This window comes from Lampetra planeri, chromosome 7, assembly GCF_965212315.1.
Source record: "Lampetra planeri chromosome 7, kcLamPlan1.2.h2, whole genome shotgun sequence".
In the NCBI taxonomy this organism is placed as follows: Eukaryota; Metazoa; Chordata; class Hyperoartia; order Petromyzontiformes; family Petromyzontidae; genus Lampetra; species Lampetra planeri.
In genome coordinates, this window is record NC_136113.1 from 5,227,364 (window position 1) to 5,334,835 (window position 107,472).

At 44.0% G+C, this 107,472-nt stretch overlaps 3 protein-coding genes and 1 long non-coding RNA gene across 10 annotated transcripts; 2 read left to right on the plus strand and 2 right to left on the minus strand.

The window, feature by feature from the left end:
• The first annotated feature begins 7,711 nt into the window (after positions 1 to 7,711).
• LOC144719831 (atypical kinase COQ8A, mitochondrial-like) lies at positions 7,712 to 28,794 on the plus strand. 3 transcript variants are annotated; one of them, XM_078596062.1, is made up of 16 exons: positions 7,712 to 7,860; positions 8,426 to 8,531; positions 11,573 to 11,751; positions 12,746 to 12,902; positions 14,412 to 14,478; positions 15,984 to 16,061; positions 18,770 to 18,892; positions 19,754 to 19,839; positions 20,921 to 21,061; positions 21,980 to 22,061; positions 22,516 to 22,609; positions 23,037 to 23,178; positions 23,977 to 24,084; positions 24,723 to 24,788; positions 24,920 to 25,006; positions 25,892 to 28,794. In XM_078596062.1, exons 3-16 carry the CDS (start codon positions 11,645 to 11,647, stop codon positions 26,207 to 26,209), a joined length of 1,656 nt encoding a protein of 551 aa, XP_078452188.1. In that variant the 5' UTR covers positions 7,712 to 7,860; positions 8,426 to 8,531; positions 11,573 to 11,644; the 3' UTR covers positions 26,210 to 28,794. The 3 variants fall into 3 exon arrangements, with proteins under 3 accessions (XP_078452188.1, XP_078452189.1, XP_078452190.1); XM_078596063.1 differs by lacking the exon at positions 7,712 to 7,860 and adding an exon at positions 7,918 to 8,034; XM_078596064.1 differs by lacking the exon at positions 7,712 to 7,860 and having other exon boundaries at positions 8,183 to 8,531.
• Positions 28,795 to 30,812: 2,018 nt separating this feature from the next.
• RAD51B (RAD51 paralog B) lies at positions 30,813 to 101,726 on the plus strand. 5 transcript variants are annotated; one of them, XM_078596066.1, is made up of 11 exons: positions 30,813 to 30,948; positions 32,159 to 32,271; positions 33,983 to 34,096; positions 34,748 to 34,852; positions 34,941 to 35,077; positions 35,647 to 35,766; positions 36,604 to 36,787; positions 82,614 to 82,680; positions 84,502 to 84,617; positions 90,694 to 90,772; positions 101,057 to 101,726. In XM_078596066.1, the coding sequence occupies exons 2-11, from the start codon at positions 32,188 to 32,190 to the stop codon at positions 101,152 to 101,154; spliced, it is 1,104 nt and encodes a 367-aa protein (XP_078452192.1). In that variant the 5' UTR covers positions 30,813 to 30,948; positions 32,159 to 32,187; the 3' UTR covers positions 101,155 to 101,726. The 5 variants fall into 5 exon arrangements, with proteins under 5 accessions (XP_078452192.1, XP_078452194.1, XP_078452193.1 ...); XM_078596068.1 differs by lacking the exon at positions 101,057 to 101,726 and adding an exon at positions 92,294 to 100,853 and having other exon boundaries at positions 30,824 to 31,146; XM_078596067.1 differs by having other exon boundaries at positions 30,825 to 31,146; positions 33,983 to 34,042.
• LOC144719832 (uncharacterized) lies at positions 80,271 to 80,967 on the minus strand. Its single transcript, XR_013585670.1, has 2 exons — positions 80,835 to 80,967; positions 80,271 to 80,391 (listed from the first exon to the last, which is right to left on the minus strand). It is a non-coding gene; the product is annotated as an uncharacterized LOC144719832 (long non-coding RNA).
• Positions 101,727 to 102,547: 821 nt separating the features above from the next.
• On the minus strand, positions 102,548 to 106,331 carry LOC144719834 (mRNA decay activator protein ZFP36L2-A-like). Its single transcript, XM_078596071.1, has 2 exons — positions 106,037 to 106,331; positions 102,548 to 105,744 (listed from the first exon to the last, which is right to left on the minus strand). The coding sequence occupies exons 1-2, from the start codon at positions 106,091 to 106,093 to the stop codon at positions 104,536 to 104,538; spliced, it is 1,266 nt and encodes a 421-aa protein (XP_078452197.1). The 5' UTR covers positions 106,094 to 106,331; the 3' UTR covers positions 102,548 to 104,535.
• Positions 106,332 to 107,472: the final 1,141 nt, after the last annotated feature.

Genomic DNA, 107,472 nt, shown 5'->3' on the forward strand with positions numbered 1-107,472 from the left:
TACTTGTGACTTGCACAACAATGACTTTGTCCCACCTCAGAGGTGTGGACTCGAGTCATGCGACTTGGACTCGAGTCAGACTCGAGTCATGATTTTGATGACTTCAGACTCGACTTGGACTTGCCTCATCTTTGACTCGACTTGACTCGGGACTCGAGAGCAAAGACTTGAGACTTACTTGTGACTTGCACAACAATGACTTTGTCCCACCTCAGAGGTGTGGACTCGAGTCATGCGACTTGGACTCGAGTCAGACTCGAGTCATGATTTTGATGACTTCAGACTCGACTTGGACTTGCCTCATCTTTGACTCGACTTGACTCGGGACTCGAGAGCAAAGACTTGAGACTTACTTGTGACTTGCATAACAATGACTTTGTCCCACCTCTGCTAATTATTCAAATTTGTAATGCGCGTTCCATCCTAGGATCCCAGTGTGTAGTGCATGGAAAGCAAGAAACAGAAACAGAACCAGGGCAACCGACAAAACAAAAGAGGGAAGGCCACTTTAAAGAGATGGCGTTTTCAAAACAGACTTAAATATATCTACCGACCCTGAATTCCTGATTTCAAGTGACGAGGCGTTCCATGGCTTGGGTATCAGCAGATCCTAATGACCTAATGTCCTGTTGAACATAGACGTGCTATCAAGATCATTAACTCGCAACGCCGCCTATTAAATACGTCGCCCTCCAAGGCAGTGGTGTTATTGCTGAATGCGTATCGACTGCACTGTGTGTGTTGTGTGCGCTTTCTTGCATCACGTAACTCGTTACGGAAGCGGCTGGCGGTGATGTTCATCACGATTGTACTGTGACATGGTGTGTGTGTGTGTGAACGCGGGTGGCTCTGTGTTTAGAGATGGGAACATGAATTCGATCTTGACTTAAAGCTTTCGTGACTGCAGGAATTCATATTATTTGGGTCCTTCGGTAAAGTCACGAAGATAGGTTCAAAGAAAATAACAAAAAACTACGACGTTTCGATCGCAACACAGGCATTCGTCATCAGGACGACCGCTTGTGTCGCGATCGAAACGTCGTTGTTTTTTGTTATTTTATTTGAACCTATCTCCGTGACTTTAACGAGAGACCCAAAGAATATGAACATTAATTCGCTCACTGCAACCTCGGGTTTGTGCGTGCACGTGTGTGGCGTCTGGGGAGCAGTGGCGCAGTGGTTAGCGCTACGCTGCGCTACCAACCCCGGCCGTCCGTTTTCATTTCTCGCTCACGGTCAACACCGGTGACGGTTATTTGAACCGGTCTTGGGCCTCCCCTAGGTCGACTCAGCCTCAAACGAGTACCTGGTGCGGTGTGTAATCATCGCCACTCGGTAGACAAAGGCGGTCGGGCGTGGTGCTGGCCACCCACCCCCTCGTGTGCCGTACCGGCAGGTCCTCGCTAACAGCACTTGCCCCAACAGTCTGTTACAGGCTATACGGGGGTGGGACCTTTGTCTTTGTGTTTTGCTTGGGTGGGTTTGTGATTCCCGTCCGCAGCTAACGTCAGCGGCGAATGATATCTGAACCGGTCTCGGGCTTTCACTCGTCAGGGCTGGGCAAAACCACACGGCTCCGAAGCTGCATGCGGCTCTTTAAGGGCCGCGTTGTTGATTATAAGGACCGCACGCATCGCGTCTCGTATTCATTGCGGATCTCTTGAAATAATGAGCGGCTTTTTTTTTGTTTGGTACCGAATTATTTTGGCTGCCAACCCCTGCCCTAGGTCAACTCGGCATTAAATGGGTGAGGCACGTCCTTAGTCAGCATCAGTGGGGCATGGTGCTGACCAGTGCCGGATTAAGCTAGTGCGGGGCCTGTAGCATTTGCTATAAAGGGGTCCTACATTTTAAAAAAAGATATTAAAACACATAGAGTGCATTTGTAACTTGCATAGTAAGGTAATTGTATTTTTTATTCGCTATACAGCCAGATAATACGACAAATCGCTCACCTTAAACACCCAGTCATTCATAAAAGTTGAAGAGTTCTCATCCCGACAAACAAAACAAGAGGGGATGCGATGTTTGTGGGAAATGTGTTGGGTGTAGGGGCCATTCATTTAGTACGGACGCATGGAGGGGGGAGGGGGGGTTAACCCAAATGTGTACGCTTGCGTATGGGGGGGGGGGGTCTACTGACAATATACGCATAGGAAACGGGGGGGGGGGGTGAAGCCTCGATAATAATGTGTCTACATTGGCCTTCAAATGAGTTAGATAGTCCGGCGGTGGACTATCTGTTTACTTAAACACGTTAATATTATATTCTTGGTTCTTTCGGTAAAGTCACGTAGAAGGGAAATAATAAAATAATAAAATTTCTAAAATAATAAATAACTGTTTTATTTCCCTTCTACGTGACTTTACCGAAAGAACCAAGAATATGAATCCCTGCAGTCACGAAAGCTTTAAATCACGTTAATATTATTAATCCTTGATCGTTTCTGCGTGGATTAAGTGTTGACAGATTTTCGCGTTACGCCCTCAATGGATGGCCCCTTTCTTTGTTGCCCGGGGAAGGAAAGCAGAGGGGTGGTGGAGAAGAAGATGCCGCCACACTGCGCTCTGTATACAGCCGCGCGGTTACAATGCGCGTGTCATTCTGCTAAGGGGCCGTCCATAAATGACGTCACGCACCTAGGGGGGGAGGGGGTCAGACATTTGTGACGATATCTGACGAGGGGGGGGGGGGAGTTTGAGAAATGTGACGTCACATGAAAATGCGCAACTTTAAATAAATATAGACAACACGTTCTACTTAGTTAAATAGACTTTTCAATAAATGTTTTCTCCTACAACATCAGAGTGCAGCGCCACATTAAATACGCACTACAATGACAATAGTTTAAAGCGATTTGAAGCATGTTTTATTTTGGGGGCGGGGGGGCAGAGCTTTGTGACGTCATATTTGAGGGGGGGGTCTGACTTTTTGTGACGCCGTGTGACGAAGCTGGGGGGGGTCAAAAAATCGTCCAAAATCGCGTGACGTCATTTATGAACGGCCCCTAAGCGACATTACGCATCCTATGTTGCTGTACTGCCCTCTGCAGGTAACACTCGAAAGACGCAAAGAACATGAACGCTCGTGCGGGCGTTCGGAATCCACGTCGAGAGGTTTCTGCTGCTGCACGTCCGCGCTGCTGTTGAACCAGGCAGAACCGGCCCTAGACCTTTGGGGGCCCTAAGCAAAATTTGGTTGGAGGCCCCTTTGATGTATGATTTTTTTCACCCACTCGCGAGCAGTGACTCTAGGGGGCCCTCTGCTGGCCACGGGCCCTTTGCAATTGCAAGGGTCGCTTAGTGGCTGGGCCGGCTCTGGAACCAGGTGACGATTCGAGTGGCCGGGATGAGTCTCGTTCGCAACCAACGCCTCCCCCCCCCCCCCCCCCGAGAATATCTGGAGCATCATCCCTCCACGCTCAGATGTAAAGCTCGGCCACGTCGGCGAGTTCGCGAACCTGCTTTCTGTACCGCCGTCTTCGCGACCGTCGCCACGGCTTGCAGGCAAGCCGTGGCGACGCGCGCCACCACCACCAAGTCTCTGCAGTGCAGCGGCATCGGGCAGTAGAGGTGGGACACACAGAGGGGTCACGCAGGGGTCAAGGACAGATGGAAAGTGGGGAGCGGCGGGGGGGAGTTCAAGATAGAACGGTGTTCTTCACCGCAAGGCCCGCGGGACACTGGTGCACCCACGTGGCCTTTAGTGCGGCCCCTGACGTCCCCCATCGTGCTGTCACAGCCAATGGCTTCACATGTGCGGCGGCCCTCTGAAAGTCAGTGAAGAACACTGGGTTCAGAGGGTGTTGCAGCTGCCCTCGGCATCAGGGTACACCGGGGACGGGGAGGGTGTGGCCGTCTGGAACGCTCTTCCATCCGATATTAAGAAGCCACTGGAGTTAAGCGCTTTGAAATCTAGATAGAAAACGAATTTCTATCGAACTGCTCTTTTGCGTCCAGTTTGTTGTCCTTCGCCCGCCCCTCCTCCCGACTATCACGGTTGGCTACGTACGGTGCGAAAGAAGTCCAACATACTGTCCAATGCGTGCGCACGTCAGTGAGGGTTGAGGTTTCCATTCCCGTGCGCGCCACGCGGAGGCAGGGGCGCGTTGGAAGTGGCCATCGAGCACAAATGAATCCTCCGTCCCACGTTGTCGGTGTCGTTGTTGTTGTTGTTACAGGATTACTGGCAACTCACTGCCCGCGTTATAGCGCTGGCGCCGTTGATTGACACACCACCAGCCGGCGTGACCAGGTGGGAAGTGTGAACTCACGATTATTGGCATCAAGGGCCGAGGCAGGATTTTCAGGTAGAGGAGTGGGGGGGGCAACCCCTCCAGTAATGGAAAATGATAGAGGAGTTAGTAAGTGAGGACTTGTCCCTTGTTTTCTATTCGACGCGTGTGCGTCGATGGCGCAGCCATCGATCGAGGGTCGAATTCGAACCGCGTTGTGTGATTGGCATCGCGCTCGCTGAAGGTGTTTGCCTGCAGGGAAGTCGTGTGTGCTGTATACGCAGCTGCGCACAATTCTGTGAGTCACTTACAACTGCTTTGCCGTTACTTATTGCCAATTATGGACTCAGACTATTGTCCTATCATCTCATAGAGTCCCTGGCACGTAATAATATGCTACACAGTGGCAGTGAGGGTCGTAAAATGCCGATTTATTACTAATAACCCCAATGATCCGATCGAAATTAGGGATTGCGATTGGATCATTGGGGGGGCACGTGCCACCCCCACCGGCTCCGCCAGTGATTGGCATGATAACCATCGCGATCTAACCCAGGTGTTCCTCCTGACCAGTGCAGGATAATTATCGTCGTAGCAAAAGTAGCGCTAAATGCTTTCAAGCTATCAATTCCACTTCGATTTAAAGCTTTCGTGACTGCAGGGAATCATCTTCTTGGTTCTTTCGGTAAAGTCATGTAGAAGGGAAATAATAAAATAAAATAATAGAATAATAGAATATTTATATTATTTCCCTTCTACGTGACTTAACCGAAAGAACCAAGAAGATCTATCAATTCCGGTTCAGTGATTCTGCACTTGCTTTATTACTATAGTACTATACCGCCTTCAACCTTTATAAACGACTGGGTGTTTAAGGTTAGCGATTTGCCGTATTATCTGGCTGTATAGCAAATGAAAAATACAATAACTTTACTATGCAAGTTCAAAATTAGTTTTTTAATATGTATCAGTTTTTTTTTATTTAGGGCCCCTTTATAACATATGCTACAGGCCCCGCACTCGCTTAATCCGGCACTGCTCTTGACGCTTCCCTGCAACGTTCATCTTCGTTCGAGTTTCCTTCCCGTTCCATGCCCATCGTGCTGGTGATGCATTCGTCACAGCAGGTTACGCACCGCAATCTAAACGCTTAGTTCTTGTCGCTTGTCGTTACGTTGCTTTTCATGATTAAAACACTCGGGCACACTCCTGCAGCAACAACAACACTGCCTTAAAATAAAATAATATATACACTATATAACGACGGCGACGGGGCTATTGAAGAAGGGCCATTGCCCGAAACGTCACCGATTAGTTTTCATTTAAGTTTTTGTGATTGACGAACGGGTTGATGTTTTTGCTGTTGTTGATAAGTGCTTGTGCATCACTGCAAACGCATCAGCAGCAGCACCAAATAGTCATTCGTTTTTCAGCTTTCCACAAACACCACCACCACAATCTGCTCGCTCGTCGGCCCCCATTGTCATCATTCTTATCCCAGTCAATAACCTCGTGAGAATTCCATTAACAAAGCCATCTGTGACTGGAACTTGATTTGAGCGCGCTATTTTTGGAAAGACCGTTCAAACATAACGGGAAACGCTCATCGTAAATATTGCGCTTTTAAAATGCCATATCGTGGGTTCCTCTAAGCAGCGTAACGCATAATGCTACTTTGGATTGCTTGCTAGATTTCCATTGTACGCAGTTCCGGTTGTTCATCATCATTGTTATTTGTCACATTTATGCAATGTCCCTCCTGCTCATGTTCTATTCCCTTCCCACGTTACGTGCCCAGCCGCTTTGGCCGGCACGTCGCTACCGAGAGAAAACTCTCTTGGCTCAATGGACCCGACCCGAAATAATCTTGAGCCCCGCCTAAGATGCAGCCGTCATTAGTACGATATTCATTGTGGTGAGTACCGTGAGTTTGGTGTTCAGAGAGATGGGCTTCATTGCTCCAACGTTCACGCTGCTCTCCACCGTCAACCTACAATGGACCAGCGTGGTGATGTATGGTCATTTAACCCACCCCACGAACGCATGGCGGCGTGGTGGGAAGGCCATCAATCAGAAGTGGCTGGAGAAAACACATGCACAAGTACATTGTTTCTTATGCGCCATGGTCAACCCACTGCTGGATGGAGGCCTCCCCAATCCGCTGCTACCCACCGTTCACGAACATACGAACCAACAATAGATGATGTGCATAGGGGAGCGCAGTCATTCGTCTAAATGCATACGGAGCGGTGTCTAAACAATATGTAATTGAAATGCACAGAAATGTCCTTAATTATTGGTATCTAAATTACACACTTAAAAGTAATTGGTTAATTGGTCAATTGTACCTAATTACATTTCCTCCAGTAATTTGTACTCCAATTTAAAAGTATTTCGCCCATCTTCCGGAAATTAACAACGCCTTTAATCAGCGCTGTGTTTGTGTCAACCCACCCACGTGCGCAGAGCACGTGGGCGGGCTGGGGTGAGGGGCGGGGCTGGGGGGGGGAAGTGGAAGGAGGGGGAGGGGCTGGTTTCGGGGGCGGAGCCAGGCTGGGAGGCGTGAGCAAATTGGGGGCGTGGCCGTGTTCGGGGAGGGGCAAGGACCAGGTTCCGGGAAGGGCGGGGGGCCCGTCTTGGGGGCGGGGCTAGGTTGGGAGAGGGGCGGGGCTAAGTTGGGTGAGGGGCGGGGCTAGGTTGGGTGAGGGGCGGGGCTATGTTGTGCTGTGTGTGTGGCCTTATAAGGCAAAAGTAACAGTCAAGGTTTCTTGAGAGTGCAAATACCAGGTCGCTCTAGCAAATCAGAACGTATCCTCATTTCTCGAGCGGACAAGTTCAAATGCGAATTGTTCGGTGAATGCTGCGCCGTGTGGGTGCAGAACAACAACAGGATGTTGAACTTTTTCGCACCGTACGTAGCCAACGGTGCGCGAATCAGAGGTTCGCGTTAGCAGTGGTGCACAATAAAACACGCAACACGTTCGTCAATAACACGGTGACCTTCAAAGAAAAACAATAGTGGACGACGTTTCGGGCAATGGTCCTTCGTCAGACATCAATATGTGGCGGCCAGAGGGGAGTGTACACGAGCCGGAACATTGCCCGTTACACCATAGGATCTGAAAAGAACCATTGCTTTTTCTTCTTTTAAATCTGCATATAAAGTAGGGTAAGTTGCGATTAAAGCAATACTAATAAACGACCGTAAACACGAGGAGAGCCGAGAAGCGTGACGTGGGTGGAGCTTAACGAGAAAATGGGCGGGATTTGAGCACCAAGGGGCGGGGGCTAACCGACGAGCTGGGCAGGGCTTACGCCTGGATGGGCAGGGCTTACGCCTGGATGGGCGGGGCTTACGCCTGGATGGGCGGGGCTTACGCCTGGATGGGCGGGGCCGCGCGCGCGGGCCCGGAAACAGGCTAAAAATAGCCCCGAGCGCACGCGCGCCGCTCCGATTGGACGGCGGCGCCCCAACTCTCCGCTGATTGGACGGCGGCGCCAACTCGCGCGGCGTTAAGTTCGGGACGACGCCGCAGGGCGCCGTCGCTCATTGGTCGGCAGCCGCGGATGACGTCACCCGAGAGGCGGTTTCCGTAGCCCCGTGGCTGCGAGCGCGGGAAACGTGGTGGGTGGTGGTAGTGGTGTTGGGGCGGTGGTGGTAGTGGTGGTGTTGGGGCGGTGGTAGTGGGGCGGTGGTGTTGTGGATGGTGGTGGTGGGGCTCGTGGTGGGGCTTTAGAGGGTCGCGTCAACACGGCCGTGGCCTCCCTCGCCCCCGCTGGCTACACACGCCCCGTGCGGGTAAGGGAGTGGGAGGGGGGCTCAGGTTGACCTGGCTGGGTGGTGGTGGAGGGGGGGGGGTTCTTGCTTCTAGGGCCAGGCTGAGGCTGGATTGGTCGAGATAAAGAGAGCTGGGGGGCTGGGTTGGACCGGGGTCCTACTGAGTGGAAGCTGTGGGTGGGGGGCTGCTGCTGCTGCGTCGGGTTTGAGCTCAAAGCTGTATCGCACTGGGCCGCACTGACCGCTAATATCATTACCGCACCCCTAAGCTTGGGCTAGATCGGGCTAAGTCTCTGGTTGAATAGCCCGGGCTGGGCTGCATCCATTCGGGGAGGGGTGAAGCGGTCGTGCTTGTGCAGAGGAAGGTTTGGGCCCTGTCGAATCTGGTTGTTTTTGTCGGGGTTGGCCCTAGGACCGGGATTGAACCGGGCTGGGCTGGGTGGCATCCTCATCAACAACAACTCCGCCTCCTCCTCCTCGGGCCCAGGCTGGGTCTGACCAGGGCGACTCGTGGCGAGGTGTGGACCCTCTGTCAAGTGTCCTTGACTGTGTCTTTGTGTCTTGTTTGTGTAATGTTTGCGTGTCTGTGTGTGTTGTTTGTGTTTACGTGTGCGTGGTGTGTGTCTCTGTACTTGCGCGTGTTCGTATCTTTGCGTGCGTATGCGATGTTACATGCGTGTGTTGTGTGTGTGTGCATATTTGTGTATTTGTAAATGTTTTAAATGTGTTTTTGTGTGTGTACAGTATCTGTGGTGGAATTGTTATCTGGGATAGGCCCGGCCTTGTCTGCTTAATGGCTCGTTGCACGTGCGCAGTCGGATTGTTGTGGTTGTTGGTCCGCGTGTTTGTGTTGTGTTGAGGTTTGTGGTGATTCTTAAATAACGCGGTGTTGTTTGGAATTGTTAAGCGGTGGTTGCGAATGGTTTTTACTTAATTGTGGTGACGATTTAATTGATCGTACGGTTGTTGTGGTGGTGGTGGTGGTGGTGTTTACGGTCTGCAGTGGTTGGTTTATTGTTGTGGTTGCTGTGGATGTTGTGATGTATGGTTTGCTGTTATTGTGGTTGTTGGTTTCATTGATTGTGTGATTGTTGTTGTGGTGATTATAACTCCAGAGACTTATTGCTGCAGTGTTATTTTCAACGTCGTCGTGAATGTTGTCATTGTATTGTTTGGTGTAAGTGGGTGTGATTTATTGATTGCACGATTGTTGTGGTAATTGATTAGTATTGTTGTTGTTTATGTTGTGATTGTTATTATTTCGGCGTTATTTTCGATGTAGTTGCCGTGAATGTTACAATCGTGTGCGCGTGACAAGGGCCATTACTGTGATGGTCGTGTGCTTTGTTAATTAACACGATTTTCTGCTATTTTTGTTGTTGTTGTTACTAGTAAAATGCGCTTATTGCACTCCCGACAAAGTTTACGATTGGTCGTCTAACTTATCGCGAGTAGAAGCGGGCCTCCCAAGTGGCCTTCGCGCCATGACGCAACAATTCACGAATCGAAAAACAACCTCCGTATCGCTCGCTCTCTCTCTAATCGATTAATCGATTCCCATCGTTGCGCAGAGTTGGCCCAACACGCTGTTTACAACCCTTTGGTGTTGTTGGTGGTCACGATGATTGCTGACAGTGTCTTTGTTATGTTAACAGCATACCTGTAAACCCACAAGGTTTGTCCCGTATTCTTGGTCGGGGAAATTGAGTTTTCAGGTCCATACGGCGGACAGCCGTTTTAATGGTGGCTCAATTTTTTTTCTATTTCTTTGTGTTTCTCCCTTGTGATGGGACTTTGGAACTTTGTAGGACGAACGTTGAGATTTATAAGGGCACGGGTTGGTCTGTAATAAGGTAGGGCACTGATAAGGGGTTGACGGTGGCCAGGTGTCTCGGTGCTAGAGCGAGCGTCTTGCAAGCGAAATGTTTCTAGTTCAAGTCATTGATTGGTTGGGGGTTTACTCAGCCCCATCACTCTTAGTCGATATAATACGTACAGTACTACTTTGTGGGAATGTCACTCGTGGATAGACTCCGCCCTCTCATAGGAAATGGATTTTCCACCACTAGCTCGGGTTCTGTAACCTGGGAAATGACCACCGCCTCAATGCTGCGATTGAGCAAGACATCCCTGACCTGTCATGAGCTGTACCAAGTGGTTGCGGTGCTGATGGTGGTTGACCGTGTTGATGAGAGCCGTTGATGGCTGTGATAAGGTGGTAGTCGTGGTGGTGACAGAGCAGCTTGTATCGGTGGTAAGGGCCTTGGGCACGGCACATTGCGAAGATGGACGAGACTGCTGGCGGAGTGGCAGCCGAATGAGGGAACTCGACCCAGGAAGGTGACCACCGTGGAGATGAGATCCGCGGTTCGTATGCAGATGTAAGGTCCCCCACCACTGGATCGTGAGGAATGGCGAGGGGTCTGGGTGGAGGCTCTCATCCAGCAGTGAATTAACAGTGGCTTACGATAATATAAGGTTGATGGTGGCGAACACCGTCACACGTGGGTCATCGCTTGAGGTGGTGTGCCTGTTGGCCTGTTGGAGACGCTGTTACCTGCACCTATGAGAACCCGGTTTTTAAGGCAGTGGCCCGTGAGTACATTGGATTCTCAAGTGCAGTCACGAGTTCATGGTCCCAGCCTCCAAGGTCACCAAAAATACACCACCACATTTTAAATTTGGGTCTGAAACTCATTTCATGGAAATTATCAACTCCTTGAGAATAAACAAGAAATTTAATGTATATATCGGCGTGCAGTCATGTGGTGACAATTGTGTTATCTCCCGCGCCTGGGATGCAGGAGGTCCAGGGTTCGATCCTGACCGCGACGCCTGTATATTTGGAGTTTGCCCATTCGTCACCATGGTCGTGTGAATTTTTCTCCCGGGTCCTCCGGTTTTTTCCTCCATTTAGAAACATGCGTTTACGGTTTTTGGCTACTATAAATTTCCACATAAGCCACTTAGTTGAGCTGTAATGTGAGTCCAGGTCGCTTAAGAAAAAATACCTAAACTCAGTGGGCCTTGCCTAGTAAAAAAGAATTGTTTAGCTGAACAAATGATAAAAAAGGCCACTTTTTAAGGATTGCGTCCTGTAGTTGTTCTCCGGCACACGGAGCGTACGGCTGGGATTAATGAATAGATTCTTCATCTCGCTGCTGTCACCGTACATCAATATTATGACCATGCTTGTGGCGGTGATTTTAATGATACGGTAATGGTGGCAATGGTTATGATGTAACCTGTTATACTTCTCGTCTGTAATATCACTTCTCTCCCCACAACCGTCGCTTAAAATAACGATACTTGCTTGTTGAATAATATGCTGATGCTGGTGCCATTTTAATGTTGACAGTGTTTGCTATTTTTATTGTACATCGTTATGAAGACAGAGGTGACCTTGTCGACCCCACAGCTGTCGGTCTGGGAACTGTGGGCGCCTCCCGTCCCCCGGCTCTTAAATCAGCCACCATTCCGGAGCGACGGTGACACCGGTTATGCTGCCTCGTGGTAACCGCGCCGCATTGTCCACGCCGCTTGTGTTCCCACCCGACAGGAGAGGGTGGCTCCTGGCAGATTGTGAGAATACGGAATTCTGCAAGCTTGCAACCGCGCCGCCGCCGCCGCCATGTCGGCAGAGGTGCTGCTGAGGAGGAGCCTGCTGGGCGGGCGCATGTTTGCCGGGGGTCTGAACTCCCGTGGAGCTGGGGGACAAGGGGACACCGGTCTGCACCGGTAATTACACCGATAAAACTTGCGCTTGGTTCATAGGGCCCGAGTTATGATGACAATGGAGAGCTATGCTGTAAACGGCGTGTGTCAAAGAGCGCACGCACAGATGCCACCGTCACGAACGTAAACATCGCCGTCACACGTGTCCACACAGGCACCGACAGTAACTCACGTCCCACGCAAATGGACGCCAGCATCACGCGCAATAACAACAATGACCGCCATTTGCCACGAAGTTGTGGTGAAAGCCATGCTGGCGGCAGGAGGTCACGGGACAGGCCCAGGTGAACGTTTGCCAATGCAAATGAGCAATTTGGTGGCACTCATTTACTTTGTTGGACCTGAGCCAGGAGTGGAACTTCCACATTTCCATTACGAGGCAGGCCTATCCACAGGGAAACCATTGTGGAGTTCCCGCAATGGTTTTCCTCAAACCTGGAAGGATTTTGTTGGCCAAGCTGGCCCCCGTCTTGGATTTGAATTCCACATTTTGAGATTCAAGTCGGGACCACTCACCACTGAAATCCCACCACCCCAAAGACAAAGATCCACAATGTAGCCTTGATAGACTGTTGGGGCAAGTGCTGTGAGCGAGAACTATTGAAAGCTGGCACTAAATGAGGGGGTGGGTGGCCAGCACCGTGCCCGGCTGACTTTCTCCCAAGTGGCGATAATTATACACCGCACCACTTACTCATTTGAGGCCGAGTCGACCTAGGGGAGCCCCAGGACCATTTCAAATATTCACCACTATTATTGGTCATCTGCGGGAATGGCACCCGGGTTGCCGGGTTCGTAGCGGAGTGAACTAACCACGATACACTTGGACAGCCATCTCATACATGTGGCATTGTCCTCTGTGCATGGGACATTGAGGTCTGGGTCCCTTCCACGGAGCCTCTGTGTCTTATTCCTCTGTGTCTTCCCTGGTGGTGTCTCCGAGCTTGTCCCCTTTATCACAGTGTCCCCTTTCCCCCGTGTGTTGTGTTGTCCCCAGGACCCCTGCGTGGGCCGGCTGGCAGCGCCCCCTCCACCGTGACGTGGACCCCACTCGGACTCCTGCAGGGGTCGACGAGGAAACCACCACCACCACTACTACGGGCCCGAGGGCGAGTGGCTCCAAATCGCGTCCCTCTAAGACCACACCCAACCAGGTCACCCCCACACAGGGACACTCCCGCAACGCCAGACTGGAGGTCGAAATTGGTGTCATTTATCTGTGATCCCATGATGGTGGTGAAGAGGGACGCTGTGAATGTTGTGGGTTTATTTGCTGCCTGTTTGCGATGTCTGCTTTGGCTTCATAAGATGTGATGGGACGCCGTCGTGTTATATGACGGTTCGCAAGCCAGATTCTGCAATCCATAGGTCTCCAGTTCGATTCAATCTCTCTGCGATGCAGTTGCAATAAATAGGGCAAGTTTTTTTAAATACATCCCGCCCCCCCACCCACCTATATTTACCCAGAAGTATCAATGGGTTCACCAGAGTTGATCGTTCTGTTGAGAAGAGCTGTCTAGAAGGCCCTCTAGTGGAGGCCCGTCTGCCAGTAGCGGCATTGTCAAGTTATTGCAGGGCTGCACCTTTACATTATAATCTGGCGCGCACCTTTCCGTGAATGTGGCTGTGAGACAATTGGAGCGGTCGTACAAGTTGGCGTTTTGTTTACCCAGGTGACAACTCAAGGGACCAGGACGAGTCTTATTTGCAAGAGCGACCCAGTTTGCCAAAACGGCAAGAGCAATACAAAGAAAAGAAAGTACAACAAAGCAAAAACGACCAATTATAATGGTCAGGTCACAACTTGTGGCTGCCAGGGCTCCCTTGCACAGGTGGACGCGTTGTCTTGGCGAGCCCTCTCCACTCGACCTAAAGGCTCCTGCCGCTATACTACATGGCATGCACGCGCCATGACGTTTTCTCACTCTGTAGCATTGGCTCAAGAGGCCGCGCCCTGCTGATGATGCCAGGTGAAGTCGAAACCTGTCGAAGGTTTGCCTTGTGTAAACAAACACGCGCAAGGGTGTTCATCTGAACAGGCCATTGTTTTGAAGGAATACGTTTTGCTGGATTTTTGAGGATCAGTTGTCGCTCGTTGTTTTGGGCTTTGTTTTTTTTACTTTCAGCTTTGCCGGCAGGTCCCATTGTACACCTGTTTCTTGGTTTGTGTTTGCTGTCCGGTGGTGTGAAGTATGTATGGTAATGTGTTGGCTGTCTGGTGATGTCGGAAGTCTGGTGACGTGAAGGCTGCCTGCTGACGTGTTAGCGTGTGGATGTGTTGTGTGCGCAAGCTTGCACATTTGCATACTCAATTCCTCGCTCGCTCACAGGCGCACGTACTCGAACACTTGCTCGCTCACTCGTACGTACACTTTGTCGCTCACTAATTCACCTCGCTCGCTTGCTGATTCGCATACTCGCCCATGCACACTCGATCATTTAATTTCCTCTTATACTTTGCTCGCATACAGACTCGCACACTCGCTCACCTGTATACTCATCGCTGTCATACTTGCATGCTAAATTACGCGTCCGTTCACTCCAATAACTTCGCGTGTACACACTCGCTCCTTGGCTCGCACACTCCCTTCAAGTACTCGAGCGCACACTCGCTCAAACTCGCTTATTCACCCTCTCGCCTTCTCGCTCGTCTCACATGACAGCTGCACAATGAGGCGAGGGAGAGGACCGTCCCGTCCACGCGCATCGCACGCCTCGCCAACTTCGGCGGTGAGTGCTGCCCCTCCGCCCCCCAGAGTGTTTCGCCAGAGTTGCCAGGAGGGCAGAGTTTTTGGAGTAATGGGAGATGGGACACGAGTGTTCAGCTATAACGAGTTGCCCCCCCTCTCTGGGGAGGCGGCGGTGGGGGGGGGGGGAGTGGAGTGTAGCTGCTGGCGCACGGTGTTGGTGTCGTCGCGTTTGATTCCGTATTTATCTTTATGGACGTTTGCTCGTACGTGGACAGCTTGTGGTGGGTGGTGCGTCGTTTGTGGCGGTCACAGCGTTGTCTGTGGCGGTCACAGCGTTGTCTGTGGGGGTCGCGACGATGACGTCGGTGCCCAACTGGTTCTCGGAACGTGCCGCGCGCTGGACCACTCGTTTGAGACTTCTGCAAATTATTTGCTGCGTCGTGTGCGAGTGTCGCCATTGGGCCACCAGAACACAAACGAGGCGGTACACGCGTGGTGAAAAACGATCGATTTTTTAAAATATATTTTTTTGGACTGTGAACCCCATCGTAGGGGTTACTTATTGGATATCGGGGGTGGCGAATTGTTCCGTGCTTCAACTCAGCATGAACAATAAATTGCACCTATTTTTCGAATAAACAAATCTGTCAGCTGTGCTCCATATGCTGGGGGAAGTTGGGATTTTGAATGCCATGATGATTTCGGTGACTGCTGTTTGGCCTACAAATAGGACTCTTCGTTTAGTCTGCTCTGATGACGTCATCGTCATTGTGGCGGTGTTGCCACTTCGCCTTCAACTGGCCCCCTTTTCTCCACCCAGCTGCCTTCTCCCTCTCGCTGACTCCAGGCACATGTTGTTGCACCTGTCCCGATGTTTATGAATCGTGGGTGTTTGGCGTTCCAGTGTGATAGGACATCATGCTCCTATCGGAGGCGCCTTGACTCGTGATGTAATTGGTGCACGTGTCATAACTCCGACATGCAATCCAAATAAAGTAAAGGCGTTTGTGTATGTGTTCGTATGTATGGGTGTTCTCTAACCGCACTTTCCCCAAAAGTCTGAACGCTATATGGGGATCCTTGTCGTCTTTGTACGTGTGTTTTTACAGACTTGTATGTACACGTGTGTGTGTGTGTAATTGTGTGTACATATTCTTGAGTGTTTGTAAGTGTGCATCTGTCAATCAGCCCCGTACTCTTACCCCAAAACAATTAGGTCTGTTTAACATGCAGGCTTTCGCGACCAATATCCATAATACAGGTTTATTTGGGTTAGATCGCATAAATATAAATTCGTCATTAGTAAGTTTTGTCGCATAAACAAAATATTTTTGCGATCTAAACCAAAAAAAACCTGTTGAATTAGGTCTGTCCTCCATTTAGCCTGAATGACTGTGCACCTCGGCTGGCACAATTGCCATTGTGGTATTGCGATTAAGCTGTGCAACACGGTTTTTGGCAACACCACAGCACTTGCGTCTCGGCTGCGCGTCTCTCGTTGGCGTTGATGGCGCTGTTGGTGTCTTGCGATGTCCGTCTTCGCAGGCCTGGCTGTGGGTCTGGGGATCGGAGCTCTCACCGACTACGCCAAGAAGCATCTGGGATCTAGCACAAAGTCACAAGGCAAGGCCCTTGCACCACCGCCACTACCATTATTGTCACCGTTACCACCGCCTGTCGCCTTCGGCACCAACACGTCCATCGTGTTGTTATTGATGCTGCGCTCACAGACGCCGGGAATTCTGATGGAATGTGTCGGTGCACGGGTGCGAGGTGCGATGCCACCTGCTAAACCCGAGGTCCATGCCCGATCTGTGTCTGGGCCCAGACCCCTGTATTATTACTCCTTTTGATACCACCCAAGATGGCAATACTTGTTTTACCAACATCGTTAAATTGCCGATGAAATGGAATTATGCAAGCACCTATATATACCAGCACAATTCATCGTCGTGAAGCGTGTGCAGAAACTGGCGTCGCTCGGCGTTCTGCTCTTGGTACGGCGCTACGTCACGCTAATGATTATCCAACCCTCGGCACATTTAGTGCCAACCGACTGGGAAAAGTCCCATAAATCAGCCTCCCTCAAGGTGGCCATGATTATAAACACGCCTTATGTAACGATTCACATTCTCACACGCCTTATGTAACGATTCACTTTCTCCACCCCCAGCGAATCGATAATTTATCACTAATTAGAGACAATTAGAATTTTACTGGTTGTTGTGTCCCCATGCAGTGTCTTGCTTCACCACATTGGTGTAAATGGTCTATCGGCTCACGTTTGTGCCAAAGTGTGCACAAACCGTGATTAATTCACCCGGGCATGATTCCATGCTCTTTCCGTGAGCGATTTTTCTGTCTGTGGATCGATGCTGCCCCTCGAGCGTTGAATAAACCCCAGCGGACGCCACAGGAAACTGGGGGGGATGAGCACGGGAAGGACAACTTCTTGGGGTTGTTGAGGCAGTTATAATTAATTATATCAATTTCCGCAGCATCCTCAGCTGGAATTGCGACTGAAATTAATGTAAGCGATAAAACTAAAGCATGTTTATATATGTATAGCTCTTTATGGCTTTTTTTCAGAAGCGACCTGGCCACTAATGGTAGCTCAATTAGAGTGGCTTTTCACGTGGAAATTGATAGCAGCCTCGCACTCTAAACGCGTGTTTCTAAATGTGGAGGGGGAAAACCGGAGGACCCGGGAGAAAAATCCACGCGAACACGGAGAACACGCAAACTCCCAAATATACAGCAGGTGTCAGGGTCGTGATGCAACCCACAGCCTCAAGTGTATACTAGGCGATGGAGATGACATCTTGCCACCGTGGCTTGGGTATGCGGGGTTATGTAACTATACTTCACCACGGTGGTCGGTGTGCGGGTTTTAGGTTTTATTTTGGCACAGGTAAAACTCACTGGGCAATAAATACTGACTTATGATGGTGGACCTATTTACCTCCATAGAGACCTGATTACAGCAAAAAAACGCATAAACAAAATAATCTAAAAACAACTGCACATTTCCAAGTCCCGAATGGCACGGTCGAGTATCAACATGGTACAGCCAGCACAAAGATAACGAGGTTAATAGGAAGCATGAAGGTTGTGAGCATAAACATGGGAGCGTGACGGAGGACTTTTGCTTCGCATTCTTACCGCATTCTCTGCTGCCCGCTCAACGTAGGCCAGCCTCAAAGTCATGAATGGCAGTGTGTGTGTGGTGGTTGCCCATCCAAGCATCGTCCAGGCTTAACTCTGGCTTCCAAGATCCGATGATGATTTGGTCAAAGGCGACGAACTTATTTCCGAATTCCTGTTCCGCATGGTCGAGTTTGTAATTTAATTACCCTGGTCACCACGACGACGGCGCCGTCATCGTAGCCCAGTTGGCAGCCGCCTGCGTCGTAGCGCGCAATATTTACTACCGCTCTCGCCGAGGCGGTAAAGCGCCGGGTCTGGCGGTGGCGGCAGCCGGCCTGTGGCTGCGTTGACGGTTTCTCTGCGCGGCTCGTGAGGGGAGCGCAAGTGGGGGGAGGCGTGCTGGGGTTTAAACAGGTGCGGGGGGGGGCATCTGTGAGATAACCGGGCCCAAACATCGGGCTCCTGGACACGCCGTGAGAACGTGATCGCGCTTTTTTTCAAATCACGGGGCATTGACACTTGGCACGACACCAGCATGGGACGCAAACACCTGTCGCTGGAAATCTCCGCTTGGTACGCGGCCCCAACGCGCATTGGCAATGGCGCAAAAGCCTCGCGCTCGGAGGTGTTGGCCGCCGATTGGCTTGGAATTGGGTCATGGCCATGACAGAAACACAGCCTGCACCGTGATCAAAATGGATTCTCAATTTAGTTGTTTTCATTTTTTATTTTATTTTATTATTTTCACCTACGTGACTTTACCGAAAGAACCAAAGAGTATGGATCAATGCAGTCGCAAAAACTTGAAATCTAGAATGGGTTCTCAAGTGTAAGGAATCGATTTTCTTGACCCGTAAATAGGCGCACTGTTTTTGTAAAATATCTTGAGGTGCGGTCGCATTTTGACGCTACCCAAATCCTCGTTTCTATTTGAACTCAGTGACATTTCGGGCAATAACTGACCATTGTGCATAGCTACGAAAGAAAGCCTGTGCTTGAAACATCACTGTTGTTATTGACAAATGTGAGGTTTTTGTTTTATGCTTGTGCACCGTTTGGTGACACATTTTCGCAATTATATTAGTCTGCTTCCAATTTACTCATCCGAGTCACCTAACGGGAGTGGAGGCTCGCTTCATGGACTGGGCCCGTAAGCTTGTGTTGTTGTTTCCGCCGGCGTGCAGAGAAGAAGGGCCAGTGGGACTCGAGTCCGCTGCTGTCGGAGGCGAACGCCGAGCGTATCGTCAAGACGCTGTGCAAGGTGCGCGGCGCCGCCCTCAAGCTTGGCCAGATCCTCAGCATCCAAGGTGCGCCTCTTGTCGTCGTCTGCAGCAGCCATTATCTATCCACTGCTAGACGAAGGCCTCTATCCCTCAAGGTCTTGCAACTGTTCTAGAGGGAATTACTCGGCCTCCGTATGCGCGATCAACATCCTCTTGGCTGCGCTCGTAAACGGAGGACATCGGCGAATGACTTGCGTGGCTCTCGTGAGTGGTGCCACCACCGGTGCTCGCACTTGGCGGAAGTGGAACTGGCTGGAAGGGGTTCGGGGCCGGCGGTGTTCAGGGCCAGGAGGTGGGGCTCGTGTGACCGGTCGAGCATTTCTCCATGGTGTTAATTCCCAACTGTGTGCACGGTCGTGCCATTTGTGGACGAGCTGTATCCGGAGGGGGGGTGGTGGGGGGGGTGCAAGATCCCATACACTCTCGTTGAACGTTTTGAGCGCACGCACGGCTTCAAATCCCCCGGCTCGGATCATTTTAGTTTGATGGTAAAACAATTTGTCGCTTAGTTCGCTTGTAGAGTCGTGGGTTATTTTTTTCTGCTGTGAAAAGCAGCGAGAGAGAGTTAGGAGGACCTGCATCTTCAAGGTGTCATTCCCGAGTGTACCTACCCCCTCGCCTACAGCGTCTTTCCTTCTTGAGCAACGTTGTTTAATCAGCGTGTGTTCTACATCGCATTACGTTTGAACGCGGTACTTTTTGCCTACCTCCTGGTTCCACCAAGTCTGCCAAATGTGGCTGGGTGTGCCGCATCCCCGCCATACCCAACCCCCTCGCGTTCCGGTGCTTGCTAACAGCGCTTGGTCCAGCAGTGTGTGTGTGTAATTGTGGCTTTGCGTTCGTGTCCACCCCTCCGTCCACCGCCTCGCCCTGCCTCCCGTGCAGACGATGGCTTCATCAACCCGCAGCTCAAGAAGATCTTTGACCGCGTGCGGCAGAACGCCGACTTCATGCCCACGTGGCAGATGAAGGCAAGCGGCTGCCGTCACTGTCGCACGCGGTGGGGGTGGAGGGGGGGGGGGGCGCTTCTTAGGTCATCCGTACTCGGGTTTAAATTACAATTACAGTTGTGCCATTAGGCACCGTATTGGCGATATGTTAACTCCCTCGCCTGGTATGCAGGAGTTTTGTGGGTTCGATCCCGACCCTGTCGCCTGTAAAAGAGCAATATAGCTCTGGACCTTTACCTGGAAGCATATAAATTGTTTAATAGTTTAGTTTAATTCGGAAGTAATTGCATTCGCAATGCAAATTGTCATTCCAGGTGACGACGCTGCCGAAATTGTTAGTATTGATTCTAATTGGCTCCAGCCATCATGTGACGTCATCTTCCAGGGCTGCTCTGGCGGACGTCATGCGACTTTGCAACAGCCGTGTCGCGATTCATTGACGTTATTTTCGGTGTTCCTGTGTACAATTTCGCAGCCAATTCTGCGCATTTTTTGCATTGTGGGATTACGCAGCGAACGAGACGTTATCGTAAAAACGTCACGTTTGGCTATTGGTATCGCTACCTGGCCCCAGTCTCCTGTAGGTTGTGGTAGCCTGAACTCGGTAAAACATCGGTTATGGTGTTGACTTTGACAGGCGCTCACCAGCACACGTCTCCTGAACTGCGTTGCCTGCTGTTGTATTACGCACATGTTATTGCCTCCTTTTTAACGGGCCTGGGTTGGAAAGTATTTTGAAATAAAATTGTTCTGTGAGCTGATTAAAACACGAGTAGGAATTAGACTAAAACACCCGAGGAATAATTTGATTAAAACCAACAGTGGAAAAAATGTATGAAATATATATTTTCATGAAAAAAAAGGGGACGAGACAAACATTTAGTGAGAGACCTTTCCGAGTCGTGTCGGACCGCCCAGAGCACACTGTGTGCCAAGTCTCTGTTTAAACCGTCGTGCGATGCCGCTGCTTGTGAAGCTGGGTCTGCCCGTGCGATGCGACGCTCGCCGATGCTTGATCCACATCGGGGCTTTCGGAGCTGATGGCGCGCGTGCTGCGTGTGCGTGCTGTGGCCGTGCGTGCGGTGCGTTCGTACTTACGCAGAAAGTGCTGGAGAGCGAGTTTGGGCCTGGCTGGAAGAACCACGTGACCTCGTTTGAGGAGCGTCCGTTTGCAGCCGCCTCCATTGGGCAGGTCCACCAGGCCACGCTCACAAACGGCACCCGGGTGGCCATTAAGATCCAGGTGAGGCCCACCAATGGCACCCGCCAAATCCTAAGACCGCCCCATGCTGTGTTCGGTTAGTACGTAATCTGCCCGAGCTGGTTTGCGGGGCATTTTTTAATGCAATTTTTTATTTTGAAGTCCTCTTGTGAGTACATTTATTTTGTCCTGAATTGTATCTGTTTTGCTGGTTGTCATTTTGGTGACCTGGGTGACAACCAAATCTAATTCGTATTTATAGGACCCCTTCACTCAAGGCACTTGAGACTCTATCCTAGTCTCTTGACTTCTCACCTGGTTATACAAATTCAGCTTTATGACTTAACCTGAATGGCACGCGATGGGTGTCTATACCCCGCCGCTCCACCCTCCCTGCCCCAACAAATCCCGTCGTTGGACGCCACTGCTCGCCACCATGCTCTCCGCTGCACACTGTCGTTCCCCACTGTTGTGCCTGTTGACATCCACTTCCATCCGTGAGATGAAATTGCCCTTTCGGACATCTGGCAGATAGCAATGGTACGTGTCGTGCGTTGCCGAGTTGGGGTTCAGGGTAGGTTTGGTGGGGATGAAGCAGTGATTCAGGAAGGGACCCCCATTTCTCTGGAAGTCCATGTCCTTCCCTATGAACGTCATACAAGAGATGCTCTGGGGAGGCCAGTTGCTGTGGGGTGTTGTAGCTTTTCATCTTGTTACAATTTTTTTTTAATGTTTTTGTTTGTACAATTTTATTTGCCTCCATTTAGCACAACTATAATTCGCATCTTGTGTTCATATAATTAGCTTGCACGGTGCATGATCACTTCTCGTACACACGACCCGATGTGTGTCTTGAACGTAAGAATCTATTGTAATTGCCGAATGTAAATGGTTACACGCCCGACGATGGTGACGATTGTGTTTCGTGGTTAACGAGGTGTCGTGCCGAATGTGTTCCAGTACCCGGGCGTCGCCAAGAGCATCAAGAGTGACATCAACAACCTCATGACGATGCTGAGGGTGAGCAACGTGCTGCCCGAAGGTGGGTCCCTCCTTGGTCGGGCGTCGGCAGGGAGGGCAGGGGTCGCACCCAGGCAGAGCGAGAGTTTACATTGGGTGAAGATCAGAAAGAGAGACTTGGCCAAAAATATAAACGAATGCCTCCTCGGATAATAATTCTGTTTTTGTATGCGACGTATTAGTCTTGCATTTGTTTTGCCGATGTAACTTTACCACCCAAATGGTGACCTGAACCCTATAACATGATACAAAATGGAATAAAATAAAAAAATATTCTCCCACGCGAGAGTTGCATCGCGAGTTTAAATGTTGACGTTTGTGGAAGCGATTCATCGTTACGAGCCTAGACGGTGGTAGTGTGTTAATGAGCGTCCTGGTGGGCGGCGTGCGAAGTGTGCCTGCCACGCGATCGTGTGACGCGATGGGAGCCTGTCGAGCGATCATCAGACGCTAACCGTGCCATGTGGTGCCGCCAGGGCTCTTTGCGGAAAACGTAGTGGAGGTGCTGGGCAAGGAGCTCGCTTGGGAGTGCGACTACGAGCGCGAGGCGCGGTGCTGCAAGCGCTTCCGGTACCCAAGCCGTGCACACTGCACACCGATATACACCTGCTTGCGCGGACACAGCAGAAATTCATGCACACGCCACCGAATTCGCACGCACGACACCCGGCAACATGTATGTACACGCACAGAAATGCCTTTAACAGACTGTTGGAGCAGCTGCTGTTAGCGAGCACCTGTTGCTGCAAGCGCTGAGTTTGCGTCACTTCACCGGTGCAATAAACTTAAATACCCGACGAACACCCACACGTACTTGGCGACAGCACTCGGCAATGCACGACACGGACAAGTCGACAGCAACCTACTTGCTGTACTACCATCAATCTCGTGGCGTAAGCGGTGCTAGCGAGTCTCACTATACACAGTGATCTCTCCGTGATCCAACCCAAATAAACCCCGCCCCCCCCCTCCCCCACCGCCCCACTCCGGCTGGCAGGGAGCTGCTGAAGGACGACCCCTACTTCACCGTTCCGCGTGTGGTGGAGCAGCTCAGCAGCGCGCGTGTCCTCACCACGGAGATGGTGCCCGGGGTTCCCCTCGATAGCACGGAGGACCTGCCCCAGCACGAGAAAAACAAGGTCTGTGGGTGGGGGGGGTGGGTGGGCGGGCGGGGGGGGGGGGGCAGGTGGGGGGGCATAGCGACGCTGTTTTTTAAGACTTTGTACTCACCGCAGAGGACTCTAGCGACACTACTGCCCTCTGATGGCTGGCGCAAAACTATGCCACACCCTCCCGCATGGTCTTTTGCTTTCAATTCTCAGCGCAGGCGTTCGGCCATTCCAATTCTCAGTCTGTTGATGCTTGTCGTGAGCGTACGTGTGAAATAGATGCCTTCAAAATTGTCCGCGGTATTGCATGCGCTCGCTTCCTGTAAACCGAGCAGTCGCTCGCATCACTAATGGCCAAGTGGCTTTCTTTGAAGCGACCCTGAATTATGAATTTCCAGGGGTTGAATTGCGAAATGCCTGTGTATACTATACCTTAGTACTATCAACAAGTTGACAAGCCAGTCTATCAAGAGATTCTTCACTCTGTTTGGGGATTCGACTTGTGGTCGTTTAGAGATCCCATGACATCACTTGGGCCAGCGTCATTGTCCGCCGTTTGATAAACAGTGGAAAATTAACTTAATTGGAAAAGCCACACAGCTGCATCGCTCCGTATTTGCAGCCGAACGGACACGTGCACACCCACATCGGTGCTGCGCTTACCTTGTGCCTCGGCGATAACTTCCATTGGGCGGGTTTCCCTGCCACGGCGCTCCACGGTGCGATTGCTTGAGAGGCGACGGCATGATGGACTAACGAGGCCCCCCCCCCCTACTACCCCCCCCCCTACCACCCGCCCCCCCCCCCCCCCCAATGTGCCTTGTGCAGATCTCTGAAAACATCCTGCGGCTGTGTCTGCGGGAGCTGTTTGAGTTCCGCTTCATGCAGACCGACCCCAACTGGTCCAACTTCATGTACGACCCGGAGACGTGCAAGGCAAGGCCACTGCCCCCATGCCCCACATCGCTCCGCTGTGCCTCCTCCTCGCCGTGTGTGTGAGCACGCGTGCGTGCGGTCATCCGTATGCTCATGGAGTGTGTTTGTTTGTATTTGCCTTGTAGTCTTGAATTGGGTCATTTGTGTGATTTCTCAGCATCGCTTTGTCCTCTCCAATCCAGGGGAGAGCGACCACGGTTTTGATTCTCCACCTCTTCCTGCCCCTCATTGTATCATGCCGCACTTCCTCTACCCTTGGAAACGAAACCACTTTGATGTCATCCAGATACCCATTTCCTTGTCTCCCTTTCATTTTATCGACCTCCCTCACCACTCTTACTGGTAACGCACAAGTTTGCCCTCTCTTGTCCTGAAGACATGCGCGTTGCGTTCATGTGTGCGCGTGTGTGTGTCTGTGTTGATCATCGGTGACTAATATCTGAGTCGGCCCTGGGTCTCCCCGAGGTCAACTGGACGTGGTGCATAAACATTTGCGCTGGGGAGTGGCACCCCACCGTGTGCTGGCCTTTGTAGTTTTTCACTAACAGCACTTACCCCAAACAGCCTGTTTTAAAGGCTGCACTGGCAATCCGTTGCCTTTATCTTTGCGTGTCGATCTTTGTCTTCGGTGACCCCAGGTGGCGCTGCTCGACTTCGGGGCGAGCCGTGAATACGAAGTGCAGTTCACGGACGACTACATCGAGGTGAGCGCGAGGTCACGTGACAACGGATGGATTCCCCACTCAGTCGCTCGCCATGGGTGGCGTGCTCACTTTGTCCATCGCCGATGGGGTCCGTTTGACACCTCCTGTGGATATTTTTTTTCGCGTGGCAGGTGGTGCGGGCAGCCGCCCTGGATGACCGCGATCGGGTCCTAAAGAAGCTGCAGGATCTCAAGTACCTGACGGGATATGAGACCCAGGTGTGGTTCCCCACATTTCTCCCCGTCGTTCCCTCGCTCTCCTAAATTCTCGTTCACGTGGCCATCTCTTTGCTCTGTGCATTCAATGTTTCATGTCTCTCTCCCCTCGTCCTCCCTTCTCATGACATGTCCCTGTGCCTCTCCCTGTGTCTGCCATTTCCTCCACGTCCCCTTCTCACGTGCCATCCTGTCTTGCCATCTCGCCGTTGTTGCCACACGTTTCACTTTTAGTCTTCACGTTTTTCCCCGTGCCACAGAGCAGTGGTTCCCATTCCGTGTCCCGCGGGCCATGGCATCCCACGTACAGCAAACGCTCTTGTTATCTGGCATCCATGGTGAAAGTGTCGGTTCATCAAATATGCCAATTAACTGAGACTTCTACTTATGGTTCACCAAATTTTCCACGTACACAACTTTTCAAGAAAGAAACTAAGCCTACATTTTAACTATGATATAAGAAATGATATACTGTTTTACAGAGGCACTCGCCAGTCAGTTGTAAGGCATTCTCTGTTGATTGCAGAGGAAGCAGTGATGCCGTTTAGAGTTCAGTATGCAGTAGCATAGTACTGTATGTAGAGGCTGCCGTGAGCAATACCACTCGGCAGTGTCCTGAAGCTTCCGTAAACAACGGATCTATGAGAAGTGCACGGCAAGATGCCAGGGGGTTGTCAGAATTTTTCCACATACGTTAAGGAAGATTTGTATTGCCATCTATGACAAATGCCGGTTAATAGAGCATCCCGAATGATACAGCGCCAGGATTACTGAGCTTTTGCTGTACTCGACGTCGCTCCGTCTCGCCTCGCGTCCGCCAACATCTCCCCTTCTCACACTTTTATTGTGTTGCTGTATCTCCCCGCCGCCACCCCCGGACATGCACAGCCGGTGGCGCGCATGCACGTGGAGGCAGTGATGATCCTGGGCGAGGCGTTTGCGAAGGACGAGCCCTTCGAGTTCGGCGCGCAGAACACGACGATGCGCGTCTACAACCTCATGCCATCCATGCTGCAGCACCGCCTCTCCCCGCCGCCCGAGGAGAGCTACTCTCTGCACCGCAAGATGTCGGGCGCCTTCCTCATCTGTGTCAAGCTCGGCTCCACCTTCCCCTGCAAGCACCTCTTTGACGAGGTGTACAGCAACTATTGGCAGCTGCGGAGGAAAGAGGGCTGGGTGCCGGGGCCCGACCACCCCCTTGCGTAGATGACCCGGTGGTTGTGACCCCGTGACCCCTTCCTGAAGCTGGCTCGGTGGTGTGGGGTCGTGGCAGATGAGGGGCGACGATGGCAGGGGCCGGGGGGGGCGGCTGTCTTCAAAGCAGAATCTCCTTGTAGCACTTAGACATGAGCGTCTAGCTGTTAGTGCGGTTACACGAGCGTAAACTTAATTTGTATCCAAAGCGTCGGCGACTTTGCACGGGTTCCGCGTTCAGTGTTGACGTTTCGTTGCTTCGTTTTGCTGTGCACAGCTAGTGCGGAGTCTCGACGCTGCGATTGGCCACCGAACCATCGGGGGCATGCGTGTGCACGGGTGTGCGAGCATGTGGGTTTGTGCAGGAAGTGCTCTCTGTGGTGTGTCAGCCACGAGCAGGGCCCTCCTTATGGGTAGGCGAGTCGTTTACCACACCGCCAGCCTTTAACAGCTGTATGCAGATCGGCGTTTGCCTCGTTGCTTTCCTGCTGCCGTTGGCGAGTCTGCGCCGAGTCGTCAGTGTCGCTTGCCCGTTTGCTGTGTGTGACGATAGTCGTTTTGAAAATTTTTTCGGTCAAGCTTTCTCGTTACTCCAAGAATTTATATTCTGCGATCGATTTGCGGGAATGCCTTAAGACCCCCGGAGGCTGACGCTAACCCCCCCCCCCCGATTGGGTTTTGTCACGAGGAGGTAAGAGGAGCCATCGTCAGGGTTGGGCATGAATGTAGAGCGAAGACGCACAATTGTCTAGGGCAGCAGCGGTGTGTCGCTGCCACGTGCCTTGTGCTGCGTGAGAGCGTGTGGCCCCACCACCTTGTTCAGTGTTACTGTGCCGTGTCTGTGTGTGGTGGCGGTGGTGATGTCGTGGTGAATGCTCTGTGCCACAATCCCAGTGGATCTCCTTCCAATTCTTGAGCCTGCACAGCATTGCCATTTAGGTGTTCGAATCGGGCCTGTGACTTCTCTAGGTCGAGTCTGCCTAAAATACATGTAAGGCTTTTGCAGCGGTGTCACGACTATAGCATCGGGGACTGTGAGATGGGCATCGTGATCAACGCACTGTCGTCTTATGTGCCGTGCTGACCATATTAGAGGGGCTCGCTAATAGCACTTGCCCAAACGGTGTGTTTGTGGCTTTACTAAAAAAAAATGCCTTCACTGTGTTTGCCGGGTAATGCTGAGCAGTCTTGGATTGGATGCCTTGGCAATAGGAACCCTTTGGCCTGCCAGATGCTAGTGCGATGTTCTCTTGTACGCGTCCCCGTGTACCCGGTGTCGTCTTTTTTCCATGTAAGATTACCAGAAAGTTGATACCTGCTGCCGCGATCTAAATGTTCCAACTACCAGCCAGTTCTTTTCAAGGGAGGAATGCATTGAAGGGGCAGCAGGGTGACGAGTGAGTTGGCATTGGGTGCTGCTCTGACCGGGCTGACCTCTCACTGCGGTCGTCAGTAGAAACTGGGGCGGCCAAAACGAACGCAAAGTGTAACCACTCCACTCACTGGCAGTAGCGCAATGTACATTTTTGGCACACTGTAAAAAAAAATACTTGCGCATTGTGGCTGCAAGTGCCCTCGGCTACAATGAAGGGTTGGCTTTACTGAGTCCTCTTTGCCAGTGACCAATTGTAACCAGGTGGTTTGGAACATGCGCCTATTCAGAGCGAGTGGTGATCTGGACCATTGGCCTATTATGAGAGAGTTGTGACCACGTAGCCTGCACATTGGGCAATCGTGAGCGGGTAAACTCCACCAACAACCAATGGCTACGTTTATAAATACCCCTACTAACTAAAGGTGTGCCAAGATTTTTCAGTGCCAATTTTTTTCTGTTGTCACCCCCATAACGGGGCACTTAATAATAAAAAGTAAAACAAGTAATAACAATGGCAAAGTTCGTGCTCTGCTGGTGCTGCACATTGCTGGAGTTTTGTCGCAGGGCTAAAGTTGGAGGATGCAGCATTGCCAACGATCGTTTCTTATTGAATTGGCTTCGTTAAGCTGATCGTATTATTGGTTTAAGAATATTAACGCTCTATTTTTGTAATCTCTGAACGTGTATAAATTGTAAGTGGCAGGTGGCGCGATGGTGAACGCAAGCGGTGAGAGCCAATTACAATTCATGCCTTTTACAAAGGAGATAATGTACACTTGTGACGGTGAATCCAATGGAGAACTGCCTGGTAGGAATCTGGCAAGACCTCGTGGAATTGGATATACTCAGCAGAGGGTCCTGTCTGTGTCTGTTTGACTCGTTATTGGGAGAAATCCTCTTGAGAGCCCGAATAATACTTTTTGCAATACGAACGGATAAGATAGCACTTAACAATCCCAACAACCGGTGTCGATTGCCTGTCTAAACACTTCCTTACTGTACTGGTTCTCATCCAGGCAGATAATTTGTATTATCTGGGTGAAAGCTTCTCGAGGTGTGGAACACTTTGTGGTAAGGCAGACCCGGTGGGTGGGTTAGAAGCTCTCGGTCACCAGGTGAGAAGCCCTTTTTGAGGCGCGCGTGCGTCCTATTCCTCACATACTAAGTGTACGCATCACGTGTGCTGTTCATCAGTTTAATAAAGACTGACACTGGTCGTGAACTTGTCTCTGCTGTTCAAGTTTTATTTAGTTTCGGAATCCGAATCTTTATTTAGACTGGAGGAATCCGATGAGCGATGAAGCTCTTTCACAGATGTCCAGTGTGGGTGGTTTGGCATGTTACAACAGCAAACAATACAAATAACAGGAGTGCAATATCGAGATCAAGGTAAGGTCACTAGATATAAATTAATTATGTAAGTCTTAATAATAGGGTTTGTCCCCTTTTTTCTTGCAACAAAACTGAAACCTTTTTTTACAAGGAATCGTGTCTGCATTAACCACAATACTTGTGGTCAAAATGCAAACAAAACACTGATAATATATGCATTGTCCTTAAAACTGATTGGTCCGCACCAAGGGACGGCTTTCTTTTGAGCCTCGACCCAATTGGTGCTTGACCAGAGGTCGCCAAAAGGCTAACAGCTCAAAGACAATGCACTATCAAAGTAATGAGAGCTCGGGGTAAGCATCTACATCATTAGACCTTTGCCAGTATCAAAATATAATAATAGGGGTTTTCCCCTTTTTTCTGGCAACAAAACTGAAACAGGTTTTTTGTAAGTCTTATTTTATCAGGCTTGGACAAGGCAGCAAAAACAAAAACACAGTCCCAGACCACACCAAGTTTACACGCAGTCCCTCAATAAAATGGCACATGAACCATGTGAGAACTCTACCAGCATTGCAATGGTGACCTGAATCGCCAAAGCGTGTGGAAAATGGGGCTGAGTACACGTGTGTGTGTGGTGTGTTTTGAATCTCTGGATGTGTGGTAAGTATAAAAATCGTGGCATTCCTTTAGAAATGTGTGTGGATTATTATGGAGGGGAGCGGTGGTGCAGTGGTTCGCACACTTCGCTCCAAATCGGAAAATGTAACTCGTGCCAGTTTGATTTCCATCCATGAATGGAACGATTCCACAATGCGATTGTCATTTGGATTCAAAGTCAATCGATTCCACTTTTTTTGTTACATTGTGATTTGTTGTGCCCATTGGTGGTTGCAGGGATGACGATAATCCACCATTAGCATGAATTGTAACGTGTGTTGTATGACTCGCATACATCCCAATCGTACACACTCTCGGCATCCCATCGAGACGTCGCAGGCTTCTTCAGGTGCGATCTCGACCTGAGTCAACTATTATTTGATTCAGAATCCATTCCGTGGTGTCAACGAATCGCGTAATCTCCTTTTATGTGGAGATACTGGTGACATGATGGAGGCACTGCTTTTCACATTTGTAACATTCTACACAATAGTGCTAAGGGGCCGGCCATAAATGACGTCACGCACCGGGGGGGGGGGGTCAGACATTTGTGACGAAGGGGGGGTGGTGAGAAATATGACGTCACTTCAAAATGCGCAACTTTAATTAAATAAAGACAAGTTCTACTGAATTAAATAGACTTTTTAATAAAAGTTTTCTCCCACAACATCAGAGTGCAGCGCCACATTAAATACGCACTACAATGACAATAGTTTAAAGCGATTTGAAGCATGTTTTATTTGGGGGGGGGGGGCGGCAGAGCTTTGTGACGTCATATTTGAGGGGTGGGGGGTCTGACTTTTTGTGACGCAGCGTGACTGGGGGGGGGGGTCAAAAATCGTCCTAAATCGCGTGACGTCATTTATGAACGGACCCTAAATGGAACACGCTGGCTGACTTCATTACGTCACTGACGTGCGGGGACGTCAACATGAAGGCCTGACGTCACGCCGAGGAACGAACAAAACCAGCGATGTGTCGTAACGGCTAGACATGACGTCACTGCGCAATAAACTTGTAACCGTTCCCCCTTGTATTCTTGGTTCTTTCGGTAAAGTCACGTAGAAGGGAAATAATAAAATAATAAAAATATAAAACAATACAAATTCTCACGACGTTTCGACTGCAACACAAGCAGTTAGGTATGACGTAATTCGTAGGGAACCGGACGCTGTCTGTCACGGCTTACCCTTATAGGCGTGACGCTAATTTGTTGTTCAACATTCTCGCCTCCTCTGCGAGCATCGTGACGTCATCCGCAGCGAAGCCGATGCTGTGACGTCATGTCAGCGGGGTGCGCTTGTCGGTGACGTCACGCGCCGGTCTCGTTTACCGCCCGAATTCCCACCTCCTCCTCCTGCCCACCTCGCCTCAAAACTCTGCGGTAATCGCCTCCACGATTTATCTGCCGCAGTTATCTCGCACACCGTGAGCGCGCGAATTAAACGCATCCACAAGCGTCCAGGTCGAAGCGGCTGTGTGTTGGTGTTGTGGTGTTGGCGTTGCGATTGACCGCTCACGTGCGTCGGAGGTTCCCTTGTGAAGAGAGAAACGCCAATGGGCCCGTGACGGGAAGTTTGAGGTAAAAACAACGAAACGTTTAACAACGACGAAGCTCATTACCGTGACAACATTACACACAAGCCTCGTCGCGATTAATCGACGAAAGTTGTCGCCGTTCGCGCGAGGAAGCCGCCGCCTTTTCGTCGTGTGGTTTTGGGGGCTTCGTGAGGCGAGCGACGATGTTCGGCTCCTTCACGATCGACGAAACTAATGTCACCAAGGCGACATTAGTTCAAGTTCATTTATTTGGTATAGCGCTGTGAGCCATTCGGCTCTTGAATCGGGTGCAACCGCAACAAACAAAAAGCTAAAACATGAACAAGAAAACATCTTAAAGTGAATATGTGACTGAGTGCAAACAGAAAATCCAAGAAAAGACAGCTAAACAATGCAGGAAAAGCACCGGTACACCAACTGTGTGCACAAATCCCAGTGGGATGCAAGTCAAACAACAACCACAAGACAACTTAGATTAAGGCCTTCAGTCTAACTTTGTACTACAACAAGCAAACATGGACAAACGTGACGGACACGGGTGGCTTTACATTCAGTGTTTCATTACTAAAGTGTCACTGGATTTATTTCGGTAAAGTCACGTAGAAGGGAAATAATAAAATAAGACATATAAAAAATAAAAATAACTTTTTATTATTATTATTATTGTATATTTGTATTATTTTATTATAAAAATGTATTTCTTTATATTTGTATTATTTTATTATAAAAATTTTAAATTGTTTTATATTTGTTTATTTTATTATTTAAAAAAATCAATTGCTTTATCTTTGTATTACTTTATAATTTCCCTTCTACGTGACTTTACCGAAAGAACCAAGAATATGAATCCTTGCAGTCACGAAAGCTTTAAATCAAAATTTGGATTTATTTCGTTTTAATGTTCGTCGGCCGAATGTTCATTGGCGTTAAATTATCCGTGGGGATGTGTGTGGGGGGTCTTTCGCCTGTGTGCCCACGGCCCCGTGGTGAATGATATTGTTTGTTTTGTTTGCCATTGGCTTTTTTTTAATCAGGAACTAGTCAATTTGATGACCCAGCGACCATGTCATGGAAGAAGCTGCGGAGAACCGGCGTGCCCGCGGATGTGTGCGAGCGATTATCCAAGCACAACATCCACACCTGCCAGGTAACTCGCCTGATACGAACATCAATCCCCTCCCTCCCCACCCCTTGCCAGCTCACCTCACCTGGTGAGCAACAACCCTCACACCTGTGAGGCCACCTCACCTCATGGACATCAACAGACCTGCCAGGTAACACTCGCCGGATGTGAACACTCACCAACAAGATCACCTCACCTGGTGAGCAACAACCCTCACACCTGTAAGTTCACCTCACCTGATTGACATCAACAGACCTGCCAGGTAACACTCGCCAGATATGAACACTCACCAACAAGATCACCTCACCTGGTGAGCAACAAACCCTCACACCTGTAAGTTCACCTCACTTGATTGACATCAACAGACCTGCCAGGTAACACTCGCCGGATATGAACACTCACCAACAAGATCACCTCACCTGGTGAGTGACAAACCCTCACACCTGTGAGGCCACCTCACCTCATGGCCATGAACACACTCGACTCTCAGGTCGCCTCACCTGAGATGAATACCCAGGTGTCAAGTTGCCTCACCGTGTGAGCAACAACTTTAAAACCCACACGCATCGTCTGGTGTACATGAACACAACTGCCAGGTCACCGCAACTGGTCATAGAAAAAAACTCTGGTGAGGTCACCTCATCTGCTGGACAATATCAACCACATAGGGGGCACTTAACTGATCCTATTCACCTTTAAATGCTCGGTCATATTTTAAGGAACAGGCCCCTTCACCACTGAACACCAGAAGATCCAGATTCTACTTGTTTTTAATACAGGACTGTGTATTCCACATGAATATTTAAAGTGCAAAGTCGTTTTATCATGCTGTTTATCAGCTTTCACTTCACTCGATCGCTAAAGCTTAAGATGTCCACACCTTTACTAAAACAGTTTGTCAATAAATAAAGGACGTTGATTAAATATCACAATAAACTTTCAGGATCCTAAAAAGAATAAACATACAAAACGCATCCTGCGGAATTGCTGTGCAGCAAAGTATAACAGTGCTGAAGTCGTAAGTAATTGTCACGTTTTTGTTTACGTGACAAACCTTACAAATTGGCTATCGGGTGGTGGTGGGTTAACGACACGTTTCTATTTAATGGCTAAGTGCGGTGCGAAAGAAGTTCAACATACATACTAACCGAAAAAAACACCTCTATTATGAATGCATACCTGTCAACCAATACGATTTATCCGTATTCTTGTACAGGGAAATTGAGTTTTCAGGTGCATACGGTGTAAATCCGTTTCAATACGGGTGAAAAAAATAATAGGGCCATTTAAAAAAATTCGTGGGACAGCTTTCATTTTTTACTCTGGAGGGTAGCGATCCCCATTGCAGCTGACAAATTTGATCCGGAATTAAGACGCGCTCGGTACAGATCATGCGCACAAGCTACATTTCCAAATCCGATTTTCCAAACAAACCACACCACGGCACAGCGGCAATGGCAGCGTTACCTCCTGCGGCGAAGAAGGCGAAATTAGCGACGCCGACAGGCAGATATTTGATGGAGTGGGGGAGCCCGATCAATGTTCAAGGACATAGGTCGGGACTTATTAGGATGAATGTTGAGATTTCTAAGGGCACGGGGTGACCAATCGGGCCCGAATTGGTCTGTAATAAGGTAGGGCACTGATAAGGGGTTGACAGGTATGTAACAGTGGCCAGATGTCTCGGAAGCCTCTGCATTAAACTGACACCACTCTCGTTTGGATTCCCTTTCAGGACTTCTTGTCACTGTCCTCGGTGGAGCTGTTGCGCGTCACGGGCAAGAGCTATGCCACGGTGCGGCAGCTCGCGAGGGTCGTGAGCCAGGCCTGCGCACCCCGCGTGATCACCGTGCGTCTTTGACTCCCCGGACCCCAGTCCGACCGGACACTGCACTTGTAGGACACCCGTGATCAGAATCAGAATAGTTGTTTATACTGGAGGAATCCGATGAGCTATAAAGCTCTTTTTCAGAGTTGTCCAGTAGGGGCAGGTAAGAACGTTACAACAAGAAACAACTTCTTCTTGGTTCTTTCGGTAAAGTTACGTACCAAGAAGATGAATCCCTGCAGTCACGAAAGCTTTAAATCGAAATATAACAAGAAACAATTCAAAAGCATGGAGTAGGCACATAACGATTCACAATTTGAAATTGATTCTTATCCTCACAATACATGCATGAAATAATGCATATTGTATTTAATTAATGTTTATGTATGTACATTGTATGCAAAACATTTATGTAGATTACAATGATTAAGACAACAAATAAGACGTGTACAAATGTGAAAGTAACTATACAATACAGACATCGAAATATTACAGACAAAACTGTATAAACAAGACAACAACACTTGATTCTTGAATTTTAATCATTGTGTGACCCTAGTCCTATAATAATGTGGGGAAAAGTGCATTGCTATATGTCTAACCTATAACAGCAGTTGGCCACATTGGTTTTTTTTAACAAATGTTTCGTGCTTACACATTTTCTCAAAACAGGCATTGGAGATGAGGGATAGACCCATGGCTGCATTCTTTGCCACATCCCTTTCTGCACTTGACAGGGATTTACAAGGAGGCATTCCCTGTGGCTCAATCACTGAGGTAGGTAAGCCCCCTATCCCAATGCCATATGCTTGACTAGAGGACCTGTTCTTGGTTGTTTATCTCATTTGTGTTGCTCTTCCCTTAGGTCGCTGGCCCATCCGGCTGTGGAAAAACGCAGTTCTGTATGATGCTGAGTGCTCTGGCCACATTGCCAGCATCCCTGGGTGGACTGGACGGGGGAGTCATCTACATCGACACGGAGTCGGCCTTCTCCGCAGAGAGGTGTTGATTGGACATTTACATGATGAGGCCAGAGAGTTTAAGGAAAATGCAACCCTCAAATAAATATGTATCTACAAGCTTGTAGATTACATACCTAGGCTGTGTGTTCTATGCTGACCAACATGAAAATATAACTTTGCTAATGAGAAAAAAAGACTTAAAATCAGGTGACTCTGTATTGTGTTATTGTGGCATAACGGCTTTGATCTATTTCCATGTTTGCCAGTAATGTCACAGGAGTGCTAAAATGCAGTTTATTTTATTGAGGGATCTGCAAATTTGTGTTGAACAGTCTAGCACTCCACAGTCTAAATACATATCTACAATATATTTTTCAGATCGTGTATTTAAATTATCCATTGGAAATACAGCTTGGAAAATTTAGTTTTTGATGTGAAATCTGGTACATTTAAATGCAACAATGAGAATTACTGTTTACAAGAATTCTCATTTTATTATTTTTGTTATTTTTAAAGCGTTTCTATAAGCAAGATTATTGCGTTTACTTGGTTGAGTTTTACAAATGTGGCTTATTTAATGGTGTCCGTGTGCTGTATGTATTTATAAAGGTTAGTGGAGATTGCTCGAAGTCGTCACCCAGAGCATTTCTGCACAGATGAGCACGTTATTGCCATGACCAACCGTGTGCACGTGTACAGAGAGCTCACTACGCAGAGCGTCCTGAGCAGGTACTTCACACTTCAATTAATTTGCAACATGAATACATCGGTCTCCTGTAAATATATGCAACACACTCGATGCCAGGGCTGTGCAACCTTTTTTGAGCTCTGATGATGTTGCAAATCTATATCCCGCCCACCCACGAGCCGTCACGGTATAGTCTCTGTGCGGTGAACAGTCCACTAAGTTGCTCACCGAACCTTCCGCCGGTCAAAACCGTGCCGCATGCCGTTTCTGCCCCACAACCCAAAGGTTGCACACTCCTGCTCTGCACAATTCCAGCAATCATGAATTGCTAGGCAAGCCTTTAAAAAGTGTACCTGCCTCTGTTTTTAGCTGTGGCTGTTGAGTTTAGTATTTGGATCCTGCCGTAAAAAGGCACTATTAACAGAAATATCCACGTGAAGAGAGCGAGAGAGATGTTATGCATTTTTAAATCCCAACAGCAGATGTTGCCACTGTCACTCTTAATGTATGAAAATATTTTGACATGTAAAAAGTACTGTATGCTGACAACAAAAATCACATTTATAAAAGTGTGGTTGTTACACAATACACAATCTCAATATGTAAGACCAGGTAAGAGGCCATTGAGACCAGAAGTATATTTTGCAAAGGAGACCTGTGTCATATAAATACACTGTAACAGTAAGCCGATTCTTGTGTAACGGATGGAGATGCAGAATTTTTTGTTATTCAAGAGTTAAATAAAATCATAACACGAGTAATACAGGTTCCAAAGTGTGAATACCAATTCAAATGAAAGGTTAAATTGCAATACAGAATCCTGCAAAACAATCGGTCTATCACAAAGCTGTGCGATGGATTGTGGCCATGTGGAGCAGGCTGGAGAGTCTTGAAGAGGAGCTCATAGCCAAGCGTGTACGTCTGTTGGTGCTGGACTCTGTTGCCTCGGTCCTGCGCAAGGAGATCGACTTGCGGTTTCTTGCGGGGGTCGCTGAGCGATCTGAACTCCTCTCCCATCAGGCTGCCTTGCTCAAGTATCTTGCACAGGAGTTTTCTCTGCCGGTAAGCGATCACGGAAATTTCCGCTCTCCCATCTGCTGATACATTTAGTGCTTCAAGTGCTCGGATACCTAGAGAAATAATGATTTAAATTTCCATCTTTCCAAGTTCATTTACTTACTCAACAAAAGACAACGTGCGTAATTATGTCTGCAGACAGAAAGTCCACCTAACACGCCAGTATGCCGTAAATTAGAATTTAGTTTGATATTGTTTTGATTACTTTTTTAAGATAAAACTAAGTGCAACCGAACGTTTATTATTGAGAGACATTATAGAATTCAGCCCAATCAAACTGTCAGCAACCCCTTTATCTAGAGTAAATTGCATAAACTACAGTCCTCGACTTATGAGCATAATTCATTCACGAGACCTGTTCATAAGTCGGAACACAATGTACTCTAAATCCCAATACGGTCAGTGTTATGAAATGTGTTATGGTTCAACAAGAAATGGAAACATTGTGAAACTCATAAATAAGAATTATAGTACATTTGCATCTAATGCTGTCTTACATTCTTGATTTGAAGCTTTCGTAACTGCAGGAATCCATACTCTTTGGTTCTTTCGGTAAAGTAACGTAGGTATAAAATAAAATAAATCACGACGTTTCGGGCGCAACACAAGCGTCCGTCATCAGGTGGGAAAGCATGTTCCGCTGCTGAGGCAGACTGTTTAAAAAGGTTTGAAATGGGTGTAGCCCAAGGGTCATAAAGAAGTGGGCAGGGCTAGTGATGTTAATGTGAGAAATCAGCATGTAACTGTAAGATAGGAGCGTGGCCTCCTCGATGAGGGCACAGAAGTGGCTATGTTAATGTGAGAGATTAGCATGTTAATTTAAAGTCGAAGAGTGGTGCAATCCAAAGGGTGCAATCCAAAGGGCATGTGAGCATGAGAGTGCAATCCAAAGGACATGTGAGTGCAATATAAAGGACATGTGACCATGAGAGATCTAAGAGAGAGGCATAGAGAGAGAGACACACAGAGAGTCGGAAATAACAGCTGACATAGGCAGGTAGGTTGGAAACATCACAGTCAGTTAAGACTTTACCTGGTTAATAACGTCCTTCCAATGATTGATCAGTTTGTACCCATCCTCTCGGTTGAAATTGTGTCTGTGTTTATACATCTGGATGGCTTCAGAGATTTTTTCATGAAGCCATCCAAATATATAAAGCCTCATCAGACTGTTGGGGCAAGTGCTGTGATCGAGCAGCACCTATGAAGGCTGGCACTGCACACGAGGCGAGTGGGCAGCACCATGACCGGCCACATTTGACTGAAGTGATGATGACGATTGCTTGTGTTGCAATCGAAACGTCGTATTCTATTATTTCATTTATTTTCTTTCTACGTGACTTTACCGAAAGAACCAAGAAGACGAATCCCTGCAGTCACGAAAGCTTTAAATCGAAATTTAACCAAAAAGTAATTATTGCAGTCACGAAAGCTCTAAATCAAGTTTGAAGTGATGATGTTTATGCACTGCACCAGGTGATCATTTGAAGCCTAGTCGACCTAGGGGAGGCTCAGGACCCATTCAGATAATCGTCACTGGTTTTTGTCGGTGGGTTGGTAGCACAACTGCTACACTACCGCTCCCCGCACGAAAAACAAACTCACTTTCACACACAATCACCAATACCCGCCATTCGCCACGAAGTGACGGTAACGTCACCACGGCACCTGTGCCAGGCCAGGTGCACTTTGAGGCCACGTGAAGGCCACACAATCACTTTCACATATACATTGACTTTCACGCGCACAAACACTCCTCACTCGAGGCCTACTAATTACATCTTGCAGAGGATCACAAAATAGTTCAGTTTGCAAGTGTGAGTTTGCATTTTAAGTCAATGTTAAAAAAGTTGAGTCATGGAAGCTGGTTCATAAGTTGTGGGTGTTTGTAAGTTGAGGACTGTATGTACTTCATTTCTCTCGGACATTAAGCTCACAACCTGAATCCCTCATTGTCTGTTTCTGCCACAGTTAAAGCATGTTTTAAATATATGGAGTAATTTTAGAAAGTAAACTTTATAAACAGTGCTTTAATTTGGAATTAGTATGACAACATTGTTTTATAGTCCATTGTAACATCACTTAAAATAAATTGTAGTGTTCTGAATGCAACATAGAATCCTGCATGTTAGACGTGATTCCATTTAAGCTCATGGGGTAGACGATGCAGACATCAATGAGATCGTAAAAAACGAGACAAATAGATTAGCCAAGATTGAATAATATTGCCACCTTGCGATATTATGAAATGGCCATGGGAGGGTCATAATTCGTTACATGCCTGAAAAGATCGAGTGTGTGTATAATAATTGTAAATATCTATCATACAGTGTAGGATTCTATACAGCGCCTGTCAATCTTTTTTGTTATTATCAACGTACCACTTGGTGGCGCTAGATCCCCGCTTGTTGGTGTTGCCTACCATACTGGGAACGTTTGTAGCACGATCTTGCAGTTGAGCACAGTACACTTGTTTATGCCAGTTCAAAAGTTAATGTTTTTATTTTACCTGTATTCAGCAGAAAGCACTGACGTGAAATAACATTAAAGATAGCGGTAACTTAATCGCACAGTCCAAGGCCATCGTCTGTGTATTGGCACATGCAGTGTTAACACACAAATGCATTTAGAATTAGTGACTCGAAGTTTATTTAATTGGTTCGTAAATGGGTCATACAACTAAGCCACTTTAATAGACACAAGGTCATAGTGCACCAATGATGTTGTTCATTAATTGTTATGCCTCATCAAGCCAGTTCGTATCGCTTGGTATGTATAGTTTGTCTCTACCATCTCCAGTTGGTAATTTAATCCTTGCGTCAGGATGTGATGCTATCTGCATTGCCCTCCTAATGTGCTAAAAATGCTTTAAATAGCTCGGCTTATTATGCGGTACTCTTAAGTAGCACACAGCAAAACATAAAAAGACAACAATGACAACTTGTTTGCGTTTTCTCGCTTGAGTTTAAACAAAAGAAAAGTGATTAATGGATATAAATTGGCAACGCGGTGTTTATTCCATTTAGTATATATACAAAATTTGCATTTCAAAAGAGTTTGCAGTGTTTGTAATATGCATGCTCAAATGGTTACAGGAAGGGTCTGCAAAGTTTATATGCAAGAGGAAACTGAGCTGATCTGTTGATCATTATCTCTCAGTCTTATGTCTATTGAGCATTGATATGCACAAGACCGTCAGATATGATTTCTTCTAACTAGGGTTTCATTGGCAAAGTACCGGTAGATCATTTATATCGTCTATGACAAAAAAATAGATAATTGACTGTACAATGGTAAAGATGAAGGAGGGCACAGGGATCTATCCTTTAAACTAATTGTGCCTTGATGCAACTGCCAGCCAGAACCACGTCTGTTCAGAATCAGAATATTTGTTTATTTTGGAGAAATCCGACGAGCTATGAAGCTTTTGTTCACATATGTCCAGTAGGGGCGGGTCAGAAAGTTACAACAAAAAAGTTCAAATTGCATAATACATCAATTCCAAAGCTTGGGCAAGGCAGCTAAACAACAATTCAGTCTCAGACCACACCAAGACGACACACAGTCTCTCAATAACATTGCAAATAGGGGGCAAGGGGGCAAGGGGGCATTGAAAATACAAGCTGTGCTGATTGGCCCATTTGTATATTTTCTTTGCACAGCAATAATATTCCTTTGATAAGGAGGTTTAGCACCGTGGAGTGAATTTGTGAGACCAGGTGTGCACGCATAAAAAGAGGTTATCCACCATGTGCATGCAATTGATTAGCCGTATACAATCTTCTGGTGGTGAAACTGCTCATAAACAAACTGAATAGTCGAATGTACAATGGAGTAAATCTTTTAGGGCCTCCTACCCAGCTCTTAGTCCAGGGCAGTTACATGGCCTAACGGTAGCATGTTCGCTGCTTGTTGCAGATGTCCACAGTTCGAATCCAGCGGCCGCCCTGATTAATACTGCGGGTGTATCAACCGTAATAATGTGCGCTGTCTGCTTTACAGTGGACGTTAATGATCCCCTGACGTCATTCTCAGTGGTAGGCTATTGTTTGTTGTCGTGAAAGTCCAAGCATGCAAAATTCGAAAATGTCCAAATTTGCCAAATTCAAAAATTAGCCGCAAATTACTCAAATGGGATTATGTATAGAAATAATCACACCTACTGAGTCACTGATGCCCAAGATAACTCTTGAAAATTGGACTATCCTAGTTTTTGTTTAGTTCTCACCTGGTTAAATAAAATAAACTTGCGACTTGATATACAACCTATCCAGGTGTGTGCTAAATATTTTGCTTTGGCACGTGTTATAAATGCTGAACATGTCAGTTCTAATTATTGTACATGTACAACCCTTTTCTAATTTTGCTGTTGGATGAGGGTCTTCCCATGCCCCGCAGGGCATGGGAATTACTTGACCATATTTCTTCAAGCCGTTTTGTGCGGGTTGGTGAAGGTGGCCAGCATAGACCTGGGAGCATAGTATCAGAGTACTGTACAGCAGTTGATGTTGCTGCACTACCCTAGCTCACCAATGTGTTTTCTGGTTGTACGACAATTGTGCCCTCTACTGCTCACAACGTGGCCCCACAAGTTAATAAAGAAACAGGGATAATTAAATTTGTAAAGATTTGATTGTTACAGTCTCAATTCATATATTTTATATACATTTCTGTTAAATCAATACCACTGTGCCCACTATATATTTTAACAATGTTACATTTATAAATATACATCAAGTATATGAACTTTGTAGAATTCTATGAATGGTCATACAATTATAACGACGTTTTCAGGCTTCATATTAATTGTAGTATAGTTGTAGTGTAGGCTGCTTAGCAGGGAGCACTCTCTCTTTTCGTCTCGAACTCAAACACTGCTTCAGCAAGCACGCAAGCACCACAGGACAATACAGATCTTGTGCCAACCTTCGATAGAGAGCAGCAATGTTGGATGTTACGGTTCTGACCAAAATATAAAAAAATAATCTAAATCAGCTTTTTGTCCATCCACTCCTGCATAAAGGCCTCCTCCCCACACTGTAAATCATGGGAGTTTGCAATGGTTAGATTGTAGTGTAGTGTTGGTCTCGAACTCAAACATTGCTTGAATACAAAAATGTCATCTCAAAGGTAGTTGTAAAAAAGTGTGTTTCCATGTACAGTAAACGTGAACAAACATTTAAATATTTATTTTCACCATACATACAGTTCATAATTATTTTAAGTGAATTGCACTACAATCACAACAGAAACCGCTATAGAATCAAATGTTTTGTTTACAAGCAAGTGCAAACCGTGTTATTCAATAACAGAGAAAAGTATGCGGACATGCCTGTGGTTTTGTAATCCAGCAAAATTGCATTAATATAAATACAGTAGGTATTTTTCTTTAAAAGCTGTACTGAACATCAGATGTCTGAGATAGAAAGAATGTGAATTGCTAAATTTCTACCAATAATAGTCGGTGCAGAGTTTTTTGTTCCAAAGAACATTGTAGAGTCACTCTGGCTGGAGCATGAAGGCCCGTTAGAATGGAACGCACCGTGTGCCAAGATGTGAATTGTGTTGGTGCTGTCTCGCATTACTTCACTAATACAGAAAATTACATGAAATCCCACTACGTTTAAGGGGGGGATTAGGGTTAACAAAGGTTGCGCTGGAATTCGCCGATAAAAATCTTCCCTCTTCCTGCCTTGGATAATGAAGACTGACGTCTCGTTTTTGGTTACCAATAGAGGAAAAGGGCGAAGAGCTTACAATAAGGATGGACGTGCACAGTCGTACATAGTCTTCACACAAGGAGTGTTTGTGGAGTGGCATTGCAGGATCCTTAGTTCCCACACAAAGTCCTGCACAAGTGGTTGCTTATAGCCTCGGCTTAAGCTTACTTGCGCAGAATATTTTTGCCGACTCTGCCACCCCCTTTACAGCACGCATTTATAACATTGTAGTTGATGATTCATTTTTACAGCTTAAACTATTCCAAATGAAATTGAGAAATATAATGCTGCTGCAGCAGGGGAAGGGGGAAGGTCGGGGTTTGGAGAATGAACCTTTGGGAGTATAAGGTACACGGCACTTTTTTTTATGTCAGAAGGAGAATATACGAAACACATGGTAATGTTTTGAAAACCATACAGTGTATTTAGAAAATGTATATTTTGAATGTCATGCGACCAGAACAAAATGGAAAAGCACAAACAACAGCGGGAACAAGGCGCTGGCAGGGCTTGGGGCGCGGGGCAGCTGTCTTTACTGGCATTAAACATTCAGCATTGGTCATGGAACAGGGAACGATTAATCTGGTGGTTTTGTTGGACTGGGTTGAGTTGAAGCTTTGCAGTTGTGTGGACCCTCACCGGAAATAATGTTAACAGTTGATAATTAATTGGTGTTAGTGCTGCTCGGCAAAACATTCCCAAGCTGAGAGCAAAACATATATTTGTACTGAAATTCATATTTTCATCTAAATCTATGTTGAACATTTTCAGATTATACACATTATGTAAGTAAATCCTCTATTTCCTCATTTCATGTTGTTTTGCACCATCCACCTTCCTGTATGTGATAACAAGGCACGAGTTTTTAAAGTATTGACTACTTTTATGTGTCAGTAGAGTTAAGTTCCGTTTATCTGTTTTCCTTGGATAAATTTGGATTACATTTAAATGTTTCTGAAATATATTTTTACTACAACATTTTTGACCAACATGTTCCCGAATGTGGTTTGTGACAGTTTCTAGACAGTTCACAACAACAAGTTGTGCAGTGCCGGCCAATGAGGGCATGCAGGCAGTCTCATTGTTATATGACAGTATGGATGTGGTGCTGAGGAAGTGGAAACGGCGGGGCAGTGCACTTGACTCCAAGTTGACTGGTAGTCATACATGTAATGGCTGTGCATGTTGCTTAACTTTTAAAGTGATCCTCATAAGTCACTTAAAAGGTTAAATGTATATATATATTGCATTTAGAAACAAAAGATGGCTGAAAGAGCAGCACCCACGTGTGACATGACATTACTAAACGAAGATAATTGTCACATGACAGTAGCAGTGGTAAAATGCTGTGCTTGTTATTATCGTACTTTAATTCGTAAAATGTTCGTTGATTAATCTTTCGGCCTTGCTTGGGACTGATGTAGCATCGGCATAAAAAAGAACACGTTCCTTCGGAGTGGGCAGGTAGGAACTCGGTTGTACAGCGCATTTGTGCATGACAGACAGACAAATAATCGCTGGTGGGCAGTGTGGAACCTGTTGTTCCTACCTGTATCAGCCTACTTTCTATTTCACAAGACTTGACATCCCATTATACTTTATCTTCTGTGTCTTGGAATTTATTTGTGGTCATTTTGAGCAAGTGTGTAAACAGCCAATTAAAATCTATAGCAGCAGTTAAATCAACGAGATGCAGAAATACTGCACGGTGTGCAGGTATAGTTATGGACAATTAACCAAAGGACTACCACGCACTGCTGCGTTGTAGCCATTGGTGTGTGGAACACACTGAACAACATACTCTTTGGTTTTTTCGGCGTCTTTTGCTGGAGCAGTCAACACCTGATGACGGTTGCTTGTGTTGCTTCCGAACCGTCGTGATTTAATTTAATTTATTTTAATTTTTTACCAACGTGACTTTACCGAAAAAAACAAACAGTATGAATCCTTGCAGTCACGAAAACTTCAAATCTAGAACACTGGACAACACCCGTCATATGCAATGTAAAGTTTGTATGTTATAATTTACGAGTACCAGCTGTGAAGGCTTGACTACCAACATGTGGGCCCCCGGCAATGGTTGTGGGAGTGGTATACCCTCAGTCTTCTCATTTCATGGGTACTAAGTCACCGTGGCTAGTTTTGTAGCCTGTCCGTGTGTATAGAATGGCGGCTCTATTGAGGAGAGTGTCTTCAGTGTTTATTCCCTAGTTTACTCAAGACATTTTGTACTTTTGCTTACAAAGTTAAGAAAGAAAAACAACATCATTTGTGGATTTTAGTTTCCATGGAGTCTTCTCCCAGCATTAGTGTGACAAATATAAATTATTTAAGTTAATAAGTTGCGTACATATTATAGTTGTAATATTAACTTCTAATACCTTGTATTAAAATTACATTATATCATTATGCAGAAATCTTATACATAAATGTTTGCAGCTGTACGTACCACCCGCATTGTATTGTAAGAAGACATTTGAGACATCGCCCATTTCATTTAACTTAATAAGTAATTCTTCAACTAGAAGTTGCATTTCACAGCGCTATTGCCCAAACAGAATGTGACGGGGGTACTGCTGCTGTTCCATACGTCGTCTCTTTATGCATCCAAAATCAACAAATCACTGTTAGTATAAATATTGTGCACAGTGCACAAGTACTGTATTGGAGGTTTGTGTGAACACCTACATGCTTACATTCCGTGATGTTGCACAATGCCTGGTTGTCGGGCTTTGTTTTGACTACAGTTGATGACAAAAACTTTTGGACAAAGTGTTTCAGAAACCAATGTGGGTATGAGTCACAGCAGGAACTTTACTTATAAAGTTCTTCCTCCATTTACCCTTTAATACTTCCTTTTCCCCATCTGCTTATGTGTATGCTTTCTTCCTTTTCCAGCGTATATCGTGCTCCTATATTTAATGTGCCATACTTACACAGAGTGTAATTTAATTGCCATATGTTTTGCAAATGACTTCAAAAATAATAGTTACTGTCACATTTGTAAGAAATGAATAGCATAGGGTTGTTTTTGGTCGTTCAGCAAAAGCTCCACAGAATATTCGATAGCATGCTCGTCGTGCATGAGTGTAGAGAGATGTCCACTTTTTCAAGCTTGTGACAACGTGAAGGGACAGTCGACAAGAAAGATAAAATATGATGTTGTTTTCAAAGGCCGTTCCCAAAAAAAACCCCCACCAGATGTGAAAGCCATTAGACCTCTCATCTCATCTTGGCTTATTATCGTGGAATCTCTTTGCCTGCTGTTGCTGCTGCCACTTATGCTGCTGCAATAGCACTCGAAACCATTTCCTTACGCTCCACTTGGGATATTACTACGTGATCAGCGTTTTCTGGTATAATATTACAGTGAAGCTGGCAGCTAAATGTAATACTGTACAATACAAACATTGACAAGATTTTTTTTTCTTTAGAACGTGAGCTTATTTTTCTTAACACCAAACTCTACGACAACAACCACATGAAGTTGAAAAACGTCTAAGTTAAGTTGCGGATAACTTCTTAGCTGAAATGGTACCTACATAAAGGTTGAGGCTTAAGAAAATGAAAAGGTCATGTTTATACCTACGTGGTATAGCAGTTGGTGAATTTGCTAAAAGGTAAACGATAAACACCAGTGCACAGTCCATCAGATGCATTTAAACCTAACCTGGCATTCACATTCAATAAAGAAAGTGCACAGTTTATGATATACTATGAAGTAACAAACATATACCACTAGTATTAGATCTGGAAGCTATCAGTTTTTCCCTTCTCTTTAAACTGCCACTAATAAGCAAAACATATGGACATGCTCGTAGCAGAAAACAAGTCTTGTCATAATTTAGTGATGTTTTATTTTGCCGACATGCCTATGCTGTAAAATAAAACTGCCCATGTGGCAATGCCTCATAAGCAGTTTCTATCCCATGACCACCTTCCTGTACACATCTCTAGCTGCTTAGGCTCCCTGTGTGCCAGTACTAATGCAAAAAACTTCCATATGTGTTTCTAATGTGAAGCAAGTTTCATATAATACTGTACTATATTTAACAATTACTCCTATACAGGAAACCTTTGAATATCGCGGGTTTGTCTTTCGTGGTTTCGACCTATCGCGAGCAACCTCTTTGTATACCAATTTAACTATCGTGAGGGTTAGTTTTGGCCTTTCGTGGGTATAGTGTACCCAGAAGTACTGTATTATTGGCTGATATCATGGTGCGGGGCGGGCAAAGGACGCGAGGCAGTCAGTGGCACCTCAACTTGCCGTGCAAGCATCTCACGGACAAAGACAAAGATCCCCCGTGAAGCCTTAACAGACTTTTGGAGCAAGTGCTGTTAGCTAGCACCTATGAAGGACGGCACATAAGGGGGTGGGTGGGTTGCCACCACCACGCTGCCTTTCTCTCCCCACATGTTTACACATTGCACCAGGTACTCATTTGAGGCCGAGTCGACCTAAGGGAGGCCCAGGACCGATTCAGATTAGCGTCACTGTAAGCGGGAATCGAACTCGGGCAGTCGGGTTCGTAGTGCAGTGCGCTAACCATAGAACTATCGCACTCCACTCGCGCATAAATGATCATCGGGAAGTACAGTATTCAATATTGGTACTCCTATTTATTGTCGAGGAATGTATTTTAAATTCTGACATGTTTATTTAAATTTTTGTTGTTTTTTGTTTATTTGGCATACAGTACAGTGCTTACTTCGATTGTGATGCGTCTTTTTCTGATTGCCATGTGCCCAACTCCATTGTTTAGGCAAGGCTTAAGTGTTGCATATCGCGGTTTTGGTTTACGCGGCACTTCCCAATAATATAACCCCCGCGATATTCAAGGGTCTCTGGTAATTTTTATTAAATCCTTTATATTAAGTTCACTTGCTTGCTTGCTTGCGCGCTTACGACCGTGCTAATCTTTCGGTCGTTTTTTAACCCACTTCCCGTGATCCAATCGAGCTGACATTTTGCACACAGACTCGTTGTGCGTGACAATTTATTTTCGTGAAATTTTTTTCCAAAATTTTACACTTTTTAGGAAAAAATTAATTATCTTTAATTACCAATTGCTTAATGGTGGCAGGCAATCATCTGAACCATAGGTGGCAGCCATCTCAAGCCAGAGGACGAGAGAACTCTAGCCGCCACGCATATAAAGGATTTATAGTGAAAAACTTTGTTTTTACGGGTTAATTTTTATGGTTCTTGGAAGCTTCATCATTATTTTCCCGCACCTCCGATAAGCACGGTTAGCTACATAAGGTGTGAAAAAAGTTCAGTATACATACTTGATATTAAATTGATTTAGTGTATATCGCTATTATGTCCATAATCGGTTTATTTAGAAGGAACGTTCCAAAAGGTTTGAAAGAGTTTGCATCAATAGTTTGCAACTTTTTATAGATACATTAAATTCATCCTGCAGTGGAACCTTGGGTGAAAATTCCAAGATCATCTCGCTTTCATGCGCAAGCTATTAAACTCCCAGAACCATTGCTGAAAGCACACATGTTCGTAGTTGAGCCTTCAGCTGAGACTCTGTAAATGAGAAATGTCAGCCGGTCTCAACATATTGGTCTGCATCTAAATTTGGCCTAGAGATCATGGTAACATCACCACAAACATATCAGTTTATTTTGCATTTGGTCAGGTTCTTAATGATTAAGGTTGGGTATTTCGTCTTCATTCTGCTGTCAGAGTTAAATAATACAGGTAGGAACAACAGTTCCACACTGCCCACCAGGGATTATTTGTCTGTCCTGCATAGCCCCTCCCAAACATGTACGCTCCCGGATTGGTTGAAGTGCGTCACGTAACAGCGAGCTTTCTGTCGTGCACGAATGCGCTGTCCAACCAAGTTCCTACCTGCCCACTCCGAAGGAACGTGTTTTTTATGTTGACAAGAGCTTGGCTGTTGAAGACATTTTAATTTGCTCTGTCCTTGTCATCTGACCCTCAAGCTTACTCATGACAATGAGTTTTGGGGAACACTAGCCTTTTATTTAGCAAGCAAAATGTTTCGGCAACAGCAAGGAGATCATAGTCATCATCACTCTTGCATGTCCCCACATTTGTGATTGACTATAATATGCAAATTTGTACAGACTAATGTTTGGAATGCTCGAGTCCTTGGGTCAGATTGTAAATGTATCTCAATCCGTACATAACTGTCCACGCTGGACCCCCTCCCCCCCACTCTCTTCAGTGGGTTCTGTGCCTGTTTACGCCTATCACGATGTTGGGGAAATGTCAAATTGATGATGAAATTATCTCATTTCTTAAATAAAAGGCTGTTGTGCTCAAATTACTGTCCCGATTATTCATTTTATCAGACACACTACATGTATTTATCATCACCTTAGTGTAGTGTTTAGGCTGCCTGAAGATGACGGGTGGTTTGTTATTTTGTAAAAGAGTGTATGTAAAGTTAATTTTAAAAATTAGTATCTATGTGTTGAAGTTATTTCCATCCCTTTGGCATTCTCAAGACTTGATCATCGCAGAAAAGTATTTTTTGTGAATATATTTCCCAATTGCCAGGTCGCTTTGTTTGTGTTGTTTTTATTAGTCAAAGGTTTTGCCATGGAGATTGTTCATTCTACAAATACGAGACCATGTAATGACTTGGGCTCTAGTTTTTATGGCTACGTGTATCTGCTTAATAACAAATTCCTGAATTCATATTCAGTAAAAAACAATCTTAATTTATTCCACATGTTGACATTTGTGTTCCTCTATAAATAGGTAACTTTTAATATCACTGATCCATTCCCACTGCTTTAGGTGCCTCTCAAATGTGTTTTCATTATATCAGCCCCGTTGCTTATACAACTGAATTTTATAACATTTTCGAGGACTTTTACATTGATACCTTATTGAATAAGCAGGCCCTGCCCATCGTTCATGGCCTGCTTTATGTTCTCATGGTTTTTGATTTACTGGAAGCATGCATATTCTGTTGCTTTATCAGCGTCTAAAGAAGGCTCCTCTCAAACGGTTGTATAGCATCTACAAACTCAACAGTGCTCTATTCCAGTGTAAACCCACTGCTAAGTGCACTGCTGCATTCATGATGCAGTCAGTGGACGTTTGTAAGGAAAGGACCCAGCCCTACTGTGGGTCCAGTTCAAACCCTATTCATTGAGGTTGCTTATTGAACATGGTGAGTGAGTGGATGTTGAAGTGCATTCCTCTCACTATTCAACCTTTCTTGTATATGAACCGATGCTTAGAATTCAACAAGCGTTTATCCTCTGCCATCAAATGCTTGTTTTAAGTAAATAAAAATCAGTGCTTCTGGGTTTTGAACATCGTGAATGTTGTTTCACAGTTTGAGAAAATATCAGGACATTCTTTCACCTCTGAACCCACACTGCTTACTTTGATTAACTCCATATTCTTCGTGACGAACATAACACTTAGCACCTTCGTTGGAGGTGAAGAAACAGATATTTTCCCAAAACATTCTTACATCCACAGTAGTCAGACTTCTCCATTACTGGCAGGCAGCATGAAGAAATTGGCAAAGTCATTATGTAGTTATGTAGACAGGCAAGGTTAATAAAGCAAAATGTTGGTATAAGCCTACATATTATTTGTGTACGTTGTAAGTTGCCAGCTTTGAGTTTCTATTTCTCAATATCAACCACGCTATTTGCTGGTACGCTTTAATGTCACAAACAGTAGTATACTCGAGTACATGTATAATAAAGACAAAGATCCCCGTATACCCTTAACAGACTGTTGACACAAGTGCTGTTAGCGAGCACCTATTAAGCCCAGCACGGCACACGAGGAGGTGGGTGGCCAGCACCATGCCCGGCAGCCTTTGTCTCCCCAGTGGCGATGTTTACACACCACACCAGGTACTCAATTGAGGCTGATTCGACCTCGGAGAGGCCTCGGACCGGTTCAGATAATTGTCACTGGTGTTTGCCGTGAGCGGGAATCGGACCTGGGTCTCTGGGTTCATAGCGCAGCGCACTAACCGCTATATGCACACTTATACATACAAGCCATATTTATTAGAAGCTCGTAAAATAAATGGAGCTTGACCCTCTCTATATTTGTTAAGGGGACCTAAATTCTTGCCAAGCAACTCCAGTTCAACAGACCATCAAAAAACGATCCGATAGCACAATCTACCACAAGGCTGTCCTCAACAACATAGGTGTAACATTTCAACAGAAACGGTTCTACCTATTTGTTCCCGTTTAACGGAAATTATGCTATTTCAATGTTCTTTAAGTGTAGGGTCTTAAACCCATTTTGAAAGATTGCACGTTTTTATTGTTAAGTACTAAGATTGTTTTATGGAATATATGGAATACACTGCTGCAAATATACTCTAATTTTAAGCATCTTTTTCATTATATATTTTTTTACATTTAAATTGACCTACAGTAGAACAATGCAATAAATTGTGTTTAAGAATCACAATGCACTGTAGATAGAATAAAGACTTAGGCGTTCACATAACATTTTTAAAATCACATTCTGTTTGCACATAGAAAGCTGTGGCTAAAATCATAAAGCGTAATAGTCACTGAGCCAGAAGGGGCTTTCGTAACAATTACAGTGGCAGTGGAAACAATATTTACTTTGCCAAGGCAAGAATCACGATTGTAGATGTCTCTTTTAAAAATAATACTCTTTTGTCTTAACAAATGTTTTATCACAAAATGTTAAAGCTTAAATGGGATTCTAGAATTTGTGATTGTCACCTGTATGAGTCAACCGTTATGTTCTATTAAATATTTACATATTCAACATGTGAAAAAACGTTATTTTTTAAAGCAAAGGGAGCCAGTTGTTTTTGTGTGACAGTCCGCTCGCATGTGAAGATTTCACACTCCGTCTCCCGTTTTTCCCCACGGTTGAGTTTGTTTTACACAGTCATTCTTCCGTGACGTGTAAAAAAATAGTGAAAAAGAATCCACGGCTCTGCAAAACCAGCCCACTGCAAGGGTTTTGTGTTTTTACGATTTCGAAGTCAAAAGCCCTTTTTTTCACGCTCGCTGAGTACAGTGTTTTTTTCTCATGAAGCGCGACTTTTACACCTTTTGTCAGAGCTCAGAGCTGGAACAGCCAAGCAAAGTGTTTTTTTGGCAATAAATCTGTTTTCTTTATTTTCACATTTTGTGTATTGGCGTTTAAAGTCAACAGAGGATCAATTTAATCATTTTGTTTAGGGGCAGTATCTGGTTACTACTTAGTAACAGCACATTATAAACAATTATATGAATGGGAATGCATTTTTTTAAAATTATAGGTTCTTATATGCCCGTTAAATGATTGTAGATAAGCCATGGCAAAACCAATGCTTCAGATAACATCGTGTTTGGCCAGAATGGTAAATTCCAGGGTAGGAGATGTGCTAAGATACATATCGCAGGTTACAATCAAAGTTATGGGTAGATGATTGATTTTTTTCTTTTTCTTAAAAGAGAGAACGTAAAAAAGACTTAAAATGTTGCCTTAAGCAAGTTGTGCAAACTTTGCCACTCCCTTCTAAAAATCCCCCCATCAGCCAAAACAGCACTTTGAATAGAGGGTGAAATCTGTTCGGCTGCCTGGGAGAACTATTGCCAAATATATGTATTGGGTTTTCCCAGATTGTCAGGAACAATATATTATATGTTTATGATTGTGTACGGAGAAGCGGAATGTGTGCTTACAGTTTTAAAAGACATATCCAAATACTGTATATTTCAAGTGGTTGTTTAGTGCTGACATCAGATTGTCAATGCCACCAATTAAATTTGTGTAACCTTAATTTAAACTTTTCAAAAACTGCACACAAGCGCAATAGATTATGACACGTAAAACAAAAACAATTTGTTTAGCTTGTAAAAAAAAAGGTTCTATACAATTTATATTAAATTTATTTTTCAATCAGAACATCTATCACCAACAGTTCATGGTCATGGTTCTTTACTTGAGAATGCTTTTCAAATCAAAAGACTATAGATAAAGGTCATGGGCTTTCCAAAAACTTTAGCATGCCGGGCTGTGTGCCGACATGAAGGAATTGCATGAGAATGTGTTCAACAGCAGTATCCTAGAGTGCATTGAGACGCGAAACAGCACGTAAAAGCTGTGCACCTCACTAAATTCAATGGTTTTTATTTATTTCTAATACAGCAATAACATTTTAGCTAAATGTATAAATGTACCTGCAATATACTTGCTGGTGCAATTCTTAAACATGGGGTGAGTATTATGTTGTGCCCTCCTCATATTGCAGTTGTTGTGGACCTCCATCGACTACTTTATATGTATGTGCCCCAACTTCAAAGTCCTTCCGATGTCCTTGTAAAATTAACAATATATTCCAGTGGTATTCATTCCACGAAAATGTGATGTGATTTGTGGACAATAAATTTAATCTACATTATGGCTATTTTGTTTTAGATAATGTGTGCAGACCAGATAATTATTAGAAATAATCATGCATTAATTTATTCATTTATATAATTTTGCTCACAATGCAAACACGTTCTCTTTGTAGGAATATTTTTTTAAAATATGTATTTGTTGCATATAATTAGGTTACATGTCCTCTGCATCCACGAGCAATTCTACATAGACTATAGTGGCAGAGAATAATCTTGTGCCCTATAATATGCAACAGTATTACATACTGTATATATTCATGCCTATGTGTAGAGACTTGAGGAATTGTCGGTGAGGGTCTCCGAATAAATACACACAGCCTGGTCTTGTGTGAAACTGCTATGCCCGAGGATTTGAAGGCACTGCCCAAGATTAAGTGCTGAACCACAGGGCTCAGCCTGGTGTCAGTCAAGTCTTAGTCTCGTGTTCTTTATCTCGAACAAGGCACACCATCTGCATGGCTGAAGCTCAGTGTGTGTATGTGACCTCTCATCACCTCACCTTCCAAGATCTGTTTTGCCAACTGATTCTGTATATTACAGTGTGCGTGTTTTACTGGAGTACATAACCTCAAGGCTTCTATCCCTTTACATTTCTCACGTGACCAAAGTTTATCATGCATCATTATTTAATATCTAGCATCATTATTTCATATCTAGCATCAGTGTACGGTACGCGTAAACGTAACATGCACGTAAAAAAAATGACATTTTCAATGTTTGTGTTTAATTATTGCCGTGGTATTCGTCACTGTCATAAGTGGGCAGCAAAGGGCTTGTCTGTCAGACCTGCATGGGCAACGGCTGTTTTGGAAAGTGAGGTTGAAGGTTGGGAGTTGCTGGCGTTTGTGGTTTGTGGTTAAAGGTCTGTAAGTAAAGCAAAGCAAGTTGAGGCAGTACGTGGTTTTGGGCCTGCAGTGCGCTATGTGCATTTGGCATCTTTGCAGTGGGGCACATCTATCAATGCCTGCAGTGTATATGTATTTCATATCTTTTTAGCATTTAAAACATAAATTAGTCAGTTAATCTGCAGTCATTTTGTGTGTTTCTGTGAATGCACTTTTCAAATGCAGTCCTGTACAATACATGCTAGGGAAAAAATCCTCATGTGCATCTTGCAGTGTGTCATATATGTATGTTGAACTTCTTTCGCACTGTGTGTAGCCAGCTGTGCATATCGGCTGTGATTGCCTCGAAGCAAGATACTATAACTTTCTAGAACACAGGTTGTTTTAATAACTTTGCCACAGTGATTTACAGACTATCCTCAGGGCAGAGATTGCCGTCTCAAATATATCATGTGGACACTTGATCATTTGATCCCGTGACAAGGTAAATACATATCTCATTATCAACATGGCATAATGTAGACATATGCAAAACATAAGGTTGGCAGCTATAGCCAGATTTCCCAAACAGTATTTGCCCTTGCTTCTTTACTTGCCATTCGGGATTTTCTAAATGTTCACTTTTCTTGTCACTGGGTGACAGTGTCAGCCTTTTCACCTGCTTCCTTGGACATCACAAAAGAAACGAGTGTCATGGTAGAATTACTGTGAGATTAGACGTGATGTGTGGAGTGTAGTTCATCACGACTTGCAGTGTGTTATATGATCGCACACTGTCATTTGTAAATTTTTTGTCATGTAAACTTTGTGTTAAATTGTAGCATGTGTCGCAAAGAGAAATCCATTAAGACAGTGAGTACAAAAGTCGCTGTGGAAGATTGTTGTCAGCACTTTACAAACACTGATAGGTAAAAAAAAATTAATGTAAAAAAATTCAACGTTATTTGTCTCGTGTACCCTTCAAACTCAGCATTATTGAATAACCTTTGTTCGTTAAGGTGGAATGAAGTCAGTGTTTTTCTATTATTTTTGGTTGTAAATTATATTTTGTACATTTCTCAAGGTAATTCTTGTTTAAACCTACCAAGTCTGATCACAAAGAAATTACAATTTACAGCCCTTTGTCAATCCACGAGGGTCTCCCCACGCTATGTGAGTTTGACAATACTGCACCACATTGCTCAGTGCAGTAGATGAAGGGATTCATCTTCTTGGTTCTTTCGGTAAAGTCACGTAGAATGGAAATAATAAAATAATAAAAATAAAACATCATAAAATAATTCTCACGACGTTTTGGCCACAACGCAAGCAGCCGTTAAATTGTAAGGGCAAATACTGTTCTCCACCTGAGGACGGCTGCTTGCGTTGTGGCCGAAACGTCGTGAGAATTATTTTATGATGTTTTATTTTTATTATTTTATTATTTCCATTCTACGTGACTTTACCGAAAGAACCAAGAAGATGAATCCCTGCAGTCACGAAAGCTTTAAATCGAAATAGATGAAGGGAGTTCAGATATGACTCTGCACTAATGTTAAACGTGACTGGGAATTTAACTCGTACACCCACGTTCATAGTGCACTGTATTAACCACTGCACCACTGCTCCATCCCACATTTGATCACATTTGCAATGCTAAATTGTTTACGTGATAAAAAAACGAGTTGAAATATTTAATTTTCAGGAGGGTCCTTTATTGGAATGTTTGGTCAATTCATTTTTGAGTGTTGTTTTGCATGGGGGAGCAAACTGAAGTTCTGGAGAAAATCCACATCATAAGAGGGTTTAGCACTCATATGTCCACACAGATCCATTGGTAAACCCTTTGGCTGCTATCCATTGGACGCCCTTGCAGGTTTTGGAGTTTAACAAATTTGCGTGGTTCACCAACCCATTGCCTCATGCATCAGATCACGGGCGTGTGCCGCAACGCTTGGATTAATCAAAAGCACATTATTTGTTTGCTTTAACTGTTGCAAAGTAAACAACTAGATATACGGTGCATGTATTTAACAGTGTTATTTGATATACGGTATTCAACAAATGACTTAAATGTAATGTTGTGCACTATTTTTTTATCTCGAATCGGATAAATGTTTGCTCGGCATAAAATTCTAGCATGTCCAGGAACAAACATGCACAATGGCAAACCACACGTGAAAATAAACAGGGGAAATATCTTGCGCAAACTAAGACAGAAAATTGGTTCGCAGAAATAGCATGATGGTTTGTTTGTCTTCGCGTCGATTTTAACAGTTTAATGATGGTCAGTCTCAATCTTCTATGCTCATTAGCCAGCGGGTTCTGCATGTTCTCATGATATAAACAGAATGGATGCTTCATCGGGATTCTGAGTGCTTTGCGAGTAAAACATAGCTTTGTGCCATGCCCATTGTGTCGTTACAGTGTACTACTGTGATAGGCCGCTGAGCATGGAAACATGATATCTGCTGGGCATTGCGGACAAAGGGAAAAAGCAACAAGCAATTGGGTCGAAATGTGTAGCTAATGGCATACAACGGCAGTGTCCTAGACCAGAGTGAGCAATTTTGTCTTGTTTAACTGTGTCCTTTTAAACCCCCCCCACCACACCAGTCTTTATGATTGTAACAAGTTTAAACTATAGTAATTAATTTCCCATCCCTGATTGTGATAAGTTTCGTTGGAACGTTGCGGCAAGATGAACTTGTGCTGAATTTGACAGGCGGTATTTATCTTGGTTTGTAGTTAGTGGAAGTTTTGTAATGGAATTGTTCCGACCGATTTAAAGGACATTCATTTTGTGTGTTACAACAGAACCAGCAGCACAAAAGAATACATCTCCTTTTATCTCCGTTACAGTGAGTCACTTTGAAATAGTTGAGCAGCCGTGTACAAGGACTGATTTGTTTGCAAGAATAAGTTGCATGATTCATTGTGATGATCGTATGTTTTGGCTACGAGGATGAAGTTGAGCCATAAATGTATGCGAATCTTTATTTAAGTTGAAATTTTCATGCGGTGGTTTTTTAAAATTAGAATAAAAGCATGATTTAAATTACTCACTCGTTATAACTCTGATGGTACAGTCCTATTCTGGTAACATGCCACTAATCAAGAACAACAGTTGTACAATAATTTGCAGACACGTCAGACAGTTGAGCTTTGCCAATATCTTAACAACTGTTTGTACTCCCCAAGCACACAGACTATGCGGCAGTACCAAGTATAGCCAATGAAATGTTACCGGAGTAAGTTGCTTGCCTGATAGTGTTCCTTGCGCACCAGCACGGGAAATTGAAAGCACATTCTTGCACTCCCCCCCCCATCCCTATTACTCGCCTTGGCTCTTGGGCCACCCTCCCCTCTTTTCAATGCCCAAACCCCCAACCCCTGAAATCTCCAGCAAGCCTGATCGAACTCGGCGCCAGACAGGAAGTCACCGTACGTAGCCCCCACTGCTGTGACGCACGTGCTGCCTCAGACAATGCAGAAGTGTTTATCTGCTGATTTCAAGTGTAATTAATACAGTTCTAAGAACGTTCTCACATCATGTATGATGTTTAATCGTTAAAGTACAGGCTAATGGAATGTACGGTGTATTTTATGCACGAGGGCAGGTTTCGTTTTAGTAGCCGAAATTGGGATTAAAATGGTGTTAATTGTTTTTTTTTGCTATGCGTAGTTTTAAATTTTCATATTTTTTTCAGCTGTAAACCATATTAAATGTGGCCTGTTTTTTTCACGAACCCCTAATGGATTCACTTCTAGTACCACTCATTCGTTTTGGTCATCAGTCGTTATTTGGTGTAGTGTGTTGTTGCCAATACCAGTTGTATTTTAGGCATGCAGTTTGTTGCTGTGAGTGTATCATTTTACTCATTCTAAGCCCTGGCCTTCATTTTTGTCTGAGTAATGCCATGCGTGCATGTTTATATGCTGATTAATTTGGATTCATATACTGTTTGTTAATCATCGACCATATTTCTGATCAAGATTTCATGCTATAAATGTACAAATTGCCCTCAAACACAAATTCTATATTTTGACAACTCATGATATACTAGGTTTTAAATGGACTTACATTACAGGCTAACTTGTTATGAAGTGTCTCTGGTTCCATAAATGTTAATTCTAATTGAATATACTACGTATTACAGTTAGAAATCCTTTCCCCAATGTTCATTGTATAGATATGTAACAGTGTCGAATGTACTATGTATATGAATTAAGATTTCTCAGGATTTAGAAACATACATGATCACATGTATAATTTGCCATTCCCAATCACAGATTTTCAAACAGACACGACCATCGCAGTTGTGTCGTATATGGACTCATTAAATTATGCTTGGGTTCACACATAGCTTAGAGAAAATGTGCCTCTCCGCGCAGACTGCACCAGATGTTTCCTGTGTGGGCGCATACAGGAAATGTGCTCAATAGACACACAGTATTCCAGCATCTGGAGAAGGTGTACCATAAGGCACTTCCAGGATTTACGTAAATTCCCAGATACGGATGGCACATCCTTTTGTGAGCAGCGAACGTGTCCACTTGAGCATAGTTTAGTGTTCCCAGGACAACAGAGGATTTGGGTCTTACAGAGGCGCTAGACATGGACACTGTCATTGTGGGAGAAGGGGTGGCAACTGTGCTGTTTCAGGCTGATGACAGCAAAGGGGTGGCAATGTGCGAAGCTGTAAAAAGAAAAGTAAGTGAAGGTAGCACAGGGTAAGGAACGATCCTTTTTTTTATATAATTTCGTCACCCATCAATTTGTGCTGGCACACTTTTACAACACTGATTTAAAACAGCCCTTTTATTGCTTTTAAATTACAGGGCAATTTTTTTCACAACTTTCCCAGAGGCAATCACATATTTTCACGGGACCCAGCATTTTAACGTTTTTGCAGTAAAAATTTAGACGTTAAAAATCTCAATAACAAAAAGTTCAACAACAATACTCTATTTGGTAAAAGCAAAACTATGCTTACACATGCTATTATAGTATAGTTAAATATTGATTGCTCCTTAAGTAGTATTGTAAAAGCTGTTAAACGTCAAATATGAAAAACAACAAATGTTGTTATCCCCAAGAAAGAAATGTGTATGCTTATTAATAATCCTGCCAAAGTTTAAACTTATTTTTACTCCCAACATTTAAAGACGTTCACAAATAAAGTATATAAAAGCCGATTGATTTTTGTAAAACTGTCATTTCTTTGGTAGAGAACACACTGTACTGCAGGAAAATGCAGATGTTTCCGTTTTGAAGACGCTAGGGATATATTTTACGGTAGTAACGTCAGGCCAGAGAAGTCTTTTGGCCGGCATGTGCCAAGTGTGGTTTACAACTGGGGTGTTTTGTCTTGCAAAAGAGAAAAAAAAATCTCATGTGTAGACTGTTATTGGGAAAAAGTTGGGCAGAAAAAAGACAGCTGTATAATAATGTACGACGTTAAGTTTAAAACTCTTAGTCAAGTTCGTGCTATCATAAATTTCATATTACGGAATAGCTTGTTGAGTAAAAGCAAAACTTAATTTTTAATTTGATGAAATTTGGTGCACTTATATCATACAAACTGTGTACTGCTTAGTTTTGTGGTGATGTTTATAGGCTCAGTAATTATAGTTGTACCGTGTTGTTTTTCTTGTATAGTTTTCTATTTAATATCTTAAGACCGTCCTCTTGCACCATCTGCTTGCAGAACATTTTTCATCCTATCAGATTTCGGCTCGAGATTTCCTGTTTTTTTCCTCGTGAGGAAGAAGGCTCCCTTGTGACTTGCAGAACTGCTTACTCTCGTGTTTTAAGCCCTTGTTTACTATATAAAACATCTCCTCCCCCTTTTCTTAGCCTGCTTTTGTTCTAAAACTGCAATTTATTGATGACTAGAGGCAAGGTTTGCCTTTTCCCCGAATGGCGTTACTTGTCAACGTACAATCCCCGTGTCTATGTAACTGAGACTGGTCTCGTGTTTGTGTTTGGTTAGTCGACGCCTGTAGGTTACTGAGAACCTTATCCATTAAAATGTGTCTGCAGACAAACTAGAGGAAGGACAATGCATTTTTTTTAAAGCAAAGTGGACTTTAGGACCGATGCCTTTGTGTTGCTTTGCTTTAAAGCACACTGATGTGAAGACGTGCATTGCACAAGAGCGGAAGCCTATTCGTCATAAAACGGATTGTGTAATTTTGTTTATATATTTGTCATTGAACATTATTGTGTATAAAGTGGTGTATCCACACCTATAAAAAAAACCACCTTGATTCTGTTCGATAATAATATATTAGTGAATGGTAATACATTGATGTAATAAATATACTCTGTATCGCATTGCAATCTGCATAAAAACATATCCTTGTCATGATTTCACTTCGAATATGATTATGAATTCCATTAGTTGTGTTTCAATGAAGATGTAAGGGTTATCTGGAACATATTTCACGTTTAAATAAATGTAGGGATGAACACACACAGAACATAAACTAGCATGAGGCCATTGAAATCATAATAAAGTTATATTTTTGTTTCATTAATTTACTGTACATTCTGAATATGGTACATTATTCTTAATTCTGTCACTTATGGATTGATCAATAACAGGAAGGGTAAGTTAGACCAGGGCCAGTCTGAACTTGTCTACAGACAAGTTGCTAAGGGGGAGAAGTTATAGTGTGAAAAAGTTGGAAAATTACCTTGGCTTGTTTTGGCAAACATAGGTATTGAGGATGTGATTGTACGTCCAGGGGGGGCAGATCTGGCCACTGCTGCAAAATGTTCTAATTTCTTCTTCCAAACACAATAAAGTAATTTTGCTCGACATGGGTTTTGTCTGACAAATGCTACACACTTATGCACATTACACTTTACTCATTTAAAATGTGCAGCCAATATATTTGATATTATGATGCGATCGTTTTTTCAGTATACATCCACAGAGCAAGATGCAATAATTTCAGCATTAAACGTGGGTCAAAGTCAATCTTGCAGGTGAGTTAAAACGGCATAGCCACGCAGCTCCTTAGCAGATAGGATGGCCAAGTTAGAATGGTGAGCATGTCTTCTTTTCTTTTGTAATTACACAGGCATGCGTGTCTGCCAACACGGTGCAAGACGGCTGAAAGTGGAGACCTTTGTTTGGCTTCAGACAGAGGTAACCGCAGTCCCTGATGAGAGACAGGCCTGTGGCTGGCTGTGAGGCAGGGCCCCATGTCTAGATTTGAGACGCGTGTGTAATTTTGATGAGTATGTCTCGCTTTGCATACCACTTTGTTGGCTTGAAGCTTGTCGGTTTTAAAGTTCTGTTATGGACATTTTGACACCGCTTCATGCCATTTTTTTGTGGTACCGCATTCACTTTTTACAACAAAAAACACCTTGTATCTGTGCAGTCGAAATAAGAAAAGGAAACAGTGTTTAAAGTCACCTAACGAGCTCATTAAGTTCCCCTTGGTAATTTGTGGCCTTCTGCATACGTGTAAAATGTGAAGATTTAACGTCTTGAGTAAGTAAAGCAGCATTCTTCACAGTCCGTGTGTGAAGGACACTGCATTGCTTCATGTGCAACATGCATGCAAGGCCGTGGTCTGCAAATATGGTATTCAAGCTAGACGATAACTGGCCACATTTCAAACATTTTGAAACTTTGAAAATACTGCGAGTTACAGTATCTGACCGTGCGCAATGAGAATGTAAGACCGTGATGTTACGAGCTGTGATTGCCGGAGCATTGTGGTTGAAGAGAGTACTTGTGGGGGATGTTTTTTACTGTATTCTAAACGTTTGTTTACATTCTACTTTGATGTGGTACACACAAGCAAAGTGCACCCTTTATATTGTTTTTTTTTAAGTTGACTATAACAGCAATAATATTTGTCTACATACATTTATTTCTATCCATATTACACAAATAATCACAACGTGAAAGAGTTCGTTCGTGAAGATTAGTTTCATTTAAATGTACTTATTTTGTTCAAAGAAATTATAAAATGTTCAATAGGGGGTCTTCGCAAAATAGACTGCGATCAAAATAACATTATTTGTAAGTGCTGCAGATGTGCCGAAGGTGTGTTGGGACCTGGTTTGGCAGGTTTTTTTTGTTTTGGGGGTTTGGAGTAGAAGAGGAGGGAGGGAGGGGAACCGCAAATGCACGCCGCTGTTGCAATGGAGGCTAGAGGGAACCAGCCCCGAGCGTAAACAAGAACTTTATTTTTTGCCCTGCCAAGACTTGTCTGTCTGGCTAAATCCGAAAAGGGTTCATTCATCAGAGGATTACTTAGAGGTTAACCTGTGCTTCAGTTCGACTTTTGTGTCCTTAGTGACTTCAGATTGGGAACAAGGTACACGTGCACAGCTGCGCACTTGGGATACACGTGTGTTTGGCAGCAAGGGCTGCGAAGTTCCTTGTTTTGTTATGGTGCTGTGTAGATTTACACACCGATGCTCAGACATCGTTAGAGGCTTGGGAGATGGAAAGGGCAAGGGAAGTGAAGGCAGAACATTAAATGTGGTAGCAGTTATCCAGGGATATTCCTTGCCCTATGTTTAACAAACCTAAAGAGGTCAAACACTCTCAAAGGACTGCCCAGAGGTTTGGCTGATCCATGCTTCCATTGTCTGCGCTCTCAAACTCTCATCACGGAGTATGATGTAATGATTATAAGGTTTATTAAATAAAATATATTATTACACTCACAATACATCAATACAATCGTGTGTGTAAGAATCAAATACTTTTTTTTATTATTATACCCTGTAAAATGGGCTCATGTGACCACTCCTGCTACTAGAGCCTACTATGTTCAATATAATATAAAATATATATTTTTGAATTGCAACCATGAGGGTGTTGAATTCTTATCGTTACATATTAATCCTGCAGCTCCGCAGTGTCTCTTAACTTGTTGTGCACCTAGTTTGCCAGCATGTGTATTTTCTCACACACTTCAGGAGTGTACTCTTGCAGTGTTTATAGTTGTAGAAGGGCGTGCTAAACATGCTGGACTTTACACAGTCGCGGTGTCACTTGAGTTGATCTCTTTTGCTATGATAGCCAGGCCATGCAGGCATCAGAACTGGTGACTGCACTGTAGGGGTGGGGATGTGGCTGTCATGCAACATGCCATCACTGTGACACAATTTCATCTGAGCCATCGGCGCTAACCATAAAGAATGCTGAATGACAAACAGAGATATTTATTTATATGTTCATTCTTGCTCGCCTGCTTCACAGTATCAAAACAATATGAAGATTATGTCTATCTAGTTATTTTGTTGTTTCAGGACCAATTTTGATTGAGTTTGGGACCTTGCCACAGATCCGAGTAGCAACAACCTTTATATTATTGTGGCTTTGATAGAATATACATGTAGGTTTGGACGCTGGTACATGTGTGGCAAGCACACATGGTTTGCTGGATGTCTTAATGTTTTCATGTCAGTGTATTGCCTTTGGTGTTGGATCGAGTAGAGATGAAGTGATTTTTGCCTCTGGCCTTTTCATTTAAGATCAGGTGACTCAACAAAAGTTTCAGATCATTACAGTAACTGCCACTTATTTGCATTCAAGAAAATTATTATTCCTGTTGGGTGGGGGGGGCTGAGCAGCAGGCATTACATGGGTTACCTTTGGTCCAGAGCTACAATTATGAGAGGAAAAAAATACAAACTACACTTCTGACTAAAGACTTTACCATTATGAACCAATGGATTACTGCACGTTTATACTTACTGTTATTTTTATCTTTTTTCTTTCCCAATAGCTTATTTAAAGTACCTTGTAATACAGTTGCCTTTATATTTATTGCATGAACCAATGCAAAGGTTGTAAAGTGACTCATTCTCACACCTCGATTTTACCATGAACTTGTACCCATTCTTTGGGTCTTTTGGTAAAGCCACGTAGATAGATCAAATAATAAAAAATAATAACAATAATAATATCACGACGTTTCGATCGCAACACAAGCAATCGTCATCAGGTGAGGTCACCTGATGACGAAAGCTGTAAGTCAAGAACTTGTACCTGTCAGCAATGCAAAAACTACTTTAATTAAACTAACACTGTGGTGATTGCTGTACACTTTACAGGGCTCATTATTGTTCATTGGATCAGGTACATTTTCAATACCTAAAAAATAAACCTCGCAATTTTTACGTTTTGGAAAATATACGTTACTATATTTATTCAAACAAAAATACTGTTTTTGGAACCTTTTGTGGTACATTCAAATTGACTCTGGCACCAATTCTTCTGGCTGCAAAATTAAAACATTTCAACACTGCTCACCATTTCAGGTTATATCCAGCAAAATCTGTTTATTCCATCTCATGACAATTATGTTAATGGCTATACATTCAGTTTTTTTCAATTATATACCGTACGTTGTGTACATACACTTCCATACATGTGCACACAATTCAGAACAGAAGCAAACTCAGAGTGTAAAGTTAATTATATTTGATTTGTTTTCGAAATTATGTTTGAGCAGATTATTTTCTTCCAAAACAGCTGTGAGACACATGGTAGGCTTTCCGTTATATAATGAGTGCTGTTGCGAGGCAGTGGGCACTGTGTGTAGGATAGATGGAATTTGTGTGCACTGCAATAGTAAGTGGGAGCATTGTTCCTTCACTGACTGTATAGAATTTACATCATGGGCAAACCAGCTGTACGTCGTGGGGACCCTCATTTTACACACACATTTTTAGGCTGAAAATGAATCTCCACATATGGTGGCCTACGTCACAATTTGCGACTTAATATTTGTCAAAGCATCCACGCCTCCAATGTTTTATTAATCAGTGGGTGGCTTCCCTCGTTATTAGGGCTAGCATGTCATACAAGTCGACAAAATTACTTCCACAAGCTGGACTGAATAATGAGTTGGGCATTTGAGTCCAAAAGTCTCAGATAACTTCGGGGAGCGATTTCCTTTCGGACGTGGCAATGTGTTGCTGTGCACCTGGGTCACTGGGCAGCTGTCATTTATGTTAATGTGAAGTGAGCAACGATTTGTGTGAGTGCGATTGGACATGGTATTCCAGTACTTAAAATAAATTGTAATATTTTGTGTTACTTTAAAATGCTACTTAAAAAGACATCCAAGTGGCATGTCTAACCTAAGTTAAATTGTCTAGGCTCTGGAAAAAAATCATATTAGTTGACTCAAATACTGGTAGTTTTCTTGTTGACTTGAGTAGCAACTGAAAATGCACATGGAATGCTTCTTGTCATGATCAAACATGATTTTTGCACTGCTGGATCCATTTGCACTTTCTGTTTCTCAGTAAAATTCCAAGCATGCACCAGTCCAAGCTTCATTGAGAACTTTTCAGCTTTGTTCGACTTTCTTTATCAAGCTCCATGTTTATGATCGACATGTCATAGCTGGTAATATACACTGGTTTAAAACATTCATCTTTAGGCACATTGAATTGTATATTTCATATTATATTCTTGGTTCTTTCGGTAAAGTCACGTAGAAGGGAAATAATAAAAACATAATACAATTCTCACGACGTTTCGGCCACAACACAAGCAGCCGTCTTCAGGTGAAGAATAGCTCTGTTCTGTTTTATTATTATTTCAATTCTACGTGACTTTACAGAAAGAACCAAGAAGATGAATCCCTGCAGTCACGAAAGCTTTAAATCGAAATTTATTTCATATTAATTTCATTTTTTCTAAAAGCACCCCAACCTTGCTCTTTTCCATTGCTCAACATCAGTTTTAAATATGGTTTGCCTTCAGTAATTGCCCTAGGTATATATACTCTGATGTGTTTTCCAGTTGTGACCCTCAGATATATTCATTTGTTTTGTACATTTGTTGTATGTAACTCTCCCTTTGCTCACTATCTGTATCCCAACTTTGTGACCACATTCATACTATCATCAGATTTTGAAAAAAGACTAATGAATATAAAATACCATTTTGCTTCGCCTTTATAGGCAATGAATGGTATTTTAATCATCATCCAAACTCTCGCAAACCAAGGTTTTTTTTATTATTATTCAAGATTTAAAGCCATTTACAAAATTTTAGCATCAACACTGATGTTGCATGAAGAACGTAGACATTTGTATTGTAGTAGAAAAGTCGGACCAACAGGTATGTTTTCACAAAAAATATTCATAGCGACATTGGAAGATGTTTTCAGGATTGTAGAAATACACTAATGAACATACATTAAGAAAATATTAACCTTCAAAGGTTTAGTGATGACAGTTATTTTTTTATGTAAATACAGCCTTTGTCAATTCACTGCTAGATGAAGGCCTACCCATGCCGTGTCAGTTACAGGGGTTGTTTGACAATGTTTCACCATGCCGGTCATTGCGGGCTGATGAAGAAAAAGCTCCAGACTGGTTCATATGTCGCTTGCCACTGAAGTTTGCCGTTGCCGGGAATCCCATTCGAGTAGATGACTTCATAACACACTGCGTTTAATAATTGCACCGTAGCTCCAGTCCAAGCCATTATAACAGCCATTGTAAATTAATTACAGTATGTGTATGAAGAGCTTAACAAAGAAATCTGTAAATGTGTGCTTAAATATAGCTCTGACTTCAATGGCAGTTCTTTACAGTTGCTTTTTACCAAGCTTGTAATTGCAAATGTGCATAGTTAAGCACAGTTTTTAAAACATTCCATGTATTTTCACATCTCTGTTGCGTAATGTATTTTTGGGGACACACTTGTGCTTTAAAATGTAGTAATGACTGCAAACCATTGCAGTTTATAAGACTTGAGCTGTAAAAAACAACAACTAGTATGTTAACAGCATGCACTGGGACAAAAGCACTGATTGTATTGAGGTTTTTCACACTTTTCATCCTTTTGGGTATCTGTTCTCAACCTTTGCATCCAATAAATAACTGGACTTAACGGTCATGTGTATGTTGTAAACATCAGTGACACAGCATACAATACATTACACGGACACCATCATAAGCACTGCGGTATATGCAGTCTGCAGATAAAACATAAATGTTGGTAAATTAATACTTCATTAATTGAGTTATGAATCTCAAGATCATCAGCGAGTGGCTCACAAGTGACAGTCTATGACCAAAAGTCTCCAGAAGCTACCCCCCCCCCTCCGTGCAGTACAGTGGAAATACATACATTTTAGACACGTTTTAGATTTCAAATATTAGCACAATTATACAAAGTTAATGTTAGAAATGCAACATCAATTTTAATACATTTATTTCTTTATTACATGCATCTGAGCTCCACTTGACCATCCCACATGATCACCTGCGTACCTGCATCGAATGAGTCTCTTTGTTTTGTTCTGTGACAACTCACCATTCCTCAGGGCTCTCTCGGAGAGATGCACTCTTGTCTGTTGAGTAATATTTTATTCCTATTGTGGACTCACTTCAGCTAGGCATGAGGCGTTCAGGCCTAACACAGCTCACAGTCCGTTGTAAATGTTGATACTTTGAGTGGTGGAAGCTGAGCCTGTTTTGCTGGTGCTGAAGTTTCGGCAGGAGCAATTTACTCCAAGAAGTGCCTCCGAGACAATTGTTGTGCACCACTTCGGGTCTTACATCAACATCAGCAGTGTTACTTGTTCCTGGGAGTTAATCACTATATCGTCCGGAAAACAGCTTGTCAGGACCCTGCCTTGGAGAAGTCTCCAGGGAGGAACAAAGGTGTGTGGGACTGACACCCACGGTCCCTCAGCCTCTCCAGTTGACTTTGTTGAGGGCCCTGTCTCTTTGCCTTGGTGGACAACCAAGAGGAGGGTGAACTGCACATGACCCGTCAGAGCAGGATCTGTGTCCAGAGGTGTACAAAGCAATTCTCCAGCATTGGATTGCGTATTTTTAGTTTCTGGATTCTACCGAGGAGGCCCCCAGGAATACGGAAAGCTTGGTTTCAAGCACGGTTACAAGGACATTGTACCCCAGTTTCACAGACACATGCACGAGGTTGTTGATAAAGCTTTCTCCAAGGCAAGTGCGCGGTGTCTAAGTCTGGGTGCGACTGCTATCACGTGCAGAAGGACGAGGAGCTAGCCTGTTGCACCATTCCTCAAGCCGAGGTCAAGATGGTGCACAGGGTAGTGTCTTCTAAGATAAATCTGACGATTTTGTTCAATTCTCGAGCTGCGCATTCTGCACTAGTTCATCAGGCCCTACTCGTTCAAGATAGATGTCTGGGACTCTACCATCAGGGCAGTCAAACCAGGTGCCTGCTTCATCTCCCTAGACCCTCAGAGTGGTTATTTGCATGTCCCAATCCAGCAGGACAACCATTGATTCCTCCACTTCACCATGTCAAACTTGCATATGCAGTTCTCCGTTCTCAGATTTGGGCTGCAATCAGCCCTTGGATGTTTTTATTAAGCGCCTTACCATCTCGATTCCCCCGCTTCACTGGCAAAGGGTAAGGATAATGGCTTTCTTGGATGACCTACTGATCAATAACTCACTGACCTGCAGATGGAAGTTCAAATCGTGCAATAATGACTGCGTCCTGAAGTGGCAATGGTGAAATCTGAATCCGATGCAGTCTATGTAAATCTCGGGATTCATCTTCAGGATGGACCAGGGAGCCAATATGTTGATAGTGGACAAGGATCGAGCCCTCTACTGCCATGCCAAATGCCTGTTTCACCAGATGGTGATCATTGGCAAGGACATCGTTGGTCGGGCAGGATGTGAGCCATGTTGGAGGTGGTACCAAGAGTCCTGTTCCACATGCATCTACTTGATTGGGACCTCTCGTCTTAGTAGTTACTAGTTCCCCAGGACAGAGGCAAGCATTTATCTATCTGTTGATCAACACCAGGGAGCATCTATCTGCCTTCGTTGATGAGTAACATTTTCAAGGTCCACTCTGAGGTTTGTCAAACCATTGTCGTCTCCACTGACAGTTTGTTGAAAATATGGCATAACATACATGGTTTCATCTATGTGTTCATATAACAAGAGTTCAGGATTGTGTCCTTACCATCATATTATTGCATGCCACCCAACCAGGTCATTGCATTTAAGGTTCGGTGGTATAGTTTACCATTCTTCTCATTGTCAAAATAAACCAAGTTTAAATAGTGAGTGGAATGTTGATGCTCCATATTTATGTACACTGCCTCAGTCAGATTTGTGTATTTATCTCACTGCAGTATTCCAAGTTTCTGAAATGCTTCGTGCTTTGTGGCGTTTCCTTTCAGCACACAGTGCCGAAGCTCTCTTACTGTTACTTTTGCTTCCTTTCACAGCATTGGCTGGTTAGAGATCTGCAAATACTGAATGTGCCAATATAATTTATACAAACTCAGTAAGGTGGCCTTGGCGGTTGCATGAACTTTAAGGTTGTGAGATCTGCAAACATGCACTGCTGGGGTACAAACCCTTTTTTTTACCGGATTGTAAACACATGTAATCTGACACCACCATTGTTTGGCGCAACTTTGGTCAATGGACTATGCTATGCCTATATGTTTAAGTTCATTGCAACGGTAACTTACAGTATTTTTTCTTATGTCGGGTGCGGACTGTGCTTGTTTTTGTCACGGAATTGTATACAGTGGGAAAAAAATATTTGAGACACCGTGCTAAAAATAATGTTGTGATACTCCGTATTTATAACGTTACTGCAGTGGTAAATATTTGCACTTTCAAACATTTCCCATCACCGATGTGTTCTGCTGCAAAAATGGCTACCTCAAGACTTTGCAGTGTACCACTTTTATCACCCCATATCTCTCCTCCCGTTCAGTCTTCTGTGGCACGGTTGAATCCAATTCCTCAGACGGCTAGGATGTTTACTCAGCTGCGAAAGGCTCAAGTTACAATTGTTACCACAGTGACTGGTGGTGCTGTGTGTGCAAAAATGTCTGGCAGAACATGTGGGCATGGAGTCTGCCCGCATGCACCAAAAGAGCTGGGCCACGGGCCTCTGCACAACACTCAACTAGGAATTGATGCACTTTGCCTTAATGGATGTCTGTTGAACAATGCATTAAGTATGAAATATAATTTTGTAATCTCAGTTGTACAATAGTACCTACCTTGAATACCAGCAATTATGAATCAATTTGTATTCTTATGTTTTTTCGGTAAAGTCACGTAGGTAAAACATTTAAATTAATAAAAGTAAAATAAAAATAAAATAAAAATCACGACGTTTCGGAGGCAACACAAGCTTCCGTCTTCAGGTGGAACCGTCAGCACGATTGCTGTATCAAGTTTTCAGGTGGAACCGTCACAGCACGATTGCTGTATCAAGTTGCTGTATCAAGTACTTGATACAGCAATCGTGCTGTGACGGTTCCACCTGAAGACGGAAGCTTGTGTTGCCTCCGAAACGTCGTGATTTTTATTTTATTTATATTTTACTTTTATTAATGTTTTACCTACGTGACTTTACCGAAAAAACCTAAGAATATTAATCCTTGCAGTCACGAAAGCTTCAAATCTAGAATCAATTTGTAATAAACTATCTTGATTTTAACAGGTAAGGCTCACTCAGCTGCACAGCCCTTTTTCAGAAGCGACGTGGTGTAAATAGCATTGCTTGGCCATCATCAGCCAGCAGCATAAAAGTGGTCGACTGTTATGATACTTGTGGCTGTGCTTGACAGATGTAAACCCTGTGAATTTATCCATCTTAATAAAGTGATTAATTTTTATACCCACAGAATTGGCCGTTGTAAGTGCTGCTCTAATTAGTTCTCAGGTCATGTTGACCAAAGACGGCATGAAATATAAATTAATCTGCTGGGTATTCCCGTATAGAGGTAATTTAATTTTGATAACCTTAGACCACATAAGCATTGTGCAGGCTGTACCCTGTAAACACAGTGCTAAACTAAATAATTAAATAACGAATTCCTTCAGTTGTTGTGACTAAGTGAATTTACTGAGAATTGTCACATGGGCAGCATGTAGAGAAACAAGCATGCAAGATTGTATCGCCTGTGCAGTTTCCCTGACCTTAATGGATGATAACAAACATTTTATTAAATGCCCTAAAGAAATAACATGTGTTATGTTTTTTCCATCACTCCTGCTGTTTATGTACATATTACAGTTCTGTTTTTACAAATGTTTAATTTCCATCGTCGTGGGGAATATGCCACTTTCGTGCTTTTATAAACACTTCCAGAATGTGCTGATTTAATGGAAAATAATTAACTTGGGTTGGGCTTTAAATATGCTAAAGATAAGATTTAAATCTGTTATAATAACAATAAATGGTGTATTTCAATATTGACTTGCGTTTATAGTGTATAGAGCAAATGCAGAAGTATGTTTTTTTGGTGGCAAATTGCATCGTAAAAAAAATGAAAAGGAAAGATGTGATTGGATTTGTAGACTTTAATAAATCATTCATTTTTAAAGGCATTGTTTTGTTTGCACATTAACCTTCACACATTCAAGCATGTGTTTATAACGCACATGCAATACTGCTGCTCAGTGATTTCATTATTGGAAAAGAGACATGTCACAGCTGCTTAGTAAAGGTTACGGATCGACCGACTAAGATGCAGTCCTTTTCCAGAATACTGAGCTTGTTCAACAACATTTTAGTGGACGAAACACTGACCAGTGTACCCTGTCATTAAAAACAAAAATCTTGATAAGCCCTATATGTTCATATTACAATTGACATGTCCTTTTTCACAGGAGGCAGTGTTCATTTGATTCCTTGTAAAGAAACGAGCAGTTTGATTATATTGTCCAACGGAGAAAATGTCAAGTATCTTTGTGGATTAAAACTGATTTTCTATTGACTTAGATTTACACGGTTGCATGCGCATCTAAAAATAAACTTGTGGTACCTTGAAAGCCATGGATCATGTGTTGAGAGAATGTTCCTTTTCATCTGATATTTGGTTAAAATGTGCCGATGTCACCAATAACAAGAATGGGCGAAATCACTCAAGTATTATATTTAGGTTATTTCGTCACTCCGTGAATCTGAATTGTTACGTTTACATGCTGCTTACTTCGGTGTCATATTCGTGAACAAATCACTTTTGAGCACTGTAACTAAAATGTTTTAAAAAATACAGTAAAATCTAAATGGACGGAAATTATTCTAAGACTACTGTAACTGCCATATGAGGCGTTTTGAGTATTTCACAATTCCTTGTGTAATGTTACATTGTCCACATTTGGTTGAAGGCCACACTTTTCTCCCCATAACTTGACAGGTTGGACACGTGATTCAGCCCTCAGATATCACTGTCAAGTGGGGTTTTGTAGTGACACATTATTACGAAAGAAACTCCAAACCTGCGTTCATCCTGAGTAACTGAGTCTTAGGTGATCGGCAGATATTTTACAACGGGCTGAAGATGTGTCCTCCTGTGAATGACATTGAAAGCAACTAAACCGGGAAAAAGTGACCTCATATTCCATAATATTTAGAGGGCCAGGCAGGCCCAGGCCTTTTTTGTGTCTCGGCATCTTTGAACAAGCATAGGGTCTAATTCATGCTAGGAAAATGGGTATCTTGTAAAAGTGTAGGATATGGCACACAAGCCCTTAATGAGGAGTGTGTCCTCTTCAATTGGATGTGTTATCTCAATTGGCTCTGTGGTTTCACAGGTGTTCTGCCTGGTCTTAATAAGTGCATGTATATTGAGAACATATCTCTATACAACATTAGCAAGCCTGGATTTTCTACAAGTAACCGTATTATTGCATAGCTGTTCTGTTTAATCGCATATTTTATCTGAACAAGTGTTGAGTCGGGCTGCCAGCTGGGTGGAGGGGTGCAGGGGGTGGGAAGAGGTGATGAAGAAGTGTTGATAGGTGGACTCTTAGCACCCTTCTCACCCCCCTGACCCCCCTGACCTCTCTTTTGTTCCATATGGCTTAATTGTCTTAGTCCAGGGGTCGGCAACCAAAATACGAAGAGACATTTGTTTCGAATTCGGTAACAAACTCAATATTTCAAGAGCCGCGATGCATGTCAATATGGAACGGTGGCCCTTGATGAATAACGTCATGAAAAAGTTCTTTGAGAGCCGCATTCTGCTCCACAGTCATATGTTTGCCAACTCTTGCGCATGGTAAATTGGACTCCCATGGTAAACTGGACTTCTAATGGTAAACTGGATTCTCATGGTCCGGGGGTCGGAAACCAAAACAACCAGAAGAGGTATTGTTTTAGAATTCGTTAAAAAAAAAACTCAATATTTCACGAGCCCGCAGTGCAGTCCTGCAGGTTGCCGACCCCTGTCTTCGTCTGATATGCTCGTGGATTCTTTTTTTTCGCTTGACTTGCAAGTTCCCCCTCTCAGGCTTTTACGAAAGACTTTTCTGACAGGTTAATTATTATAGCCATAAATCACAGGAACACTCTTTCCTCAAACATTTGCACCCATCATCATCACGATCCATGGGCAGACAGCCCGTTGGTGTCCTCTGCACGTTTCGTTATTTGTCTCCATTTGTCTCTGCCTTGTGCCAATATACTCGTAGCCATTGAAATATTCACCGGCATGTGATTGTATTGGGATTTGAAACAATTTAATTCCAGAATTAGTTATTTTTTGTCTTGTTTTGTGTCGTCTCCTATTTGTATTATGGGTCTTGCATTTTTTGTTGTTGTTCAGTCTCAGTTGTTTTGTAAGGGTAAAGTTATTTCAATATAACGTTTGCATATTGTTCATATGTACAGGATAATAATTGATCAGATTATCCTGTAAATGTATGATTTGATGCATCCATCGTGCATGTCCGAAATTATTTTCATTCATGAATCTATGAATTGTTATATACGATCTTAATATTAATTTTGTAGTGGACTATATGTTTAACCTGCGAGGCGCTTTATTTATAAAGCAAGATATGAATATTGTAACTTAAGTGATTGCACGTGTCTAACAATAATGGTAAATTGAGACCGCCAAGGCCAAAAGGCGGCGCAGGCCTTTCGGATGAATATCAAAATTAGATCAAGGCAGTGATAAGCTTTCCAGCATGTGGCGTCTCATGCTCGTGGTGCAGTGCATGTTTGGCGTAGTGCCCTGCACATATTTATTCTGCGAGCATCAACACAAACGTTTATATGCAAATACACACATGTTATGTTGCAACCTACGTTGTGTTAATTTAAAAAAACCCATACATGCAAATACTTGCCAAAATGCGAATCACTCCAAGTTGTTACATGCCCAAAAGCAAGCACAGGAAGAGATGTGATTCATGACTTCATCTTGTGTGCACGAAAACAAGAGAATGTAAACAAGTCTTGGAGTTGGGAGAGTAACTCAGATGAGGTAGGAAATAATTATTTATTTACAGTAGCTAATCCATGCTCTTGAAAATTGTGCAGTGTGTACGTGTGTGAAGGGTTGTTTAAAGGTTTTGTTGACAAAATGCTCAAAAAGTCGAATTGCCCCTAATGCTGTAGAGTATGTATATTTAAACTCCCACTTTTATGTTACTAATCATTAATAGACCGATTACTTTCATGTTAGGAGTGGCTTAAGTTGAAGAAATTAATGAATGCGAGCTTTTCCTTACCTCGATTTTTTTCCTTATAAAAAAACTTTGACTGCCCTTTCTCAAATTTTTTTATTATACCAGATGTGTGCTGCTGTGATTTCCTATTCACATTCTGTTGTGTTTTTTTTTATATGAGTCACAAAATGTAGTCATTACGTTGTTAGTCATCGCTGTTTTATTTATTATTTCACAGTGCACAAATCACATTGCCCCTGCCAACATAAAACGCCTAAATTTATATGCATACTGTACGACATTTATTTTGTTTATCATGTTGCAATTCGGCCTTTTTGTAGTTGTGTCTTCTGGCAGTCTGCCAACAGTTATATTTTTGTATACTAACCCAAACATACATTTCTTCCAGTGAACCTAAATTTGGTCAACGCAGGGTTTCTGTTTCGTTAAAGCATCACTGCAAGCTTAACGAAATGCCTCCACTTCCCTGCCCAGGATTTGGTTGAAGTGACCCGTATAAGGGCATAACACGTCCAGCCAATCCTCAAAGTTCTGAGGCTCTTGTGGATTAATCATAAAAAATAATCTCTAATCTCTTTGATGGGTGGATGAATGTGCTTGTTAGGACTGGCTTTGCACGTCCCAATGAATAGACCTCTTGTTCACTAAACTGTGAGGGCCTCTGCCTAATTTATTTTAAGCACTTTTATCAAATAAGCACTGTCAGTCATGAGGAAAATAAGATTGTAATAATATCTGATACCAAAATTGATACGTACTATTAATTGTTTAAAACTTAGGACAATTTATGCTGAATATTTCAGGAAAACCATGGCCTATTGGCCTGTAGACTTAATAGAAAATCTGCGTTCGCAACGGACTGTTTCCACATTATATAGGCAAGTCATATATAGAGTTGTATAAAGTCGTAAAATTAAGATGAGTATCACTAAGATTGGTTGCTCATTTATGTCTGCGACGGAGTTACTGCCGTGACCATCACAAACGCCATTTTGTTTTTATGCTGTTTGTCAAACTAATGTTTAAAGAAACCAAGACTATATGAGCATATTGGCGCGTGTGCTGTCTTTATCCTTGAAATGTATTTTGAAATGTGATTGTATTAATCCACGAAACACTGTTAATGCGTTAAAACATTTGTTTAGTGGTCCATATTTACTTTACAAACGTTTCTGTTAACTTTACTTAAGTCAATGATGTTGTCACTCTCAGTAATTAAATGGGAAATTATTGGAAAATGTTGAGTTTACAACGGACCTTTTTTGCATTGTATAAAAATTCATGGAGAGTTGTATAAAGTCATAAACTTGCTATTTTAAAAAGTCCATATAACCTCACTGGATGTGGAATAATTCATGTGAACGTAGTACTGGCATTCTGATTTATGTAATGCCACGGGTCACCTAATCTAACATTTGTGACATTTGGTGGGGTTGTTGCTGGTACTTAACCGTTTATTTTAATTAGTTATTAATTTGTGTTTAGTTATGCATTGTCTTATTGCCTGGTGCTGAAGGTTGGCTTACCTGACATGATTAAAATATATATCAAGGGCACTCATCAGAATATGCTTTAATTGATGTTCAAGTTAAGAATGTGAACGTTAAAAAAATGGCAAAAACTCCTTTGTCCCCATACTTAATGAGCATTTAGTTGCGCTAATCTCTGTTAGTGGCCTCAGAGTCGATGGTTGAAATTCACATTCCTTTGTTTGGGACCAAGTGTCTCCATAGAAGAACCACTTTTGACTTGTCACAAAGTGGCTTCAAAATTACGAAAGGTGGTAACTGAACAATTTTGGAGCATTTTAGTTATGACAGGACTGTACTTACTTGTGAAGCCCTCACTCACTTTGTACATGTAGAGTGTAGTTTATACAAGTAAGTGTAATAACGCATTGATTCAATAACATTGAGTTTTAAGCTAATACTCTTTGGTTCTTTCGGTAAAGCCACGTAGGTATAAAATAAAATAAATCACGACGTTTCGGGCGCAACACAAGCGTCCGTCATCAGGTGGGAAAGCATGGTCTGCTGCTGATGAGGCAGACTGTTTTAGAAGGTTTGAAATGGGTGTAGCTCAAGGGTCATTAAGAAGTGGCCGGGGCTAGTGATGTTAATGTGAGAAATCGGCATGTAAGATAGGAGGAGAGCGGCCTCCTCGACGAGGGCACGGAAGTGGCTATGTTAATGTGAGAGATTAGCTAATGGTAGATGCATCAAATCGCATGTGTAAGAATCATCATTTTTCTTTATTCATCTTATTAACCTGACACCTGTAGCCACTAGTTTCCGTTATATTCACAAAACAATCAATTCTAATTTCCAGGGGTAGAGGTGAATGGTTTCACTTCTTGTGGCTGATGACATGCTGCAGTTTCATGTTGGTACTTAAAGTGGGGTTGTTATCATTAGTATTTTCTAAGTCCACGTGCTTTAATATGTATATTAGACTTACATTAAGTGTTTGTTACAGCCTCTGGAGACTGTGGTGATTTGCACTTCTGCATTTTCCACTGCTCTTATTTTTCTCCTTGAAAGTTTACAAATTATGAGCTTTGAACAGAGCACACAACCACATCTTTAAACCCAGCCACCACGGTAGGTTTTGGGGGAGGGATAATTGCACATGCCTTCATGATGTCATACGAGTAGATTAATTTAAAAGGGGGGCATGTTTTGGACGTGCAGAGGAGAGGACCACTTGTCTGTGCAGTTCGTGTGGTTTCCCTTGAGGCTAGCAGATGCTTGCAACTTTGAAATCAAGTTCTCGTGTAAACGCGTTTTAAAAATTTATGTACACCACAATGTCAGTTAAATGGGAGCGGGGGAGATGGATGGGGCTTTAACAATGCGTCACAACCGTCACAACTTGTAAACACAGCTTTACAATTGAGACGTAAACGTTTAATAGGAAATTTATTATAAAAGTGCCGTTTAAAAGTTGTTTATACCTGTGTCTGTGCACCACACAAAATATGAAGGTAAAAATGTCGCCTTCATTCTAGACTGCTATACGGTAATTGTATAGCTGGTTTTAGATTTCTGATGGATTGTTCATTCACACTTAACTCTTAGGATTAATAAGTTATGTCAGTCTTGCTGGACAAACACATAATCACAAGCCCAGTCTCGTACAGCCTTCATATTTTGACTTCTCTTCGGAAGAAGAGGCAGTGTTGTATGAAAGGTAGCATTCTTTGTTTTCGTATACAGTATTGTTCATGCTTATGTATAGGTGTAGGTGTGCAGCAAACTCTTAATAGCAATTATTGTACGTGCATATCAACGTTGAGTTCAACTCTGCAAGGTATTTGCTAGTCTGGTGATAAATATTTATATCACTGTTTCCATTTACTTGGTAAAAAGTAATCTTCGAGGCATGGCATGCTGCTGCTAACATGACAAATGCATAGTATGAGTATCAAATTACTCCTTTATGCTAAATGACTTGGCACTTTTTCTCTCGCAGTGATTACTGTTTTCAGTTGTGTAATACATATCCACATCTCAATCTCTTGTGTTGAAAGTCCAGCACGAGCAATAAAGACAATTACACGCACTTTTGACGTCTGGAAATTTGGAATGTTTTTTTACTTTTCCTTAATTCTCTAACACGTTATGACCACATCTGGGTCGTACAATTAAAGGATGAGTGGCCAGACTGTCTTGAAGGATTGAAAACCATTTCAAAATGATGGTTGGTGAGATTTTCCAAACTCATTATTACCTGGAAGTAAAAAAAAAGTACTGAAAAATATTTTCATTGTGCATGACACTAAACATATTTTCAATGACAATGAAGCAGTCTCCGTGTTACTACCGCAAACAGTTGCTGTTATTGAACAGTAAACACCAATATAAATATGCTTGGTTCTTTCGATAAAGTCACGTAGAAGGGAAAAACAATAAAATAATAAAAATAAAACAATACAATGCTCACGACGTTTCGATTGCAACACACGCAGTCATCATCAGGTTTGAAAACCACACGTGACTTTACCGAAATAACCAATAACATGAATCCCTGCTGTCACGAAAGCTTTAAATCGAAAACAAAATAAATGTTTACCATTTTTTGGTAAATCAAGAGATAGGTGCAATCGTGTGCTTTGTGGACATTTTCTAGGGATGACTGGGCACATGCAAACGTTCAGTACGTCAATTCTAGATTTGAAGCTTTCGCGACTGCAAGCATTCATACTCTTAGTTTTTTTCGGTAAAGTCACGAAGCTTGTGTTGCCTCCGAAACGTCGTGATTTATTATTTGATTTCTATTATTTCTTCTATTATTTTTATTATTTATCTTTTAATAAGTTGCATTATTTATTTGTTACCTACGTGACTTTACCGAAAAATCTAACAGTACAATTGAAACTGGGCTCTGCCAGTTCAGTACTGAGTTGTGGCCTAGCTGTGGCCAATTCCATGATGGCCTCTGTATCCCCATTCCAATAGCCATGAGGTTGCATCGGTGGCCCTGGCCCCTTCCGCTCTGTCCCCTCACCCCCACCTCTCCCTAGTCGACCATTTGCAGATGCGTAGAGCAGCAGGTCTGTAAGTGATTTTAAACATTTTTGAGGATAGGAGAGTCTCAAATTTAAAAACAATCTAGAGTTTTACTCTTAAACATTCCACCATGTATTTATAACATTTAACAAAGCCATTTTGATTTAAAGCTTTCGTGACTGCAGGGATTCATATTCTTGGTTCTTGCTTGTGTTGCAGTCGAAACGTGAGAATTTTATTGTTTTTATATCTTTATTATTTTATTATTTCCCTTCTACGTGACTTTACCGAAAGAACCAAGAATATAAAGCCATTGAAGTTGAACCAACTGGATGCCGTGACGCTCCGTCCCGCCTCTGCGCTGAACCTGTGACATCACGACTAATTCTGTGTTCGTCTCGGCTCTGAACATGCATCACCGATCAGGCAGAGAGCGCTGCGCCCAGAAATTTGAGCGTCCATGGGATTTATTCGACCAGGCTGGGTTGCGTTGCAACACAAGCTCTTGAAACCAGCCAGGTGCGAGAATCGTTCCACTGCAGTTCCCACTGGCCGTGGAAACGGTGCGAAAGTGGATAAAGCCGAAATCCACTTTTATTCCCATTTCCTGTTTAGTATTTACTTACAAATGGTGAAAATCTTATTATCTTCACAAGTTATCACCTTGCAGGATGTTATGTCTCCGGAAACATGTTGGGGGTGGGAACAGTGTTTTGCATGTACTGTAGAACCAGACAGGCCAGTACACCAGTGTTGTGAAAGGCAATAAATTAAAGCTTGTTGCGTGTCATATTCTCTTTTTGTCCTCTTCCGTGATTAACCTGATACTCCACCCTAACGCACCATTATTAAACTAAACCCCCCTACCTTTCCATCGTTTAAATTATTTCACTTTGCCCTCTCGGTCTGGGGACTCAAAACGATGTTTTTTTCTTTCTAAAATGTACCTGAGTAATCCTCAAGTGAGACTGCACTCTGTGCCTCGGCAATGAGCCAGTCTAACCTAAATAATGTAGGGCACAATTGTCTAACAATACCTGTTTGCCATTTTTTTCCCACCAGCCCCCCCCTCCCTCTTGTTCCAACTGCATCGCCAATTGCTGATCTGTCGATTGTTATGACATTTCCCTTGCTGTAATTGTTCTACAGTGTGTATTGTCCCTCGACTTTGCGTGATAATCATTGTTCAGGATAGTTGTGTGTAATTGGAAATATATGAGGGTCAAAGAGCCATATGATGGCCCTCTCGTGATATGTGTAAGTAGAGCATGTGTTTTATTTGAGAGGGCATGTTATGAAAACACCCTTTTCATCATCTCAAACGCACCTACGCACAGCTGAACCCGTACCACATGAATATGAACATATTATAAACAGACATGAAGATATAAAAATAGTTGTTAAAAACTTTTAAAAAGTCAAATGTTTTAAAATTTGCATGAAAGAAACTTGTACTTTTAAAGGTGCGTTTAATCAATTTTAAAATGTTAGGTGTTTAAGACATATTAGAAAAGCATATTTAAACAACAAAAAGTTCACGCAACTTCCTTATTGCACAATGATACAGATCATCTTTATTAAACAGGTGAAATACAATCAATAACAAATCTCTTGCGAGGAAGACCAAGTAGAAACAAATCTGTAACAACCAACACAGAAACGTATGTGGTGTCTACAGGATGAGAAGACAAAATATATCAATATGATTAGTTTATACAATGGGTCCGTATTTCCTTACGTGAAAGCTTTCATTGGGCTAAGTTTAATCACTAATATGTTGGTGTACTCATAAACGTAGCTCGTGGCACACTTGTACAACTGTCTTATTATAACAATGGTCAGACCTCTTAGTGGCATGCAAATCTATCGGCCACACGTATCAACATAATATGACTCGCGCGTTATTTTACACAAACACCATAGTAAAGTTAGGTGGTGGAAGTTTACATTCCAAGAAACACCAGCCTTCATCAATCAGCATTCACCAATGAGTGGAGATCATCGATCACATTTATTGCTCATTGTACGACATTACAAGAGGCGTTTAAACATTATCGAGTATGTAGTTAGCTTTGGCAGATTTGTACAGTTCGTTAAAAAAACCTTATACAGTACCTCTTTGACCTATTGGCGTATTGAGTCTGAGCGCACACTCGAATTTACTTTCCAGGAGCCTGAAACGAAGCTAACGATGCCATGTTTGGCTTCCGTCTTGACTTTATGAAATTCCTCCATGGTGGCGGAGAGGAGAGTGAGTGCAGGATTTTGATGGGAGTAAAAACGCTACGTGTCGATGCTGGTGGTGGTGGGGGGGTTCAGCGAATGGGGAGGTAGGAAGCCCTGTGGCTCTGTAGAGGATGGGTGTGGGTCGCTTTGGGGGGGGGGGTTGACCTTGGATTCTGGGCTGGCTTGCAGAGCACACAAGTGCCTGATAAACAAAGCCACGGTGTTTACACAGCTTCGGGTTTTTCCATTGCCCCCACCTTCGTGCTGTGTGGGTCACCTGCTTGCCTGATGGCAGTTAAGCTTTATGTACCGTATCTCTGCCGCATCTGTGGATTGTGTGCGCGTCAGCGTGTCCTGTGTGCTTATGTGTGTATACTGTCCAGTGTCGCATGGGATACCCGATTCGTTCAAGACGCTGACAATGCTTCAAATGTTTTTGTAATCGCAAAAAAATAACGTGCACTTTGCCGTACATGTTTTTATTTACTTTTAAAGTCTGCCTGTAAAGTTTCAGTATTATCTCCTTATATGCATGGGTGTTCTCCAAGGGACTGGTTTCCTCCCATAGGAAAATAAATGCTCAAAGGAATTGGCATCAATCACATCGCTAGCACGACCATACTATCAAAGTAAGAGAAAACCCAGAGAATCTATAATTGGTTAAATAATGAAATATATGCATTATAAACTTTCCTAAATAATTACAATTTTGAGTGGAGGTATGCTATTTATACAACTTATCATCAAAGTGCGATTACACCGTTTATGATTGCGAGTTTGAATTTAAATTCTGAAATTTTGCCTCCAGCTTGTGTAAACATACGATGTGTTGGAATTTATTAAGCAGCAAATGTTACTTGCCATGTTTAAAGCCTCTCATGCTACATGTCGTTTAGTCTTTCACAATTGTTTACGTGTTTTTGCCTTCATGTTTTATGGGGGGGGGAAATAACCTGCATTTTTTATAAGTACATAAAGTGCTTCTGACAATGCACTAAGCAAATGGTATCACCTATTCGTTGTTTTTTTTGCAGAGGTTTAAAACAAGCATCAACGTTTATAGCTGCAGCTGAAAGGGCGAAACTTTAACTAGGCCTAATTGCATGACAAGATGACGAGGACAAAGTTTGATATTGTGGTATCAATCCTATCCTGTAATCATTGACATTTTGGGTTATTTTTATTTTAAAACTCAGCATTCTCAAGCGGATTGAGAAACTTACGAGCATCAGCATGCTATAAACTTGTTCTGCACAATGGTGCTTTCAGCGCCTGCTATCTCACAGTAACATATTTATCATCTTGCAGCTCGATGTTTTGACCCGCTGGTCTGTGGCTGGATAACAGGCCTCAAATGGTATTATCTACAGCTTCAGTTTCTGCTGACTGACAGGACAACACCGTGATTTGCCCTCATTTGTGTACCCACAGGATGTGGATTACAACTGTCCTGCTAAAATACGTAAACATATTGGGAGTGGAGATTGAGCGAAGTAATTTTGCTCGACAAATAGCTACCTGCTGTGTATGCACAGGGCTTGTATTTTAGATAACAATTGCAATCTGAGTTTGCTTCAGTAATCTACAACCCCATGGTAAGGTTTGAAGAAGTCTTTGTTACTCCTATTATGCTTTTCTGACTGACCAGAACTGCCCTTTGTCCCCCAGGTGGTGCTCACCAATCAGATTACAACGCGGTTCAAAGGTCGATCTGGCTCTCATGCAGTGAATGAAGGTAAAACACGTAAAGAAAATAAAGGCAACGTGAAACCCTCCTGATTATATTATTAAACGCAGAGTCATTTAATTCACCCGCAGTGCATATATTTGTTTCCATTTGCTTGCCAAGTGAATGTTTTGTGTTGTTTTCACGGGGACCCGAGGAGGTTTTTGCGTCACAGTTGGGTTTCCTGCAGGGGCTCGGAAGGGTTTTCTCTGGCACTTGCTTGCGTTTCCGACTATTATCCCCTCACACGCGAACTTTCAGCTACGGGAAGCGTGCTGGTTTGCGCTTGGCATTTCCCAAATGTACACGCAGGCAACACGGATGCACTGAAACAGTGAAACCAACGCAAGCACTCAATTCAAACAGACTTGTGACTATACATGTACTGTATACACATTCATGCTGACACCCTTTAAAATTGGAAATGCTGACATTGCATGTATAGTTTCTAAAAATAACTACAAGCTAAAGGCATATGGTATTTGTACATATAATTATATTTAGAAAAATATTTCTAAATACACTCAGAAAAGTCACAGTGACTGTGGTAATAAGGTGAGGCAACACGTGTCAGAATAAAATGAAGCGGCAAATGTGTGCGTGTACATTCAAGGGGGTTTGGGGCCGTGGTGGCGAGATGTTAACTACCTCGCCTGGTATACAGGTGGTTGTGGGTTCGATCCCGACCCTGACGCCTGTATATTTGGAGTTTGCGTGTTCTCCCCGTGGTCGCGTGGAGTTTTATCCGGGTCCTCCGGTTTTTCCCTTCACATTCAGAAACATGCTTTTAGAGTATTTGGATGTCATAAATTTCAACGTGATAAGACACTTTTGTTGAGCTATCATTTGTGGCCAGATGGATTCTGAAAAAGAGCTTTTTAGCTCAGTGGGCCTTACCTGGTAAGATAAAACATAATTTTAAGAGTTTAGTTTGGGTTGGAGGTCTTTGAGACCTCAAGTTTCCTTTGCTCTGGTGACTAGGGTGGCAATGTATGCCCATATGGTCATGTGCAGTTGGATGAAATAACATTACGAAAAATCATACATATTTTTTGAGCTTAGACACTGTACAACTACATTTCACTGGTCTGGCCAGCTAATGTACCTCGTGAGCCAACCAGGCAGTCAAAATGTATTGTCTTCTTCCCCCGGTCAAAAATACGCATGATGCCAATTACAGTTGAACACAATTTGATGGATTTAAGTAAAATGCGTTAATCTCACTTGTGAATGTGCACGTCAATCATATAGCTGCGGTTACCTCTGTCGGGATGCATCGCAGCCTGCGTTTTGGGCCACACACTGTTGGTTACTGCAGGGTTTGACCCACAATCTTTGACCAAAGGGCCTGTTGACTCACGGAGCAGACACAATATGGAGGGGCAGCCCCAAAACAAACACTCTGGCACAACTGACGATAACGAGCGCCTTCAATGTAGTTGGTTCAGATTGTGTATTCGCACCTGTGTTATAAACTTTGCTTGTTAAGTTGTTTACCAAATGCCCAAAGATATCTAATACGAACTTGTTTGAACTGAACTAAGCCCTTGCCTAAAACATCAATGTATTTCACGGGAAGAAACCTCTCTTTCCACAGTGACAAAGGGAATTAGCCGAGAAAAACCCCTTCGTCTATTTGATTTGTCACTGTGTGACATTTGCATAGTCTGGGCTGCGGGCTGTCAACAAAGACAAATCCAACGTGGGAATGAACCACGAAACAAAAAGAATATGAATCCTGTATATTATCATGCCCCAGAGGCAGTCCTGTATTTCACGGAGATGCAAGCAACCATCTATGACACGTAACATGGCGTCTTGTCCGTGTAGCTGGCGAGAAGGAGATGTCTGGCGACGGCTATGTGACTGCAGCCCTGGGCAACACGTGGAGTCACTGTGTGAACACTCGACTCATCCTGCAATACCTGGACGCGCGGCGCAGGCAGGTGATGACAACCGTGACGTCGCAGGCCTTCCTAGCCGCTGTGTGTCAAACGTCTTGTGAACACCAAAACATGAAATCGAACACAAAGTATTCAATGAAGAAAGTGAAACGGCCTCACTGTGTAATGGGGTGCAGCGAAAACTGTTATGGAGTACAGCACACTTGCCAACTCTAAGCCAATGTGTAATCTTAAAAAACTAGCCAACCCTAAGACTAACCACACTAGCCAACCAGCCCCTACCACTCACCATATCTCTGGCCCTAACCTGAATCCTGGTATCACCTCATCACCTCACTTTTCACTTTTGGTGTTCACCTTCCATCTATTATTCTGCATTAAATACTGTCCATGTGTTTATTATGTACATAACCAGAGGGCATAATTAATTATTGTAAATCTCAAGAGATGTTTATTCATAACTCAGAATGAGGAGTTAGGGTTTTGCATAGTCATACCTTATTTTAACAATATTAAACAGCTCATTGGATCATCATGTTCTAGTTCTTGCAGCTTTGCCCAACCCCTACATCCCATTCAATTGGTTTATTGCATCACCTCCACTGCGGGCATATAACACCACGTCTTATTATAATATAGTAATAATACATATTAATGACACACACACGTATTTAAAGCCACTGCTGAACTAATGTATTTTATCTAGTATGCTTGAGCATACATACATTTTTAATGGTAATTATTGTCAAAGAGAAAAACATGTTTTTTTTAATTATTTGGTGATGCTGCATTGGCAGTGGTGCACAAATACAATTAACGTACCTATTGTTAGTAGTATATATACTAGTATACGACATTAGGTCATCGACTCCTTTGATACCGTAATAAATTAATTTAACGGTGATATATTGCATATGCCATGAATAGTATGTTTCCAGCATCATATTTCATTAAAATGTTAATCAAATTACATATTACCATTTGGATTTCTTGAAACCTGGGCATAAAGCTTAGGGTTAGTGATGTTATTGTGCATATGGCTGCTGTGTGCATACATCTTCACAGCGCGTTTTCTGAAGCAGAATTAAGTAGCATTCACTACTGGGCGAAACAGTTCTTATGCAGCTTACATGGCTGCCTTTTTAAAAAAACATTTTCCAATAAAAAATAGTCTCCTTTAATAACAAGACATCCTGAGCTGGCTTCTGCAGTCTCAGCTGATGTGGATCAGGCTTGCTGTGTGATTGTTATTGTTTTTACTGACTAAAAGGAGAGACTTTCAGACAGAAAAACATTTTTCCACTCTTCTCACTCCTTGCCCCCCTCAAGGCTGACAACTGAATAAACACACTGATGAGAACCACCTGTGTTGCTGGTAGGCATGGGTGCAACATCTTCCAGTGTTACATTGGTGAAATATATGTCTTTTAAAAGCATTTGTGAAGCCCACTGGGGTGATAGTCGCACAGTCGTAAGGGTATTGTTTATGACGAAAAGTAAAACTACTGTAGCCACCTTTTAAAGGTAAAGCAGAATCGATGCAGGATTTCATGGCCTTGCTTCATTCACAGTTTTTTCAAGAAACAAGTCACATGACCAAAGCTAATTCATGTATTGAATTTGTGACTCATTGTACCTGGCTTGGGCACGAGTCATTCCTGAATATATTTCAAGCAACGCTGTGGTACGGGGGTGCACTGATGGCCAGCTTAACATTTTTGCGAATGAAAAATATTTCCGCAAATATTTGCACGTAAAGATCCAATCAAAATTCACGTTTTCTGTCATGGTGCAATGTGGCACAAGGATGCTGACACACGTCCAAAAATGGTGCCCCTAAGGAGAGGGGTCTGTGGTATAAATACAGCGGAGAGGGGACAATGTTTCACAGGTTGATGGTCTGTGTTGACACATCACGGGATTAGGGAAAAATGGAGTAAAATAATGATTACAAGTGTGAGTGCGGGGCATGGTTAGAGGGTGTTGTACGGATGTCCCAGGCAACGTAGGAAAGTGCAGCCACCACCAATGGTATTCATGTTCTGACTCTCTTAATCAGTGTGTCCTTAACGGCGGTAGTGTTTTAGTTGTTTCCGGGCAATTGTTGAATTAAGTTAAATTGTGTGCATACTGTACACACGTTTCACTTTTGGTAACCTGAGAAATTTATATTTTTTGGAAGGGTAATGTTTCTGCATATAAATGAACATAGGCTTGTGTTACATTGCGCGCAAGAGTTGGTATACTTCCAGCAATTTATGGACCATGATAGACTCCATTGTATACATTACTGCTAATTCGACGTGCAAAATGTACATTCGTAACAAGGGAAGACGGCAATAAAGCAATACAGCGCTTAGATAACCTTATCAAACAAGGTAATGGGTAACAGCCTTGACTTGTATACAAGACTTTGTCACCCTATACCCCCTCGCAACGCGCACACCGCGCTCGCAAGAGAAGAACGTGGGTGACTTTCGGCCATCCCTTTTTATTAACGGAGAGAAATAATGCCGTGGACACGTTGCGTAATCACCGAATAATACTAAAAGCAACCTGCCATCTGCGGGCACACGCGAGCGGAGAGGCGGGTTTATTCTCCCGAATGGGCCCGGCTCCAGAGCTCGGCCGTTGAGAGCAGTTGGGCCGCCTGGAGCCACATGGGCTCAACAACAATGGGTTGCTTCCCCATCCCCCTCCTAACCAGCCTCCACCACCACCCCCCCATCCGCAGGTCTCCACCCACACGTGGGTTTTTTTATCCACTTTCCCGCCAATTTCCAGCTCCGGCTCGTGTGAATTTTGACCCCCCGATTGTCAGTTATCCTTGACCCAGAATTTGCATGAATTCTCAAAGGCTGTCAACTTCAAAACATCTCCCGGTTTTGTTTGAGAGCAGATGAGCAAGTAGGTATTATTCGTGCCGGTAATCATTTTAAAACAACTGGAAATGTAACACCCGTTATTAGTTACAATGAATAGCCGATTACAGTTGTTTGAAGAGTATTAAGTGTTAATGCAATTATCTTTTTGCCTATGTACGTGTCTGTGTTTGTGATAAAAACAAGACATTGTTAGCCCATATTCTTAGGTTTTTTCGGTAAAGTCACGTAGGTAAAACATCAAAATTAATGAAAATAAAAACAAAAATCACGACGTTTCGGAGGCAACACAAGTCTCCGTCATCACTTGATGCAGCTAATTCGGCTGTGACGGTCCCACCTGATGACGGAGACTTGTGTTGCCTCCGAAACGTCGTGATTTTTGTTTTTATTTTATTTTATTTTCATTAATTTTGATGTTTTACCTACGTGACTTTACCGAAAAAACCTAAGAATATGATTCCTTGCAGTCACGAAAGCTTCAAATCTAGAATTGTTAGCCCAATAGATGCTTTTGCAGTCTGGTATGGGGAAGAAGAAAAAAAACCATATCCACGCGATGACATGGAACACACAAGTGATAGCAAGCTTAGTGAAAAGGTTGTGGTGTTAAAACATTTGAGTGTTTCTTATTGCATTAAATCAACATTCATAGCTCAACTCATACAGCTCTCAGGCTGTGAACGTTGACACATTTAGAAACAGCCCCTGCGTGTTTGCCAGGGCGACCACACGCAATGTTTCCTGCCCAAGGACACACAGCGGGGGGTGATGAACCACCCTCTATAGCTTCACTCATGACTACTGGCACCATTCTCTACCCCCTCCCCCGTGACATGAATTGGGAGCCAAACATCCCATGCTACCCCTGTCTTGGGAATTCAGCATTGACCGCAGTAGAGCGCTAAGTTTAATACCTTTCCAAAAAATACTATTACTTTGCTTTCAAAAAGCTTTTTTTAAACTCCCTGTTCCAATCTAATATGCACCATGAATAGCAGTCCAGTTGCTTCATGAAGATTGTGCTTTACGTGGGATTAACACTGCATATTTATTTTTCTTCCATACCAATGCAATTCAGTATCCTATTGCAGTGTAGTATTTACTCTCAGAATATCTGAGGTTAAAATTACGTACGTAATATTTTTTTTTATTTTCGTAATTGACCATAAATCTTTTTGGTTTGTTACGTATGGAGTAGGGTTTTTTTTTTAAGCTTTTCACCTGTGGTATTAGCAATTTCCGTTTGGGATTATTTTCTGTGAAATCTCGAGTCTGGCTTGACCAGTAATCTACATGAGTTAACCACAAAAACATTCTTTTGTGCACTATTCACCAAAACTGTCTTTGGCATATCACTAAAATACATGCAAAACGGTTTTTGAACATTCTGAAGCCATTGTGCCAGACTGATTTGTGCAATAATTCTGTCCACTGTTATTATTGAGATCGCCCAAGTTTGTTACACGTACAATGATAAATAATTATTTATAATTGTATAAAACATGTGTGATATCTGGGTCAAACCCAAGGCGGTTGGTCAGCAGTTGTTGACGTATGTCGTATATTTTTGTCCATCTGGCCCCTCTAATCATTCCCAACTGATCGCCAGTTGGCGGTCGTGGCCTGTCTGTCCCACACCACTCCCTGGAGACTGCCGTTTAAATGCCCTTCACCAACTTTCGAGCATGATCTCTCCAACCCCCTTTTCATGTCACACTCATCGGCGATGCCATATACACGCATCGGTAACTTTGTTTTGTATTTATGTCCGGTGAAATTTATATTAGAAGCAAGAGCATTCGGTGCAGTAATTCACAGGGTGCATTGTTTGGGACATCCGTTTGTTATAATCCTGTCCACGGTGACACGTGTTGCAGAATCGGATGTAGAAAGCCAGTCGAGGCTGCAATAAAGATGCATTTATCACTTTTCAATTTAACCTACTTTTTAGGAGGCTCAGCCAAGATACGTCATCTTATTTATTGATTATTTATATTGTGGCTGATTTATATATATATATTTTTAAGTTATCTTTATGACATTGTCTTATACATTAAAACGAAATGCAAGTTAGGACAGCCTTAAACTACTAAGCTGATGATACAATGTGTATTTTGTATCATCGGCTTCTCAACTCTGTAATGCCATACCAGCATTCTTTAAGTCAGAATAACAAAAAAAGAACTGCACTTAAGTCAGCCAAATAAAAGTGGGTCCAGTAAAAGAATCTGCAGGATACAAGTTCTTGCGGTGCCCAGCTCTCATAGTTATGGCTATTTGTGCCCTCTCATTGGCAATGAAGCATCGTGGCCAAATCCTTAATACTTCATCATATTGATTTAGAGAAAAAATGTTGTGCCATGGTGTTGTGATTACAGTAAAATGTTCACTTCCTAATGTACAGTATATCTTATGACGAGATATAATGTCTCTATTTTTTGTTAATAGATTATGGGTTTTAAGCAGGCAACTATTCATTAGCATGCAAAGTGTTCTAGGAAACCCTTAATCCAAGTACTGAAATATAAATTGCTAATGAGTACACACATGCACCTGGGAATAATTTACCATTACTTGTGCTTTCATTTTATGTAAAATCAGTGCTATCAGTGTCAGCATTCCACGTTTTTAAAAATCGTTTATTGTGATTATCTGAAGTTTGTGAAATGTATGACGGCACCCTGTGGCCGCAGAATTTGCCAGCGTTTAGAATATATGAATCAACATTCCCCAACGGTTGCATTCAATCACGGCAGCTTCGGCAGAAGCATAAAACTGGGGGGAGGAATGTTGGCAGTAAGTAAGCATGTGTGAAAGTTTAGCGCGGACCAAAAGATTCCAGATCTTCAGCTGGTTTACATTACTCGATAGACCACACCCTTTTGAAATTACCACATGGAATTTTATTTACGCAAAAGACTTGATACGTATTGTTGTGTTATCCACAAATACATTCAAATGTGCCTGCTATAGTGTAATGCTTTCCAGCGCTGCAAAATTATATTACATTAAAAGTATCAATTCTGTAACGTTTAAGCTATACACACTTAGTTTTGCATGTCTATCAGAACTGCTTCACGTTCGTTGTGCAATATAGCTTTGACAATAACATGTTCTGATCATCTTATTGCAGCACATTAACATTTGTAAAAGAAATCCAGCGAAGTCCATTAATATAACAATATGTTGAGTGTGCTTGTATTCTTTCGTTTACACCCCCCCCCCCCCCCCAGATTTTGATAGCGAAATCACCATTGGCTTCCTTTTCTGGATTTGTTTACTCCATTCAAGGCTCGGGACTTGTGTTGGAAGGTAAGATATATTTGTTACTTGGACCACAATGTTCAAGTGTGTACTGAACAAACCTTGTTCTGTTTGTTCACTTTACAATGAGATTATTGAAATTGCCTTCTCATGGTTTTGCATTTCATATTGATTGGCCATCATCCTCTGTCAGTTCTTTCTTTGTTCGGGATATTTCTAAGTTGAGTTCATGTTATCTTCCATCACTATCATTCTCCAATCGTTATCTAAAACCCTTCCCCCACATCCTCATCAAGTTCCGGCACTCCCCCTCTTCTGCCGCTTTAGTTTTGGGCTTTGCGGCCCTCGCCGAAGAACTCCGTTTTTGCCTCTCCGCGCTCTGCCGTGCAGGTCAAGCGGTGGTATTCAAATGAGGTTGGGATAGAGCCTCTTGTGCAGTTTTCCCCTTCTTTAAATTGCCTGGCTTTGTCACTGGTCAGCGGAATAGCCTGTTGAATAAACAAAGAAAGAGCGCCCCCCCCCTCCCCCCTTGATGGCGGAGGAACGCCGGATCAGCGGACACAAAAGGAACCCCAAAATGACACTTTAACAAACTTCACAATGGGGGTGGGGGGGGGGTGACCTTTATTAACCCTTTCAATGCCAGGAAGCAAACATTTTAAGCAGGGTAGTTTGGGATAAGTCTGCCTCAGTCACAATACCACCGTAAATTGTGTAATAAAAATGAGAACTGTATAGCCTTTTCCTTTTCTGTTTTTGTTAATATACTAGCCTCCGTAGGGGGAAGAGGCTTTGACCAATTCATCCCATTGTTTGTCAAGGCCAGCCACTGAATCCAGAAGCCTGCACATTGCACAGTGCTTAGTAATTATCAGAAAATTATTTTTTTTGAAAGGTTGAAGAAATATAACCATACACAATTCAGCATAAAGCAACATTAGATGCCAATGCAGGAGTAAGTAGCTGCTCGGTTGACGTTGATTGGTGTTCTTTACATTTTTGTTGAAGCTGCTCCTTCATTATTTTTATTAAGCAAGGCCAAAAGTGCGGCGAGTTGCCATACTATTTTGTTGCGTAAGTTGATTTCAACACGTTTTTTTGTATCCCCGTATTATTAGGTAAAAATAAAACATGGTCATTTAAAGGGTGCTCTAACATGCTCGTCCATCGGTTGTGGTGCATTTGCCAAGTTTAACATAGTTCAACGTCGTTATGAAATCTGTTTACAGATATTTGGTTAATTTTCTGCAGCTGTGTTGAAACTTGATCATTTCGAACGTTGAATTTATACGCATAACTAAATATGCATTTCTAGTCTGTGCACCAACATTCACGCATGTGTTCATGTTAGGTGCAGCATATTTAATGGATTTTAAAAATATATATGACTATTCATCACCAGAAACATGTTTGTAATATGATCATTTAATTCACCCCTACTGCCAACAAATGGAGATTAAAAAAAAACTCCTTTCTACCTCTTTGATTTTCCTGTCTTTGTGTAGCTTGTATTCTGTTCAAATCATTTAGCTCTTGCTGGCTGAATGAAATTTCCATTTTTTCATTCAGTTGCACTTCCAGAATTCCACTCCACTTGCTGAGGCGGCTCAACCACACAATGTAGCCCCTGCATGGCCTTTCTTAACTCCCAGCAAGGATTCTGTGCAGGGAACACAGTCACAGCAGATCCCGGATTTCTTGTTATATAAAAATATATATATATGTTATACACGCATACTAGTGCTGTATGCACAAAGACATACACAGGGTAAAATTAATGTTAAGTTCAATGCGTACCCTTTCCCATTACATGACAAAAAAAAAACCGGTGCAGCATACTGTGTCATACAATGACTTGCCTTTATTACAATATAATTAACATTTTTTGAAAAGTTCCAAACTCACCTTATAGTGGTGCCAAGACTCAAGCGGGGGGGAAGCAGTTGCCAAACACTTTTAATGGTGCCTGTGAGCAGTGCCTGGGAGAGTGGAACGCATGACCCACCCACCCAGAGCAGACATTCACACCACAAGGGCCACAGGGTTGGCCTCACGTGTGTCCACGCGGTTTGTTATTCAGTCTCAGCCAAAAAACATCCGAGCCTCAATTTAATTGCCAGTTCCGGCCTGGATGCTTTAACAGACGTGCTTTTGTGCACAATTCTTGGGATCAATTGAAGTCTGCGTAAAGAGGGCTCATTCTGCTCATTATTGCAGTTTGCATTGGCTTTTTATGCTGGTAAAAATCTAGATCATTACCTCTCTTGGATTATGCTAATTAGACAACTCTCCTTGCATCATTCAGGATGTCATATACACAAGTTCTAAAATTCACAATTGAACAACACTGTACTTTGTTGCCAAAATTGTTTTCGAACATTCTTCTGCTTTCACGGTATCCCTGCAAGTTTTCGTTGTAAAATGTTTTCAGATTATGTCGTTAAGAAATCTGCTTTTCTTGTGGAGATCAGCTTGAAGGACAAGTTTTTTTGTTTGTTGGAATTGTATTGTTAAAGCTCCATTAATCCCTCCTTAAGGGTCCTGAGGAAGCATTTTAATGAGTCTGCTGGACTTAGTTCAGAGTAAAAGGACCTGGAGGTTTGTATTGACATGAAAATCCCTCTCCACTCTCCCATCTGTGCATGGAATTGAACTATGTTTGGCCTGATTTACCAGGCTTTTGTACAGAAATACCTGCACTCCTTATCACATGTCCAACTTCAACATTAAAGCTTCCTATTTGTTTTGTATGCATGCTGGATTATATGGCTATTTAGTTTTTTGCTTTTTCACGTAATCTTGTGATTCTCATCACACTACTTCCTTTTCATCCTTTTTTATGTACTTTTTGTGAGCAGTACATAAAACAAAGTTGGATGTAATCCTAGATGAATTGGCACTGCTGTTAAGGCAGATCTGATTTCTTTTAAAAGCCAGAGGCTTGTATTTTTAATCCACAAGTGTTTTCAGTATTCAAGTACACAAAGTGGTGTTTAAAGGGTGGGAATGTTGTTTATTGGTAAAAACTATAAACTAAACATATTCATTCAGATGACCTTTTATAAACTACGCTCATGAGTAGAAACAATTGTAAAGAAATAAGTTAAGATGTTACATTTGAAAATTTTGCCTTATTTTTTTTCCAATTTTTTTTTCTATTTTTTTTCCCAAAAAATAAATCTATTCTGAAACTGTATTTCATATTTATTTCAGTTGCCAAAAATGCCATTGATTTCCATCTTCTTTTGCACAGTCTTCACTTGGCTTTTGAGACTCATATTTACAGCTTTAAGTTATGTTAAGCATCTAGTTAATAAGCAGGTACATTATTCGGCGATATAGTCCAACGCTGAAATCTGCAACAAGCAATATAACTGACCCTCGCTCTGCACTGGGGTGGGATACTTTCTCAGACGAGGTCGTGCGGACGAAATCCGTGCAGAGGGGGGCACCCAGTTTGACAGAATAAACGGGGGGGGGGGGTTATGTTCCAGACCCCTTCAAGCTCCCTCCCCATACCCAATATTTTCACTCCTTACATTCAAAACTCAAACAGGGAATTATAAAATGCTGTATAATTATGCAACGTAAAACTCTACATGAGTATTATACTCACCAATAGAGTACGATGCTCACTAAAATATGGTGAAATACACTGTACCAGTGGCTAGGGCAGAGTCTGGACTACAAATTTAGTTCAAGTAGAGTTTCGTAAACAGAAATGTTTTTCTAGATAAAGGAGGGAGAAACGAGGCAGCCCTCCGAGGTGCATCGTGCGCGAGTGCACGTGTCATTATCTTCCGAACTCAACGGCTCCCCGTCCACAGCCAATCAGCGCGCGGCTGTTGCAGAATCCACGTGGATAGGAGTGGTCTGTTGCAGCGTGTGGAGTCTGGGCACGGCCTGGTGAGCACATCGTGCTTTTGCAATCCCCGTGTGCAGCTGCGAACCGCACCCCCATGCTTTCTGAATTTCGGTCGTGACAAAAAATACCGTGCTGCTGCGGATCTGTGCACAAAGAACTTGTGCGGAGTAAGGGTCATATGTACTTCGCCTCGAAATGAGAGGGCGTCTTTACTAGTCTTGTCGCAAGTATTTCAAATTATCAGTCGAAAACCCTGGCGAATGTCTTTATTGTTTGTCTGCATATATTTTTGTGTTCCTCTACTTGTGCTTCCATGCGTTTTTCTTGCTTGTTCATGTTTTGTTTTGTGTGTACCGAAACCAGTAAGACTATTTCAGGCCCAGCTTTGTGGTTAGATGTGTTGGATGGATGAGACAGCTGAGATTCCATCTTAACTGCCCTTCCAGTCTTATTACGCGCATTTGCATGTGCCGAGGGTATGCAAGCGAGGCATGCGAATGTTCCGCTTGCGTCTCAGCAGCATGGTCACACTTCTTCGACCATGTGCGTGCCAGTGCAGCGCGCCAGCCTTCATCTTCTGTCCTGCGAGGCAGAAACGAGCCGTCAAAGAAACACAAATGCTCCTCTGTTTTAATAACAGCTGCGGAATTCAAGTTTTCTGCTGCCAGTTTCATTGGCTGTCATCTGCTGAGCCCTCTCCTTGCTGTCAATCGTGTCGCCGCTGCTCATGAGCAACACATTTCACAGGCCTTCATATTGCACGTAAACACATGGGATACTTTCACATGTGCACGCACACAAGGTTATGCGGCGCACGCTTTTATAAAGTCTCTCAAGCGCCGTCACATGCGCCTATGAGCGGGGTACGCATGCTCAGCACAGCGCTGCCTTTGTCTCGTGCATTGTTGCCGCAGTTGCTTTACTTAGTGGTACGTAAAGTGCTTCAGTGGTTCAGCCACGTATGCTTACATTAATGCATTCGGATTGTTACTGCGCAGCTAATCCCTGGCTGACCATGTGCGCCGGGGTCAAACCTTGCCCACTGCAGGCCACGCCATTGGCAGGATAGCGCGTCAGTCAGCCTAGCGGCCCTCATTCTGGAGCACCCCCCCCACCGCCCTCTCTCAGCATCAATTATTCTTTGTTTTTTCCTGGCTTTGCAAAACAACCAGGCAGCCAACTGTTGGTGATCCATCTGATGTTCCTGCTGGAGCGTAGTAGAGAAAGGAAGGCATGGCACGACCGTGCCAGTGCCATTTTTTCCACAGATGCTGTGTCATGTGCTTTTAGCTCTGAGTGCATGTGCTCACACCAGCATTAGTTCTCTGGCACTCAACACGGAGGGGCTTGATGAATGCCACAGCAGTGCACAGTGGCAGTCTTTCTTAACTCCTTAATTTAATTAGTCAACCCCCCAGTGATGATTGGGGTATGACCTATGCTCTCTGACTTGTGCTCTTGCCCATCTGTACCCAGCAGGCTTTGCCAATAAGAGATGTATCACGCCTCACCGGCTCCCGCCCCCCTTCACTTCACATGCATGGCAAATCAAAAGTGAATTAAAAGTTCTGCATTAAGAATGCTTTCTGCGTCTTAGTCTACCCTTTCTTCGTCCTTTTCCCTCGGTCCAATCTATTTTTTCACGATTGGGGGATGCCCGCTAGTTGAGCCACTTTCTGTTGTTTTGGGATTTTAAAAAAATATTTTCATGTATACTTGATTGTTTGAAATTAAATACTTTCCTGACCACAAAAAGTTAATTTTAGAGAAGTGAAACTTGTGTCGCCATATTTTCCATGGATAAACGAGTTCATGTGGAAGACGAATTTTACTTTCTAAATATTTTATTTCCTGAGATTTAAACCACAAAATATTAGTTTACCTCCACATAAACGTTTACTCCATTTTCTTGTTCGAGTAACATTGTTGTTGTCCACTTAATGTAGTGTTTAATTTTGGTCCTGTATTTTTCATCGTGGTACACAGCAATGACAATATATTTCTTAATTTTCATTGGAATTGCTTTCCCAAAAGTATAAACATCCTGCCATCCAGCCATTTCATGTTATTGAGCACGGAAAAAAATGCTCACCATCATTTCCAAACCCCCGAAAGGGAGTTCCAACTCATAAGTTACTAACCACACTTCCAAATAGCGTGGATCTGTGCCAGCCAACACATTTGAGATGAGATGCAAGCGCGAGCCAGCCAGGCTGACCTCTTTGTTACATGTGCTGTACTAGTACGGCGAGGACAATCTGGAAATGTAACAGGTGCTTATCAATTTGTGCTGTGCCAAATGAACGCTTGCAGCCTGCTCCCCAGTGTGCAGACTATTCTCATCCACTTAAGTTTTAGATTTATTTTAATTGTGGATATCATTCCATCCTCTGGCAACTGAAAAGCCAGACACTTTCGGTGTGTGCATACAATTAGGAGCATGCATACTAAATGCCAGAGGTGGGACAAAGTCATTGTTATGCAAGTCCAAGTCGAGTCGCAAGTCATCAAATTCATGACTCGAGTCTGACTCGAGTCCAAGTCACATGACTCGAGTCCACATCTCATAGGTGGGACAAAGTCATTGTTATGCAAGTCCAAGTCGAGTCGCAAGTCATCAAATTCATGACTCGAGTCTGACTCGAGTCCAAGTCACATGACTCGAGTCCACACCTCTGCTAAATGCATTCATTTTCCTTCACTGTGGATTGAAAAAAACAAATAGCCTTCATAATCTGTTGATGGATTACCAGAATGTATATTCATAGCACAATGAATTACAGAGGTTCGGTTGTGTGTTGCATTCTAAACCTTGCTGTCTTCGGTGACTCCACTTATAACTGAGACGGGCCCACTGGCTGTTGCAGTGTAGGGTTGAAAAATGTTTGTGTTTTAAAATAAAGATCTGCCCTCGGTGACTGAGTGTGAAGGACGTGCTCCGCTGGTTTTGGATTTCTCAGAACATGCCATTGTTAGTGTGTCATCCGGTACAGTTACTTTGCTGCTTCTGTGTACAAGTGTGTGTTGGTATGCATTTGTTGTATATGGTCTTTGTTTCCCTGGGTTTTCACGGGGCTTCAATTCAGACATGCCGAGTGTTTCTCGTTGTCTGTGCTTGTGCATGCCAGTGTTCACACGCATCCGCATGTGTCAGCAGAGTTTGTGTTGAAGGCAACCAAAAACAAAGTTACTGTAGCTGCCGTCTTGGCGATAGGCTGATTTGCTGTGCCCGGCACTGCCCGACATTAAGTTAGAAACTTTGTTCTTGTAACTTAGAAGTCTTTTTTCTCGTTAATGATGCTTTGAATATGTTTGACAACCCAAGACAAAGCACAGGCGTACATCTACAAGTGTTTTTTGTGTGTGACACGGTCTTTTAAGTTACTGAAAATGGAGTGAAACTCCGATTTTCAGCCCATATAATTGTGTTCCTGTGTGCGAGTTAAGTGTGGGTTGTGGTGTCACGCCAACCAGACTGCCTTGTGCTTTTTCTTACGTATGTACGCCTGTATCTATTGTAGTTCATTCGTAATTACATCGTGGTCTGCAACCACCTGAAACCCAGGCTCTCATTGAAGAAGTCCCAGCATTTTCATGAAAAACAAACACTCGCCTGGGCTGAACAAAATGATGCAGTCAAGCTACGGGGCAGATCTTTAAAGTAGATTCTACCCCCCCCCCTCCAGTGCCAGAGCCCTTTGTACGGCTCCACATTGGCATCGTTCATGCGTTGCTGGTGTGTTTTATGTGCACCACCGAGTGACCCGCATTCTGACAGGCTTGAGGCCTGGATTTTCCAGGAACTCGCAGGGGATAGACTATTCCTGTCCCCGGAAACCTGACACTTTTTGGCCCTCAGCGGGTGTGAAGCACATGGCCGGGTCGTGATGCCGGGAGCCTGTTTCATGTTGTTTCAATTAAATCTTTGCAGCCCCCACCCACCCCCTCCCTCCTCCTTGTGAAGTCTGTCTATTTTTTTCTCATCTCCCAGTCTAAACATGAGACAGAAATCAATTAACTAGCAATAAAGCTGTCTGAGAAGGGAACTAGCCGGAGGTTTTGAAAAACTGTGGTTTGAGCATCTTTTGGCACGAAGTAAGACGCGTCACGTGCAAATTAAATACTCCGGTGCATCATCACGGAGATCGTAATCTACAATCTTTTGTAGTGATAGTTTTTTTACCCTTTCAACTGGTACAAAAACTGACACCTTTATACAAGGCATCATATTTGCAATAACCACAACAGAAGCAGTCAAAATGCAAACAAAAAGAAACAACTCTGATGATGATAATGATATGCACTGTCCTTGAAGTTGATTGGTCCATACCCGAGACAGCTTTTCTTAGAGCCTAGTCTCCATTGGTGTTGGACCAGATGACGCCAAAAGGCATACAACTCAAAAACAGTGCACTATCAGAGTATTGAGAACTCGGAGTAAGCATTTACACTGAGACATCTCCTTTACCAGTGGCAAAATATAGTGATCGGTTTTAACCCTTTCAAACTGGTACAAAAACTGACACCTTTATACAAGGCATCATGTTTGCAATAACCACAACACAAGCAGTCAAAATGCAAACAAAAAGAAACAACTCTGATAATGATATGCACTGTCCTTGAAGTTGATTGGTCCACACCCGAGACAGCTTTTCCTTAGAGCCTAGTCTCCAACTCCATTGTTTGTAATTTTGACTGCTTGTGTTGTGGTTATTGCAAACATGATGCCTTGTATAAAGGTGTCCGTTTTTGTATCAGTTGAAAGGGTAAAAACCTATTACTATATTTTGCCACTGGTAAAGAAGATGTCTCATAGTGTAAATGTTTACCCCGAGCTCTCATACTTTGATGGTGCATTGTCTTTAAGTTGTGCGCCTTTTGGCGTCATCTGGTCCAACACCATGTGAGACGAGGCTCTAAGAAAAGCTGTCTCGGGTGTGGACCAATCAACTTCAAAGACGGTGCATAACATCAGAGTTGTTTCTTTTTGTTTGCATTTTGACTGCTTGTGTTGTGGTTATTGCAAACATGATGCCTTGTATAAAGGTGTCAGTTTTTGTACCAGTTGAAAGGGTAAAAACCTATCACTATATTTTGCCACTGGTTAAGGAGATGTCTCATAGTCTACAATCTTTAATCACAGTGCTCTTCATGGCTTCTCATATTGCATGCCGTATTTGACTTGAAACTGTTTTGAGTCATCCGAGTCCACCACCGAATAGTTTCCGCCAACCCCTTCCAAAGGAGATACGATCTCTGTTGATGCCAGCATCTTGACAGTGATTAGTGCCTATACGTAAGTGTGCAGTTGACTACCTTTTTAGAGTTGTGTGTTGGGCTGCTATCCTCTCGGCAGGGGTAGGGGGTGCTGCGTGGGAGGTGTGCATGGCCTCGGGGAGATCAGATCTCAGGTCTGGAAAATCTTGTAAACAGGAAAGGGTTGGGCTCGTCTCTGGAGCATCCATTCCTTCAAACAAATTCATCAGTAACCTCTCATTAGGCAACTTCCGCTCAGATTAACACGCTAATTTAGTACTGTGTCCCACTATTTCGTACAGTATAACCATGGTGTACATCGAATACCCCACCCCACCTCACTGCGGAGGATGTGCCTGTGTTAAGCAAGGGCCCTTTAAAAGTGACTGCATTATGTTTGTTGTTGAAGCATAGGAATGTAAAAATATCACATTACACGTGTATGCCCGCTGCCATTATATTTAGCCTTTGCATTGTGCCGCGCTCTGCAGGAACAAGAGGAGTTGAACAAGTCGTGGTTGTTTTAAACAAATGGCTGCTGAGCTTATCACTACGATGACTTGCCAGTCGGCACTGTGTGCTCCGTGAAGATGCAATGCCAATCGAGTTATTTAAAAAAGCAGTCGTACGTGTTGTCGGTGAACAATACATTTGGGTGGTAATGGATGGGACGACGCATCGGCCGGGCACTGTAAGGGCGTCTGTGTTAACAGTTTGGCAGTCAAGGAGATTGGTGGCCCTGTAGGAAAAATGGAGGGAGAGTTTTGGATCTCTTTAACAGGATGCGCCAAATTGCAGGCTGAAAGGGCCTTTTTCTTCTTCCAAAGCAATTTTGTTATTAATTTATTTGCATACATTATAATATGTACGGCATGTTATGCGGGTGGGCAGTTGGGTTGTGGTTTTACTTACTGCTTGTAAAAGTTAACACATGATGTTGCGTTTAGTGGAAACCACTGATTACCATCACCCTGGAGCTTTATTGTAATTAAAACCTAAGGAACAGAACAATGGTGATCTGCCTGAAAGGCATTTTAAGTCTCTAAAGCTGCTGCCTTTCTGTTGGCATTTCAGATTGAAGCTTAATTGCTGTACATTGCCTCATTACCAAGGCAATACAATCCCTCCACAAAGCGCCCGTTCGCTGATGGGGATTCGTATCTCTGCGCACATGTCGCCTTGTGAAAGCGTGTTTTGTTTTGAACTTTCAGATGCTGCGGATGCCCCAACGGATGCTTTGGAAGGAACCGATCCAGGTCTCCAGCCAATCAGAGTTCGCACTTCACTGGACTGTTGCTTTGACATCTGATTAGCTTGAGGGTTGGTCATGAAAGCGGCCCTCGGTGTACCGCTAGCCAACCGAACTTAGGCCAAACCTGGACATTTTTACGTCGAAAAGACAATCTACTTGGAAGTCCAGAATTCCTAAGTCGCTCTTCTTTACCAAACAATTGTGGCTTCAACACAAGTCCGCTCTCAAACGGAGCAAGCCACACACGTGTGTGTGTGTGATCCTTTTACATCAACACTCGGAACTCTGTGGTCAGGCACGTGCGCAGAAGTTCATTTCGTACAGGAAGACGCTAAGATTGTCCCGCATGGTGATGTATCTCGTGAAGTTTAAATGAAAAAAAAATTGGCACATAAAGCCCTTAAATTCGCATTTTTTTTTAAACAAACACCACTGCTGGACCTCGTGAGAAGCTTTTGTGAAGAGCCTCGAGAGAACGGAGCCAGCGCCACTTGTTGCTACTTCTCGTGGGCCGCGGTTGTTTTATTTTCTAGCCAGAGTTCATGGTCTAGGAAATTGTTTATTTTTCCTTTTGCACTTTGTTTATGGAATAGTGGAACTCTATTAAAGAAACAGCTAGGGCACAATAACATGTGTTCTTCATCTTTGTTAATTGCTCATTCCTACCCCCCTGAACCCCCCCACCACCACCCCACCAAAAAAAAACTTTCCTTTGGCTCTCAAGGTTGACGAGTTGTTTTTACAGAGATAATTTCTGCATGGGTTTTGGCAAAGTGTGCACGCGCGCACATATTTCGTGGTTCTGCCATTGCGCTTATTAACAGCTTGACGTTATGGTGGACCCACAACGAAAATCAGTTACTGTGGACTTTAGTTGAAGAGAAACACATGTTGCGAATAACAGTGTGAAGGCGACCAAGCAAATATCCATGTGCCGTGATCATGACGGTTAAAGTTGAAACTCGATATAGCCGGGGGAGCCATCACACCCGGGTCATCCAACCCAAGAACCGATGTGGCCAATGTATCGCGTTCACAAACTTCGTGAAAGTTCACTTAATCAAAACTTTTAATTTAAAGTTGGCTTCGCACACTGGCACCGGTGCAGTGTGCCGCACCACAATATGTTAAGTGACCCCGAGGCTTGTGGGCTTTACACGTGAGGTTTAATTACGCACAAGCCATGCGCAGAGGGACCCCCCCACCACCACCGCGAAATAGGCGGCGCCCCCCCCCCCTGCAGAGTTCTCTCCCCCCCCCCAACATCTCCATTCTCCAGCCCAGCGCCACGTCAGCCGGCGCGCTCACAAGCCTCACCCCCCCCCCCCAAGGCTTCAAAGTGATTTATTGCGTCCTTCTCAGGCCCACGAATGCGTCACCCGGTCTCTTCCCAGACTCGCTCAGAACACGCTCCAAATAAAACACATCCCACTCGCTTCGCGTGGAGGGATTAATTTTTGTTTTACGTTTATTACAAGATACAACATGGTGGCTATATCAAACTGTAGTGAACAGCGCAATCACAACTCTCACCCCCCTCCTCCTCAAATTATACAAGAACTAAACATGCCTTGCATAGTTTTTGTTAGGCTTGAAAATTATACAATTATTTCAACGACCGTATAAAACGTATTCGTAACTATTGGTATTTTATAATATGTAAGGCAACGCTCTGGAATGTACCAAAAGTGACGGAAGCATGGGGGGATGGAGGGGGGCTGGAGGGGGATGGGGGGGGGCTGGAGGGGGGATGGGGGGGCACGCTGGAGGGGGATGTGGGGGGGGCTGGAGGTATCCATCCCCTGCGCGGTGGGTACGATCGACCCCGGCAGGGTCGGACCCGTACAGTATTTGTTCATTTGGCATGGTTGTCATTACAAGGGGGGGGGGGGGGTAAATCCACACACACACACCACCGACTATCACCAAAGGCAAAAAAAGAGAGCTAACCATGCAATCTTGTTCGATTATCGTAAACAAAATGAACGAAAAATAAATATTACTTTTAAATTAACTTTTCATTCACAATAAAATAACCAGGTGAACGTTACAAAAAGCACAAAACTCAGCGTTATTTTAATATATATTACCTGTGCGCAGGGCATTAAACACCCCGCAACTAAATTGCGGGAAAAGAATCGATTTAGGCTGGCGAGTATAATTTAACATAAAAGAATATACATCTGTCGCGTCATCATACCTGATAAATAGAAAATTTATACCAACAGAGATACGTTTTGTATAATAAATAAGTTAAATAGGGATCTCCACAACTTCTCATTTACGCTGACAAGCGAAAAAGGTTCATTAACTCTAAACGTTAAAAACAAATAAATCAATGCTCAGCATATCGGTTGGAAGAACGACTCAATAAAGCGAGTGCATATTTTTTTTCCCGTCAGCAAAGAAAAAGTTTGTGTGTGTGTGAGAAAGAGAAACAACGTTAGATTCACAACATTTTCGTGTGTACAATCAACGTAGTATTCGTGAACCCACCACGGCTGCGACGTGAGGCCACTTTGTTCTGCAGAGGGCGCCACCAGCGCCACCCAACCCACCAACCCACCCGATTTTCGAAAAAACATCGGCCTCGAAAGTTTGAAAAAACAACTTGCGAGCAAGATTTGCCCACGCAGCGAGATCGCCTTTGGCTGTTGCCGCTGCAAACAGTATCTATATTAACTGCATTGGGCGAAATGTTATGGCACTCACCCCACCACCACCACCTTTCTCAGCTCGGGGTCGTGACCGGTTAAATATTAAATTGGCCGATGGAGGCAAACTTTGGCGGTGGGGGGGGCACGGGCAAAAACAACTTGCAACCACCACCACGTGGGCAACACACAGGGCTCACGTGGTACTCAACTTGTACAAAAAAATTAACTGCTCGTCTATCAATCGTCATTATTGCTATAAAGAAACAGTGATCTAGCAACTGCATGCAATGTTAAGTCTTATATCCCCGACACCAATTACACCGACTCCTGGTTTAGGCACATACGGTGATAGGATCGTGGCCTCGCCCATACGCTAAAATGTATACATACAGTATATACGTTATAGGCAGTTTAATGCTGTTTAACCTTTAATGCAAGTAATTATGGAGGGACAAATACGTACTAATAAAAAGTTGCGTGTTTGTCACGAGGCCACGATGTGCGCGCTATAAGGCAATCTCGCTTATAAAACTCCTTACACACTTCGCCCTGGACTAACCATTTTACTCGGGATCAACAAAACCCATCCTTTTAAAACGAATGCGTCGAATGGGAGAATGTGCCTCGTCGCCTTTGGCCCGGGTCTTATCACAAAGGGAGCCTTGGTAGTAGTGGTTTGGGGGGTATGAAGGGGCAGAGACGAACACAAGGCAGCGATGTGGTTGCAGTGTGTGTGGGGGGCTATTAGCACCCCCCACCCCCCCGGACAACACCGCTCGCTTCACTCATCGGAGATGGACAGGCGGCTGAAGATGGGCAGCCTGCGGTTGGGATCGAGCAGGGGCGACTCGGAGCCACTCGAGGCCCCAGAACTGGAGTAGCCATCCCCCGGGTCGGACAGCGAGTCGAGGGACGCCTCAAACACAGGCGACCCCGACAGGCCACGCGCAGCTCCGGGCGTGCCCAGGGGCCCCAAGCCACCACCACCACCACCACCACAACCGAGGCCAATATTTGCGCCACCACCGCCACCACCGCCACCAGTGTGGAGAGGCAGCCCCGTGCCCGCGCCGGACATGGCCGCACTGAAGAACAGCTCCTGGCTGAATGAAAACGGGGTGTTGTTGGTGCACATTGGCGGCGACGACAACATCATGTAGTCGTCTCCGAAGAAGCCTCCCGTGGACAGGGGCGGAGGCGTGAGCGACAGCGAGTTGTCGAGAGGGCCCCCCCCCATCGGCGGCGGGGAGTCGAGGCGTCGTGCCATGGCGGCGCTGGGGAAGCCGGCGAAACTCACGCTGTGGTTGAGTCGTGGGCGAGGACCCCTGGTGCGCTGCTGATGGGGGCCGCTCCCTGCCAGCGACGGGGACAGCGGCGGCTGCTGAGAGGTGGGCGAGCGCTGCTCGTCGGCGTTGTGGATGAAGTGGCAACGTGGCCCGTAGGGGCAGAAGCCGATGGTGTGGAAAGTGCGGCACAATTCGGTCTTGTACTTGGGGTGCCGTACCAGACTGCGCAGCTCGTGACCGCCGTGCGCGAATTGGCACTTGTCGCCGTACTTGCAGACGCCGTTCTCTTCGAAGGGCCGGCACAACTCGGTTTTGTAGCGACTCGAGTTGACCATCCCCACGCCGCCGCCTGTCTGAGCCGTCTGCTGCTGCTGCTGGTGCTGCTTGCCGCTGGGAGCCAAAATCATGGCAGAGTGGTCGCCGCCCTCGCTCAGCGAGCGGTCTCGGAAGCGATTCTCTCTGTTCATGAGCGCCGTGCTGTCTTTGAGCGCGGACATGGAGAACTTGTTGTTGTTTCCACCGCCGCCGCCGCCTCCTCCGTTGCCTCCGACGCCGCCAATGGTGTTGGCGCAGAGAGAAGCGTGCGCGGAGTTTGCGAGGGCGAGCATGTTGTTGGAGGAATGGCGGCGTGGGAGCGTGGCTGTAGGTGTGCCCACCGCCCTCCTGTCGAGCGCGTTTAAGTTCAAGCCCTTGTTGTCGTTCTCCTGCAAAGAAAGTTTAAAGTTGCTTGTTTTAAAAACGAGGGAGGGAGAGATAGAGAGAGAGAGCGCGCCCCGCGAGAGGTGGCAACGCGACTTTTCAAAAAGTTGTCGGGGTTTCGCAGACTTGGGTTGGGAGCGACACGCGCCGGGGCATCGTGGTGCGGGTTGAGTGAAAGCGGCTGCAAAGAGGGGGGGGGGGTTGGTTGGGAGAGCAAATTTGACTTCTGGTTGACAAGCCCAGGCGCGGAGGAAGAGAGCGATGGGAAAGAACAGAAAAGCGAGTTTGCGTTCTTACCTTGTAGAATATGTCCCCGACGTCCATGTACGAAGGCGATAGGAGCGCCGTAGACATGGCGGAGTTGTTGTTTAAACACGCGCGCACGTCGCTAATTCCCCAATACAGTGACGGCGTGTTGGTGGGGATAGGGGTGTCAAACACGGTGACAACTTTGCGTGCGTGCGTTAAATAAAATAAGAAACTAGTGCAACTTGTTTGAGCCGGGCTGAATTCGCGAAGTTTAACTTCGCGGCCGATAAATAGCCTCTCTACCGGGTGGGGTGCGGTGAGGGCGGGCGGGCGGGCCCTCTGGTTGTGGTTGGAGTGGCTGATGGCGCGGGGGGGATGGTTGGTTTTGGGTTGAGATGGGCGTCACTCGAGGTGTTCGTGGGCGGACTAGCGAATGCGTGGCGAGAACACCGCCCCACGCCGGTCACCCATCGTTCTCCACGATTCAAATCACCATAACTTTGGCTCGCTATTGGTTAAAAGAAAAAGCGTGGCCGCCGCCCAAAGTCGGCCACGCACAAATCGTCCAACTCGTTTTGAGTTTACGGTGCCCGGGGACTCTGCCCCCTTTGCCTTGTTTCCTGACGCTTGTGTGTCATTCCCTCCCCAACTCCTCCTCCTCCTCGTTCACCCCCCCAACCAAAACTCTTAAAACACACGGGCGGGTTCCAACACCCTTTAGAGAGCATTCGCCCTGAGAGATTATGATCGTCGCTTCAAAGTTTCGGCGACTCCACGTTTGTGGCTTGTTGTTTTTGTTGTGTGTGTGAATCGCGTCCATTGCAAGATTGTGGACAGTTGTTTTTCTCTTTCCCGAAGGCAATGAACGAGCGTGTCAATGTGTGTGCTGTGTGACACCACTATTTGTATGGATGCACAGTCTACTGTGTTGTGCTTGGGCTGTTTGCACACTCGTTGTTGTGGCTTGCGTCTACACAAATGACCGTGGGTGCCCCAGATTAATTGTAGCGTTGTCCACGAGGGTGTTCGATTTCGAGTTACAATAATTCGGGTCTCGTACTTGGTCGTGTACAGGTGTTATGACGTTCACTGAAACCAGAGTTCTGCTGCTTACTTGCTAGTAGAATACAGTGCTGCTGTAAGTCGTGGCCTGGGTGTGTGCACACACGAGTCTAGAGCTTGTCGTAGTCTGTTTTGTTGTACATCGCTGTGGTTTCTACGCCTCGCTGCGCGTCCGTCTTATCGGCGCCCCGCGCACGCCAGCAGCGGTTTTCCGTCCACGCGTTTTTGTTGCTGTGAGCAGATTATGATGTTAACGACACATTTGGTGCGGGCGAGCCGGCAAACAGGGCCCCCTCCTTACCCGCACATGGATTCTGGTGTGTTTTGGCCTCACCGTGACACTCACTTTTGGAAGCGGAACTTCCCAAAGTCAAAGCTGGCCGTCTTTACAGATGTTAGAGGATGTTAGCGAGGAGCTCTCA

Coding starts and splice junctions, on each gene's coding strand:
- LOC144719831 (XM_078596062.1), top strand. CDS start 11,645: ATGTCGGCAGAGGTGCTGCTGAGGAGGAGCCTGCTGGGCGGGCGCATG. Junction 23,179..23,976: donor CCCAGCACGAGAAAAACAAG/GTCTGTGGGTGG, acceptor TGCCTTGTGCAG/ATCTCTGAAAACATCCTGCG. Junction 24,085..24,722: donor ACGACCCGGAGACGTGCAAG/GCAAGGCCACTG, acceptor CGGTGACCCCAG/GTGGCGCTGCTCGACTTCGG.
- RAD51B (XM_078596066.1), top strand. CDS start 32,188: ATGTCATGGAAGAAGCTGCGGAGAACCGGCGTGCCCGCGGATGTGTGC. Junction 34,853..34,940: donor CCTGTGGCTCAATCACTGAG/GTAGGTAAGCCC, acceptor CTCTTCCCTTAG/GTCGCTGGCCCATCCGGCTG. Junction 36,788..82,613: donor CACAGGAGTTTTCTCTGCCG/GTAAGCGATCAC, acceptor TTTGTCCCCCAG/GTGGTGCTCACCAATCAGAT.
- LOC144719834 (XM_078596071.1), bottom strand. CDS start 106,093: ATGTCTACGGCGCTCCTATCGCCTTCGTACATGGACGTCGGGGACATA. Junction 105,745..106,036: donor TCGGGGACATATTCTACAAG/GTAAGAACGCAA, acceptor CTTTCTTTGCAG/GAGAACGACAACAAGGGCTT.